The sequence below is a fragment of the Dermochelys coriacea genome, chromosome 26 (assembly GCF_009764565.3).
Source record: "Dermochelys coriacea isolate rDerCor1 chromosome 26, rDerCor1.pri.v4, whole genome shotgun sequence".
Classification (NCBI taxonomy): domain Eukaryota; kingdom Metazoa; phylum Chordata; order Testudines; family Dermochelyidae; genus Dermochelys; species Dermochelys coriacea.
In genome coordinates, this window is record NC_050093.1 from 1733569 (window position 1) to 1873272 (window position 139704).

Genomic DNA, 139704 nt, shown 5'->3' on the forward strand with positions numbered 1-139704 from the left:
CAGTGCTCCAGCTCTTTCTAGCAAACATCTCTGCATTTGGGATCTTGAACTCAGCAAACAGGAAACCTTCTGTGGGGCCCATTTTCTAAACCTTTGCTGGGAGGAAGTGGACAAGTGCAGTTGAGTGTATATTGCATTTCACCCGCTGGACCAAGCTGCTTTGTCTGTCTGCACCAAATAGTTAAAATCGGCTTTACAAAGACTCTTGGAAACCATATACCAGCAGCAAATGGATTTTCGAAATATTCGAAAGACAGATATTGAAGAGGGAGTCCAGCACTAGTATCTCCTGGCTTTAATCAACAGGGATCAATGTAAGTAGCACTAATCTATCTGTCTTAATGTTCATACAGTGCCAAGCTCATTATGGGTGCTACTGTAAAAAACCAAATGCATCCAATGAAGTGAGCTGTAGCTCACGAAAGCTTATGCTCAAATAAATTTGTTAGTCTCTAAGGTGCCACAAGTCCTCCTTTTCTTTTTGCGAATACAGACTAACACGGCTGCTACTCTGAAACGTGTAAAAAACCTATTAATATGGATTATAAACACAGAGCACTAGTCACTATAACATCTCTGGGCCCCTAGATACAGTCTGGGTGACACTCTAGCCCAGTTGTCTATGTTGTAGAACATAGACACTTCATCTCCTGGGTTAGTCTCTTTAGTCCCATCCCCTTTGTTAACCTTCCCAGGTATCCCTTGGCACTCAGTGTCACACAGCTTTGAGACGTGGCCTCCTCTCAGCAGAAGGGGCTCACTGATGGACTGAGCTTCCTGCAAATCCCCATCTGCCTCACTCCGATTCCCTGACTTGGAGATCCGGGGACTGCATGGGTAGCTTGGCAAGCAGCTGGAGCATCACACTTGGTTTGCACACAGGGCAGCAGATCAAAGCCGTCCTGAAGCAGTCGATGGGAATCCTCCTACTAGAGCCAAACAGGATGAGCAACTTGCTTGCTGGGATCTGCAATGCCTCCATGTCACAAATGAGGGCAGCTGCTGGCTGCATTGCAGGGTACATCGACACGGGGAGCCGGCAGGGTGATTCCAGACAAGGAGATATACCGGCGCTAGCTCTAAGAGTGGAGCTGGGCTGGCAGGAGTGGCTAGCCACCCTGATAAAGTGCCTAGCATCTCACATGGGTAGGTGCTTGGGATGGCTACCCCCTGCTGCCACTCGCACTGCTGCAGCGACATGGTTTGTAGAAAGCTAGTGCCAGTATGTCTCAGCTCAGCTCAAAGCATAGACACAACTTCAGCGGCTCTCCCCTGCACATCCAGCTCCCTGTCTTCTTCACACACCTTCTCTTTCTTTCATTAAGGACATTCTCTCTCCAAGCCTTGCCCACTCTGCTCCCTCCCAGAGGGATGCAGCTGCTTGCTGTTGATGGGGAAGACAATGACTCTGGTTCCAGCCTCATGCAGCCGCCTTGACATGCCTGATTCTAATTTCCCTGTGTGGATAACTAGCTACTTTCCACCATGGGAGATGAGCGCGTGTTGGGCAGGAGACAGGGGAACTGGAGCACTGGAAAGGGGCCCCAGCCGGGGTAGGACGCAGCCAGTCTCGGTCTCCCAAACTTCTCTGCATGGTGACAGTTAAGATGCACAGGTTGTGAAACCCAATGCCTAGTGCAGTGTATCTGGCCTTGCTGTCTCCCTCTGATCAAAGAGGCTGAACAGGGCAGAGTCCCTGGTACATGCTCCCTCACAAATAAAAATAAATTAGCAGTAAATAATTCACAGCTGAGAACGTGGGCTTCTGAAGCCTGTGGTAAGCGCTGTCTCCAGTGCAAGACTGGGCTGGCAGACAGATGCAGCAGCCTCCCACTGACTGACCGCTATTCCTACCTACATGCCTCTAGCTTTCATCCAGATCATACCACTCGATCCATTGTCTACAGCCAAGCTCTACGATATAACCGCATTTGCTCCAACCCCTCAGACAGAGACAAACACCTACAAGATCTCTATCATGCATTCCTACAACTACAATACCCACCTGCTGAAGTGAAGAAACAGATTGACAGAGCCAGAAGAGTACCCAGAAGTCACCTACTACAGGACAGGCCCAACAAAGAAAATAACAGAACGCCACTAGCCATCACCTTCAGCCCCCAACTAAAACCTCTCCAACGCATCATCAAGGATCTACAACCTATCCTGAAGGACGACCCCTCACTCTCACAGATCTTGGGAGACAGGCCAGTCCTTGCTTACAGACAGCCCCCCAATCTGAAGCAAATACTCACCAGCAACCACACGCCACACAACAGAACCACTAACCCAGGAACCTATCCTTGCAACAAAGCCCGTTGCCAACTCTGTCCACATATCTATTCAGGGGATACCATCATAGGGCCTAATCACATCAGCCACGCTATCAGAGGCTCGTTCACCTGCGCATCTACCAATGTGATATATGCCATCATGTGCCAGCAATGCCCCTCTGCCATGTACATTGGCCAAACTGGACAGTCTCTACGTAAAAGAATGAATGGACACAAATCAGACGTCAAGAATTATAACATTCAAAAACCAGTTGGAGAACACTTCAATCTCTCTGGTCACTCGATCACAGACCTAAGAGTGGCTATCCTTCAACAAAAAAAGCTTCAAAAACAGACTCCAACGAGAGACTGCTGAATTGGAATTAATTTGCAAACTGGATACAATTAACTTCGGCTTGAATAGAGACTGGGAATGGATGAGTCATTACACAAAGTAAAACTATTTCCCCATGGTATTTCTCCCCCCCACCCCACCCCCACTGTTCCTCTGATATTCTTGTTAACTGCTGGAATTAGCCTACCTTGCTTGTCACCATGAAAGGTTTTCCTCCTTTCCCCCCCGCTGCTGGTGATGGCTTATCTTAAGTGATCACTCTCCTTACAGTGTGTATGATAAACCCATTGTTTCATGTTCTCTGTGTGTGTGTGTGTGTATATAAATCTCTCCTCTGTTTTTTCCACCAAATGCATCCGATGAAGTGAGCTGTAGCTCACAAAAGCGTATGCTCTAATAAATTTGTTAGTCTCTAAGGTGCCACAAGTACTCATTTTATTTTTTCCACAGAGAGCGAGAGAGAGCTCCTGTAAGGCCTCATCCCCATCCCCATCCCTAGGCAGTGTCTGCCTGGCTCTGTGTCCTGTGTCCACCAAATGCATCCGATGAAGTGAGCTGTAGCTCACGAAAGCTTATGCTCTAATAAATTTGTTAGTCTCTAAGGTGCCACCGGTACTCCTTTTCTTTTTGCGAATACAGACTAACACGGCTGCTACTCTGAAAGCTCTGTGTCCTGGTGTGGGACCAGGGAGAACCTGTCTGTTAGTGCTGAGAGCCATGCCGGCTGAGCTGGAGAGCAGGGCAGGGACGAATCCTGCCCAACACATCCCTGAGCTCTGGCTGAACCTGCTCTGCAGGAGCAATTGGGCTAAAAGGGAAGCTAGGGCTTGGAAAGTGGAGGCCCCTGGACTGAGGGAATGGAGCACTCCACCCTATCTCCAGTGACATTATGGGAGCACCCAGGGCCCAGTCAAGATCAGGGCCCCATTGTGTGGGGCGCTATCGAAACAGTCTCTGCCCCAGACAGCTCACAATGCAGGGTCAGGCAGGCGACACTCTTAGCTTGGACTCCTTGGGGCGCTCTGAAGGCCAGAGGCAGCAGGAACTATCCCTTGCCCCTCTCAGAGCAAGTCTGAACAGACTCCACCACCTTCCAGGATGGGGAACGTTTCCAGAGCAGCAGCTCTGCTCCCTGCGTTACCATCACCAGGGGTGGGTTACGCCTGCTCCCCTGAGTTTACATTCCTGTGTCAATGGGAAATGTGATCCCTGGAACACTGGCCTCATTACGCTGGGCCTGCCAACCTCTCAGGAAAGGCAGCCCCGATGACAAGTCAAGGCTACGGTCACCAAAAGAAACGTTCAGCATTCCTGGGCTGGCTGGCCTGGCTATCGAGTGACAGACAGCAGCTCATCTGTCATTCCCAGGTGCAACCGGCCCTGGGCACTTGCTGCAGGACCAGTTCCTGGGCTGCAGCTCGGGTTACGTTGGACAAGGGAACACACGGTCCCTGGAGCATGGCACCTGAAATGCTCTGACTCTAGCCGATGGAAGGAAGCCAAGTGGCAGCAGGGCACCTAGCGGCAGGCTGCGAGCCAGGAAAGAGAGCATCCAGTACACAGTGGGTCCCAGCTCCGGAGTCCGGGCATGGCCAAGAGAGTCTCCCCAACAATGGGCCCAGAATGCAGACTCGTGTGCGTGGCTGGTGGAGGGGAGCGGGAGCCTGTGAGAGAGACATTCTTCCCCAGCTTGTTGGAAATAAATCACCGAGCTCCCTGGCAGCATCTGCCATGGCTGAGCCTCTCAGCTGTTGACTGTGAGATGCCACATATCACAGCAGTGTCTGCCAGCTGGTGTGATAGGGACCCCTTGTCTCTAGAGCGGCTGGGAAGGAGGGGGCCATCCCTAGCGATGGGCAGATCTCCAGGGGCTCAGCTGGCATAAGGAGCAGGCTAAACTGCGCCGCAAGGGGAAGGAAAAGAAGAAAAGCAAAGAGAGACTTGCCAAGAGGGTGGAGAAAGAGAGAAAGAAACACGCTAATAGCAAAATCAACAGCACCTCCACAGCTGTAACCTGGGCACACTCTGCCAGCCTGGCTTTCGGGATGACAGGCTGAATGACCCCCCCAGCCCTGAGCCCCCCCTTTTCAGTTGGGCACCCTAATGCCAGTGTTGCCACTGCCCCTCTTGGCCCTTGTGGATTCCACAATGGGCTCTCTGGCCTCAGACACAACCCTCCTTGGGGCTGGTTTATTACAAAACAAAACAAAACAAAACAAAAACTAGTGCCAAGATTCCATAAGGAAATTCCCAGGCATTGTCCATTTCTCACCCCCTGCACCTAGTCCTTAACATCGCACGGCATCTGGTCCATGGCATAGCACGGACCACACGCCAGCAGCTCTCCCCTGGGCTCAGCTTCAGTCAGAGAGCAGCCAACCCAGCCCTTCCCAACAGGAACAGCACCAGCCTCACCACTGGCAGTTCATCCTCCCCAGGGGATCATCCCTCATGCCCCCTGTTCCATCTCAGACAGACCCCCAGGTGGGCTCTGCCACTGTTCCCCTAGCCCTCAGCCCTCTCTGGGCCTCTGGTTCCAGCTCAGAGACATCAGTGGATAAGCCCCTCTGCTGCTCGCCTGAATTCAGTCCTGTCTCGGGGAGGTCAACTAGTAAAACCCTGTACTGCTGTCAGACTTGTACCACATACCTCCTTCAGCTTTCCTCACAGACCTCGCCGCCTCCTCCTCTCTGACTCATCCTGATCCTTTATAGCTGCAGGTGCTGCCCATCCTCTTAACTGGCCAAACTGGCAGCACCTGTTCTGGCACGGGGGAGCCGGACCCGCTTCATTTAAATGGGTCAGCCACCCTGTAACAGGGACCTTCCTATTCTCCCTGCAGAGTCCCAGACCTGTTCATCCCCACATGCAGGGTAGACTACCTCCGGAGCTGGTGGGGTCTTTGTTTTCATAGCATTCTCCTTAGGGAGAAAAATCAGCTAAAATTTCACTCACCCTTGTTTTGCAAACCCCCAAACTAGTGAGATCGATTTGCAAAACCCCATCTTCATGCACCCTGGCCTGGCTCCTTTTCCAACTTTGGCTCCACCTCATTGATTCGCCATCATGGTCCAAATCCAACCTGGAAACCCGACTTGCTTCCCTTGGTCGCTGCATTTCTCTGTCCCTCAGATCAAGCTATAAAATCCAGAACCAGAATGGGCTGCATGGGTTGCCCAGAGCCAGCGGGTTTAGTTCAGACCCATATTAACTGTGTACTCGTCTAGGGCTCAATCCTGCTTCCCTTGAAACCACTGGCAAAGCTCCCATTGACTCCCAGGGTGCAGGACAGAGGCTGCAAACCTCAAACTCTGTAAAGCACATTGTAGGAAAGGCTTTATCCAGCAGCAGCTGTTGGGGATCCTGCGGAGTGGGGCGACTGACCTGGCATTCAGCAGTAGAGGAGGCAAATGGCCATGCCATACTTGGAAAACAAGAGGGAAGCTAGTTCCCAGGCCCAGTCTGGGGTGGTGCTGAGCACCCAGAGTTCTCACTGATTTGGGAGCTGATCTGCAGCATTAGTGACGATCCCCTGCCTTCCCATCACCCACTGCGCTAGCAGGAGCATGCATTCGGGGGAGCTCAGCACAGTACTGGCCAAGATCTGGCCCCTAAGTGACAAGAATGGGGCAAAAAGAAAAGGAATACTTGTGGCACCTTAGAGACTAACAAATTTATTTGAGCATAAGCTTTCGTGAGCTACAGCGAATGGGGCAGGGACTGGGTGGGGGACACAGGAGGCTGAGGGGGGCGGCAGGCGCAGTTGACATATCAAAGCAGATTCCAGTCGGGAGGGGGCAGGTTTAGTCATCAGCTGCAGTTTGCTTCACATTCCTCCTCCTCCCGTTTCCAGCATGTGGGAGGCATCTTCGTTCTGGCCTCACCAGGGTCATGTGGGTTTGGCAAAACAAACGGGCAAACTCTCAGCTCTCCTCTCTAAATACAGCGGGCTCTTCAGTGCTGTCTAGACAGGAAGGGAGGCTGTGACCGGGAGAAAACTCCCATTGTCAAATGGGCCAGGCAGCCAGTGCTAGGAACCCGGAGAAAATCAGCTACCAAAATATTTACAGATGTGCCTGATAAGTTCCCTTTTAAAGGGGACATAGACAGCGAGAGAGACTGATCAGAGTGCCACACTGCCGTGTGCAACAGAGCACGGGGCAAGGAGAGCTGGCGAACCTTGGGGAAGTGGGATGGAACAGAGCTCGGCCTGTGAGGAAGGAAAGGAGTGGGGGACAAGCAGGCTGGGGCCCCTGGGGACAAGGCAGGGCTGAGCGGGGAGCAGGGGAGCTCCTGCAATGTGGGACAGGGCTGAGCCAGAGCTTCAGAGTGAGTGTGAGCACCGGGGATGTGGCAGTGCAGCAGTAGGTCCTGCCACCGCCTTCCATTAAGTGCCCTGCTCCTGGTCTTAATTTTTCATGAAAGAGGGGCCAGGGCTAAAGCAATTTTTTACTTTCACAACTGATCTGGCAAGCCTAGAGGTGCGGGGGCTCTGAACGGCCAGGCCCAGAGGTGCAGGGCTCTGAACGGCCAGGCCCAGAGGATGCGGGGCTCTGACGCCAGGCCCGAGGTGCTGGGCTGCTGAAACGGCCCGGGCCAGAGTGCAGGGGCTCTGAACGGCCAGGCCCAGAGGTGCGGGGGCTCTGAACGGCCAGGCCCAGAGGTGCGGGGCTCTGAACGGCCAGGCCCAGAGGTGCGGGGCTCTGAACGGCCAGGCCCAGAGGTACGGGGCTCTGAACGGCCAGGCCCAGAGGTGCAGGGCTCTGAACGGCCAGGCCCAGAGGTGCGGGGCTCTGAACGGCCAGGCCCAAAGGTGCGGGGCTCTGAGTCCCTGACCAGCCCTGGCACAGATTAAGCACTGGCTGCTTCCATTGTTTTCTCTCTCCCACTTTCCCCTCTGTCTTTCAATTCCATCTTCCCTCCTGTGCCTCAGCTTTCAGGGCTTGTCTCTGACTGAGGCCGGCTCTGGATTCTCACACTGGGGGCTGGGCAGTTGCTCTCATACTAGGGTCTTGACCACCAGGGACACACCAGGGCTCAGGGGCTCCTGGTCACACCCCCACACTTTCCCTTTAACTTCATTTGAGAACTGCCAAAGTGTCCAGCATTAAACTCCTGGCTTCCAAACCCAAATGTCCCCTTACTTATTAGTTACCAGCAGGGCTCTACAATCAATGGAGAGGAGGCTCAAAGCCGGAGCCGCCCGGCGACCTCCATGCCCTTGGGATCAGCTCCTCTTTTGCCAATTGCTAATGTGCATTGAAATCTACATTTGCCGTGGGGGAGAGATCAGGTCAGTTGGCCTCAGCTTGAGAACATCAGGAGCCTGTTGAATCCCCAGCGGGCCAGGAGCCTTTGTAGCAAACGCAAGTGTCTCAGTAACGAAGCAGCAGAAGGAAAACCAGAAGGTGCCAGCAAGCGGCAGGTGCCTGAGTCAGCTCTTTTCACTGCAGTCATTTTCATTTCTGATCCTCTTTGCAGCAGAATGCATCTGGTGACCCTTCCTGATCTGAGACAGGACCGTGTTCCCCACTCCCCTCTTCTACATCCCCTGCCTGAGCTCTGCTGCCCTAGGATCAGCTCCCCTGTATAGCCAAAGCGTGGCCAGGAGCACCGGCCTGGCACTCCGCAGCACGCTGCCAGGTTTGAGACACGCTATAGGGAGCCATGGACACAGGGCATGTCCCTGGGGTGATGCCCGGCCTTTACTGCTCCTGTGTATCCCGCCCTAGGAGCCAGGCTGCTGACAGCGGGGTCACTTTCCATTTCATCCCCAATTGGACCCTGTGTGCTGTACTGCCCACTGGGCAACGAGGACGGATGGTACATGAGATCTGCCCACACTCCTCCATCCCTGCCAGGTGGTGAGAGCCATTGGGAGGAGGGGTCCATGCAGCTTCCTTCTCCCCCCTTGTCAGCTGCCTCCATCTGCAGTGCAAGGTTCCCCAGCTCACCTGGCGGCTCCTGTAACGCTGCAGGGATGCAGCTGAGCCAGGAGAGAGGGTGCAGCAGGGGAGAATGGCTAATCCAAGCCCACCAGGCCCCACCGGAGTTCCCATCTGGGTGGTACCAGGGAGCTGTGACTGTATTCCAGCCACAGCAGGAGACTCACATTATGGGGATGCTACGGCTTCACTCGTGCCCCCCCCACATGCACCCTCCCTCTATCCGTCCTTCTCCAGTGCTTCCCACCGTCGCACAGATGGCAGCTAAGGTGCTGTTACACAATGCACCAGACGGGTCGCGGGGAAACATCCTTTCAGAGCCCTGGGCCAGTCCTGAACCCTGGAGCACCAAGGTTCGATTGCTCTTAGCTTGTGCGCCATAAACCTCCTATCATCCAGCCCCTTTTAGACTCCAGGCACTGGACTCTCTGTCTTCCTGGACCTCCCGTCATCTCCCTGAGCTACTTTACATGTACCTGCCATCAGCTTGGCCCAGGGACCCCTGCCCCCTCCCGTGGGACTGACAGGTCTCTGCTCTCCGCAGCAAACTTTGTTTCTGCTCTGGCCGGGCTCTCCAGTGGCTTCCTGGCAGAGACAAGCCTCAGCAGCTTCTCTTGCCAGCACATTACGCTCCATTCTGCAGCCCCAGCCTCTCTAGCAGCAAGTGGCCCAAAGGGCTCCAGAACTTTTCTGCTCCTCAGGCCTGATCCAGAGCCCACTGAAGCCGCTGTGGGTTTTGGATCAGGCCCGTACCCCTTGCTGCAAGGCTTGCCCGGATGCTCTGCCGGCTGGTGGGAGGATGTTGTCCAGGGGACTCCCCTCCACATCAATAACTTGAAAAGCCTCGGAGGCAGGATCGTGGAAATGCGGAGTGAGTGTCAGACAGGGGCAGGATTTAAAGACCAGCACTAGGAGCTTGAATCTGAGGCAAGAAGGTGAATGTAACATGGCTGCCCCATGAAGAATCTGCATCCCTGAATGGTTCATCAGTCCAGCCCCCAGCCTCCCTCTCCAATAGCCTGGGGCTGCCCCTGCTGGCAGGCTGTTCTGCACACAAAACACACTGCACAGTGCAGTCCGTCCAGTATGGCAGTAGATCCAGGGATGTGATCCACTAGGTTCCTGTCTAACCTGGAGCCCGGAAAGCATCCCAAAGGCCCAGTAATATTGAAACCAATCCCTAGGCACAAAGGGTCACCTTCCCTCCTTGTCAGACTTCAGAGCTGTTCTCTGTTTGCTTTGTGTTGCTTTCATTTTAGGCCCTTAAAGGAGAACGGCCTCCTTCCTGGTGTTTTTGTTGCTTGGTTGTGGCTTTTCCCTGTGAATATCGGAGGGTTGCTTGACAGAAGAAAGAAACTCAGCTCTAGGTAGTGGGAGAGAAACCATAGCCCATGGGTAATGACACATAATAATAGTCTTTCTCCTGATGAAAGAAGCTGCCATGGAACTCCTCAATGACAGTGTGCAGAAAATGCTATTATCAGATTATCTGTGTGGTGGAATCTCTGCAGCGACAAGAAAACAGAAAGTTGAGATCCTCTGGATTCCAGAGATAAACACCAGGTCCAGGGCCCCTCCTGAGTGCAATGGCAGCCAGCCCTGCTAATGTCAAGCCTCTGGGAATGTGGAGCCAAAGGGAGCATGGCTGCAGGAGTGGGCAGGATTCTTGGAGTATTAGGTGTCCCTTGGCTTCCTCGAATGGAAGGGATTGCTCTGAGCAGCCCGGGTTTTTCTTTTCTCTTGGCAAGTTGCGCAGTTCTAAAAGAATCTGACAGGTTTCAGAGTAGCAGCCGTCTTAGTCTGTATCCACAAAAAGAAAAGGAGTACTTGTGGCACCTTAGAGACTAATAAATGTATTTGAGCATAAGCTGTTGTGAGCTACTGCTCACTTCATTCAGTGGATGCATCCGATGAAGTGAGCTGTAGCTCACGAAAGCTTATGCTCAAATAAATTTATTAGTCTCTAAGGTGCCACAAGTACTCCTTTTCTTTTTAAAAGAATCTGAGTAGCTTAGTCCAAATTCTAGCCCAGTAAACACAGTTCTGCAAACCTGCTGCTCTTTAAAGACAAGGCCAAGAGGGACTCGGTTCTAAACGATCTGGGAAGAAGCTTCCCCAGGGTGGCTGAGCTGAGCAAATGGCAGATAAGAGCAGCCTAATATCACAAGAAGAAACAGATGTTCGGTCGGACCAACAACCCTGCCATCCCAGCCTGCTGCCAGCCTGGAACGTGCTTTGTGCTGCCTTTCCCAGCGGAGAGTCCCCCGAGCGCAGCCAACAAGCCCGGGTCAGAGCAATAGCGTGGGACAGCTGCATGTGATGGCAGCTGGCCTGCACCTTCCAGGGATGCCCAGAGAGGCTGGGACCTGCAGGGTCTCTCTGCACAGCTCAGCTCTGCACTAGAGAGGAGGGCAGCTGCAAGCCTAATGGGCTGGGCTTGGCCTGGTGGCCACACTTGATCACTACATCAATAGCTGTTAGGGAACTGGGATCTGGTCCCACCCTCCTGGGCACTGCTTTCCTTGACAGCTCTGGGATAAGCATTCGGGTCTGTTCCACAGCCCATGGAAGTCAATGGAAAGACTCCCCCTAGCTACGCTTCATTGCCTGAGAACTGGAGGCAGGCCTGAAACAGCTGCAGTGCTTGCTACATGCATCTCACCAGCCTGGCCAAGCTCTATCCCCCCAGCAGCTGGTGAAACCGAAGCACAAAGAGGGGAAAGGATGTGCTCAAGGTCACACAGCGAGTAGATGGCAGAGCCAGCATTAGCTCTTCTGATTCCCACTTTGACCCCACGGGAATCCCACAGCTCCTGGTAGTGTCTGAGAGCTGCCCCAGGACGCACCGGACAGCAGTTTGCTAGATTACCCGGCTTTCAGTGAGAGCTCTTAGCAACATCTCAAGCCCCAGTCAGCAGAGTTTGAACCACCCCTCAGGTAGCCTGAGAGCCCTGGAGCTGCTGTGCATGGGGCACCTTCAGGAAAACTTTGTTCCCTCGGCCCCCCAGCCAACCACTGAAAAGCTCTTATGCAAAGCCCCCCTCCACCTGTGTCCCCCCGAGGGTGATTTATTAATATAAGGAGAGAGAAATGTCCCATGGCTGGAAAATCCCAGGGCTGGAAAAGCAATGGGAGTTCAGATCCACAGACCAGTCTATCCAACCTCGAAAATTCAGAGGGTGTTTAGTGTAAATGACTTTGGTCAGCTTCATCAGCTTATTCACCTGGCTCCCCAGGAGCAGTGTGGCAAGTTCCTTTCCATCTCCACTTTTATTAATGCCTGTTCTGTATGAGCAAATCACGGTGCCGTGGGATATGGGAGAAGGCAGCTTTGCATAAAAGCTTCCGAGTTAATCAAAGTGGGAGCCTGTGTTTACGCGCTGCTCATTTCCAGAGCAAATGCAATCTATTTATAATCCAACGCATGGAGCCTTTTCCTACTTGTGGCAGGGGGAGGACTGCATCCGAGACCAGGGAAACATCTGGGTTCTTTTTGCTCCTTATACCATCACATCGTGCAAGAAAAGATCCTGGAGGCTGAACTTAGCTGGGGAGTCTGATCATGAGCAAGGCAGGGTAGAAGCCAGTTAATTCTCCTGCAGCTAGACTGGCTTCTCCTGGGAAGCAGTCACATGATCAGCTGTGTGCTCTATTGAGGGGCCGGTGCCGGACTGCCCCTTAAAGCCTATTGTACATCACTTCTTCTAATGCAGCCCCTCCCACACAGCAAACATCCTCCCCAGGTGAATGGCTCTTTCCATTTCAATCTCAGTAGTTCTCCCCCAGCCAGGACAGGTCTCTCTCTCTCCCTCATGCATAGCAAAGTACAGTCAGCAGGAGGCAGCTCGGTGACTTTCAGAGCAACTCAGCGGCAGAGCAGATGCCTCAAAGGAGACAGTCAGGGCAGCATCACTGCAGAGCCTTAACTGTTAGGTGAGGTACAGAGCAAGGGTCTGTCTACAGGACAGATGCTACAGCCACGGCGCTGCAGACACGTAGCGCAGTGACATGGGGGGGTTCTGTTTCTGGGATCATTCCACCCTCTTGAGTGGTGAGAGCTAGATTGATGGAAGAATTCTTCTGTTGACTTATACCCTATACCAAGGCTTAACTTCGTCTCTCGGGGGGGAGACATAGCTAGAGCAACCTACACTTTAGGTGTAGACCAGGCCTTTGTGGGACTGGCTTGGTGGACAGGAAAACTCGGGGTATACAGAGAGGAGCAGGGGGAGGGTCTGGACATGAAAGTGCATGGCGTGGTAGTAGGTGGGGGCAAGTCTAGCTGGCCTTCTCTGCCCCTCTTTACAAGGTAGGGGAATCGCCAGCCTGGATCAGAGCCGAGGTCCCTCTAGCCCTGTATCTGGACTGTGGCAGTAGCCAGAACCAGGTGCCTCAGAGGAAGGTGTGAGAACTGGGCAGATGTGGGACAATCTGCTCCCCCGCAAGAAAGTGAAGTTTGTTTCCAAAGTTACCCCAAAACATTTCTTCAGCCTGCAACGTGGCTCTGGGAGACCTGCGTTTCCCCCAGCGGGCCTGCAGTTTCCCCAAGGGCAGCAGACAGCAGGTGCTGAGCAGGTCTGGCACGGCCCTTGCAGCAAAAGACCATTTTGCGGGCACAGGACAAAATCCAGTCCAGGTGCCTACGTTCTGCTTCCGTGAGTTCAACCACCCATATTCTTCATTTCCTGTCCTAATGCGCGGTTGTGTTCAACCCCAAAGCTGGCTGTGGTTTAGTGGTGAGTAAAGGGATCCCTGCAGAGAGAGAGGTGAATTCTGTGCTGAGCTACGTACCCTCCAACACCACTGACTTCACTTCAGAGTCAGTGCAGAACTTGCTCCATAGCTATTTCCGATCCTGCCTTCGCTCACGTATCCGGGCAGAGTTCCTCTGGGCGGCGTCCGCTGGCTCCCTTGACACCTTCGAGGGGCAGTGGGCTCTGTCCGGGGTTCTCTGCTTAGTGTCCCCATCAGGTTCCCTTTGCTTGACCCTGTGACCTTCACACCTGCCCTGTTACATTTTTGGTTGTCCCCCATAATTATTTGAGTTCCGGGACTTTGTGGATCCTCCCATAAGGCTGGGGGAGGGTCCTTTAGCTTGTGCCTGCCCACTTCCCGGAACCAGCGTGAATGCCGAAGATCCTTTGGGTCCTTCTGAATGGGGGCAGGCTCCTGCACATGAACAGTGCTCGGTGGGGGGACAGACAGGCTCTTTGGTGAAGGGGCCACCTGCTTTTCCCTCACTAGCAGTGACAGGTGACAATCTCCATTTGTGTGGCACTCACCGCATCAAGACTTGGACCACAGACAGAGCTGTTAGTTGCGTTGGAACGTGCCGCGTCCTGCGGGGGTTGATTTAGCACCCCTGACACTGGATTGATCAGAGACAGCTGGAGAGGGGCACCTGTCCAGATTCCGCTATGCGGACTCCTCTGGAGTAGTGCCTTACTCCACTCTAAATTCGGTGGGACTACGCGCAAAGCATGGTGCCCTCCATGCAAACAAGGGCCTCGAATCTGTCCTCGTGCTAAGCCTCTGTGCATGCCCAGTGTCCGCGAGGTGCTTCCAGTGTCCGGCTCAGTGGAGTGTTAGTGCAGCTAATGAAAAGTGCTGGGTGTCTCCACTGAGTGCTTATGGAATATTACAGCCCCGCCAAGAGCAACTGGAACGGCATGACACTCATGCATCAGGCTCGGCTTCCAGATGAGAGAGAGAAGGGGATGTCAAGCAAACAGAATTCATTCCCTCCTGCAAATCAATCAGAGGCCAGAAGTCAAATGTGCCTCATGCCGAAAAAACACTGCAGTGAATGATTGTCCCCAAGGAGGTGTTCCGCTGAGTGCATTTCCAAGGGTGCACTGCTAACCTCGGAGCAAATTAAAGAGACTCTCTGTGGCCTGAGGGATGGGGAGCTGAGACAAGTGTTCAGGCCCCTCAGAGCTGATTATCTGTTACAGTAAATTACAGTCAGATGACGGTTCATGGGAGAGCTGCCCGGCTCCTGGTGCCGGCTCTCGTTCCGAGGACTGGAAGTCGCTGAGATGTTCACACAGGTTGCATGGATCCCAGCAAGTCCTGGATGTCACGCATCTCAGTTCTCGTGCAATCTCACTGTAAGGTTTGAGATACTTTACGTCAGAATTCTGGGAAAATAATCTGGAGGCAGGGCAATCAGGGAGTGACCGGCAATCCCACGTCTGACTGTTCTGCAAAGGCACCAGGCGTGTGCCTCTCTCCCGGGAGATCCCAAGGGGCTGGTTTGCAGAAGAGACTGGTGCCCACTGTTAATAACCAGATTTTTGATAGCGGTCCATGCCATGGGTGAATGGCGGGTGCTGGGCACTGCTGGAAAACTGGCCCTTACTTCCATGCCGAAATGGGAGCCAAGCTCCTTTGAAAGTCTGCCCCAGGTTCCAGCTGCCAGCCACAGGGAGCTGCAGCAGGTCGCTTGTGTAAGGCTAATGTGTCTCTTCTGGGCACGGCCTCTCTTTATCTATCTCCCTCCCTGACTGCCAGCTCCTCAGTCTGTTACCTGAGTAGGACACTGGCAAAGCCTCCTCCAATGTCCCTGCCAACAACCCTCCATGACACACTGAGGCCCAGTGGTAGCAGGGATGCATGTGTAGGCGGGTGGAGGACGCTTACCCTGCCATTGCCCGCACATGCTCTGGGATCTCAGGAGGACTCTGGGACCACCACACAGGGCTGCCAACCCAGTGCTTTTCACTGGCATGACAGTCACTAAAGAAGCCGAAGGAGGAGCCCAGCCATTCCCCAGGTGCTGGAGCCCCACTCAGAGGCGCTGTATATTCGGGGGAAGCTCCCAGTGAAGGTTATTCCCAAGCAGTCCTTGTTTTTATGTGATGGCTTCAACAGGCAGCCATTTCCATCTGCCTCCAACATGGGCCTTCCCAAGTGACCGAAGCACCTGAGCCGTCACTCAGGTAACACGGTGCAGTGGAGATTTCAGCTGAAACATTGGGAGGCCAATTTAGCAGCAGGCCTGATGGCTTGTACCTGAATTCACTCACCATCACAAGGGGCGTGACGAGTGCTGCAATCTGGATCTTTCCTGCTGGTGAGCTCTAAAGGCAGCACCAGAGGCTGTGGATAACTATGTACGATCTGGGGTGGATTTCTAGTTGCAAACACAGGGTAATAAAACCTAACTGTCCCTTGGAGCTGCTGTGCAGCTGTGAAACATTCAGGGGAATGTTTGTTTCTCCTGGTTTCTGCCTGGGGCAGGTGCTGGACAGACCCAAATGCAATGAGAAAGGCAGATCTGGGTAGGAGCGAAAGTGGTGGTCCCAGGGAGCTCACTGCAAAGCCAGTTTACATGAGATTTCCACCTGGCTCCACAGACTTGAGATGCTAGAATTGTTCAGAGGAACACCCTGAACCACAGCGGCCTCCTGCCAGTCGCTGTCACCTCTGCTCAGTGGAGTACCTTTCTCTTTGTGAATTCGATGTAGAGTCTCACTGGGGACTGATCCATGTCTGGAAAAAAGAACAACTCACCAGAGCAGGCAGGTATCATCCCCATCCTTCCCTCTCAGGATCTGCCATTCAGATCCGAGCTTGGTGTCACCTTGTCACAACACATTATGCATGTGCTTGATCCGAGGTGCAGAGACTTCCACGGAATAAACAAAGTGGACTGTGGATCTGCCTTGCGCAATGGCCTCTGGAGACCGTGGATCGCAGGGGTCACCAAACCAGCTCCTCTTACCCGCCCTGCCTGCTCCAGATGAGTCCCTTCACACCTAGTCACTGCCTTTATGGATCATGCACACCAAGCACTGCTCAGGAGGAGAAAACAACAGGGTAATGAGTGGCTCCCCTCTAAGTCCCTCAAGTCTGGGAGAAGTACATTAACTGTTGGTCTGGCTGCAAACACCACAGTGTAACTGTCTGGCCCAATTGTTTTCTGCAGACAATAAAATATCATGTGATGTCTTAATGAGCTCCTTGGTATTTGACAATTGCAGGGTAGCTGGCCTCTCTCCTGTGGCGGGGGCATTTGCACCTCCGCTCCCTGCACTTCCTTCCATGTCTCCTTAACTAAGCGCTTTGAAGAGGTCCATTGCTAAGGATCTGAAATACACAGTGAACTGCCCACACCTCTCTGGCCAAGTCCCCTTCCTGCCTCAGCCCTGCTCCCCACCGTCTTGAACATCCTCATCCAGCTTGATCTGGCCCATGGTGCATCCTTAAATAACAGCAGCAGAGGGACAGAGAAGCTATGAAGGTGGGGGGTGGGAGAGATTTCCTTCGTGGAGCACAGTCTGAGATTTCAAAATTCAGGCTCATCCCAAACTGGGATGAAAAGTGGATATCTTGGAATTTTTCAGGAAACAAAATATTCCAAAGTATTTCATTTCAACCTTACCAAAAGGATAAGGGCGGAACACTTCATCGGACTTGATCATTTTGACATTTATATTGTTATATTATATTATCAAAATGAAATGAAGCATTTCGATAATTTCCCATGAAAATGTCAATGAAATCGCTACGTGCCTGCAACACACTTCAGTTCCCTTGACGCAGCATTTTCCGATGGAAACCTGCTCCACTGGAGAAGAAAAATTCCAACTGGCTCTCTATTGCTAGGCAGAGGGAGCTCCAATCAAAGCCTCCGGGATTGATAGGGGCTTATTGAATCCATGTGCCGGTTCAGGTAGCCAAGGGGAGGGGATGTCTAAGTTTTCCAGAGACACCTGACCCATCTCTACCCCCAATGTCCATCAGAGCCCAGCAATGAAAGATAGTTGCTGCTTCACCGGCGCAGCACTGGGGGCCCGGGTTCTGAGGGTGAAGGCCAAATCTGTGGGAGTTTGCGTGGGGATGAGAGAAGGTTTTCCTCGCCAGAGGTGGTGGCGAGGGAGATTGGTCTCTTCTGACTGGAATTATGCCAAAGCTGCTGTTTCCTGTTTCCACTCAGTGATTGGGGGACTCAGGGTCCTGAGCCAACCAGACTCCTGCCCTACATTCACGTCCCGGAAGGCAATGTCTCCTAACTTCTGTGGCTTCTCTGGGCCGTGTGTGAGCCAGATGTGTCTCGGGATGAATCATAAAGTGTTTGAGCCCCTGATCACTTGTGGATCAGCCCAGACCAGTGACTCACTCTGCAGAGAGGCGGATTCACCCCGGCTTAGAGACAGGGACCACACCCTGCTCTGGGTTACAATCTGGGGTGCTCCAAAGTCAGTGCTGTCATGCCACACTCACAGCAGTGTGACTGAGAACAGACTCAGGGCTAGGGATTCTAGCAAAGGCCCCCATGCTAACTGTGGGTATTGAATTCGAATCCACAGCTGTTGCTGATACATACACTGCCTTTAACTGGTTCTGGGGTGCTCACTGTGGTAGCAAAGAGATTTGGTTCATTGCTCATCCCTCAGATATTGTTATTGCCTAGTCACAAGCCTTGGATCTCAGTGTATGTTCTGTTCCTTCAGTGGTTTTTCCTCCTATCCCCTCCGTTCGGCTTCCAGGGTTTGGTATCATTGTCAGGGCCCTCTAAATCTGTTTCCAAGTCTCCCAGCTACCAAATGGCCCGTCCTCTCAATGCAGGGTCTGTGGGTTAACCCACAATGAATCATGTGGGTACCCTGGCTGGGCTTCTCCATCTCTTCTCCCATGGGCAGCCAAAATGATGCCCTCGCTGCTCAGTGGAAATGGCATCTGATGGATCGGTTTCCCTTAATTACCAGCAGATAAACAGCCAAGTGGCAGCAGCTGGGGGATGTTGTTATGCTTTTGAGATGCAGTCAAGGGGGAAAAAATGGGTTTTGGTCGATGCTCAATACAGAGCAAATGTCGGTATGAGGTTGTGGCTTTGGAAGCAACACACCAGCAGCACAAATCAGGAATCCAGAGCCTCAGTCTTGCCAACACAAAGGGTTTGCCCTGGCACAGCTACACCACGTGCCAGGCTGCCACTCCCTTCTGCTGCGTAACATAGAATCATCGAATCCTCGAATATCAGGGTTGGAAGGGACCTCAGGGGGTGTCTAGTCCAACACCCTGCTCAAAGCAGGACCAACCCCAACTAAATCATCCCAGCCAGGGTTTTGTCAAGCCTGACCTTAAAAAAACGTCAAGTGACGTTTAAAAACGTACCAGCGACATGATGTAAAACGCACCAGCGACATGATGTAAAATGTACCAGTGACATGATGTAAAACGCACCAGCGACATGATGTAAAACGCAGTGACCTGCTGCTGCCTCAGACCTGTCCCCCTGGAAGCTTGGCAGAGTGAGAAGGAAATGCCACGCTCCAGAAGAGTAGAGCATGCTTTCAAATGCAGCCACACCCAGTGCTCCAGGTACCTGCCCAGGGCCATGGTGCCCAAAAACAGGTAAAGTACCAGCACCAATTGCAAGAGGCAGCTCCAAGCTGGGAGAACCCTCTCCTGCAGCAGGCCTGCCAAGGAGCCCTGTGAGGCAGGGGCCAGTGCTGCTTGGAGGTGACTTGTCTGGAGATAGCTGCTTTTCTTTCAAAGGCTTTACGTAACCGTGTCGCGGCCCCTGCACTCTAACCCCCAGCAAGTGGCTGTATCAGGGATCATAGCTGCAGAGTACTGCAGCCTCCTGTTGAGCACATGGCTTTGGGTCTCGGAGATCCCAGAAGGGGCCACTTGGCCAGCGGGCTCCCAGCAGCACCTGGAGTGCGGGAGTGCCTGGAGCTCCGCTGTCCAGACCCACTCATACTGCTCTATTGAGTTAGAGAGGAGAGGAAGCAGAGGGCTCTTTCAGGAAACCGCTGCCATTCGTTTCTAAATCATGCCCGGCAGCTAATGTTTTATTCTTGGTGTTGCTGACTATCAAACGTCACGTCTCCCAAGGGAAGCCGGTGGCTTGTGCGTCTCCTTATCAGTCTCTGCAGCCTCTCTGTTCCCCCTGGGGAGGAGGGGTTAGGGTTCTGGTCTCATTCATTGCTCGCTTAAGGACCCAGCATTCTTCTTTCAAAATGTGTTTGACTTGCTGTTGGTTTATACAAAATCCTGCCTTGCTCTAAACTGCTGGCTCTGCCAGGGAACTTGGCTCTGAAATCCGTTAACCTTGGAACAGTTTCACTCAGTCACATGCTAGTTACTCAAGTGTTCCAGCTCAAGGAGACACGGCAAATCACCAGGTTATAACGATACAGGGCACCTGGAGGGGGAGGGGCGGTCTCTGAGCACTTTACAAATGTCCATCAGCAAAGCTGGTGATGGAGAGACGTAGGAGCCCCATTTGACAGATGGAGAAACTGAGGCACAGAGAGGTTATCTGACTTGGTCATAGTCACACAGTGAGTCAGTGAGGAATCAGGACTGAAACTGAGGAATCCTGATGGCCAGTCTCCTGCTCTCAGTATGAAACCAGACTCTGCCCCACACTGCAGAGATGTCCAGTAGTTAGTGTCTCCCTTTCCCTACTTTTGTTTATTAGCTTTATGTACACACAGAGAGAGTCACATGTGTATTCAGATACAGATACATTTGTACACTTGCAAGGACATGCCAAACACTGCACATGCAGCCACACATATACACACACACAGAGACAAACATGCACACAAACACTTGCACATGGACTTTCTCACACACACACTCTGGAGAGCTGCAGAGCGTCCTTGCCTTTCCCTGGCTGCAAGGAGCTTGCAATTCCCCACGCTGGCCAGATGTCTCTGGACAGCTCCACACCCTGATGTGCTCTGGCCTTTTCAGGGAGAGCAGAAGCTGACAACGTCTTTGTCAGTCAGAGCTTTCAGAGGCAGCTCTTTGTCCTTCAGCTTTTATTCCCTGACACCCCCTCTCCAAACCTAAACGAGAGTCGCTGGCTTTTGTTTTTTAAATTCTGAATTAGGGACTGAAAAGAGCCCCTTTGAGGGGGCTGCAGATCTTTAACTAGGCAACTTAAGGTTAGGAAAAAACAGCTCCATTGTCCTGCAATTCTCATCCTCACCCAGCTGCAGACTGAATCTTTTATGGTTCTCCACTTCCAGAGCTGTGGGTTCCTAATATAAGGAAGCTGGGAATAAGGAGGAGTTGAACTGCGCTGGCTAGTGCAGGCTTAGGGTAGGAAATCTTCCAGCCTGGGGCTATCTCACTCTGTGTCTCACATAGCACTGAGTACGTTGGTGAGGTAATAATAATCAATTAGTCTGATTAATTTAATAAATTACATGATTAATAATGACTAGGCAGTTAATTAATTTAATAATTATTGCTCGGTGATGTATGCACCCACACAATATAAATATGGTCCCTGCCCTGAGGAGTATGCAATCAGAGGCCTCAATCCTGCAAAGATTTACCCACTTGCTGAAACTTCACCCGCTATGCGTCGCCCCCATAGACATTGACAGAAGTAGTCACAGTGCACACAGTTAAATCTGGCATGGATCCAGACCTACATTGTTGTTAGTTACTGTTATTATTTAATGAGTGCTCCAAAATGTGCTGGATGCTTGACTGAAGATAGAGTAAGACAAGGACCTAGTTCAAAATATACTAGTCAGCGTCCACCACCTGCAGAGAACCCTGCAAGATGCCTCGATGTCAGTGTTGCCAACTCTGAGCATTCTAAACTAACGAGTCAGGTTCCAATAATCATGAGATTGAAATTACGAGAATTTTACAAAATAATAGGTTACATTATTTTTATTTACCTCTAGACTTCACATTTTCAGGCTTTTCTCTGCAATCAGGAGGGTTAGAAAGTTACTCTGAAAAAGAGAAGAAAGCTGCGATTCTCATGTAACCACCTATTCCAGAAGCCAGTGCTTTAACGAAATCCTTTGTGCTCTGATATAGGGGTGGAGAGTTCTGCTTATGGGGGTTCTGACCCCAGTGTAGTTATGGGAAGACAAACCCCTTCAAGTTCACAGGTAGAGGCTGAACCCCTCTCAGGATTTCCTTGCTGTAATCTCTACACTGGCTAAAATAAATTTGTTAGTCTCTAAGGTGCCACAAGTACTCCTTTTCTTTTTGCAAATACAGACTAACACGGCTGCTACTCTGAAACCTAGCAGGGGTCTTGACTGCCAGTCCCCCGTCCTCGCCAGCAGGAAACAAACTGCATTCAGCAGTTTACTGCCCCATGACAAATCTGGGGCTCAGAGATTGCAGGAGCAAAAGGGGTTGGCTTCTTTCCCTGACCGATTCCCATAAGGCCAGGCTGGGATGCCATTAGTCATGTTGAATAACACCTTACATGAGTAGTAAGTAGTAGTAGTTATTCACCTTACATGAGTAACATGGCAGCTACTCTGAAACCTAGCAAACATACAGATTATCTGCCCCCACCCTGTCAGTCCCCTCCTTCCTTACTGCTCATTCATTGCGCTCACAAGCAACCCTACAATAACAAACCAGTGTGCCCATGTGCAATGGAGGACAGAGGGAGGAGTGGGGGAGTGGCAGAGTAGACCACTAAGGTGTTCATTTCCAAGATCCCCAGGGAACAATTTCAAGGGAGGGAGACGCTAATTTTGAAATGCAAAGAATAACTTTTCCTTGAGCCCATTTTACTCTGCAAAACAAAGGACAAAATATACTAGCTGTGTGTGTCTGTGTGAGTGTGCATGTTTGTGCTCGTATGTGTGAGTGTGTGTTTGCCCATGCATACTGGGTGAGGTTTAGCAACATTTCAGCCCTGATCTTCAGAATCTTTCACACTGTATCATGGAAAAATGATTGCAGACAGGCAGCCACACAGGAGTGGGGAAGAGGGGCAGGCCTTTGTCTGTAAAGCCCATTCCCAGATGGGCTCCGAAACTCCATTGTTCCTTCTGCCAGCAAAACAAAACCCTGCAAAGTGCCAGCCTCTCTCTTTCTCTGCCTCTTTTCTCCTTTCAAGACAGCTCCATAGTGTCCCTCCCTCCTCCCAACAGGCCAAAGGAATCTCTCTTCAGGCACCTCCCTGCCACTTTCCTAATCAGCCCTATTAGCCAGCGAGTTCCTGATAACCCAGCACAGCAGTTCCTGCCTGCTGCAGCCCCACACAGCCAGGATGGAGAGGGCACTTTCAGGGCAGCCCCAGAGAAGGGAGCCAAGGGATTCATCATAAGCAGATTCAGCATTCTGGAGACTTCGACTGGGATGAAAGCAGCTCTGAAAGCAGCTCTTCCTCCCCCTGTATGCGAAGAGTAGGGAAGCTGACAAGGGTTTCTCTGAAGTCACCCTGAGTGCAATAACATTGCACTGCGTTGAAGACGCTAGTTACCCTGGGCAAGGGGGTTCACAGTGTCTCATGGGCGTATGCTCTGCATTATTCGTCAGAGCTGGGCTCCATCACTGTATGCAGAAACTGTGATATGACAGATAGCACCTCCTCCCTCTCTGCCGTGGCAAACGGCTCCTGGACAATCGAATAGGTTTCTCTAGGGGGCCTGATACACTGGAATTGGTTGATCTTTAGCCTCGCAAATGGAAACAAGGCCCTGACTTCACCAGTTACACCATGTCTCTTGAGGTCTGTGCAGCTGGGCAGTTAATTTCCCTTCTTGCATCAAGGAGTGAATGTAGGGTCACAGGAAGGGCTATCCTGGATCAGAGCCATGATCCATCTTGTATAGTAGCTACCAAAGCAAACCACCTTCCCATCTCATCTGGCCTTCTGCACCTGAGCCGATCCTGCATCAAACCCTGACAAGGACTTGACCCAAAGCCCAGTGGAGCCAATGGAAAGACTCCAGCAGACCCCAGCTGACTTTGGATCAGGCCCAAAGGCTTCCATTTGCCAAAGCACCCACATGATTTGGGAGCCTAAGTCCCATTTTCAAAACTGACTTAGATGCCTAGGGACACATTTTCAAAGGCACTTAAGGATGCAGAGAGGCGCCAAGTGGGATTTTCAAAAACATTCAGGTGCCCAACTCACACTGATTTCAATGGGAAGCACCGGTGCAAACATGAGGAATTTTAGTTTTATTTTATTTTATTGGCAGAGCGTGGGTGAAGATTTGTATCAACCCCCTCAAATCTCTGCCATTTCAGAGGCTGTGGGCATAGGCACCAACTCCATGGGTGCTCCGGGGCTGGAAGGTGCCAACCCAGCTTCTCCTGCCCACAGCAGGACAGGCATGGGCAGAAACCTCCACCAACACAACTCAACCTAGCCCTGGGGCCAGAGAGGAGCTTAGGCTCCAAGCCTGCTTACTCCCAGCAGAGGCTGCCAACAAGGGCCAGGACTGAGTGACGTCCACGTGCTCCCTGGGTAGGGTGACCAGACAGCCCCTGTGAAAAGCAGGACAGGTGGGGTGCTGGACACCTATATAAGACAAAGCCCCGAATATCAGGGCTGTCCCTATAAAATCGGGACATCTGTTCCCCTGTCCCCGGAGAGGCCAGCTCACTTCACCCCCAGGCCAGCAGATGGTAACAGCTCTATCTATCTCCTGCTTTTGAGCCGGGGATGCTGGGTGAGGGATTCCATCCCGCCCAGTGCCAGCACTGGGGGCAAACCCCTGGCCTGGAGCTGCCCAGGAGGGGCAGATTCTTGTTTCCATTGTCAGCAGGTTCCAAAAGTCTTTAACTGAACCCCCCAAATTTCCTTGTCATCCCCCCAGGCTGCTGCCTCGTTAATCCAGCCAGGCAGAAAACCGTCTCCTTCCAGGGAAACAATAGCAACAGAGGTGTGAGCCCTCCTCCACTCTCTCCCCATCACAGGGAGGTGTTAAGGCTGAAATGCAGGCAGAGCCATGCCAGGGCTGACATTATTAGGGACAGGACAAAAGCTCAGCAGGACCATTGACTTGGCAGGCCACTGGGGCTGCTGCTGCAAAAAAACAACAGTAAAATACAAGAACCCCCTGCCTGGGACAATGGGCACCCTTGGCACCCCCACGACTGGGGTCCTGCCCACCCACTCTCCAGAGCAGACCTCCCTGCTGAGATAGCTGAGCCTTAGGGACCTGGAGGAGCACTCCCCAGTAGCCTGGTCTATAGATTATGAATAAAAATCCCCAGTTATCATGTTGAGGGTTGACAGGTTCTTCTCCCAAGATCAGGCCCAGTATTGTTAAAATTATTCTTGAGTTGGGAACCCCGATGTGCACAGGTGCAACACTCACCCTACAGGAATTCTTTTATATTGACAAATAAATCATTTATTAATGCATTTAGCAAAGTCATGCACACTCTCACTCAGTAAGGTGGATAGAGATAATACTGAACGTACATCTGAACATCCATACGCACACCATCCCTTACAGAACAACCTGAAATGTTAGCCATCATCTTCCTAATCACCGTCACCCTCCTCATCTTCACCAGTGGCCATCATTCTGCCCCCTCCCAAGGTCTACATCTCTCTCCAACTGCCCCAGGTTGGGATGCCACTTTTATAATATGTTATGCTGATGTTACCATGTCTAATGCATATTTAATAGGAATTTCTCCCCTCTTCCTTATTTGTATTTCCTCCCCTTACCAATGTTAAGGTGTCCTTCTATAGGTTAGTGTATTTTTGATTTTAACTCATGATCATATACATTAATTCATTGCCATGGCGCTCTTGCAGTCGGATGATCCATCCCAAACCTTCCAGAAGCTGGTGTTAGTTCATGTTCTGTGGTTGGCTGATGTCCTTATGGACAAAATTCCCCCCTACACTCGACTTCCAGTTCCCCAAACGTATGGGTTACCTAAGTTATCTATGCCAAGTTCATAGACCTCAAGCCTCATGCTAACTGCTGAAGCCAATGTCTTACAGGATACAGGCCTGTAGGTTCCTTGCATTACTGCTGAATATAATAAAGCAGGATAGAATGGAAAGCAGTGACTATAATAGAGGTAAGCTGGCCCACTGGGCTACACCCTGCACTCCAGTTCCGGCGTGCTGAGCTCTTTGACTACTTGCACTGAACTTATCATGGCCCTCGTCACCAGTCTAGCGAGGAGGGCACTTGAACACAGCTGCTGTGCCAGAACCGATGAGGTATTTAATTCCTAGGGATCTGGGGGGCAGAGGCTGGGGGAGGAAGGATGTTGGCTATAAGGGTATGTCTACACTGCAAGAAAACACCCTGGCTGGCCTGTGTCAGCTGACGCAGTGGGGCTCAAATTGCAGGCTAGCTGTTCTGAAACCCTGGGAGAGGGAGGGTCTCAGAACCCCGGGCTCCAGCCCAGGCCCAAATGTCTACACTGCTGTTCTTAGCCCCGCAGCCCCAGTCAACTGACCCAGGCTCTGAGACTCCATGCCACGGGGTTTTTATTGCAGAGTGGACTTACCCTAACTTACCCAAACTCTTTCACCCGTTAGGGTCTGGCAGTCCTATGCTGCAGAACCAAACTGAAGGAGGCCCCTGGGCCTTCACTCTCCTCCCTTCTTGTTGCAAAGAGCTCTCGTCTTTCCTGCTTGGCTAGCCGTCTCCCTGCTCTAATATATTTTCTTCCTTCAGTGCTGCTGCTTTGGCGGCTAACCTGGATTGCATTCTTCACAATTATCTGCCTTAAAAGAATACATCTGGAGCCAAATAGAAACAGACAAAATGAGGATAACAAAATGCAGCTTTGAAACCAAAACAACAAACAAATCCCTCCTGCTCACCAGCCTGTTTATAACTAGGCTCATGGCTTGGGTGCGTATTTCACTGAGATCAGAGAGGAACCGTGAGCTGAGACACAGTATGGAGCTCTCGGAAAGGCAGCAAGCTGGAGAGACTGAATCACACTACATTGGGATCAGGAGGGGGACCTGAGTCATAGCTCCCTCATTCATTCATTCATGCAGTCACTGATTTTAAAGCCAGAAGGGACCATTGTGATCATCTAATCTGACCTCCTGCAGAACACTGGGCAGAAAACCTCGCCCAGTGATCCCTGTATCCAGCCCATATCTTGTGACTGAGGTAGAGCATATTTTTTATAAACTATTCCCTGCACAAGCCCTCCTCCCTAATTGACGCGATCAGCTGCAACACTCCACATGGATAGGAGAGTCTTGGGAGGAATGTTACCTTCTCTCCACTCCAGGCATCAACCAATATTTATTGATCACCCCTGGAAAAACCTATTAAATAGCGATTGGCATCAAAAGTAAGCCATTGCCTGAGCTGGCAATGGGCTGCTCTCGTTCTAAAGATGGACACCTAGCATTTGGTTCAGATATAGTTGTGGTGATTGATGAGTCTAATTCAGCCTGTCTTGTTCCACTTTATAACTTAATCATTTACACATTGTCTCTTCCAGCTCTTCCACAGTGAGCCAGGAGATGTCTTCATTCTGGCCTAGACTGCACTGGAGTGTCGTCCAGGACTACCTCACTGTTTAGGCTCCCTGAATCTAAATCAAACCTCCTTGCGCAGTCTACATTATCCTAGGTGAACCTTGCCTGGGGACAGCTCTCTCTTTCTTTAGAAGCTGCTTAGTGGGGGATTACTGGGCCTAACAATTCTGAAGCCAAGTAGGGTTTTTGGCAGATTAATTTGCATGACAATAGACCCAGCATGCTACTCCAGATACAGCTACCTCTTAGCAGAGCTGGTGTCTGAGGCCTCCGGAAAATCCAAATGTTGGACTGTTGCCTGAGCCGGCAGAGATTTTCCCAAGTGCTTCACAACTTAGAACTTTCACCATGTTTCTCCTCTAGACCTCGCTGAAGTGTTGACATGAGACAGATGGGGTGAATGGTTTCAGTTGTCAGTTGTTTTTTGGACTGTTCAGAGGTTTGTGGCACAGATTTTTTGGGTCTGACAATCCTTTCCAAGCCCATCAGAGTGGAAGATGCAGGCTTGATTTTCAGAAAGAGCCATGGGTGCTCATCACTTCCACAAGCCAGGCCACCTAAGCATAAGGGGAATAAATGTTACCTATCTGTGCAATAACGAAGAAAGACATTTGCCTATAGCTTTTGATGGAAACAAATATGCCAAGAGAGCAAACCGTAGATATTTTGTTCAAATCACCAGAACCCCCAGATAATAGCAGTTTGGTATATTTTTGTCTATCAGCAGCAAAAGGCAGAAAAATCTGAACGGAAGGCATGAGGCAATTCTTGCAAATCAAAGCAAATTCTGAAACTTGAGGATTTAGGTCTTGATCTTGTGGTCAGATCCATGTAGGACACTTAGGTCATAAGGGTCTGACCACACAAACATAATGACAGGATCCTGGTTTTAGGTGGTACGTCATAAAACCATACTAAGATGTTTGTGAGCTGGAAGTATCAAACATAGGAAAGAGGAACGCTGCTAGCCCATTTCTCCCAGAAAAGACAGAGGGGCGTGATTTTAATTCAGAGGGTCTTTCTACTGGAAAACAAACTATTCACAATAAAATCAAATTTTCCCCTAGCCTTTGCCTCTGAATTCTCTCTCTTTTTGTTATTGTTTGTTACTTAACTCCAGAAATCTTTAGGCAGTTTGCATGGATTAACAAATAGCGGGGAAGCGAGCGTGTGTGTTGGAGGGGAAAGATAATATCACAGACCCCGAATGTTCAAAAATCGTGAATCAAGCCCTAAATAATCATAAATTGTCTTTAAAATCCTGAGATTTCAAAAGTAAAATCAGCAATGCTGGGTTTTGTGGTTTTGCCAACTGGTTTCCCTGAGCCTTTATCTCACGCTCAGTTCAGGTTTACTTTGCAACCGCAAGGGCTAGAAATTTACCTAAAATAGAAATAAATAAATAAGTCTGAGATTCTCACTTGATCCTGGCAGCTGGGGCTTTAAGAATCACACTAAATATCAGAAGATTATCATGCGGCAAGAGTTCCCAACACTGATTACTGACAAAAAGAAAAGGAGGACTTGTGGCACCTTAGAGACTAACAAATTCATTTGAGCATAAGCTTTCGTGAGCTACCGCTCACTTCATCGGATGCAGCTGTAGCTCACGAAAGCTTATGCTCAAATGAATTTGTTAGTCTCTAAGGTGCCACAAGTCCTCCTTTTCTTTTTGCGAATACAGACTAACACGGCTGCTACTCTGAAAACTGATTACTGACGAATTCTGCTCTTCTGACATGTTGCATGTCTGTTGCTTGGTTATTTTATTTGTTGTATGTCCAGCAGCCCTGTGTCTGGCAGCGCACATGGGCTGAGCCTTGTCTGGTCCATGAAGCTCATTGCAGGATCGGGGCCTTAGACTGTAAGCGCTTCTGGCCCTTCTGTAAGCAAAAACTAGCCCCTGTTACTACATATCTAGCACAATGGGGTCCCGGATCCTGATCTCGGGGACCCTGAGAGCTACCATAACACACATAAATAATCGGGCTATGAAACACACCCTCCACAATAAACTGCACTGTTTGGAATCAGCCTTTAGAAACCACGCAGGTTTATTTGGAAGGGAACACGCAAACAACATGTAAACCCGAGAGGTGGCCAAAGGCCCAGCTCTGCCGGGGAAGGAGGGACGTTCCCCAGCCGCCTGCGCCCCACATCCAAGATTTTGCCATGAGCTCCGTGCGGAAGGAGGAGCCGCATTTCGGGGGCTCAGAGCTCAGATCCAAACACCGAGGGGGTTGTTCGCCCATCCAGCGGCTCCGCACGCACTTGGAAGAGTCCCGGGCAAAGTCCCGAGCCCTTGCCGCTCCTGTCTATCCCGAGAAGCCGGAGCCTGAGATTCCTTCTCCCGCCGGAGGCAGGGACGCTTCCCGTCCGGGACAGGCTAGCCCAGGGGGAGTCAGCCCAGCAGGCTGCTGGCGGGGGAGAGGAGGAGGGCGGCGTGGGAACACCGAGAGGGGCCGGGGCGGAGCGGGAGGGACTGAGCGAAGCGAGGAGGAGGAGCTGGGAAGCAGGGGGGTGTGGAGGACGGAGGAGGGGCTGGCGGGGAGGGTGGGACTCAGCCCTGCTCTGCAGCGCGCAGTGGGGGACTGGGCACCGGGCAGCAGCCGGAGGAGGGAGGCGCATCTCTCCGGAGCGCACGGAGGGAACCCGGGGAGCGCAGCGCAACCACCGCAGCTCGTCCGGGCCCCTGGGCTTCCAGTCCCCGGGATCGGCGGAGTCTAGGGGGCGTCGCGGCCACTTGTGTCTTCCCCGGGGGCCGAGCCCCTTCCCGGATCTACAGCGCACGGGGGCCCCCTTGGCGAGATGGAGCCGGGGCTGTGAGCTGGGGCGGCTCGGGAGGTCTGCGCGCCTCCAGCCCCGGCCAGGGCTCTGCGCCTATTGTTCCCAGCAGCCGGCGCCGCCGGGGGATTGGGTCTCTGCGGCAGCTCCGGGGGCACCGAGCGGGACCGGCCCCGCCTGGGGCGGCCGCTCTCCCACTCCACCCCGCGGACTGTGCCCAGCCGGACCGGTGAGTAGCTGCGGGAGCGGGCTTCCCACTCGCCCCCCATGCCCGGGAGGCGCCATCGCAGCTGCGGGCAAACTTTCCCCAAACTTTGGGACTCGCTCCTGGGGGGAGGGGGCATGGGCGGACGGGGGGCGGGGCTGCTGAGTGAGACCCGAGTGGGTCGGGGGGGCGCCCCGCTCGGGGCTGGGGGCCTGGCCGTGAAACGCTGCGGAGGGCGCCCAGGGCAGCCTGAGCTCGGCTCTACCCCGGCCCCCCTGCTCCCCGCGGGAGGGTCAGTGTCCGCCGTGGGGCGCTGATGGAGGCTGGAATGCACCCACTGCTTCCCGTCCCCGCGCCAGCCTGTGGCATGGGGCCCCGGGAGGGAGCCGCCAGACTTTGCTCAGCCGTGGCTGGGGCAAAGCCGCGGGGGCTGGTTCCGGCCCCGTCCCGGCCTGCGGTGCCAGGTGCCCGGGGAGAGCCCGCAGCAGCCTGCGGCTCTGTGCTGGGCAGAGTTCGCAGCGCCCCTGGCACGGGCCCGATCCTGGGGCCAGCCCAGCCCCAGCCCCAGCCCCAGCCCCGAGCAAACTTACCGGTGCGCGCGGGCGCCTGCAGGATCGGGCCCTGCGGCTGCTTGTGCCCCAGCGATGCCCCGGCCGCAGGGAGCCCCGACGTGGGTGTGTCCTGGTAGCACCCACCGCGGGGAGTTGGGGGCACTTCTTGGTGCTGTGCCTGGCCTGGCAACCAGACCTCCCCAAAGGAGAGCAAACTGCTTAGTCCCCCGGGGGACCCGCTCTCCTTCACAGAACAGCAGAGCCCCTGAGCTGGGGGAACAGAAGAGCGGCCATCCCTGGGCCGGCCAAGGGTCCATGTAGCTCGGGATCCTGTCTGCCAAGAGTGCCTGGGGCCAGGCGCTTCAGAGGGGATGAACCCAACAGGGCGATTCATGGAGTGATGCACCCGCTGCCATCCAGTCGCAGCTTCTGGCAGCCACAGGTGAAGGACACCTTGAGCCGGGGGCTGGGTTCTCCATTCCTACGGCAGGGCTTTCGCGACAGCCCTGTGCTGGAGTTTGCCGGGAGGGATTTAGTCCTCCCTCGGCCACGGGGAAAGGTGGCTTCTGAGTTCTTGTAGGGCAGGCGCCGCCGGGGTCAGGCCACTGGCTGGTTTTCGAGGAGCCCTGGAGAGCCTGTGACTGGAAATGAAGAGGGGGAAGTTGTTTCTTGACCTTGTGCAAACTCTCTGGATAGTTGGCACCTGGTAAATGTTTCTCATATTGATTATTGCGAGCTTAATGGCAGGCATGCCGCTGCCGGGCTAGTTCAGCGAGCACAGGCAAGCGGCTAAGAAATTCCTGTCTGAATTGAACAAAACCCAGCAGCGGGCTCCTGCGATGGTGTGGGCAGATTCAGAGCATTGCAACCGGGCGTTGTCCTAGACCTTCCCCGGGCGGGCTGCTGCTCCCCGCATGCCCCGAAGGAGCGTGCGTTGTGTCGCGGCCCTGCGGTCCTGCTTCGTTAGAACCGAGCGAGGGAGGCCAGGGTTAGGGGCTCGGCTTGAGGCGAGATTCTTGGGCTTGGCGGAACGTTTCTCTCGCTGGGACCTTAAGAGCGTTGCCTTAACACATAAAATGAGGCCTGCCTTTTAAAAGAGGACGGTTTTCTGAGCCAAAAAAGCTTCTTAAGGTACAAAGTTTAGTGGGGGAGGAAAATCTCTTCTGCATTGAAAATATTCCCCCTGGTTTCAAGCCTGTTGATTTTGTCTCCGTAATGGAATAGCACTTTCTCTAGATATGGTCATTAAGCTAAATGTTTCCTTACTCTTCCTTAGCAGATGTACTCTGCATAGTTGAATGTTTTTCTGAGGAAAGTTTTTTTTAATACCTGGCACACCTAGACGATTTAGCCAAACGTTTCTCCAACCTTGCCTTACTATTCCATATTTGGGGCTGATATAAAGCATCCCATAAAACACTGCTGTGTAGTTTTCCAGTCCTGCTAATCAATGGCACCCCAGCGATATCCCTCCTATCTGAATTATTTTTGCAGGCATGCAGTGTGCTAACGCCCTGTAATACCGATGCCCGCCTGGGCTTCTCATGCCTACTAATGTCTTATTTACACAATTCTCCTTGCTAAAGCTGAAGTTTGTTGGAGCCTGTATTGGCCCTCTGGGGAGGCACTGGCTGGAGTATCTCATTAAGGTGGTCCTGCTGTAGATCTCGCCCCTTATGTTAGACGGTTTGTTAGGGAGTCTAAAAATTTTTTGGCTGTGCTCTGTCCTCCCTCCTGTAACACACTAAGCTGCACAAAGCAAATGAGGTCCCTGTTTGTCCTTGGTCACCAATGAGAAATGGCCAGAAGTAAACTCTTCATTGAGACTCTCCAAGCATCTGTATCTGGGGGCTGATCTTGAGTGAACTTGTTTTCTTGAGGCCTGGCCTTACTTAATGGATCCTGTGTGCCCCAGGTTGAGACACTGGATCAGCAGTTTCCCATCTCTCAACTGCCAACACAGTCAGTCTCTCTTTCAGAAACAAAGCTACAAGAAAATTCCTGGACATTCCCTTGATAGTGCTGCGGCTTCTCTGTCTGCTCCAAATGGACGACATTTCATTTTAAAATGCATAGCTAAAAATGTATAAAATGATAGCTGCTGGAACTGGGGGTGCTGTTGCACCCCCTGGCTTGAAATGGTTTCTGTTATAGACAGGGTTTACAGTTTGGTTCAATGGCTCTCAGCACCCCCACTATACAAATTATTCCAGCACCCCTGAATGATAGGGGCCTTTCCCTTAGCTTCCGACGAGGGGTTTGTCTGTATGTCTGTAGAAAGGATCGTGGTCTGGTGCAAACCTCCAGTGATGAGGTGCCAGTGTAAAGCGAGGTTTGAGCCCCGCAGTGAGATGTGCCACTCCAGAGTAGCTACATTGGTGTAAAAATCCCTGATGTAGACAGGACCTTCATACAGAGAACTCACCCCATGGGAAAGCTTTGCACTTGCCTTTGCAGTGAGAGCATGAACGAACTGTTTGGCATTTTTGAAATGCACCTTGTTTGGCATTTTTGAAATGTTTGAACATTTCTGGAGTTGAGTGAATAACTCTTAACAAATTAAAACAATGCTGCCAACTCTCACCATTTCAGCACAGTTCATGATATTTGGTGTTTTTCTTCAAGCCCTGCTCCAGCACACATGCAATTGCATGGGGATATCTGTTTTGGGGGTTTTTAAAATAAGTTACTAGCCTCACTGGTTACCTAGAATATTTTATACACACAAGCCCTAAAGGCTCCAAAACCAAGGAAATTCAGAAGAACCCGAGGGGTTTTTTTCTTTGTTTGTTTGGTTTTTTTAATCTCATGATTTTGACTTGTAATTTTTGAATGCTTGAGTTGGGAATACTGCAGATAATATATTCAACAAATTTTGATGTTTTAGTCACAAATTCATCATGAGTGGATGATGAGATTCTATTATTATTCTTTACTCCAAGTTATTCACAAACTTCTTCAGAAAATAATCAGGTTGTTAATGCTCCTTATTTGCATTGTGGTGCTTGGCTTGCTTCTGTGATATTGTTTGTGTTCTCTGATTGGACGACGTATATAATTAACCAACACCGTGCAAAATTTGAATGTTATAGTCAATTGTGATGCTTGCAATTTATACTGTGTTGGCTAGTTGTATAAATCATCCAATCAAGGAATGCAAACGAAACCATTTGACTTATGTATCTAATCAAGGCAGCTCAAAATCTTAATTTTATATTCAGTTGTGGTGGGTGAAGTTTGTACTGTGTTAGGTACTGAAATCACATAGCAGTGTTTCTGTTCTCTGATTGGATGAGTTAGGTAACTAGCATGCCACAAATTGGTACTGGAAAGCTGCAGTTGTTACAGTTGAATATGCGGTTTCCTTTTGGTGATTTGAACCTTAAGATGTTCTCGATTGGACTGTTTGCACTACTAACGTGTGTGCGTGGAAAGGGTTTGTTTTTTAGAGTTGTGAATATACAGGACAGTCAAAATTTGCTTTCCTAGTCAGGCAGATGCAGAGTTACTTTCTCCCTCACTATTCTTGCAGCTCTAACAAGTTCTCTATGCAAATCACAGTGTGGGGGAGGTGAGGCTGGGGGAGAAGAGGGAGACGGTATCCTGCCAAGTCTTGGCTTTGGTGGGGGATCAGGAGAACAGGTCCTCACATATTTCTTTGGCTAGTGGCCATTTTCCCCACACATGAGCACTTCCTCCCTTAATCTCAGGGGTGGCTGGCATGCACTGATGCCTTCCCATTGTCTTGCTTGGAGAGGATTAAAATAAATCAAGATAGTCTCTGCCCTGGAATGGTAAAGGACAGAACGAGGTTATTCCCATGCTCTGCACCACCAGCTCTTGTCCACAGGAACTACAAATCTGTCAGGGTCTGACTCCACCGTATTCATGACTCCAATTCCGCTTTAAAATAAGGAACCAGGCTGCTCTCACCAAGCTGGGAAGGGTGCCCTTCATGCTTTCATGAGAGCTGGTGACTTTATTGTTCCCTTCAGAATCTTGCGTATTTAGCTGTTTAAAAATTTGCCCTGAAGTAGAACCCATTGTGCTTGCAGTCCCAGCCTGCTGCATCCATGATGCATGTTCTCATAGTATTGTAGCTTCCAGCCTGCTGAAAAGGACAGTTGGGTTTTGACCAGCTCACAGAGGCTCTAGTCCTTGGTAATTCACTTCCTTTGCTTTGCAGGACTTGGAGGTCTTCTTCCTTCTCTTTTGTGGGTGTTTATCTTTATCTCTAGTAGGAAAATATTTGCTGGAATTGAGTGAATTCATCCTTTCCCCTTCTCTAGCAGCCTTTCATCTGGGGAGCTGACTGCATTTTGCAGTCATTCAGCTCTCTTGTCAAGCAGGTAAATATGATCAGACCTGTTTCACCGAATGGGGCCTAGAGAGATTACAACCCATATCCTCTAAAGAGCCCTTTGATTTTGAGTACCCAACTTGAGATCCCCAGGGCCTGATTCTCTTCAGACGTAATGAGCACCCACAAGCCCAGCTGAGGTCACTGAGCACCCACAGCTCTGCACAACTCTGGAAACCAGGCCCCAGGCATCTTTCACTGAGCTCCCAAAACTGAGGCTACTTCTGAAAATGTTGGCTTCAGATTTTGCTGTGGGCAAGTTGGTAGCAGAGCTGGGAACAGACGCCGGGGGCCAGCTGGGCATGCACTCTGACTCTGAGGACACACTGAGTCCTCTGTCCTGTCCATTAGACAGCACGCCCTGTTCGGGGTAACTTCTGAAATGTTAAAAGTATCCCAGTGTTGTGAAACTGTTCCCTCCCTTTTCCGTCCTGATCCCGTATTTGGTGATGAAAGGCAATCAGTTAGATTTTTGCTAGATGGCTGCATCAGACTTGGTGCCTGGAGCAAATTTAGGAAAGTCTTAAAGAGCTACTGACTGAGATCTTAGTTTACTCATTAGGAATACGCTTTTTATAATCCTCTCCATATCGCTGAAGCCCCTAAGCTGTGAGCCCTTGCAATGTGCTCCTGGAAATGTACATGTGACTTACGGAGACGGTTACTGCGTGGAAGGATTAAGTGCTGTATGCTGCACACTCGGGCATGTATTTTTCCAAGCCTGTGTCTGCTTTAAACATTACTGTTTTCTCCCCTAGACGCTATTAGAATTGTTTTCTCTTGATTTCAGCAGATACTCGGTTCTTGGCCTGTGTGCAGTCCGGGGCACAGAGGGATGCGGGTGGGGGAAGAGGTTAATTCTGTCCCGGCACTTTGTGGCACTTCCTTAGTTTGCAGTGCGGTTGAGGCTTTATTTATCTTGAGACTCAAGTGAAAAATACGCAGCTTACCCTAAGGCCACGCATATTTTCAAGCTGGGTACTGCTTCCTTCCAGTGTTTGGTAAGTGATTATCCAGTCACCTGCTTGCCGTGGGTGGGGGGAGGATGGACTTTGCACCCTTTACCTCAACTATGTCCCTGCCACACTGTTCTCTTGGGGATGGGAGACCCCGCCTCCCATCACAGCCCTTTGGTCCATGCTTTCCATTGCCTGTTGTGAGGTCTGCTCTTTGCAGTTGTCATCCTTCCAGGTGGAGATGGGAAGGGATTCACTTCGGAGGCACTGGTCCCTGATCCTCAGCTGGGTGTAGGGGTCACCGTCGGGTGAATTAAGTTATTGTCCAGAGCCCTTTACACCATTGCCAGTTCCTGCTGGCCTGTGGAGGGTGGTTATGGAGCCAGGACTCTGACCAAAGGTAGCTGCCATGGTAGTGCTCAGTGCTGAGCTGCTGGCCAGTCCTCGTCTTTGAGTGAAGCTTCCAGTTTTGATTCATGCCCATATGACGAGCCGGTTTTCAATATGGCTCAGCACCCAGCAGCTCCCATGGTTCTGGCTGGGAAAGGAGGAGTCCCCATTGCTTTCAAAGGGGTCGGCTGGGTGTAAAGCATCCAGCTGACCAGCGGTGTGCTGTGACCTGAACTGGGGATGGACTCCATTAAAGACACAGTGAGAGCAGAATCTGCCCACCATCCCACCCGCCTTCCCTTTCTACTGCTGAGTGTTTCCTTCCCCAGCACACTCGCCCCTCCGGGCTGGCTTGGTTTCAGGTACTGACACAATAGAGAATCCCACAGGTCAGATATTGAAATCTTCAGCAACCTGTTGTTACCCTCCATGTTCCCTAGGGTTGCCAGGCATCCGGTTTTCGACCAGAACACCCAGTCGAAAGGGACCCTGGTGGCTCTGGTCAGCACTGCTGACCAGGCTGTTAAAAGTCTGGTTGGGGGGGCTGGCAGACTCCCGACCTGGCTCTGCGTGGCTCCCGGGATGCGGCCAGCATGTCCCTCCGGCTTATAGGCGTAGGGGTGGCCATGGGGGCTCCAGGTGCTGCCCCGAGCGCCGACTCTGCAGCTCCCATTGGCTGGGAATCGTGGTCAATGGGCGATGTGGGGGGCGGTGCCTGTGGACTGGGGCAGAGCAGAGCAGAGGAACTGAAGGGACATGCCAGCTGTTTCCCTGGAGCTGCCTGAAGTAAGTGCTGCCCGGAGCCTGCACCCTGAACCCCGCCTGCACCTCAACCCCCAGACCTGAGCCTCCTCCTGCACCAAAACTCTCCTGAACCCTTCACCCCACAAGCCCTCCTGTGCCCTAACCCCCAGCCCCAGCCCAGAGCTCCCTCCTGCACTCCGAACCCCTTGGCCACAGCCCAGAGCCCCCTCCTGCACCACAAACTTCTCATTCCTGGCCCCACCCCAGAGTCCACACCCCCAGCTGGAGCCCTCACCCCCTCCTGCACCCCAACCCCCTTCCCCAGCCTGATGAAAATGAGTGAGTGAGGGTGGGGGAGAGTGAGCAATGGAGGGGCGGGGCCTTGAAGATGGGGCTGGGGCAGGGGGCGGGGCAAGGGTGTTCGGTTTTCTGCGATTAGAACGTTGGCAACCCAAAGTTGCTCCCCCCACAGCCCCTCCATGCTGCTTTACAAAGGGCATGTGGCTCTAAAGCCACTGGTAGGAACAGTGACTGGAAAACCACAGCGAGCAGAGAAGGGATCTGGCCACAGCCCTTTGGAGAGGATCTCCCCACGCCACCCTTGTGCTGATCTGTAGCAGGCATAGGGTGAGGCCCCTCTCTGGTGCTTGGTGGCCCTTCTAGATCACCCTGGTCCCAGCACATGTGTTCTTGAACTTGCCTCTTCTAGTGAAAATTCGATTGTCCTTTTTAGGCCTCCCATGGGCAAGTTCCAGGTTTGGTTAGGCCAAATGCAACCCTACCGTAGTGGCTGGGTTGAGCCCAGCCCACGGGAGTTTGAGGACACGCTGATCTGGGAGTTAAGTTAGAAGTTGCATCCCTGTCGAGTCCCGAAGCAGCCTTAGGTTTTATCTGCTACATTAAATTGTGATCACTAGATTCCCTGACTGAAAAGGCCTGGAAACCAGCATGTCTCTGGGGGACAGTGGGACACGGTGACTGTTAGCATATGCAAGGGTAAAATACTGCTTGATTCCTTACGAAAAATAGTACACAGCTAGAGGGGCTGTGAGCAGAGTGTGGGCCTTGATTGGATACCCTCTGACTCTTTCCTTTGGAACCAGGGGCACATGTCCTAAGGGTGAGCAAACAGGAACGGGTAAAGTCAGAATCCTCCATAGCCCTGAAATGTTCAGAAAAAATGCACGTTCGCTCTGGGTTTGCAGCAAAGAATTGAAGTGCCCTTTGTGTGCTGAGCCCGCTCTCTTGAGATTTCCAGTTCAGTTTGGATGATTCAAGGAGGTTAGATAAAACTCTAGGTGTTTGGATGCTTTCTCGGGTATCGTCGTGAGGAAGAGCATTGTAGAAAACTCAACAGCTAGGTCTAAGCTGGGAACCTTTTGAAGTTTGCCCATCTGTTGTGTATATGTGAGCAAAGGGTGTGGGAGTAGATCATGCCTTTGTGGGGCCTCCAAGCAGTGAGAGGATGTCTGAGCCGCATTACCAGCATGTGACCCTGAGTGGACGTGTGTGTGTGTGTGTGTGTGTGTGTGTGAATGTGCAGTGTGTGTGATTCTGACGGGGAGGGGGTGCACAGGTAACAGTGTGTGCATGCTCAGTGTCTGATTCTGCCTGAGCGAGGGCATCCTGGTGTGGGAGGGCACATGGCTGCACACGCGATCTGTCCACTGTTTTAAATAGAAGTGTGGGTGTAATTGGGCCTGGTTATAATTGTAGCCTCTGCAGCCAGTTCTCTAAGGGGCACTTAGGTATGGTTTCTCTCTTAGCATTTCCATTTTTAGTTGTTGAAATCTTCCCCTGAAAAATAAAAACTCTGCAGAGTGCCCTGGGAAGGATAGGGGCATAGAACTGTGGGTAGCACTAGGTTCCACACGCTGGAAGGAGCTGATGGGCAGCCCTGTTCACATTCCGGCCCTTGGGAATGAACCATTTTCGGTTCAGATTTATAGAAAAGCTGCGCAAACACCGAGAAGAGTCACATCTTTGTTTGTGTAGGTACAAATGCTCTCCTGGCTTCCTCACCTCATGTGCCCAGGGCCTTGGCACAGAACAGACCTGGAGCGCGTGTGGGGTGGGGCAAGTCAGAAGAGCCGTCCAGACATGGAGGGACGTGTCAATAGAATATAGACACTTCTGTAGCAAAGCTCTGATCCTGCTGGTGATGAGCCTGCAACTCAGGACAAGCCCTTCCAATAGGGGGAGTTTTAGCTTTAAAAAGGAAAGTGCCAGGCCGGTAAGTCCCAGTCTTGCCCCTCCCTGTAAACTCCTTGGCTCTGGCTGCGTAATTGCTTCTCAGTGCTGATTTCGGTTGCACTAGATGGGCTGTTTGATTAGGCACCAGTGGAAGAGGTTCCTCTCCTTCTATCTCCCTGTTTGCTTGCCTCTGCTCTGCTGAGGCGCTGCTGCTTTCCAACACTTAACAGAGCATCAGTGGGGCACTTCCCTTCCCATTCTCTGAACTGCATTGTTACTGTTTCTCTGTCACTTTTTCCAGCATCAGCCAGGGGACAGATCAGTGCTAATGACTGATTCTGGTGATTCTCCATGGAAGTATTTGGTCCTGGTTAGCTGAGCAGGAAGCAGCTCCCCTTGACTCAGCTGAAATGAGCTATCTTGGAAGTATATTAGGGGAAGAATTTTGTGGGGCTTTGTGCCAGCACTGACTCACTTTGCGTGAGCCGCTGCTTCAAGCTGTGCTACCTTCTCCCTGCGCGGGCCCTGGCAAAGCACTGCACTCAGAAGAGGCCTTCGCAAGGACATTCCACATTAGGACATGTTCCGGGCAGCATGTGCACTCGATAAACAAAATCACTTGGAGACGGAAAATAATTTCCAGAAATACCAAAGACTTCTTTTTCCACAAAGAATTCTCTCCCTCTCCCAACCCCGGGTAAATTGTTAACATTCAATAAACTATTTTAAGACTTGCTGCCTGGCGCCTGAGCAAGCCGGTGCGTGGAGATAAAGCCGATGTTTGTCTGTCGGGTGCTGGTGTTTGCTGTCCAAGCGCCTGTATCAATACACTGCCCCTAAACCCTAGCCACTTTGCAAAGCAGGACTGCCTTTGAGAGCCGTTCTCAGGGTTTTGGTGGCTCAAAAGCAAAGAGCCCCGGGCTGAAGAATCTTTTTAAAGTTCAACTAGAAAAACTACAGCTTCCATTCAGCTTATTTTCCACTGTCTTGCGGCTCTTCAGAAGAGCATCGATATCATCATCCTGATAACACACAGTTCTACATTGGCAGCACATCCCAGCCTCAGATCTCAAGTCACTTTGCAATCATTAACAAAGTCTCACATTCCCATCCACATGCTGGTAGGTAAGATATAGAGAGGCGACTTGACCCACTACTGAATGGCAGTCACATCTGGGGCCAAACACAGCTGCTGTTTAACCAAGCAGAGTAGAATGACCTGATGTTTTAGGACAGGAAGTGAAGAATCTTACGGCCAACTAAAATGCAGGGGGGCGGTTCTGAAGGCAGAATGTAATTAGCTAGGTAGGTCTCTAACATGCTGGGTCTGCCACAGTGCCCCGGGACCATTAATGACTGAGCGGTGAGGGGACCATGTCTTTTATGCCATTGCAAAGTCAAGGGTGGCAGTTAGAAGGCAGGGCTTAGCCTTCTGTTTTAACCCCATTGTGGAGGGTGTTGGCCAGGGACGGCTGAGTGGGTCTGTGCTTTGGAGACCAGGAGGGACCCAGTCATGGGTCTCTGAGCTGCCTGCAGGAAGACTTGGCACTGAAGGCAGGGCTAAATAGAGAGCATGGCAATGGGCCAGGAACCTGAGTGCTGACACCCCACATGCTTAAACTGGGGTGATGCAGCCCATGGAGATTACAGGTCCCAGAACGCACTGCAGCCAGGCTGCTCATCTCAGACACTGAGACACTGCAAGCTGGGAACGATCAGCATCCAAGCATTAAGGATGAGGGCTGTTGAGGAGCTCCATGGGCTGCCTTTGGCTATTCCCCCTTAGTGAGCCACCCCTCTGAAAGCTATTGACACCACCAGCTACAGGCTAATTCTCAACTGTGGGGCACTTGGCATCCACTCCCTTAATGGGGGGTTGAGGTGGACTCAGCCATTGAATGCTCCCAATTCACTCTCGGTCACAGAGGATACAATCTGTGGCCAAAAGCAGCCCTTGGCCCAGCCCTCCCTGACCTCACCGGGAGCTGCTCTCGTTCACGGGAAGGCTGAACTGGGTCTCGTTGGAACACAGTGACTGAACCTGTGTCAAGCCACATAGCTGCCCAGATGCAGCAAAGCTGTGCTCAGCTTTATCCAGGCAAATTTCCACTTCCCCTGGTGTCTTCAGTCTTGGCCCCAACTGCTGGTTTCAGTTTGGTGGGTTTATGTGTGTGTTTCATTTTTAGAATCAAAACGTGTTTTTTAGCCCTTATCAGTCCAGACTGTCCTGCCCATCTCCGTGCTGCGGGGTGGGAGATCGAGAGATCTTCTGCGCATGGTATCCTTAGGTTAGGAGCAAAAAGCTAATGGATGCAAATTAACCCGCTGGTTCCAGAAGTCTGGATTTTCCAATTCCAGTGATCTGGAGACTAAACCATGGAAGTCAGATCTTGAAGCTCTCTGCTTCTTCTCAACAAGCTAGGCATGTCACTCAGTGGAGATCAAATGCCATTTATTGGAAGAGTGCACATCAGTCGGGGGTGAATTGAAAAGGCCTTGCTGGGTCATACTGCAAAACCTGTGTTCACAGAGCTCTATGCAGCAGAATCTCTTTCGTCTAAACAGAAGCAGGGATGCAAAGTTTGTTTGGTTTTGGCTAATGGGAAGCTTTGAATAAGAGGAGTTCAGATAAATTTGGTTCTGTTTTGTTACGTGTGTTTGTGCGCTCGCACACACATCCCTCTCCTCCCCCCCCCCCCCCCGCCGCCCTTATGTTCCTGATTAGAGCTGGAGACTATTGAAGGACAGTTACTGTTCTGTTTTTTTCAATCCCTGCTCCAGCACACTTGCAATTGCATGAGAATATCTGCTTTCATTGCATTACTGTTGGGTGGTGTTGGTGGGGTCACTTGTGTTACACCCCAGTGGTGGGTGCAGATATTTGGGTAAGTTTCTGAAGCTCCTGAATTGCTTTGAGATGAGAGATGCTATAGAAGCAAAAGATCTTCTGAGACTGTGACATAGGCCAGGCTTTTTAAAACTTCTGTGCTTCAAAAGAAGCAATGAAAAATGAAAAGCCAAAACTTTTCAGTTAGCAAATTCCAAAACTGGACATTTTGACAGGTTTGTCCAGACCCACCCTTTCTGCAAACAGTTTCGGTTTTGGCGAACTGGCATTTTTTTTTTGAAAAATTCCCGAGCAACTCTGGTGCAGAGCCTCTGCAGCTTTATTGCAGCCTGGGGGAAATGCACTTCTGAGAACTGGGTGGCTGCTTTGAGGTGCTGAAACACGGCTTTGGATGCTTCGCTTTAGGCACCCAAATTTGGAAGTGCAGCCAAACCCTAGGTTCCCAGTGGAGTCCAGACTGAAACGTCACTGTTTATAGATTAGCTGTGAAGGTCACACACACAGAGTGACTTTATTAGTGTGCTGTGGAGCTGTTCTCTTTTGTGGCATATGTCACCCACTGACAAAAAGAGCTGCAAACACTTGTATTTTAAATCAAAGAGAGGGCTAGAAATAGCAGCGACTTGTCCCCATAGATTTTAACACAAACAGTTTTTTTTTAAAAAAATCCACGTCGGGTGCTGTTTAATTTGAGAGAGGATTTCCCATGTTCTCGGCTGGTCGCTGCACATAGGCCCGCGTCACTCCTGATCTAACTCTTCTTGTTTCCTGGTTGGCAGTTGGAAGGCACTGGAAGTTTGGAAGAGAAGATTAAGCGAGCCCCAGCTAGCAAGCGGGCAGTCTAGACTGGAGTCCCCATGGAGTTCTGGAGCCCGGTTGCCAAACAGTAGCAGTAGAACTGGGATGTTTACCTGGAGGTGCCTCCTCTTTTGGGCTGTGCTGGTCACAGCCACACTGTGCAGTGCAAGGCCAGCACCAACCCTGCCAGACCAAGGTAAGAGGAACCACACCATTCTGCTCCTCTCATGTCTAGAGTCTCTCTGGCCGGAGTCAAGAGCTCCTGCTGCTAGTGAATAGAAATGTGACAGAAAGAGCCCTTTTAAGGGCAGGTTGCTGGGATAAGAGGCACGTCTGTTCTCAGCCCCTTTTCTTTGAGTTGCTGATCCTGAATGGTTATAAGATATTGGGTGTCTCTGACTTTCTTATTAAACAAGCACAGCCTGTTTTGAAGTCCTGCAGCAGAAACGCTATCAGCGAGTATGTTGGCTGTTGCAGTGAACGGTTTGTGCTTGTGCTAAGGGAAGACAGGCTTACCTGAGCCGAGAAGTTGCAAAAACGTCTCAGCAGCCGCCAGCTGGTGCTGGCTGGGAAACGGGAAGTATTGCCAAAGGAACATTGCCATTCGAAACAAACAAAATAAGAGAATGTTTCTTAAAAAGGGGAAAAATTCAAAAGAAACTTTTTTGAAAAAAAAAAAGGCCATTTTTCATCTGGAAAAAAAATGTGTGCAATGAAAAATGTTGACCAGGTTGTTTCAAAGCTGATAGTAGTTCCTCCTTGTCTGCGGGAGAGCTGATTCTGTTTCATGGCAATCATTTCCCTCATTCTGATGAGCTGTAGTTGGAGATCAGTGTGGTGACTTCCCCCATTATCTAACGAGACAGGCACCGGCCTTGCCTTGGCTAGTTGTTTTGAAGGATGCTGGGGAGTCTGCGTTGAATGTCAGGGAGTCTGTGTTGTGGCGTTAGAATAACTCATGGTAAACGGCTCACTGACTTGTGGTCATGGCAGCACTGGGGATAGAGGGGTTCAGCAGGGGAATGCACTAGCCTGCCCTCACCTGAGAACTGCGTTAGAGCTCTGGTCTGGGTCCTGAGTGACATGAATGGTGGGTAATCGGTCTGGTCTCAACTGGCCATTAGTGTGTGTGATGAAAGCACCATTCCAAAAAGGAGCAGAGCGTGGAGATGTTGGGGAACTGGGGAACGTTGCCCATTGCTTGTCTGTCATGTGTCAGCGGGTTGGCTGAGTTCCTGGCTTTGGCAGAAGTCCCTGGTGCTCCTGGTGCTGCCTAGGGCCCAAGTTCTGATGGTTGTTCAGGTCTCCCAAGCTTTGCCAACACACTTGCTGGGTGGTAGCAGAGCGAGTGCTAACTCAGCCCGTTGCTGCAGCATGGGCTTCCACAGCTGAAGTGGCATTTTCCTGAGGCTACAGACCAGGTCCCCCAAACTAGAGCTTCCCACTTGTCTCTAATCACAATTTGTTACTAAAGGGTATCTAATGGGTTTGGCTCACAAGCAACTCTGCTATTACCAGTCACAGCCCCTCCCCTGCTCTTTGCCAGGAGCTATGAATGAGACCCATGGGAACCTGTCTCTCCCCAGCTAGGCTGGGAGGCTTGTGTTTCCCTTCTCCCCCTGTAATTTTCTGTAACCCAGTGGCATATTGAGGTGTAATGGCCACATGTTAATCGGCCTGGACCAATGCCAGCCTGGGCGCTGCAGGCAGCCCCCAAACATTGAGTAACGCTAGAGCATTTCAAAGCCTGGGTTTTCCCCACGGCGAGGCAGAGAATAAACAGACCAGTCACCAACATGCAGGCATTCTGACGTACTGCATCTTGGCGTGAACTACACAAGAATGTTCTGTGGGGCATTTCTGTCTTTAGGACTCATTGTTCCCCCTCTCCACCCATCCTCTTCCTCCCTCCAAAATCCCAAGGTATTGTGTGCTTGGCATCCATTTCATGTGCCTACCATGGGGGCTAATTGTTCCACACATGCCCCAGGATAAAGAGCAGAACTCCCAGTGCTGATGTCTCTCTGCAGTGATTGGTGGGTTTGTCTGTCTGCGGCTGATGGCTGGGAGGGGAGGAACGGGGCTGTAACCAGATGGTGGCTGCTGTTTGCGGGAGAGTATCCAGCACTCCCGCTCCCTAGGGGAACACAGCAATGCTGGAATGGTCAGGACGACATGAAGTGTATGGTACCACAAGCGAGCTGTGTTGGTGAATAAAGCTGGGATTTTCTCACTGAATTTCAATGGGATTTGGGTGCCTAACCCCCTTTGGCTGCTTTGCAAATCCAAGCCTAAAGCATGAACAGTCGTGGTGCTCTGGCTAGCGTACCGATTTTGGCACCAATGTGTCCCAGTGATGGGAGCTCTAGAACGCTACAGAGAGATACTGACAACAGTCGTGCATGGTAATGGCCTCACCTTTCCCTACAGGATGATGCAAGCCCAGGAGCTGGCATCCTGGCACTCCCGACCCCGTACTGCCTTCCAGGCAGTAGTAACTGGCTCTGGAGCCAGAGGCCACCATTGCTACCTCAGCACAGAGCCCAGAGGTGCCACAAAACATGGCAAACTTTGAACTCTCCTCTTGGCATTTTAACTTCCTTTGCTTCTTTTTTTTCTTCTCCAATATGCAGTTGTCTTGAATAAACAGGGTTCTGCTTAGAAAGCCACCCATCCCTGGAGACGTTTCCTAGAGAGCTTTGGAATATGACGGAAACTCCCCCAGGCGTGTGAGGGGTGGTGCAGGACTGGCTCTCCTTAGTCCCAGAGACTGACTCCATGGGGCGTGGAGGCCGTGACGGTACATGGGATGTAGCTTGCCGGGTTTGGAGTGACGGGGCTGTGTTGAGCTTCTGAGAGCTTAGTGAGGATTCCAGGGAAGAGTCCCCTTCCCCTTTTCCTGCCCCAGTCTGCTCCGTTGTCTTCAGATGCTCTTGAGCGGCAGTTCAGTCAGAGCAAGCGGCTAGAAAATGGGCACTGAGCTTTAGCCTTTCCCAGCACCACCTGCACTGCTACATTGATACAGCCATTGTGAGGAACCCTGCTGGGGGCAGAGACTGTCGTTTGGCACCCACTAGGAGGCTGTTCACAGAGAAAACCATTCTCTGTCCACGTGGACTCCACATTGGGAAGTTGTTGTACCTAGCCTGGTCCTGCTCCCAGTGGGGATGGACCCTCAAATATCCAGTAGAAGAGGGTCAGTAAGATGCGCATGTACAAACATTTTACTTGCCTTTTGCACTGCTCTCTGCCAGGAGGGGATTTGAACAGCCTGAGCAGGATTGTTTGGAAAGCCTGCTCTCCCCCAGGCTGGCATCTCATCCGGGGTCTCTGTGTCCTTTGCTGCGGTCTAACCGGAGAGGTGCGTTCAGGCAGTGTAGGATAGCTCTTGGGCGGAGGGAGAGCCCTGTGCTAAGGGCACAGGTAGGCAAATTGTGGCTGCAGTGGGAGCTGTTGAGTGCTCAGTGTTGTGGATAACCAGGCTGCTTATTTAGGTGCCAAAGGAGGACTTGGGAACCTAACTTTAGGCACCCATTTGAACAACACCAGCAGGTCCCTGGGTTCTATCCTGGGTCAGTGCTTCGTGCTGGGCAGGTCCCTTCCCGTCTGTGTGTCTGGAAGTTGGGCACAAGGATCCCTGCCTAGCGCCCAATGGAGCTGAGACTGAGCTCAGTACGTCTGTGGAACGCTTTGGATCCGGTGGGGACTCACTGCTGCTGTCCCGTGCGAGGCCGTGGCGGCAGCTACCCGGTTCTCAATTAACAGGCCAGGAAGGAGAACGGGTCCCGATCATTTCCTCCCCTTTTAGTTTGGGTTTTTGAAGCAGCTGCCCAGGCTGTGGGCACTGGTGGGTGGAGCTGGCTGGGCTTGCTGCGGGAGGAGATTCTTCCACTCTCGTTTCCTTCCTGTGCCCACAGGCCATGTGCTGGGTTGCCAGCCCCAGAGCCAGTGACCTCTGGCCCTGCAGAAAGCAGCTGGGCAGGTCAGGGTGTGCAAGGCCCACCGGAGTCTTAATGGTGAGCGAATGGGCGACAGGGAGGCGACTGAATTGTTTCTTTTTTAACTAGTGCAGTGTTTTGCGGGCCTGGTAGGTGTCACCTGGGGAACAGCGAGTGACTGCACTTGGGTCCTATGCATTGCAAAGGCAGAAGCTTTTCTGGACTCCGGTTTTTATGTTTAGAGGGTTTCAGTTTACATCTGTTTTAGAGGCATTGACACTCCCTTCTCAGAGATGTAATAATCCCCAGGGCTCTCGCTGGGAGAGCAGCGTCTGCTTTAGCAGGAAAGGAAGGTTTTTAAGTCTCCAGCCCTCCTCCTCGTTGAGCCTGGTGAAATTCTGCCTTTGTCAGAGCTCCCACCAGTTGTTGAAAAATCTGCAGCAAATAAAATCTTAATGGGCACTTGCTGCCTTTTATAGTTCCCTAAATTTGGAGGTGGTAAAACATCTAGTTACAGGGGAAAGTCCAGGTATTTCCATGAGCAGATTCGGTCTCCCTCACAAAGCCAGTCTTTGTCTTCAGGTTAAATGAAAACCTGCAGAAACTCACAGAGGTTTATTTTCCCCAACATGCTCGTGTCCTCATCCACCATTTACGCTCCTGGCCTGAGGCCTCTCTAATCCGTGTGCCCAGCGTATGCCAAAAGCTCCAGCCTCACGCTCTGGGGTTTGTACTGTGCCTGGCATCGTGGTATCAAGCACTGTCCAATTCAGAAGCACAGAGCCAGGAACAGGATCCAGATCTCCAGAGTCCCAGTCCAGTGCCTGATCCTCCTGCCCATCCATCCTCTCTTGAGCATGCCCACAGGGGGCTAGAGGTCCATTGTTTTGCCTTTCCCCGGGGATATTTTGGGGTGTTTTTTTTCCCTTAGTATTTTAATCCTCTTTCCCTCTCCAACTCCTCCTCCCTCCCTCTCGGGGTTTGTGCTTTCCTTAGGGCAGAGATTCTGCTAGTAGCATGTGAGTTGAGCTTTGCAAGGAATCATGCTGCCCTTTCCCCTCACCCCCCTGAGGCCCTGTGCATTGCCCCACATGCCGGCCCATGGAGAGGAGTTGAGCGATGGGCCTCAGCTCCCCCAGAACTGCTAGATACCTGGGCCACCCGCTGCTGAGAGAGCTCGCTGCAGTGTTGCCTCTCAGTGTCCAGTTGGCCTGTCACTTTAAATCCAGCTGGACCAATGCTGTGGGCTTTGCAGGGCATCGTGGCCACCACTAGAACGGGGGCAGCACGAGTGCCCTGTGGCCAGCACTTCCATTGTATCCCCTCTCCGCTTGGTAGCAAGGAGGGAAGGCATGTCCATTTTCTACTGCAGACACTAGCCCAGCTGGCTAAAAGGCTAAGCTCCCCCAGCTCCATCTGCAAGGGGTCTCTCGAAGGGGGACAGGGAGCATGATCTCGTGGCTGTCTGCCAGTGGGCAGTGGGAGAGGAAGCCAATCTTCCAGCCTTGTTGTATGGCTCTTTCCTGGAAAGTTAAGGCTCCTTCACTCTTCCCCATCCCCTGCCAGGGGGTGTTTTTGGCAGGGGGGCAAGATCATCCTCAAACCCACAGCACAGAGTTCCATGGATCATCTCCAGGCAGTCAGGCAGATGAAGCCCTTGCTGTGGGTGGTGGAGCCTCCACAGACACATTTCCTGTAATCCTTGTTCCTTAACTCTGCAGTTCCAGCTCCATCGATGAGTGACCCGGAGTGGCAGGATGGCAGGTGTATTGGGGCTTAGGTAAGGGACAGCTCTGGGGCAAGCCAGCACCAATGGGAACCTTAGTCGCCTGGCTGTCTGCAGCGTGATGGGTCAGCTCCACAGAGCGTGCAATGGGAACTGGAACCGGTACCTGCAAGCCCCCTCCCCCAGGAGCTGTGGCATTGCATGTTCTGGGATGGCACCACTGGAGTTCGTCTGCCCCCCTCTGCCGGCAGTGCTTTCTGGGTGTTGTTCTCCCTCCGCATTTCTTTCCCATTAGTTCCACTCCCACCCTGCCAGCCACAGCCCCAAAGTCAACAAGCTGGAAGGAATTTCACAGGGCAGTGGATGTTCGCTGACTGGCTGGAGTCAAGTGAGACTCCTGCATGGGCCTGTCCAGGGCTGGCTCCCTTCAGGGGCTGGCGAGTTGCTCCAGAGCAGTTGGGGATGTTTCTGTTGCTGCGGAATTGCCCTAGAACCCGGCAGGAGCTGCTCTTCGCTGGGCCACTCTCTCCTCTCCCGTACTGGTGTAAATCGCAGGGGACACCAGGGACTTTTCGGAGTTGCCCTAGATATGCCCTGGGACAGAGAAAAGTGACTCCCAGCTCTAGCTCCCCTGGCCACTCTTTCTGACTGTGGGAGCTAGTTGGGTTCCCCTTAGCCCCAAGATCTGACCAGGGAGGTGTCTCTGAGCCCAGCAGAGCTCAGCCAGCAGTTGCAGGAGGCCAGTTGAAGCAGGATGTAGCGAGTGATGGTTTGTGTCTGGTGCTGTGATTAATTGCTGAGCTCCAGGGGAAGAAGATGAGTGGGGGGAGCTATTATCGCGCAGTGCATGGCCAGAGGTCAGAGATCATATTTAGCAGCTGGGGCACTGTTTTTACAACGCGCAGTTCCCCCAAGGGAGGCAGAGGGATCAGATTTATCCCAGCAGCTCCTCACTGGAGTCTTACAAACAACAGAAAAAGTTCCTCTGCCCTGTGGCAAAGTCTCCTGCGCTTGGACTGATGGCAGTGGACTCCTCGGAGGGGCTGGGGTACCGCAGCCACCCTCTCCGTAGGCTGCGCAGAGTCAGGGGACGCACTTCAGTGCACTGGAAACGAACAGGAGAAGATTTATTGGTAAGGGACACGCACAGCTATCTCAGCAGCTACCATCATCCCAGATTTCAGAGTAGCAGCCGTGTTAGTCTGTATTCGCAAAAAGAAAAGGAGTACCGGTGGCACCTTAGAGACTAACAAATTTATTAGAGCATAAGCTTTCGTGAGCTTGTAGCATCATCCCAGAGAAAACCTGCTCCCTCCAAGGCACATAGCTCACCATGTTCGTCGCTCTGGGGTCAAACTGTTTTAAAAAACTCCAATTTTAATGGAGGGGGACAGCTGGCATCTTATGGGATTTGCCTGAAATCAAAGCATTTAAGATGCAGTGAAATCCAGTTAGTAGCTGGGCTGCATCTCACCTCTCTGCTCACCATGTTGAAACAAGAAAAGGAGTACTTGTGGCACCTTAGAGACTAACAAATTTATTTGAGCATAAGCTTTCGTGAGCTACAGCTCACTTCATCGGATGCATTTGGTGGAAAAAACAGAGGAGAGATTTATATACACACACACAGAGAACATGAAACAATGGGTTTATCATACACACTGTAAGGAGAGTGATCACTTAAGATAAGCCATCACCAACAGCAGGGGGGGGAAGGAGGAAAACCTTTCATGGTGACAAGCAGGTAGGCTAATTCCAGCAGTTAACAAGAATATCAGAGGAACAGTGGGGGGTGGGGTGGGAGGGAGAAATACCATGGGGAAATAGTTTTACTTTGTGTAATGACTCATCCATTCCCAGTCTCTATTCAAGCCTAAGTTAATTGTATCCAGTTTGCAAATTAATTCCAATTCAGCAGTCTCTCGTTGGAGTCTGTTTTTGAAGCTTTTTTGTTGAAGTATAGCCACTCTTAGGTCTGTGATCGAGTGACCAGAGAGATTGAAGTGTTCTCCAACTGGTTTTTGAATGTTATAATTCTTGACGTCTGATTTGTGTCCATTCATTCTTTTACGTAGAGACTGTCCAGTTTGGCCAATGTACATGGCAGAGGGGCATTGCTGGCACATGATGGCATATATCACATTGGTAGATGCGCAGGTGAACGAGCCTCTGATAGTGTGGCTGATGTGATTAGGCCCTATGATGGTATCCCCTGAATAGATATGTGGACAGAGTTGGCAACGGGCTTTGTTGCAAGGATAGGTTCCTGGGTTAGTGGTTCTGTTGTGTGGTGTGTGGTTGCTGGTGAGTATTTGCTTCAGATTGGGGGGCTGTCTGTAAGCAAGGACTGGTCTGTCTCCCAAGATCTGAGAGAGCGATGGCTCGTCCTTCAGGATAGGTTGTAGATCCTTGATGATGCGTTGGAGAGGTTTTAGTTGGGGGCTGAAGGTGATGGCTAGTGGCGTTCTGTTGTTTTCTTTGTTGGGCCTGTCCTGTAGTAGGTGACTTCTGGGTACTCTTCTGGCTCTGTCAATCTGTTTCTTCACTTCAGCAGGTGGGTACTGTAGTTGTAGGAATGCATGATAGAGATCTTGTAGGTGTTTGTCTCTGTCTGAGGGGTTGGAGCAAATGCGGTTATATCGTAGCGCTTGGCTGTAGACAATGGATCGAGTGGTATGATCTGGATGAAAGCTAGAGGCATGTAGGTAGGAATAGCGGTCAGTAGGTTTCCGATATAGGGTGGTGTTTATGTGACCATCGCTTATTAGCACCGTAGTGTCCAGGAAGTGGATCTCTTGTGTGGACTGGTCCAGGCTGAGGTTGATGGTGGGATGGAAATTGTTGAAATCATGGTGGATGTTGAAACAGGTAGAGAAATAAAAGGAAAATGAGAACCCAGGAGACAGACCCTGGGAAACAGCTTTCACCTGCTTCCCTTTCTCCAGATGTTCACAGTGAGCAGAGTTCCTCTTCCCCAGCTCCTGTCCTGGACTCTCCCCTCCCTGCCTGCAGCCTGGACCCCACCTCTCTTCTCCAGGCTGCCAATCCAACACTTCACTGAGAAAGAAGGAATGGAGAGTCCTGATAAAAGATGAAGGGTCCTGCTCTCTTAGCAAACCCATCCTGGATGGCAGAGCGGTGCTGCTGAAGACACCGCCTCTCAGTGCCCCTGTCCCAATGCAGCCTGGCCTGGCCAGAGGTGGTGAGAGAAGAAGTCTGGGCAAGCTTGTTAATGGACTTAGTGCAGGTGGTTTCTCTTGTGCTCCCAAGGAACTGAGAATATAAAACATAAGCTGTGTTGGGCTGGAGGGTTTCCAGGGAGTTCACTCAGCTCCTCCTCCCAGACTCCTGGTGCTTTGCAACCCGGTACCTGTGGCTGTGAGTCAGTGCCCCAGCTCCTCTCTGCCCACAAGGAGCAGTGAGTCAGAGATGCAAGGGAGGAGATTCATGGCGTGTGTCATGGACCAAAAGGCACCTGCTATGAGCAATTAATTTTAAACCATTATAAATTGTAACAGCAAGTAGCAGAGCATCCTCCTGGCTCCCAGAAGAGCCCAGAAACAAGTCACAGTTCCCTGCTTTCTATGGGGCTGCATCTGAGCAAAGCCCAGGGACAGAGCTGTAAGTGGGCAGGGTATCCTGCGTTTGGAAGTGGATTGGAATTGCCTTAAGGGTTTTAAATCACTGATTTCCACCACCCCCCCCCCGTCTCCTTCCTTGTTACTGCTTGGCCTGTTCCTTTGGGCTAATTCCATTGTTCAGCTGGCGATGGGACCCAGGGATTTGCGGTGGGTTTGCTAGATTCTGAAGCCTGGATGAAATCCTATCTCTGCCTTGGTTGCATGGGCTCCACATGGGGAAATTTCCCCCCTGCCCCATCTCCCTTCCACAGGCCTCTTGGCTTAACGATCAGCCTTGAATTACTCCCTTTTTAAGCCTGTCCAGGTGTATTGGGAAACTGCTCCGATCTGTTTGTTATGTAAAGTTCCACCATTTGCAAGTGCCAGTTGCATGGTTCCTTCCCTTCTGAATGTCCCTCAGGTGTCAGCAGGCTGGGTGACTTTTGCATTTGCACCCTATTGAAGAGGGGAGAGCTGGGGCCCTTCTGGTGCTAGGTGTTTCACAGACACTGTGTTGTTGGGAACAGGCAGGTCTTCAAGGTCTCTGCAGTGTCTCAGGAGGGCTGGCATCCCTCCTTCAGCAACATTCCTGACACCGGATCCCCACCTGCCTGTGCAATGCAGGTGGGACAGGTTGCTGCAGCCCTTCGCCCAATATAAACATCAGGAGAACAAAGGCCTCACTGGGATATCCCCTTCAAGGCTGCACATTTCCAGGTCCCGCCAGGTAAAGCTCTAGGCCTGGAATTAATGTTTCACAGAAAAGCCAGGAATGATTGCCCTAAAAGGATCCATCTCAGGGTTCCTTAATGCTGCACCTGCTTGCCAGGACCATAGCAAGTGCGCAAAGGGAAGAGGAGTGAAAGCGGCTCAGCCAGGGGTTGCTGTATCTGCCTGAGAGCTCAGTGCAAGCTTTTATTTTGAGTAGCCTTCCTTCTCCAAAGGGTCCCAGTGGATGGAGGGATCTGGAGGAGGATGCTCGCATCCCAGGGGAATAGCACAGGTTTATTCTGGCTGGCTTCGGAAAGACACTTAGATGCCCATTAATTAAATGCTGCTTCATCTCATACAAAATGTAGGAATCCCAGGAGGACAAATGTATTAACTTCCTTCCCCCAGGGATTGTGGAGTCACCACTGTTATGAGGCATGTTGATTTTATGAATGTTTATAAACTTCCATCAAACTCTCTTCTTCTGGGCCTAATGTGCTAACAGCTGCCACATTCCTCCCCAGAGGTGGCAGCATTTCAGTGGTGGGTGAGACCAATCCCCGCCTGGGACATCACCAGGCGGAGTGAATGAACATCCATGAATTGCTGTGAGGCCGTGGGAGGAGAAGATGCTGCAACAGGAAAAGGTGGGGAGTTATTTCTGCTGTTGGGGGCTGCATAGATAGGGTCTTTTCATACTTCAAGTGGTTTCCAGAGATAATGGATACATCCCAGAGGGCTTTCCCCTGCTGTGGAGAGGAAAGAGCTGCCATGGCGCCAGAGTTAAATGTGCTTGGGGTCCAATATCCTCCCGCCCTGGTTAGCAATCACGCTCTCGACATTGGGCATGCGTGTCTCCTCCTCTCAAGAGGGAGCTGCTTAGCTTTTGGTTCTTCATGAGGCTCCTTCCCTGGGACCTAGGGGCTCGTGATCCCCACGAGACAGAAGCTCCAGGTGGTGAATGGAGCCCTCACGTCAGGAAGAGTGATGGCTGAAGTGTCCCAGTCCAGCTCAGCATCAGCCTGGGTAAACCAAAGGCTCTCAGCGGGTGATGCGCCTCTCCCCAGCGATGTTGTCCAAGGGAGGTGGAGACTGATGGGGGAGAGGCTGCATTCCTTCCTTCCAACCTGGCCAGGCAGCAGTTTGGGTTCGCACTGCAGAATGGGAACAGGGAGGCCTTGTGAACGCGGGCAAGGCACCTGGCAGGGCTGGGGCTGCAGAGAGGTATCAGGAGAAATCTCAGCTATTGCACCCTCCGCTAGTTCCGTGCATGACCCGGCCGGTTACAGAAGGGGGCACTGGATTTGCCCTGTGATTTTGGGGGTGCGGGAGACTGACCTGTTTCCCTCCTCCACCCCCAACGCTGGGGGAGATTTGGGAATTCAGGGAGCAGCTACGGCTGTGCTGGTGCCAGGCTCAGCGGGGCTGGAGAGTCTCAGCAGAGGGATCGTCTCTGGAGCGGGGGTGAGAAGATGCGGCGGGGCGGCTCCCATCCAAGGCATCAGGAGAGCTCTGAGGGGCGCTGAATACCAGCTGAAGTTGCACGGCCCCTTGCCGTGTCGCCAAGACATAGGGAGGCTGTTCAGACTGACCAGTCTCTGCAAATCAGAGTCCCCACTGAAAAGGGGTTTGGGGCCAGAGCCCTCAGCCTGCCTGGGTTGACACAGACTCCCAACCCCCTCGCACCTGGCACTGCTGCGGGATCCCAGGGCCAGCCCGTCCACTGGGGCAGTCAGTGGAGTCTCAGCAGTTTGCGTCAGTTGAGCAGGAGGCCTCTGGGCTCCAGCCTGACTCTGCCTTTGCTGAGCAGCAGAGCTGGGGAGGCTCTGCCAGGCTAGCTGAGCCTGAGAGGCAGGCCTCTCGCCAGTGCGTTTGCCAGGGGAGGGGAGGGGGGTCAGCGTAGCTAACTCTAAAGGTGTAACTCCACCTGCGCACGGCCACAAGGGACAAGCTCCCCTGCTGCCAGCTCCTCACAGCTTTCTCCTCCGCCGCCCCGACAGCACCCGTCAAGGGACGCTAGTTCAGAGCAGGGTGCAGCGCCACAGAGCAGTGACTCCTACACTGAGCCATGTGTGCATCCCACACTGAGCCATTGCTTTGCACAGAGGAGGGCTGCTGCCCGTGGGGCCTGTGTATTTCCCTCCCCCACTCCTGCGAGAACGGGCCTCAGCTTTCAAGCTACAGGTGGCTTCTCCTCTTGTGAGCGACAATAGCTCCTGTGGTTGTGCTCTGCACAAGGGAAGCTGTTTCTCCTCATCACAGTTTGGCAGGGGCTGGGGCCTAGGTGATGGCTGGAGACTTCGGAGTTGAAAGATGGAGCCGCCCCCTGCCCGCCGCAGTATTGCAGCCAGGGATCCACTGGCAATCATAACAACAGAAACGTGCCGGGGGTGGGGGGTGGGGTGTTTGGGAAGTGTGTTGTGGACCGGTGCTGGACCCCCTCCCCAGCACGCCCACAGGCAGCCTTAAGGAATGGCCAAAAAAAATAGAGAGAAACTTTTGAAATCAGAAAGAAGCCAATCCCCACCTCCCCTGGTAAGCACTTCCTGTTGGGATTAGCAGAGCTGGTGGGCATGTGTGCACTCTTTCTTCAGGAAATACCTTTAGTAAGCCCTGGTGGGGGTCTCCATGGCAACCGGCGAGAGGACCTGCTGATCTAAGCCATTCAGTTCTTTATTGTTCCCTGCATCTCTTTGTTGGCTGCTTTATTGCAATCACTCTGGCAAACACAGCAGTTTGCACCGGTTTTGTGAGGGATGAATGCGGAATTTCTCCATTCCGATGGCCTAGTCTGGCCCAGGGCCATTTGCATGCAAAATCCTTAAAGACAATTAAAACAAAATTAAAAAAAAGAGCTGGATTAAGAGTCTGGCTGAATACTGAAGGGCTAAAGGTTAATCTACGCTGCTCCCTTCCCTCAACTCTCCTACCCTGTGCCTCTCCTGCGGCTCTGGCCTCTTTAATCCTGTGAAGAGTTTTCTCCTCTTGCTCTTTTTAAGACTGGGGGCAATGAACATTTTACTTGCTATGAAATTGTTTCTCTCTTCTCCCCTTCACCCTCCCCCTGAAGGAGGCCAGCTCTTCGGAAAGCTAACGACAGCTATATGAACTTAGTGACATTTACCATCTGGCTTGAACTTGCCAGACTAAACTCAGTTCTTAGTTCCCTTTCAGAGTAATAAAAGCTGCGGAGAGCTGGGACGTTACATCATGCGTATACTTTTCAGACTGGTTTCAAAGCAATTACACATTCCACCTGGGCCAGAATTGCCCCTCCTCTAGCCAGGGATGTCAGGTTTCCCCACAGGCTGTCACTCCCTCACTAGCAGCCCCTAGCCCAGGAATGGTGACCCTCCCTCCAGAAGCTCAAGTTACATCCTTAGACTTGGAATTCAAAAAAGGAAAAGTTTAATGTAAAGGATCTGGCGTTCTTATTTCTTTCTCTTGGTCTAGCCCACTGAAGGATTGCTCTGCAGTTGGGTTTGTACAGTTACGTCAATAATCTCACAGCTTGCAGCTTTTTCATGAAAAAAATTATTTTAAATGTTACCTCTACATTTAGCCCTGGTGTGACCACTGCTGGAATCCTGTGTCCATTTCTGGTGCCCACAATTAGAGGAAGATGTTGATAAATTGGAGAGGGGGCAGAGAAGAGCCACGAGAATGATTAAAGGATTGAAAAACATGCCTTATAGTGATAGTCTCATGGAGCTCCATCTATTTAGCTTAACAAAGAGAAGGTTAAGGGGTGAGTTGATCACAGCCTGAGAGTAGCTACTTGGGTAACAAACATGTAATAAAGGGCTCTTCAATCTAGAAACATAGAACTTGAGCCAATAGCTGGAAGCCGAAGCTAGACAAATTCAGACTGAAATAAAATGCATATTTTTAATGGTGAGAGTAATGAACCTGTGGAACAATTTACCAAGGACGGTGGCAGCTTCTCCACCCCTGGCGATTGTTAAAACTAGGTGGATGTTTTTCTAAAAGCTCTGTCCTAGGAATTATTTCAGGGAATTTCTCTGACATGTGTTATGCAGGAGGCCAGACTAGGTGATCACAGCAGTCCCCTCTGGCTTTGGAATCTAGGAAATGCAGCTCAAGGCTGGATATTTCAGATAGCAGTTTGGGTGACAATACATTTGGACTCTTATAGTTCATGCCTTTTCAGCCAAGGCTCTCCAAGCACTTCTAAAGGAGTTAACTGAGCCTATGAGATAGGGAAGTCTGGTTGATTCCCCTCTGGGGTATAAGGCATCAGCGACCTACCAGTGCACATTAACCCTGCTCAAGGATTGTAGGACAGGAAGTGCAAAGCACTCTGACTGAAACTACAGGGCAATTTAAGGAGGCAGAATTTATTTGCCAATTACAGAGTTTGGTTAGGATAGCGGGTAACGCCCATGCTGACAGAAAGTGCCATAAGCCAGCACCACTTTCTGCAGCTCCTAGGCCATCTCCCATCCAAGGTCTGTGACCAAGCCAGTCCTTGCTTAGCTTGTGGGAGAGCTAAAAGGGACATGACTGGCTGTGCGTTAACCATGCAGTCACAGTGTTGGGGTTGCAGGCTGCGGGTCTCCTGGGTGAAGCATTTCTTTCCCGAAGGGGCACTGAGGTTCAGGAAGTGTCTTGACAAATCCCTGGACTCCCAGACCTCAGACTAGGGAGTGTCAGGTCTAAGTGGAGTTGCTGTGGCAAACAGCTGGTGCTTGAGAGCTGAGGCCTTTGTGGAGCTCCTGAGTCTACGTGTAGCACTGCCCCAGCGAAGAGAGACCTGATGAATGTGGGGTGGGTAGCTTTTCTCTGACTGGTGTTGCACAATAGCACCTCCAGGTCTCCCCACTCTCCTGAGGGCAGTGATTCCCCATCTTTCCTGCCCTCACCTAGGCAAAGGGAGAGGAATGCCACACTGCAGCCCTATGTAGCTTAAAATGTTTTTTAACTCTGATATTCCTTCTGTTCCCCCCAGCTCTTCCCAAACGTCTGGTGCTGGGAAGCCTTGCCTCTTGCCCTGAGTTATGGTGCGGGAGTGACTACCATTGGGTCCATTACAGGGGGACTCCTTCTCTGCTGCCGGGAGCTGCCCAGGTTGCCTGTTCAGTGCCTCCCTGCACAAAGGGAGAAAAACAAAGGTCTGGGAAGAATAGCGGGGAGTTTATCTGGCTTATTAAGCCCTTGCTAGAGTGGGTTGCTTGTTCTGGGTTTGATCTGGTGCCGGAGGAGAAGCTGAACAGCGCCCAGTGCAATCTAGCAGCCGGCGGCTTTGTCCCCCCCTGGAGGAGCTGCACCTGTTGGCTTGTTTTAAGTTACAGAGTAGTAGTGTGTATGAAAGAGACATTTCAGCCCGACAGAGCCCAGTGATCAAACAGGCTCACCTTAATTAACATGCACCAAGGACAAACCAGCATCACCGCTCACATAGCAGCAGGCAGGCCTCTCCCAAGGGGAGGGGGTGGGGAGCTGTGGGCTCAGAGACTTCTGTGGGAATTGCAAGCCAAATGTTCTCATGGGCTGCCTGGTCCTGTAATTCAGCTCCCGCTGATTGCTTGCTGCCTAGGGCCGGTCGCCAGCCTCTTGCAGGAATGGTTACTAGTCAGGGAAAGCATTCAGGAGTTGTTTTTTGCCCAACCTACAGCAGGGATGGGACTGCAGGGGACAGAGCAGAAGCCCAGTCAAATGTGTTTCCAGCTTTTGTCACCCACTGCCGAAAGCATCTGTCTGTCTCCTGAGTTGGACCCTGGTCTGCCTCTGCTCCATGCCCCCTTCAAGGGACTGCGGGGTTGCCCAAAGGTTCTGAGTGCCAGGCAGCCAGACATCCCCGTGTGACATACTCCAGCAATTCCCAGTATGAACAACTGTCCCTCCCGTACCCTGACCGCTCCTCCACCCTGGCCCGGAGGCTGTAGAGTGCACACACAAAGTGCAGGCCGGCAGTTCCTAAGACACCCGAGCTCGCCTCCTTTTAAAGGTACTCCATCCGTCTGCCCTGGAAGGGCCAAGCTGCCGTTGTTTTCAGCATGGCAAGCATTCTGCTGGGATGCCACCAGCTTGTCCAAAGTAGTTGCATCCACCTCTCGGATTAGCTGCAGCACCCAGACTGCGCTTCCAGAGCCATGAAGGGGACATAAGTGAATAAGCTGCCATCAAAATTAAAAAGAACAGGAGGACTAGTGGCACCTTAGAGACTAACAAATTTATTTGAGCATAAGCTTTCGTGAACTACAGCTCACTTCTTGAATGCATCCAATGAAGTGAGCTGTAGCTCACGAAAGCTTATGCTCAAATAAATTTGTTAGTCTCTAAGGTGCCACAAGTTCTCCTTTTCTTTTTGCGAATACAGACTAACATGGCTGCTACTCTGAAACCCATCAAAATTAAGCTACCCTGATGCCAGAACTCTCCTCCCGCCACCCCTCGTTGTGCCTCCAATGGAAGCGCATGACCTTGCTGGATTATCTGGGTGCTGGGTCTCTAACCCAGCCCCTCTCCTTCCATAGAGGTTAGCTACCCTGAACATGCTCATTAGCTTGTGAATTCATTTTCCAAGCGTTCCCACCAGGTCTTGTTTTCAGTTCTGCTCCTAAGTGTAGAGATGTGCTCTGGGTTACCAGCGGCCTGCCTTGCCTCCTGACTCTCCTTGCTCATCAGCTCCAACTCAGAGAGAACCCCTGCCCATCCCATCCAGCACCTCTGCACTTTGAGCCCCCGTGGTCATGCAGTTAATGTAAAACAGCCTTTGACTTTAAGGAGATGGGGGGAGGGGCTTTGTTGATTTAGAAACGAAATCTCGCCCTCACTCCCATGCTAATGGCTAACCTCCTCCCAGTTCTAGCCCCTCCCAGAGAGAAAGAAAAACAAGAGCCTGAAATTAAAAAAGCAGCCTCTAACCCCATTAGAATGTGAAGCCTTGAACCCACCGTCAGGATCCCTGCCTGGAGAGCAGTGGGTCCTCATCAGTCCTGTACCCATGTTCATGCATCAAACACCCGTGTGAAAAATAGCATACCTGGGGTTCTGCATGCAGCTGACCCAGGATACTAGATAAAGCTGATTGATTGTAAATTGTCCTGAAGTTTTGTTCTCCCCCAGATTTCTCCCCCCACACCCCGAGCAATCTTCTCACCGGTTCTATAGGTCCAGCTGAGACATGTGTAAGGATTTGCAGACTATCGTAGACTATCATAGAATTGCTACCAAGCTTGCTTGAAATTCTTTACAGGCCAGTTTTATAGGCAATGCTTTGCCCTGGTCCCCAGCACAAACACAGTGCAGAGGATTTGTACTAGCTCTGGCCTGTTGAACAGGAATGTTTTCTTCCTGGCTAGAGTTGCTTTTTACGGTCCCAGAATTTGTTTAATGGAAGAGAACACCTCCAACATGAACTGGGAATCTGAAGAGTCTAATAATCCCTGTTCTAAATCTCCCAGCAGTGCAGCGACCAAATAATTGCACAATAATTGTGGCTGGCAATATTGGAGCAGTCCATGGCACTTCTGGGTGTGACTCCAAACTTCAAAGACTGATTCATATCAAAGCTTTTGACTCCCTCACATCCCTGGATGCACAGAGCACTGGCTGGGCTTAGACTGAAATGCTAGCAGGACTTTCACAGACAAAGAAAAACCTCATAGGCTAAGTAACATCAGCAATAAGCAAGGCACAAAACCAAAGCAAGATGGCCTGGCTTGCAGAGGGGATGAGTGCTCACAGCTCCTCTGTGGCTTCAGTGAGAGACATAAAAAACCAGGCCACAAGCCTTCACCAGGTGATCCTTTCCTAAAAGAAATAACTGCATGAGATGGATATGATTTAAACTGTACCCTGCTTACCCCACTTGGAGAACAGATGCTAACACAGTTTCAGGGCAAAAAAGATAACCGGGGAAAGTGTCTTCTTATTATTAGTGTTACTATCGCACGAAGGAGCCCTGGCCATGGACCCATTGTGCTGGGCGCTGTACAAACACAGAACAAAAGGACAGTCCCTTCCCCAAAGAGCTTACAATCTAAGACAAGAGATGAGCAATCACATGGACCAACAGGGGAGTACAGGAAACAATGAGACAATGTTGGTCAACATGATGGACTGTGGTCTCAGCTCACCAGCAGCCTTGGCTTGTCAGGTTTTTTTATAGACATTGTGGGAAAGGAGGTTTTAAGGAGGCATTTGAAGGTGGATCGTGAGATAGCTTTGGGGAGCAATTTATAAGCATCTGAGGCATAGTGGAAGAAAGCACAAGGCTGCTTGTTTGAAAGTTTAGCAAGTGGGTGATGGAGGACAGAATCATGGGCTGATCAGAGGCAGGAGAGTAGACATCTCAGTAGAGAGTGAGAGAGGACAAGTGTGGGGGATAACTGTACATGCCCTTGAAAGTGAGGACAAGCAGCTTATGTCTGATGCGATGGAGTGAGGCGTTTTCGTGAGATGGGATCATTTTCTGCAGAGATTTCTTTTGTTGTTGGTCTGTTGTTTGTTATTGTTGGAAAGGAGGGAAAAGCACAACATTATACTGCAGAGCCCTTTGTGTCTGAGCACAAAGCTGGGTTGGAAATCTGCTTTGTAAGGTGCCTGCAACTAATAATTTGAAACACAAAATGCCAGAGCTACTAGAAATGAACATTTCATGAGGTTGTACAAGATCAAGGAAAGCAAGATGGCTTTCCCTGATTACTCAAAGGGTTGCTGTCAGTCTAAAACTCCCATATTAAAAAACGTTTTATTTGTATTATTGATAAACTTCTGAGGCAATTGGCACCCTTCCCTTGGTGGTTTGGGTTGACAGCACTGCTGGGGGGACGGTGAATTTTCCTCCTAACTAACAGTTCATTCAAGTTTTTTTTTAAAATCACGAAAACATTTTGGCTGTTTTCTCTTAAACGTTTCCCCCCAAAGCATCTCATATGTGTAAGAAATAAAGAAATGCCTAAAAAACAACAACAACAAAAAACAAGACAGGATCTATAGCAGAGAAAAATGAAGTTCCTCTAAATGGATCTTTCATTTTTAAATACTAAAATATTATTTGTATTACAGTTGCCCTTAAGAGACTAGGGCCTTGTTGTCCAAGGTGCTGTACATAAATATAGTGGCAGTCCGTGCCCTGAAGTTGCACTGTTTAAAGGTGTGATTTTTAAACCAATGCAAGCCTCTGGGGGGGGGAGGGGGAGGTGTTAGCTAAAGTAATTAGAAATTCATTTACGCTAAACTGAAATAAGTGTCCACACACGGAGTGTCACCAGCGTGGTAGTTTAAAAATTTATTTAAGTTAAACTGGTGTAACTTTGTGAATGGGGCAAAACCATGTTGCAATTCAGGATAACACCCCAGGGTAGCATGGGAAGAAAACTGCACTTAGCAATCAATACCTCGGCAAGCTTTTTTCAGTGTTGTTTTGTGCTTACATCGCTGGAGTTGTTTGCCCAGGTTTTTGTGTGTGTGTGTGTTTGATGGCTGCAGGGTATGAAGTGCCCAGCCCCAGTGGTTCTGGGCAGGTAAGTCATCTCTTGTAAACGACTTACCTATACTTATGGAGCAGACGGAGTCATGCTTGTAGGGGTCAGACGCTGTAGCCCGAGTCTCAAGCTCTGGGAACAAGTGGTTTTCTGAGCATGATGCTGGGATAATGCCAATGCTCAGAGCGCTCCCACTGGTGTCTCTTCATGAGTTCCTCTCTGGGGGAGGGGAAGGGGCACTGCTGTAAGTTTCTAGCAGTATCTACCAGAAAGCTCTTGCCTATTTGATGGATGAGTGCACTGATAAATTAGCCTAGCACTGGGGCTGGGAGTATGTAATGCCACTCAGGCATTGGGGAAGCTGTGGGAAGTCTGACACACGGAGGAAATCCAGTTGACGTTTTGCTCTTGGATTCAATATCACGCTGGTGGAAAAAGCCTCCAAATTGAATTGGAACCCGAACAGGGCTGATGGGGATGGGAGCAGGCGGGAGGGGCATGCTCTTGTCCTTTCCAACACTGGATGTGAGCTGAACCAAGCCTATGGAGCCGTGGACACCTAGGCCATGCCCCAGAGAGACACCCTGGCTTTCACAAAGTGCACTGCCAGGTATTGCACCAAGCTAAAGCAGTGATTTGTTTGGCATCGGAGGGTGGGTATCTCCTATGAAATCCTCCCTCCCTCCCCCTTTGTTCCTGGCCCTGCAACTCCCCAAGACCTTCCAGCTGTAATGCCTTGAGCAGCTGTATGAAGAGAGATTGAACTTCTGCAGGGGTAAAGACTTCTCTGCGGGAGGCCATCATGACAGTTCACCATGTAGGTGACTAGTGTCTGTAGAAGCAATGACTCCCCTTGAGACTCTGCTCCCCGAGGCAGAGCTCGGGGTCTGGGAGTGTGCACGAGTGGGTCTCTGTGTGTTTCAGCCGACACTGCTTTAAAATGATAGGTAGGTAGAATGAGCTGCTTCCAGACTGGACTCATATCAAGTGGCTTTGAAGCCAGCAGGGCTGCGAGGCGTTTAAATCTTTGCTTGGAGCCGGGAGGTGCAGAGTAGGTGGTTTGCACGTGAAACCTCTGGAGGGCTTTGTCTGTTCTCATATACTCGGAGGTTGCAGCCTTGCTCCTCAGCTACACCTTTGTGTCAGGTGTTCTCTAAAGCAGGAACCGGAGAGGAATCTTGGAACAGTGACCCTGCAAGACCGAGCGGTTTAAAAGGCAGTACCCGGGGCCCAGCCCCCCAGCCCACACCTGCTCAGACAGGCTCTAATGTAGTTGGGAGACAACAGATCAAGTAGAGTTGGAGAGTCTTGGAGTGAAGAGAAAGGATCTTTGTGCTGCTAAACCAAATGTTGCATTTGATGGCAGCTGCAATTCTCCCATCTTAATAGAGTTGGAAACTTGGAATACTCCAGCCAGCATCTGTTCAACTGGACGCTCACCTGAGCTGACCCGGCCCAGCCAGGACGCTGTTACAAAAGCATTTATCACTTTAGCCTCTGCCTTAATGCAGTTCCCTTAATTGATCCTCCTCCTCCTCCTCCCCCTTCCTTAAAATGCTTTAAGCGAAGTGGTAATCAGGCAGCATGAAACCTGGCCTGCTTTGCTGGCTGCCTTCTCTGAGCTTTGCAGGAAGGGAGAGATTGGGCAGAGCGTGGTGTTCCCAAGGGCAGCCTCTGCATGTGCTCTTAGGGGGTTGGGGTGGGGGGAGAATCATGCACAAGCCAAGATTTTCAGAAGTGAGTTGCAATTTTGGGTGCCCAACTGAAGACCCCGTTAAAGGGGCCTGATTTTCAGAAAGCGCCCAGCACCCACCCTCTGAAAACAAGGCCTCTTCGAGACTTCTCAAGTTGAGCCCCCAAATTCACTTCTCAAAACCTTGGCCAAAGTATTTTCTTACCCTCAGGGGCTGGGCTGAGTGATGCTTGGTAAAAGGTCAAAGGGCGCATTAACAGCCTCAACTTCCTTGCTAATGTCTGGGTTATCAAATGAAGGGGAAATGCTTAATCCTGCTGCAGTTGCTTTTAACCTCTGCCTCTTTTTCCCCTCTCCCCTCTGCTCTCTGGGCTGTGTGACAGGCCTGCTAGCTGCTGTGCTTTTCAGGCTAACAGGTAGGTGAGCTGAATTGTCCTTCGCACCATGCCGTCTTCAAGTCAGGATGCCACCACCTGCCTGGCAAGCATGGCACCCCGTTGCAGCTGTTGTTAGCTGCTTCCCGCGCCGATCGTCGCAGCTGAATTAAAAGGCAACGGCCCGTCACACTGTGCCCCAACGCTGCTTCTCCAGAGAGCCACATGTGGAAAGCGGAGACCTGCGTGCCAGAGCAGGGTTTGGCCTGCAGAGTCGCTGCAGGAAGGTGGCACAGGAGACTCCCCGTGGGACGCGCAAACCCCAATAAACATCCGTTCACAGCGTGGTTTCCTTTTGTCTCTATTTTCTTTCTCTCTCTCCTAACTCTTCCAGTTCTGCCCAAAGCGAAAATTGAAGTGGAGTCGCATTCGGCTCACCCTGGCGACCTCCTCCAATTGCGCTGCCGGCTACGGGACGATGTCCAGAGCATCAACTGGGTGCGAGATGGGGTCCAGCTGGCAGAGAACAACCGGACGCGCATCACTGGGGAGGAGGTAGAGGTCAGGGACGCTGTGCCTGAGGACTCAGGGCTCTATGCCTGCATGACCAACAGCCCCTCAGGGAGCGAGACCACCTACTTCTCCGTTAATGTCTCAGGTTCGTAGCAGCCCTGGGGCTGGACGCAAAGGGAAGGGGGGCCCAGCTGCCTGACTGCAGGGCAGGAAGCAGATTATCTGTGTGGGAACCAGATGTAAATCTTGTGTGCACACACCTGCAGATTGTCTTATCTTTCTTCTGGTAGCTGGTGGGCTGTTTTGGACTGTGGGGTACTGGTCAGGGAACCCTGAAGCTTCACAAAGGCTTGATGTGCAGCCAGCACCAGAGCATTCTTGTGCACCCTCCCTGCCATGTGTCCTGAAGCAGTTCTAGGAATCAGCTGATGCATTCTCTGTGCCGCAGCACTGCACATCCATCCATCCATCCGGGATGCACATTTATAGCATGTTGGACTTCTCACCCCCCTCCTTTCACTGGTTGTGCTGCCTGCCACAGCAGAGATGGGCAGATGTGGAATATGGGACCTTCTTCTGCTCATGCTGCAGCAGCTGTTCCCCTGGGGCTGATCCTGGAGTGGTATGATTGGGGATACAAGCACTAGGGTAACGGAAATGTGTAACGCCCACCCAAGGACTCTTTCCAATGCTGGCTGCAGGAGGCTCCCTGGAATAGTTTTGAGCAAAGGTGTTACACAGCAGGGTGTATATGGGGGGATTCAGAGCAGTTGCTGGGCTGGCTGGACATGGGAGGCAAGGCCCTAGGGACAGGTTAGCTGCTAAGAAATGTCTGGGGAATTGTGAGTGGGTTTGTAAACCCCGTCTTGCAGGCCGAGAGGGCGGTGTGCACCTGTGCATCTGTCTCATGACCACGGCCTGCTGTAGCCATGTCACGTAGCTGTTTTGAGCCCTGGAAGGTGTGGGAGAAAACTGCCATGGGGTTGTCTCAGGCCAGGGGCAGGAAAAGCCAGCTAGGTTTGACTGGGCCAGCTGCACGTTTTGCTGGTTGCTCTGAGCGCGGGGTCACCATGGGGTCTGGTGCGCAGGGTTCATCAGGACACCGCTTGCAGAGGGGAACACCAGGGAGGCAAATGGGAGTCCATCCTCCAGAAGACCAACAGCCGCTGGGTTTTACTGCCGACCCTGGAACAATCAGGCCGTGTTCTGAAGAGGAAGGCTGGGAGCACTAGCAGCTGTTCCCAAGCAGTCGGCCAGCAGAGCAGGGAAGGTGCAGGGGAGAAGGGAGGAGGTGGGTAACTGGGCATTTAGGAATCCAATGAGAATGTTTCAGCAATGCTGGGAGCTGCCTACCGAGTGACCCAGGGGCCCAGCCTTTGACTCCCTGAGAGTTCCAGCCTGGCCCAGTTGGCTGCTCCCCTACAAATGGGGGCAGAACTGTTTATTTAGCCTGTTGGATAGGTGACTAGGTCCCGGCCCTTTCACCATCCAGAGGACTGGGCTCGGGCGACCCGGCCCTGCAGAGCCTGTCGTTACAGCTCACTGAGCTGTTTTGGCCCCGTCCATCCTGGGCACGCAGCCATGCTAGCAATAGCCATGGTCCGGCACAGCATTTTCCGGAGGAGGAGGCGGGGGGTAGCTAGCCCGTATTCAGGCTGATTTCAGTGACTGGTGAGGGAGGCAGATGGTTTTCTAACAACCTCACTAACTAAAAACTTCCCATAGATACCCCCATTAGAGAATCTGGATTGGGCTTTCTTAGCCTGTCCCCACATTGAGTGTGGATGCAGTGTCACAGCCATGCCTGCCCATCACCCTGTTTGGAAAACAGCTTCAGACATGCTTACAAGCATTAGCCAGGCTCGGATCTAGATTCATTACAAGGCAGGCTGGGCAGTGTCGAGTTACCACAGTGCCAGATAAATCCGATCGCTGGTGAAGAGGAACTGGGTGGGAACTGGTGGCAGAGTGGCTAGAACTAGTGCCTGATGGTGGTTAGGAAGCTGAGCTTCCTATAGGGAGGGGCCCATGCAGTCTGTATTTATGCGCCTGCAGAACCTCAGCTCTCACGCAAAGGTGCGTTGTGTCTCTAGCCGTTGTGTTAAGAGAAATGACCGTAACTCCTAGAGCATTGTCTGCCTGAGCCTGCAGACAGACTGAACTGATTGCTCCAAGGGGGGCGAGCAGCGGTGCATCTCACTGTCAATTTAACTGTCAATGCTATTAACTATTTCTCTGCTGATCGTTGTAGCAGACACATCCAGCTAGTGCTTATGCCACAACCTCAACCCCCCTCCCTGGGGGCTGAAACCCTCAGCTTGTCCCCACTCTTCTGTTTCGTCCCCCCACCTCCCTTCTGATGATGTAGTGCTGTATTGCCAATGCCACAGTGCCTGTACATTGAAAGCAGAAGTGTAGACATTAAATTGAATTGAGTATGAAAATCGGCAGAGACAGGCTCCAAGCACTGATCGCGCCATTTACTGTCCTCCTTAGTTGATTTAAAATCACCTTGTTCGAACTGAAATGCAGCTGCTGTGGAGCACTGGGCCTCCTGCATGGTGGCGTGCATCGCGGCGTCTAGGGCCTGCCCCACGGAGTTAGGCCAGGTTTGCTGCCAAGTCCTGGGGGCCGTTGGTTGTGTGTGGGTGGATGGGAACTCTCAGCCCCTGGTCCTGTCTCAGTTAGGGCTGTTCTGGGATGCGGTTGCAAGGCCAAGGAGAGAGAGGGAGGGGCCAGACTTCCTCCATTTCTCCCTGAGTGCCAAAGGAGCACAGGTCTGAGCGAGGGGGCAGATTCCTTCCGAGTAGACGACTGCCCAGACTGCTCTGCTTCCTCTTCCCTGGCCCCAGAACCCTGTACTCAAGTCCCTCCCAGGGCCAAAGAGATGGCTTGTTTTGACCCTCCTGGTTTCCACTGTCCACATGAGCGTCCCACTCCACGCTTCTCCATGCTTGGTGTTGGAGTCCCACTCTGCTACAACTAAAAGAAGGTGGAGGGGAGATATGATTGCTCTCTATAAATATATCAGCGGGATAAATACAGGAGAGGGAGAGGAATTATTTAAGCTCAGCATCAATGTGGACATAAGAACAAATGGGTATAAACTGGCCACCAGGAAGTTTAGACTTGAAATCAGACGAAGGTTTTTAACCATCAGAGGAGTGAAGTTTTGGAATAACCTTCCAAGGGAAGCAGTGGGGGCAAAAGATCTATCTGGTTTTAAGATTCTACTTGATAAGTTTATGAAGGAGATGGTATGATGGGATAATGGGATTTTGGTAAGTAATTGATCTTTAAATATTCAGGGTAAATAGGACTAATCCCCTGAGATGGGATATTAGATGGATGGGATCTGAGTTATCCAGGAAAGAATTTTCTGTAGTATCTGGCTGGTGAATCTTGCCCATATGCTCAGGGTTTAGCTGATTGCCATATTTGGGGTCGGGAAGGAATTTTCCTCCAGGGCAGATTGGAGAGGACCTGGAGGTTTTTCGCCTTCCTCTGTAGCATGGGGCATGGGTGACTTGAGGGAGGCTTCTCTGCTCCTTGAAGTCTTTAAACCATGATTTGAGGACTTCAATAGCTCAGACATCGGTGAGGTTTTTTGTAGGAGTGGGTGGGTGAGATTCTGTGGCCTGCGCTGTGCAGGAGGTCGGACTAGATGATCAGAATGGTCCCTTCTGACCTTAGTATCTATGAATCTACATGAAAGCCTGCAAAAGGGGGTGGGCCAGCGAGAAGCCAAGGTGGCTCCTTCTGTGCTGCTCAGTATCAGACTTGCGACCCCCCCACCCCCCATGACTGCAGAGCTCTCCTTGCCTGAGCTCTGGTTCCTGTGTGCTCTGCCCCCTTCATGTGAAAACACAGCGCGGATGAGGGTGCAGGCAGCAAATCACGTTGCCATGACTTGCTGGTCCCCAGCGTGTGGAATGTATCAGTGAGCATCTGTCTGGGAGGGGCATGCTGGGAAGCCCTTCCCTTCCCATTGTCCCCTGGGCGGGGGGAACGGGGAGCTGTTACGTACAGTTCCTAAACTCTGCCTTTTAATTCTGCCCATCGGAGCTATTCTGCAAGTTGCTCTGGGGCTGTTTGTATTAGTGGGAACCCCCTTTGCTGCTTAGATGAGGGGGTTGAATGGTTCCTAGGCAGCCCAATGACTAGTTCCCCTTGTGCAGGACCCTACCCAGCCACTCCATGGGGAGCTTCACTGGCAGTATAGACTCAGAGGCTTAGTGGTTTGGAGCTGTGTCTTTGCACAGAGTCTGATGAGTTCAGTTATCCACACACAGTGTTGTAACTCCGCAGGACCCATCAACTGATTAAACCCTTAGGTGACACTGGGTGAGTAGGGCCAGTGGGTTAGCTGGCCTCCTATGTGAGGGGCTGTTCTCTCACAGCTGAGCTGGCACGTGGGGGAAGAAGGGTAAAAGCCACACACGGGAAGGGACGTGGCCCTGTACAACTCTGCTTGGTTCTTCTTCCTGCAGGATGGTAAGTGAGGCAGCTGGAAGCAAAACTGAAATCCAGCCGTCTCTTCTCTTCTCTTGCAGACGCTCTTCCATCCGCTGAGGATGACGACGACGACGACGACTCCTCCTCGGAGGAGAAGGAGGCAGATAACACCAAACCAAACCGTACGCATGAGACACGATTTTATACCTAACGCAGCCTCACACTGACACTGCCCTCCCCTGGCTGCTACCTCTCTGGCGGGGGAGGGCCGAGGGGCTTGGCCCCTAAAACCTGGGCGCTGCATCCCATGGGGTGGTGTCTTCTTTTTATTTTGTGTCATTCACTAAAGCAACTTAGAGTTTTTATGAGGGGCCTAGCCAGTTGCGGGACCTCACCCAGCACTGGCAGGGCATAGCAGGTGACGGCCCAGGCTGCCAGCAGCCATAGCAAACAGCTGTGAGTTCCATGCTATTATCCTCTGCTCTCCCTGCGAATTCCCCAAAGCGCCCTCACTGCCCCTGCCTGCAGGTGGAAATGCTCCTGCCTCCAGGCTTCAGCTTGTCATTCATTCACCCACACCATTATCCGCTTTGGAAATGTCAAGGTCACCTGGGCTGCTGGAGTTGCATGAGACAAAAAGAGTGTCAGCGTGTGAATGCCTCTGAAGGAGCTGGCCTTGTGCACATGAGCTGCTGGGCTTGGAGCCATGCGCATACATCTAAATAATACTCAGAACCTGACAAAAGGCCAGCAGCTTGCTCTGAGAAGTGACTCCTACTCCAGCCAGTCCCACCTGGAGAATGCAAGGGCTGGGGGAGGGCAGAGCCAGGTAAACCTCTAGCTTCCCGGTGTTGCCAATATCCCTGTTAGGGGTGTGTCTACGTGGAGAAATTTACTGGCATAATTATACTGGGAGAAGGATTCTGCTGGAGTTATTCTGATATAACTCACTGGTATAGTTTTCCAGAATGAGTGTCCACCTGGGGAGTGATAGTTCCCTAATTATAGTGGTCTAATTATCCCACTAAATTTCTCCAGGTAGACAAGCCCTTAGTCTTGATGAGGGTGCTGCTAAAATACTGTGTATCTCCTTCCCTGGCCTGAAACGTGTTCATGATCTCTCTGGTTAGGGTAGGATATCTTGTCTACAATCAAGCGTAGCTCTGGGTTCCCAGCCCACCTGTCCGCAGGGTTAAACCAGTGAGGGCACTCCTCAGTATTTTTAAAAGTCCTGCCCCTTCCCTGTCCCCCAAACCATCCTACTGCAATCACACTCAGATTAGCAGATGCAGATTCTGCCTCCAAGCTCGCAAGGCAAATCCAGCCAGGAAAGAGTCCTGGTCCCATCTGAATAGCATAATTGGGGCTGGAAAGGAGCATATCCCCAGGTGCAGGACAGGTATCTCTGGTGACGGTGTAACACAAGTGATCAAAGACTTTGTAGGCTACTGAAGCTATGATCTTGCTCTGTGATAGGCTGCTGGCTGGGGCCTGGGTTGCACTGCAGACAGCCGGTGACCTGTTAACGGGGCCTGGGTGTTCATCCAGCTGAGAGGGACTCTAGAAAGAACTGATACTAGGGCAGGTGGCAGCTCTTGAACCTCCCTGGGTTTGTCTCGGGCTCTCCCTTTGGCTGTGTTGGCCCCTGCGCTCCTTCACAGGCACTTTTACAACAAACCCCTTTGCAGCCACCAGACCCTGTTTTTCCACTAAGCCAGGAGTGGGGGCTGGGGCAGAGGGATGTCCTCTTTCTCAGTGTGCCCCATTGCACTGGGGGCGTTGTGCAGCCTGCAGGGGGAGTTTCAAGCCCACATAGCCCATTGTGAGGTCCCAGTGCCAGCGGCTGAGCCCCAGGTCCCTCCTGTCTGCATCCTCCCCCGTGCTGACTCGTGTCTCTCTGCTCAGTGGCTGTGGCTCCCTACTGGACATACCCCGAGAAGATGGAGAAGAAGCTCCATGCTGTCCCAGCTGCCAAAACGGTGAAGTTCAAATGCCCGTCGAGTGGGACACCCAGCCCCACGCTGCGCTGGCTGAAGAACGGCAAGGAGTTCAAGCCTGACCACCGCATCGGTGGATACAAGGTGAGCAGGGATCGTGGTGCTGTGCAGATAGGGGGTATGGATTGGTCTGGAACATGGAGGCAATGGGATTTTCTCTGTCTGAAGCTAATGGGCTTGGTGCCTATTCACTGCAGTGTTGGGTGCACTTGGGTCTTGGGTGTTCTTTGTGCACCCAACACTGCAGTGAATAGGTACCAAGTTCCAGCCCCAGGCTCCTGGTATCATGATGCAAGGAGGTGCACAAAGAGGGCAGTGCTGAATGCCCCCCAGGGGCTCTTGTTCTTCTAGGGCCAGCCTTTCCTTTTAGGGCCAGGTTCTCAGCTGGGGTAAACTGGCCTCATTTCACTGCGTGCAGCACAGCTCCATTCCCTGCAATGGAGCTCTGCCAGCCTACACCCGCTGAGGATTGGGCCCAAGTATCCTGTTCTGGATAAAGCAGCAGCATCTCTCTTGTATGTCCAGGTAGGCTGGGAGGGGAGGTTCTCTCAATGCTGGTCGCCCAAAAGCCTGCAGGATTATAAAGTGCATGTGGGGGGGGGGGGGAGGTGTCCCAGGGAGGCATTTCTCTAACTTTCTAAAATGATTTGTCTCCCCTTTGCTGTTTATAATAATCCCTTGGGAACCTGAATACAAAACGCCTCCTTCTTGAAAATGTATTGGATTCTATCTCCACTGGATACGGGTGGATAGGTCTGTTATTGTAGGGTTCCTTGTGAATAAGCTTTGCGCAGGGTGGTGGTGATGTAGAATACTTTGTGAGCACGGGGCTGCTTGTGCACTGGGCTATCACTGCAGCGGGGAGTGTGTGTGCTGGGCTGTCACTGCAGGGTGGAGTATTGTGGGAGTGGTGCTGGGGTGGGCTGGTTGGGTTGTGAGCATTGGGCTTCTGGTTCAAATAATTCTTATTGAAAAGTGTATTGAGGTGGAGGAAGGATGGAATGTGGTGGAGGCACTGGACTGGGCCTCTGGAGCGTTGGGTTCAACTCCTTGCCTCTGCAACAGGCTCCCTGTATGACCTTGGTTAAGTCACTTAACCTCTTTGTTCCTCAGTTCCCCACCTGTGAAATGGGGATAATAAGCCTTCTCCATCTCCCAGGGGCATGGTGAGGCTGCATCTCCCAAGCTACAGGAAGGGGAGCCGGATAAGAACCTCGACTGAAACCATTGCTTTGGGGGAAAAAGTGAATGGGTGTTGCAGATTAGCGTGCACCGGGAAGGCTGCTTATTTGGGCTGCAGTCTCCCAGCAGGGACAGATGGGACCCTGTAATATTCAGGTCACAAAATAGACCTGTGAGGGTGACCTGCTGATGGGTCAAGCTTGTGCTAGCATGCGTTACCAGGGAGGGGATGGAAGAAAGGCCGAAATGAGTCTCTCTTGCCCAGCTTTGACATCAGGGTTTTTTGCTCCGCTGCTGTATTGATCTGCACACAAACTGCATCAGATTCCCCCCCTCATTTTTGACACTCCAGGGAACTCTCTGGGTTCTTCCCACGGCCGGGCTGTTACAGGACAAGCCCAGTTGCTGCAGAGGAGGGGGGGATGATTTTATTACTGGGCAACAATATGTCCAGCAGAAGCTGTAGGGGCCCCAGGCTGACAGGTTTCTTGGGAAAGTCTCCCAGGCCCAGCTCTGGGGCCATAATTTATTCCCTGATACTTGGCTCCCTTATGAAGAGCAGGACAGGCCACTTTGCTCCGACGAGGGTCTGTTGTTTGCCAGGGATGTCCTGTCCTGGGAGTGAACTGAAGCAGGTGAATGGAGCCTTAGACTCTGGAGCTCTCCAAGGAGTGTGGGGCTGATACCTCCCTGTTTCCTTTCCCTTGTAGTAAAGCTGTTGTTCAAGGCTCTGAGTTCAAATCAAAGCAGGAGAGGACCTGGGAGCATTATGCAGCCTCCCTGGATGGAGTCCAATAGCCAAAAGAGAGAGAGCACTTGCTGCTCCGATTTCTTTCTAGCAGTCGCTATTGTACAATATTGGAGGGCACAGTTTACCCTCTGATTGCTAGGGGAGCATTTCCGTGTCATCTTTAAAGCTACTGTGCGTGGCGCGGTTGCACCTCTGGCGAAGCGAAAGGCATTCTGGCAGCTGGTGCGGGCGTTCTGCTGTCTGGTTTTGACACCCCTCCTTTGGTTGCCCAGAGAACAACGTGTTTCAGTGCTGAATGATTCAGGAGTGCAGTGCTGCCCCACAGCTTCATTGCATAGACTCCTGCATCAATAAAACTTCTCCTGAAGTAGCCAGAGGGAAGAACTGTCCTTTTTTCCTTCTCTTTTTAAAACTGAAGTGTTGGTCAAGGCTTCTCAGGAGGAATCAATAGTGGCTTTAATGAGACACAATCCATGATTCATGCATCAAATAATTACCCTCATTTCTCCTGAATCAAACCAATTTGAAGAAGGTTCTGTGCCACTTTCAGATGATAATTACTTTTTCCTGTTAAAGTGAAATCAAGCTCCATTGATGCACTCTTGTTTTTCTTAGTCATTTGTAGCAACTACATTCTGGTTTTGCCTGGCTGAGTTGGCCCATGTATTGAACCTTGAAAAACTTCTAGAACAGCTGGGTGGCTTTGTGTGCTATTGAATTAGTCTTTCACTGCTGGAGACCTGAGCTCAAAACCTTTCTCAGGTCTCCTAAGAAGGCAAGTTTGGTGGGTCTCATCCAAGTCATTACTATAAAATCATAAGGCAGTTTGGCAAACAGCTCTGCCTCTGGTAGAGACGGGATGGGGGACTGGCCCTGAGTGCCTGCAGGATTGAGGGCCATCAGGAGAGCAATGCGGGGGTCAGGATTGGAATAGCAAGGGGGGGCTGTGGGTCAGGGTTTGGAGGCTTCACAGAGCTGTGTATCTGAGTGCAACAACAGGAGGTGAGGAGGGGCTTCGGGAGAGCTGGGGAGGGGGACCAGGACTGGCATCGCAGAGGTTGCTGCAGACTGCACCGGGGAAGATGAGTTTTGAGCAGTAGCTGGTTTTGACCACGTATCCAAGAGACAAAGATTCCCACCTGTGTCAGCTCCTCCAGAGCACAGTGGGAGCTCCCCATTTGGGGCTCCAGGGAAGGAAACAGATAAGCCATAAATCTGTTGTGGGAGATGATTTCTCTGTGCTGACTAGCACCTGGCATCAGCTGCAGAGACACAAGCAAGGAACGTTGTATGGCCAATATGGTAACCTGGCGGCAGCGGCTGCTACCTTGAGTAGTGTGTTTCCCTGTGCTTGAGGATAGGAGCCTCAGGTCTCCCAGGAGACCTTGCCCTCTCCTGCGAGAGACACTCTCTGAGTCAACCCTCTGCTTTCTGCTCCCCTTCAACTAGCAGTTTGATTATTCACTGGCCACTGACTCATGCACTTTACTGTGCAAATGAAATCCAGCTATTGGCCCATGTCCCATTAGGATCCAGCGAGGCGCTGACACAAACACTAGGAAATCAGCCACATCATGACTCACTTTATTACATGCTGGGGTGGAGCTATCTGCTCAAAGAGTCCCCTGGCTGGTCCTAAGAATTCAAAGGTGAGAGGGAGACTGGCCTTTCAGACAGAGAATGGGCGTGGCATGAACACCAGGAGAGTCTCCTTGGCGTTTGTTAGTAATATTTCATCCCTGTAACATCCTGGAATTGTACGCTTTCAGTTCGATGCTCCTGGTGCTCATGGAACTCCGAGGAAAACCCCTTCGCCAATGACACCACCCTGCCCTTCCCGCTCCTCCAGTATTAGGTTTGTCATTATTACTATTTCTGAGATCAGGGCCCCATTGTGCCAGGTGCTGCCCATACATGCACATAATAAGAGAGTGCTCCTGCCCTTCCTGACCATTTAAGTAGATGAGACATAGGGTGGGAGAAAGAAAGCACTAGTAGCCCTTTTTACAGATGGAAAACTCAGGCATAGGGTAGCCCAAGATCACTCAGAGCCAGGAATAAGAACCCCAGCTTTCTGAGCTCCCCCACAGTGTCCTTAACTCAAGGGCAGTCTTCCTCTCAAGCATCACTTTTAAAGCAACTGGCCCCCCATGTTCAAATCCCAGCAGGGCTGACTCAGCCTTGCACCATTTGGAGAGAACTCCATCATGCTAGGAGGTTTTGCTCCCTGGGCAGTTCGTGGTGCAGGGGAAGGGAGCGTCTCTTGTAAATGATTTGAATGCTAGATGCCTGGGCACTTTACATAGCAATGGGGTGGTGCTTCATCTCCTGGCTGGTCTCCCTGGACCCTGCCCTCCTAGGCCAGTGCTGGCTGCCTTTCAGTGGTGCTGTTCACATAAAGTCTGTGACATACCTGGGGGCAAAAGACACAGCTGTATAAATTGTGATTCAGAACAGTTGTAAGCAGAAAGGCTTCAGGAGAGAACCAAAGCCAGCCAGCACCTTCTCCCAGGGCAAACCAGTTTCTCAATAAGCAAAGACAGAAAATGCTTCTCCATTCCCCAAATGCCACCCTAAATCACTCTGCTACCATATGGCATTTCTGCAGTGACAGTGCCTGGAGAAGCTACATAGGCGCATAGGGCTCCATGCATTGACACCCAAATGCTCTGCATTGTGTCCATGCGCTGTGGGAAGCTCCTGCTGCCCCAGCTGGTTGCTGTGAGCTGACTCTGACAGTGGCTGTAATTGGAAGGTGAAGGCCTGGGCACACAATGCAGTGCCCAGATGGGGAGGTGGGATTATGGGGCTGGAATCCAGCTGGGAGCCAGGAATGCAGCAGCATCTGCATAAAGCTGGTATCAGAGACGTTCTCGAAAGGAGAAGCTGCTTCTTGGGATCCTGCTTTCATCCAGCGGTGACAAAGGTGGTTTTATTCAGGAGTGAACATGGCTATGTTGAGTAGAGGGAGCTCAGCTTCCAGGGCCCAGGAAACCATAGTGGAGATGCTAGTCCAGCATGGGACAGCCACACTAAAACCCCTTCCTGTCACCCCTCACCCTCTCCAAGCAAAACAGCCGAGATCTGGGATGCTTTGGAGCAGGGAGGGCAGGAAACAGTTTTGGGGCTCGAAGATGCTGAGCTGTTCAGAGCTTGCTGCAGTGTTGTGATTTGCATGGGGTGGAGTCTGGTCTACAGTCCCATGAAGCCCCCTGGGAACACCAGCTGGAGGATCCTTGCTCACCTGCATGCTTTTTAATCCCTGTTTCCACTCAAGGGCTCATGTGACAGAGAGCCCCCTGCAGTCAGGTGTGGAGGTGCTAGCCCTGGGGGTGAGGGTGGGAAGAGGACTGCCCACAAAAGGGGATAAAGTCAGGGGATTTGGTGGGGTGACTCAGGGATTGCCCCGAGATCCAGGCTTGTGTATATAAAATGATCTCGCTCTGTCCTGTCTGCTGAACTGAGAATTGTATCCTGTGTGGGTGTGGGGATTGGCTAGGGAGGAGCGCTTATCCAAGTTACCTGGCAGTAGCACAGGCAGGGGCAGTCTGTTCTGAGAGATGCGTCACAGTTTGGAGTGGTGAGATTCTGCTCCCATGAGGCTGTGGGCGGGAGGGCAGGCTGGGGCTGCCTGGAGGGGAGTTTCCTGCAGTCAGTGCCAGCCCATCAAACTCCATCGACATCATGTTTCCAGATGCAGATGGCTCTGTGTTGAGTCTGTCCTGGGACAGCTGAGAATGATTACCGTCCCCCTGTAGCAACGGGTAAAGATAACCTTGAACCAAGATTTATAGCCTGCCTAGAACACGAGGCCCAGGGGTCAGAGATGGCTTTGACGTGCTCTGGAATTAGAGGGCATGTGTTCTATCAAACGCAGCCCTGGCATGGTCTGGGGCCGCTAATTCCTCACCATACCATTTGGAAAACGCAGATGATAAAGCTGTGTGCCGATAACCACAACTGAACTGGCTCTGTCATCTCTCCTGCCTCCTTAGGTCCGCTACGCAACCTGGAGCATCATTATGGACTCGGTGGTGCCGTCCGATAAAGGCAACTACACCTGCATCGTGGAGAACAAATATGGGAGCATCAACCACACCTACCAGCTTGACGTAGTGGGTGAGGAAGGCTGAGCTGGGCAGAGGGTTAAGAAGGGAAATTGGAAACGTATGTCCCTGGGAAACCCAGTGCAAACCATAAAGGTTGCACAAGGGGCCATGGTTGTGCAGAGGAGGGGGCTCCCCTGAGGTCCTGTTCTGTTCAGCAGAGCCTCTGGCAAGCAGACTGCCTGCGTTTTCAACAGCTTGTTGGCCACCGGAACGATTTTGCTCCATTTCTGCTGTCGCCGTGCGCACCCCGCTCTGCAGCCCGGGGATGCTCTTGTCGGGCTTTGGGTGGGGATTGCGAGGCTGACTCGAAGGCTGGGGAAGCAGTGGCGATGCTGGGAACCTGAGCTCTGGGACTGAGGCCCCAGTCAGGAGAAAGGTGTTCTGGGTCCAGGACCAGAGAAACCTTAGCGTATCCCTGTGAAAAGGAATTGCTCAAAGCTCCATAATTAGCTCTAGGCACCTCGCTGTGTGTGGCGTTGGGAATCGGTGACCATTGTCCGATTTCAGCCCACCTCTCAGGTGAGGTGTCAGGTGGTTGCTGTCTCCTCTTTGAGCCCAAAGGTCATGGCCTTGAGCTGATACCCCAACCAGATACTGGAGGGCAGTCCTGTGATGGGGTGGAGTTCTGCACCGCTGCTTCACCTGAGGCACTATAGCAAGTTCCTTCTGGCCGGCTGCAGGCCAAGAAGAGGTTGGATCTTGTGGCACTTCCCCAAAGCAGGCAGGGGTGTTTCAGCCTGGCCGTGAGTTATACCCAAGCACAGCGTCACAGTCAGCGAGCTCCCAGTGGCTGGCTTGCCTCTGGGAGGGGAACGCAAACCCCACTGTGGCTCATCCAGTAGGGCGCCCAGACACCTCCAGTGGGGGCTCTCATCAGGGTGAAGAGGAACCTGCGGGCCTCGCAGTGCTCTGAGCCAAATGCAAAGCCCTTTTCGTCAGCTCAGCTTCCCCTCCACAAGCCCCTTGCCTGCATGTGTCTGTTCCCTTGCATTGCAATTCAGTCAGTGACCTGCCCAGTGTCTACGCCTGCAGGTGGGCAAGAGAGATTGTTTGTGGACTTGTTACTTGGGTGGCACTCGGATACTGCACTGCCAGGAGCTGCATAAGCTCCACGACGGCTGGATGGACTCTGCTTCCTCCCTTTAATTGTCACTTGCCCCAGCGATAATCAGACTCATCTCTTTTGTCTCCCGAGAGCTCAGCTTGTCCCCCCAGGGGATGGGAAGGGTGGGCCTGGCCTCAGAGCTGGTGGTTTGGTTTTTTGGTTTTGGTTTTTTAAATTTTAGTTAAAATAATTTTGTGGTCCAGACGGAACCTTTTTTTTTTTTTTTTTTAAATCACCTTATTAGCCTTAATTCCCAGCTGGGAAGGCTGGTCTGTGCAGTTGCACATGTGGAGCTGCTCTAAATGCCAGTAAATGAACCATTAAAAATGTGATTTAATTTGATTACACTGAGCAAACTGAAGGGTGTAGTCAGCAGTGGGAACAAAGGGGTTTCTTAATGCTCACTCACCACGGTGGCAGGCTCTTTGTTAATCGGCTAGGTCCTCATTGGGTTTGTTTGACCTTTGACCTCGGATGAATAGGTAGCCATGTTTATCCCCCTCCCCCACGTTCCCTGACAAGAATTTCACCTGTCTGTGCCCCGTCCCTGCTTTGCAAACACTCGGTTTCTGATTGTGCTGGGGAGGGTGATCCGCCCCATTCACCACACAGTGCACTGGTGACGGTTCCAACCCAAAACCTCCCCCTTCTCTGGAGAAGGGGCATTTCCCCCAGCTTCTGCTGGGCCCAGGAGCAAACCAGGGGTTCTCTCAGTCTGGCCTTTCACCTGGTCCTTTTCTTGGCTGCGATGCCCTCTTGTCCATCCTTGGGAAGGAAAGTCTCCTCCCTGCTTGATTGCATTGCCCCATTTCCCTTCGCCCTTTTGTTGTAAGACTAATGGAATGGAACTGCCCTCTGTGGCAAAAATCACTAACCAGAACTGGTTGGGTGGCTTTTTTATTTCAGTTTCATTAGGGGCTTTTGGGGCACCTGTTGTTGGAAATCCCTTTGGAGGTTAGTGGCTAGTCCTGCCCCTAGGAGCCCCATGTGAATCCTTCCATGCAATGCCCAAGCTCAGGAAGGCTCGGTCACCAAGTATCCAGACCCGGCCTCATGCACTGACACCTACAATGCAGCATAGTGTCTTTTCCATTTCATCCTGGCTACCGATGGGAAAAGGGACCCGATTCCAGCCAGATTGATTCAGTGATGGCAAGTGGCAGGAAATCCCAGACACCCAGCGCTGAGTGCAGTGAGATCTCAGCTGGAATATCGCCAGGCCTCTTGTCCTGTTACCGTGTTCTGTCTGTCTGTCTGTCTTACAGTTTTATACATCACCTGGGCATCTGACCACCTTCCATGTAAAATCAATAGCAAAGTCAAGTGGGCTTCAGGGGTCTCTGGTACTTCTAATTCTGCCTTCTCTCACTTTGCATACACAGAAGAGGTGTCAAAAAGTAGCTTCCTAGGTAGATTTAAATGCCCTGCTTCCACCAGTGGCCAGACACCAGGTTGAACCCGCCTGATAATTAAGCAGATCCCTATGGGCTCAGTCCAATGGGCAGCAAGCTATTCCAAAGCGGCAGGAGAGGAAGCGAAAGAAGGAATGATGCTAAATACTCTACGTCCCCACTGCTGTGCTGTCACTCAGGAGCCCTCCCCTCTCTGAGCTCTCGAGCAGGCTCTGGGTGGAGTGTGTTGCATGGGGATGGGGGCGGGATACACGTTTGGGACAGGGGGTGGACAGAGACCTAGCCAATGATGTGCTAAGACTAGTCTTTTTATGTAGAATCCAGCCACAAGTCCTCATCAAGTAATGGAGTCTACAGGGCTATAAGCAACATTGAAAAAATGTAGGCAAGAAAAGATAATTTCTCTAGCAAAGTGTATGTGTGTGAGATTGAGAGCAATGTCTGGGTCACCCAGAGCTGCTCTTTAGTGGCCCGCTGGATGTGACGCCCTGGTTTTGTGAGACCATCCCCTCTCTTGCCATGTCTTGTAGAGAGATCACCTCACAGGCCCATCCTCCAAGCTGGGCTGCCTGCTAACAAGACTGTGGCCCTGGGCAGCAATGTGGAGTTTGTGTGCAAAGTTTACAGTGACCCACAGCCCCACATCCAATGGCTGAAGCACATTGAGGTCAATGGCAGCAAAATCGGACCCGATAACTTACCCTACGTGCAGATCCTGAAGGTAACGTCCCATTCTGGGTGGGCCCATTTGGTTTCCTTTGCAGGACGAGCTGGGAATGGAGCTGGTGAGGTGGAAGTGACTTGTGGGAGGAAGCCATTTGGGATGAAACTGGCATATCAGGAATGGGCAGGGCGATGATGTTTGCTACCATTCAGACTGCGTTAGGTATCAGTCTCCTGACCAGCTGAGCCAAGACAGTGGGACATGCAGAGCCTTCTCCTGTTCTCTCCTCCCTGCAAAGTCTGGACCAGAGGATAGTGGGTGGTTAGGTCAGGAAGGTGCTGGTCTTTTCAGCAGAATGTGGATATGACATGCCCTCCCTGAAGCAGCAAGTCGGACTAAATACACTGGTATAGAGTGACCTGGGGAGCAGAGTTGTCTTAACTGGCCCAGGAACAGGCTGGCAGTAAAGCATTCAATGGCCCTGGGATCTGCATGCTCAGAGATGCAGCGGGCTGGGGGAGGATCACTCCTATTCCGTGCATTGTTATTTTTAAAATTGCAAATGTAGAAAGCAAGATAATAGCTCAGGTGAGCCCGGCTCCCTTAGCCTCCACCACAGGCCTGGAACCCCACTTCAAGGGAGCCAAGTTGCTGCACAGCAGAGAGCAGAAGCACATGCTTGCGCACACCTCTCTGCTGTGTTGTACCTAATACCTGTCAGTGCCACTTACAGCAACCCACTGTGCCCTTTATCCATGGTTTCATGGTCACCCTAATGCCCCACCCTGAATCTGTTCCTTGTCAAGCAGGGCATTTTCATTCATCTGGGAGCTCTGGGGGTGCCTATTCAAAGGTTGTGCTGTTGCTGACTTTCTGCACTGGTCACCAAATTGTCATGACTTCAGGTTTGCCATAAGCCAGTGCATTGATCAGCTGTTTCAATGCACAAGCCCTTCTTTGTTAAACCTACAGGCACCTCCAGGCTGTGTGTGTCTGGCTTGTTGTCAGACCCTTTGCACTTATGCAGACAGACACCACCAGTGCTTGATATGGGGGTTGGGGTGCAGAGGACTTGAGCTGGTCACCCCTTGATTCAGCGTTTGGGCAAGTCACTGATGATGTGATTGATGTTGATCTCAGGGCTGCGATGTCCGACTGTGTCAATGTGACTCCTGTGTTGTTGGTTTGTTCTAGCACTCAGGAATTAATAGCTCTGATGCGGAGGTGCTGACCCTGTATAATGTGACAGAGGCCGAGAGCGGGGAGTATATTTGTAAGGTTTCCAATTATATTGGCGAGGCTAACCAGTCTGCGTGGCTCACTGTCACCAGACCCATGGCAAAAGGTAAACTGAAGAACACCAACTGGGATCTTACTTGGACAGTCAGTCCCTAGCGGTGGAAAACAAAACTCTGGGCTCTCTTGTTTCTGCTATATTTCTGGTGCCACAAGCCATGGAAAAATACTCGCAGTGGCCAGTTTAGTTTTGTGCTCTGTGTCTCTTGCCCGCCTTCCCCTCCTGGATGTTTCTCCCCTGTGCGCTCTCACTGTATTAGCAAAACACATTGGATAGGTGCATCTAAACCACCCCAGCATCTTCCCTGTGAAACACAAGCTGTCACTTCTCGCTCCAGCTGCGTCTTTTCCAGCGCATCTGGGCTTGGGGTCTTCGCTAAGTTAGATCCCCTCCAAAATAAAGAAGTGATTCAGCCCTATTTTGCTCATGGCTCCTTGCTTTCAAACCTCGATCTATGCACCAGATCTGACTGTGACAATACAGTGTTGTGTTCTCCCCTCCGTCTCACAGTCTGTCATCTCCCTACCCAAACCCCACTCCTTCAGCTATGTTGTCTTCCATCATGTTTCTCCGCAATCCCATCGCCTCCCCTTGTGCAGTTATGTCGCATGAAACTAAGCGGGCCCTTTCTTCCTGAGGTCCATTTTTCCATGCAGCCCATCACCAGCATGTTCAGATGGGCCGGAAATTCAGTTTGGTGAAGGGTTTTAACAAACATCTCCTTAGGCCAGCCTGTATCAAAGGTCGTCCTAAGGGTCTCTTTAACAGGTCTACAGTGGTCTCTCTCTGCTACCCGGGGGTCTGGCAAATGAGACACCAGGGCACGTTCCTCCCCCATCCTCCACCTTGGTTCCTAGAAGATCTCATGTCCTTTGCTTGTCCGTTTTTTGCTTCCATTTGTTTTCTTCTAGACGGCTGGAGTTAACACAACAGACAAAGAAATGGAAGTCCTTCACTTAAGGAATGTCTCATTTGAGGATGCTGGGGAGTATACATGTTTGGCGGGTAATTCTATTGGGATCTCCCATCACTCTGCATGGTTGACAGTTCTCGAAGGTACATACTCCTCCTTCTGCTGTCTTTCCCCACCTCATTTCTGTGTCCGATGAACTATGCATTGCAGTCTGGGAGAGAGCTTGGGCTTTCCCTTTCCTCCCCGCCCTGGGGAAAGCACAGAGCTTGCCAGTCAATTCTTCTACATCTAGACACCCGGCTTCCCCAGCAAGGGCAGTGCTCTCAGCCACTCTGCCCTGATGACAAGTTAGGACTCAACCCATCCCCAGGGTGTCTCATGCTGCACCTCCCTGTGCGGCTCTTGCCAGTCAGAATCCAAAGCAAGGGGATAATCTATGTTGCACTTGGGTCTGTCTCCCATACTGGAGCTGGCAGGAGCGTGTGCCCTCTCCACTTGGTGCCAGGGCCCTCCCTCTCCCCACCTTGGGGACGGTTCAGAATTGGTGGCCGTGCCCACTCGCTCTCTCCTTGGATGAGGCAATGCATATCTCTGATTTACTTGTAACCGGTGGTTCAGTCCAGCTAGAACAGGCTGGTTCCGTCCTCTCAGGCAATGCCAGTGTTTCCCATTCCCTGTGCCCCCACACCGGCTGACCAAAGCGCTGATGTATTAGCCCAGGGCGATAACAGTGTTTCTAGGAACCACGCAGGCCTCTGGCTCCCCTGGAAGTCTCAGTCCAAGCGGCTGCCTCTCGGTTTCAATGGAAGAGGTGGCGGCGTCACAGGGCCCCATGGCAGCACGTGGAGGGCGTTTGGGAGCGGGGATTGCAGCCTATGGAGGCAGAGGAGCTCTCTGGCCCTTCTTGCCAGCCCGGGGGCTGGTTCTGAAGCCATCTTGAATGGAAGCGCTGCTCAGTCTGACGCTGGGCCTTTGATAGGGGGGTGAAAGAAGAGGACCATGGAGGAGGTTCCTGGTCCCCTTTGTCCCCCAAGCCCTCACAAATAGAACTAAGTTAAAAAAGAATAAATTGGGGAAAGTGGTGGGTCAGCTACAGCCCCCATGCCTCATGCTGCTGTCTCCCCCTTCCCCCCCCGACCCTCCCTGGGGCAGTTTGAGCATCAATAGCCCTGGCCTTGCCCTGAGGAGGAACCTGGTCCCTGGGTGCTGGGGTTGCAGTGACGGGTGCTGTGCTATTTCCTCTGCATGAGCCCTCTACGGGCAGGTTGTGCTCCTGCCTTGGCATGGGTCTGGCTCACCCATGCCCTGTCTCTTTCCCTGACAAGGCCTGATAACTGACAAATGCAGGAAGTTTTTGGGGTGTGCCTGGTGGTGCTTTTCATACAAAAACTTTCTCCGTTATCAGCCACTTTTCCCTTGTCAGACTTGCCCCGTTCAGAGCTCTGGGATCTGAACAAGAGATGGTGGCTGCTTCTCTCCAGTGGGGTATAGCATGAAAGACTTGGACTCCCTCTAATGCCTTCTCTGAGGCTCTCTGCTTTTCTGGGGGGGGAGGGCTGGGCTGGGGGAACTTGTGTCTTAATGAACTGCAACTCCAGCGTCCTCACCGACCCGTCTGTGGTGCTGTGCATAATACACCGTGCCGCCTGGTTGCAACTGCGCTGAAACTGTTCCTGAACTTCCACTGCTCTCGCTGCGGCTCAGCTGGGGGGTTGCTAGTAAAGAGGGGTCCTGCTGCAGTTCAGAGGGAGGCAAACCCCCAGGGGAGGGGGCAGGTTTTGTCTCCTGATGAAAAGAAACTCTCTTTAAGGGGCTGCTAGTGACCATTTGAAAAAAAAACACCCAAAGACCTCATGGTAATTTTTTTTTAATGCCTGTGACTCCTGTTCAAACTATTTGCAGTCTCACAAGGACAGCGTTTTATTTTGGCCTGTCCCCTTTGTCCCGGCGTTGTTCCTGATAATTCTCCCCTAGAAATCTACAGTCCCATTTCAGACTGGGTAGGAAAATCCTCAAAGGTGCATGTCCCTGAATCCCCACCCGCTCTTACCCACCATGAACGGAAAGGGAGCATCCCCAAGCCAGGCCTGGGCCATGCAGAGGTGAGGTGCTGTGCCCCTCTGTCCATGCTGCTTTGCAACAGCCACATGGATTAAAACGATGTTGATACCATCCCAGAAGGTCCCAAGGGCACCCAGCCTCTTTTGCTCTCCTAGCTATCGGTGGAAGGCTCTGCAGCTGCACCTGCTCAGTCTAGTGATGGCCTAACGAGCACAGCTGGGCCTGATTCCAGATCATCTGGTTCTGGATCATCCTTGGCTCCGATTCCTGACCTGCCTTGTCCCGTGGCTCTGGCATTCAGACTCTGATTCTGACTCATGTCCTGACTGCCCCTGACCCAATCTCCTGACACTAACCAGGGAGCCATGGGAAGTCCTAGAAGTTCTCAGCCCAATATATCTACCCACTTGTATGTATGTTTTATTTCTCATTTAACCCCGGCTCCCTGGAGGAGGTTACAGCCCTGCCTCCTCTTGCTACTCCACTCCCAGACACTTGCGTTTGTGACCTCTCTGGGTGGAGGGGCTGCACTGCCTGGCCATTTGGTCTCAGGTTCCCTGAGTGGAGGTTTCCCACCAGCCAACATCTGCTTATGGTGGGGTGGGTCTGCGGGGGGGATATGTGACCTTTTACATAAAGGTTTGTGCCTGTTCTCGCGTCTCTCCAAGCTTTGGTTGGCTGAGGACCTGCGTGGCGAGGCAGCTTGATAACACCACACGGTCACTCGTGTGCACAGGGATGCTGGGGTAGCGAGGAGGTGTCTGGCCTCGTCTGGTCCCTGTTGTATGTTGGGTTGTTTGTCCTATTTTGTTTAGACAGGGCTCAGACCCCGAGATAGCTGGAGCCAGGAGGTTTGCCTGGCTTGGACTCAGCTGTGCTTAAAGCCTCTCTGGGCCAGGAGGGGAGGCATGTCTCATCCCAATCTTTGTGGGCAGGCGTCGCTCCCCCCGTTCTAACACACCACCCCGCAAAGGATTTGAAGTACTAACGCCTTGTTCACACTGACCCAGCTATTGAAGACAGGCCGGCCATGATGACCTCACCGCTGTACCTGGAGATCATCATTTACTGCACGGGGGCCTTTCTCATCTCCTGCATGGTTGTGACTGTCATCATCTACAAGATGAAGAGCACCACCAAGAAGACTGACTTCAACAGCCAGCTGGCCGTGCACAAGCTGGCCAAGAGCATCCCACTGCGCAGACAGGTAACAGAAAGTAGATAGGGGGTTTGTCTGCATGTACTGCCTCTCCTCAGAGACCCTGCTGCCTTCCCAGCAATGCTGCCCTCACAGCCCATCCTGTCTGAGCTAGCACAGGGCACTGGCACAAACAGCCAGGGGAGGTTCCTGTCTCTCTGAGGGTCAGGAGGAGGAACAGAGGGAGGGGAACATGTTATTTGAGCGGCGGGGGCTGAAGTGCAATCTAGATTGCTTGCAAAGCAGAGCCTCAGAGTAGGGGGTGTGGGTGGGCTTGTTAAGAGGGTTGCAGGTGCATTGGGTTAAATGCCAAGCTGATCTCTTGCCATGTTTCTATGCTATTTATAAAGTGCCTGTCCAGTGCTGTACAAAACCTCTTTAAAACCCCCAGTTCTCTAAGTCAACAGGCAACAACCCCTCATATACACTCACATGCATGCCTCTCGGCGCTCGCTAGAGAGACAGGGCAGGTGGGGTAATGTCTTTTATTGGCCCTGCTTCTCTGGGTGAGAGACACGCTTTCATATCCCATAGCTCTCCATCAGATGTCCACTTAACGTCTTCACTTGACCCATGTCCGAAACTCCCAGCCATGCCTCTGGTTGGGCCCAGTTCTCTCTTCCCCAGGTGTAAGCCTGGTTGGTGTGATGACAGATCTTCCCCTGGTCCAGCTAGACTGCTGCGATCCAGAGATCTGCAGTTCCCAGTGCCGCACCTGGCCAAGATCTCCAGGGTCTGATTGATTATGGTCCATGGGGAAAGTGTGTCGATGCAACAGTGTGGAATTTCTTAGCTTGGGCCAGAGGGGGAAGAAGAATAAGTCAGAAAAGCCAGTGTGGGGAGGGGTGACATGAGATGGGCACGGGGTGGGGGCAAGTAGGCAGACTGTAATGATGGTTTTAAAAAAAAATTCCCCCAGCCCAAAAATATCTGTTCTCCCCTAGCGTTGTATCACATCTTTGCCACAACATGGGCTAGTGGAAAAGGCACAGGATGAAGAGCCAGGGCTTTTATTTCCAGCTTGGTCATTAACCTGCTCTGTGACCTCGGGCAAGTCCCCTGACCCCTCTGCCTCAATTTCCCTACCTGCAATCTGAGGATCATGGTGCTTACCCTCTGTTATAAGGCACATAGAGGTCTGTGGATGGAGAGGGTTAGAAGTTTTGTTATCAACAGGCTGTTCAAATGTGGCTGTCAAGACGTGCCATGTCAGATCTATTTCCAGTTCACTAGAGCATGCGTAACCTGCCTCTGGAGCTGGCTCATCTGCGGGCCTTGAACCTGAGGCCCCCTGGCACAGGCAAGCCCTCACCTCTAGAGCTAACAGCCCTTTAACACAGCACCAAATAAGAATAATTCCTGTCCTGTTAGAAACAGTGACTTGGGGCTGTGCAACCTGAGCATCCTGTGAGGTTCTAGCCACAAAGGCATGGGCAGCTGCACTTCAAAATGCCTCTTGTTCCTGTACTTCTGTGCTTATTCTTTTGGCCCTTGCTACAATCAAGGAGGTCCTAGGATCTGGGAGTGGGACAGGAGGGGCCCTTCTCAGCATCACTGAGGAGGCGCCTCTGTGAACCTTCCCCATGTCTCTTGGCGTTTATGGCAGGTCGGTAAGGGTCATGGGGGGATCTGGAGGTCATGGCAATTTAATATTTGACGGGGGGAGCGTGGCCTACACACTGAGTGGCTGGAAGGGCTCCATGGGCCGTAGATTTTACGATACCAGCACAGCATAGAGGAAGTTAATTAGAAATAATTTAGTCCCGCTCCATGTTGGAGTAATGCCAATGGGGCCACGGTAGCAGCTGGATCCATGCAGAACGCCGTGTTCTTCTTCTTGCTTGCAAACTGGGGGGTTCTACACTGGGTTATCTTTTTGGAGGGTGTCCTTGGTCTTTTCCTCAGTTCTGTGTCACAAGCAAATGGCTTGTAATCGAGTCTGAAACTCCCTGCTAAACCCTCACTGACGCCACTCCCAGATCAGCTGAAAGGGTTTGCTGTGGAGCAGGGAGAGCCGTTGCCTCCAGGGGCCGAGCGTGCTGCTCCTCCAGCACTGGGGAATGAGCGACCAAGCCTAGGAATCAGACCCGTTCGGATGGTGCAGTACAGGGCACAAGATGAGGTGTGACTCAGTCGGTCAGAGAGCCGATGTTCTTGTCCCGTCTGCTGCACCTGGGGAAGAGGGAAAAGGGGCCCGGGTCTGTGTCCATGTGCAGTCTATGGCAAAAGGAGTAGTTGGGTAGAGCAGGGAAGTGGGAGCCAGGACTCCTGTCTTCTGTCCCTGGCTCTGCCACCTGAGGCAAGTCACAGCATCTGTAACTTGGGTATAATGATTCCAACCTCCTCCCAGGGGGATTGTGAGGCATAACTGGTGTTTGTAAAGCCCTTTGAGGTGCCTAGAGAAGGGCCAGGCCACTGCATGCTGCAGCAGATTCAGTACCCGGGAGACAGGGCTCCCTCCGCCTCCAGCAGGTAACTAAAGCACTTTGGTCAGCAGCTCCTCTCCTTATTGGAACCAAGCATGTCCCTGCCCCAGGTGCTTCCTGAAGGTAACCCACTGTACCTTGGCTCTCCCATTGCAGGTGTCAGCAGACTCCAGCTCCTCCATGAACTCAGGGGTGATGCTTGTCAGGCCCTCGCGGCTCTCCTCTAGTGGCACCCCCATGCTGGCAGGTGTCTCGGAATACGAGCTTCCCGAAGACCCTCGGTGGGAGCTCCCCCGGGACAGGTGACGCAATCTCTCGCGCCAGGCTGCACAGAGGGGCAACCCCGGCCTTTCCGTAGCTAGCTGACTCCTGCATCTGATCGCAATTACTCCACAGCCTGATCCAAATGCTACTGAAGTCAAAGGAAATGCTCCTGCTGGGGTCAGCAGGAGCTGGATCAGGCCCTTAGCACATCATGTCCCATAATTATGCTAATGGGGAGGAGGACTCATGGCTGGTGTGTTCCTCCCTGAAACAGCCATTCGAAACAGCCATTCCAGAGCTTTGCCCTCAGGGTGAGCATGTGCTCCCAGGGGCCGATGTGCGTCTCCATCCTACCCTTGCTGCTTGCAGACCAGCAGCAGGGAGCATTGTGCATCTCCATGCCTGTTCCGCTGTGTCACATCTGAAATGGATTTCAAATAGTCAAGAGAAATGACTGCTGGGTTTGTGCCTTCCTGTGTGATAACCCCCTCCGTGAAACCTCTGCCCCTCTCGCTCCCCCAGACGCTGAAGGTGCTCAGAATATTCTCATCCCTACAGAGAGATCAACCTCACTCAAATCTACGGGTGGTGAGGCCTTACTGGAACATGAATCGATCTCTCTCCAGCAGCCTCAGTTGCGTAATGACCAGCTGTGGCTGCACTGCATTGATTACAAGCTCCTGAAGTTGCTGTTTTCTAATTGTATAACTCTCCATTAGAACACATCCTGATATGCAAAAAAATCCATGTGCCCTGAGCTGTGCTCGGCTTCTTAGCCCACAGATAGACTCCTCCAGCCTGCAAAGGGCATTATGTGTGTTCCTGCTTACGGCCTTGCTGGATTCTGTGCTGAAGTCACTGGGGCAATGTCACCCATATAATGTCCTCTCCCATGCACGCCCATGACGTTGGCCCTGCCTTTCCCAGGGGAGCATGCATTCCCATCAGGAACTTGCCTCCTTTCTGCAGAGTTACCTCTTGTGTCCTTTCTGTATGAATGTATCTCTCTTTGCAGACACGAGCTGCATCCCTCCTCCTCTGGTTTACCTTCTTCTCTCCTCTCATCTAGGCTCATCCTGGGTAAGCCTCTGGGTGAAGGCTGCTTTGGGCAGGTGGTTCTCGCTGAAGCCATCGGCCTGGACAAGGACAAGCCAAACCGCGTGACTAAAGTGGCAGTCAAGATGCTGAAATGTAAGTAGGGGCCATAGGCACTGCAGGGTTTTCTCCAGCTTTGCAGCTGCCTCTCTGAGTCGGTCTCAGCTCAGGCTAGCATCAATCCTGCTGACTTTGGGAAATGTACCTTGGGGAGGAGAGGCAGGGGGAGTGTGCATGTTTGCTGGAGGCCTGGCCTGGCCAGCCCTGTGTTCTAGAAGGGCCTCGTCTCTCTCCCACTGAAACCAATGGGAGTTGTTGGATTGGGCCCCAACTGAGCAAGTTTGTCGTTAGCAGCATCGATTGGGTTTTTTTCAAGAAGAGCTTCTGACTCTGCGCGCCCAGCGGCTGTCATAGGCCTATAGCTGCTGGAATCCCACAGCAGATAGCTTGAGGCCTGGAGCGTAGCCATGGCCAAGGTCTGCACAGCCAAGGAATAGCCTTTCACGCCCAGTTTGCACTCCCCTCGAGCCAGCGTTCACTTATCCAGAGCCTCTGCAGTTCAGCCCTGCAGTGGTACGTGCTGCCCAGGGAGAGCTGGGCTCTCCCCAGCAGCTGCTCTGATGGAATCCCCCTGCACAATCTAATAGCTTCTCTAACGATCTCTGTTTTGAGTGACAAAAGGGGCAATAAAAACTGGTTGTGGAAGGGGCCAGCAAATAAAGGCAGAGAAGAATTATACTCTGTGTACGGGGATGCTGTGGGTGGTCCCTTAAGGCCGGAGAATGCCTGTTAGGAAAGTCTCTTGTACAGATTTCATTCTATCTGATCTAGCTCGTTAATTTATGCCATGCTTGTCACTGCTGTCTGACCGCCTTTCTCGCTTGAGCTCGGTCTCTGCCACTCCACCTGGGAGGCGGCTGGGGAGAAATACCTAACTCCCCAAACCAGCCCAGTCCTGGAAAGGGAGATGAACCTGCAAATGCTGGTTTAGCTGTGAATATTGCAGCACTTCCTGGGGTGAAATTGTTCCGATGGGGCTACCGCGAGATATGCCTGTACGTACACAGTGTGAGTGCTCTGCATCTCTGTGAAGGAGGAGGACAAAGAAAACCAAGTCTGTAAATCTAAAGCTGCCTAATGGATGCTGCTGCAGACCTAGTTCTAGGCCTCACGTTAGCTTAACCCAGCCTGAGCAAACATGACCTGTGCCTTTCTTTGTGTTTTAAGCTGATGCTACGGAGAAGGACTTATCTGACCTGATATCTGAGATGGAGATGATGAAAATGATTGGCAAGCACAAGAACATCATCAACCTCCTGGGAGCCTGCACTCAGGATGGTAAGTTCTCTGTGCATGGCTGAGACTCCAGCAAACTGCTTCTCTGCTAGGATAGCAAGAATGCTGGGGGTAGCCTGGGGCTCCAGGGTGAGGTTGTAGAGGTGGAAAGATAAAGGGACTTTAACCCAGATGAGTTTTGAAAATGGTTGGCCATCCCAGAGCTGTCTGAAAGGGCCAGTGCCCAGTGAATGGCAGGGATGGTGTCCCTAGCCTGTTTTCCAGAAGCTGGGAATGGGCGACAGCGGATGGATCACTGGATGATTCCCTGTTCTGTTCCTTCCCTCTGGGGCACCTGGCACTTGCCACTGTCGGAAGACAGGCTACTGGGCTAGATGGACCTTTCGTCTCACCCAGTATGGCCGTTCTTATGAAGACCAGAGGGAGTTTGTGGCTGACAGGGAGGCACCTCTCCTGGCAAATGCTAGCAGGGTCAGAGTTGTCTGGCCATTTCTAGAGTCTCTCTGTGTTTGGGCCTGAAGGAACGGAAGGGATGCTGGGCCAGAAAGCCTCTGTGAGGTATATGTGCAGGCGTGGGTGTATGGATGTGCACACACAGAGCTCACTTTATATTGGCTGTGGGGAGGAGTGGAACAAGGCGGTTTGTTTTCACATGGCCGGAGCTGGTCATAGAGCCCTGGGGTTGGGTGAGTCACATCACACTCAGCCTGCATGTGGGCCTGGGTTTGTTTTTGTTGTGTGATTTTCTGGATTGGAGTGCGGCTGACTCAACACAGAGCAGGAGCAGGGCCAGTTCTTCCCCTTACACGTCAGAGGAGCAGCTTCTGACTTGCCAAAGAAGTGGTATGTGTACATGTGTGAGAGTGTGCGGGGGGGGGGGGTGTATGTACGCATGCACGCAAGATGCCCGAGCTCTGTTCTGAGCAGAGACTTTGATTCCATGCTGTGGATCAGCTCCTGCAGCTCCCCTGTATGAAACCCAAGCCCACAGGCACCCCTCAGACAGACACTTGGCAGTCATGGGGCTCTGTGCTCTGGAGGCTCTGAAGGGCTTGTGCATGTGCACAATACACAGCTTAAATGCCCATGCAGCCATGTGTCCTGTGCATCCAAGCCCGAAGCCTGAGACGCTCGGCTTTGTCCCCTCCCGTTTGCCTTAGGTCCACTCTATGTGATTGTGGAGTATGCGTCCAAAGGCAACCTGCGGGAGTACCTGCAGGCCCGGCGGCCCCCCGGCATGGAGTACTGCTACAACCCGACCCATCTCCCCGAGGAGCAGCTCTCCTTTAAGGACCTGGTGTCCTGCGCGTACCAAGTGGCCAGGGGGATGGAATACCTGGCATCCAAAAAGGTGAGCAGTGGTCGCGAGCTCCGTACTGGGGGAGCACTCGCAGAACCCCCATCCCTCTCCAGGCTGGGGAGCACAGAGGAGTGATGATTGGGCACCTCTAGGAGCCTGACCCAGTCAATGGAGGCCGGGTTCCCAGTCTGAATCCGCCCCAAGTCATGAAAACAGCCCCTGTGACTGAAAATTCAGGTAGTGGTTGGCTGGTCTGAGTCAAATGAGTTTGGGGCTCTCAATCCAAGGATCCCCAAACCCACCCCTGCACTAACCCACTAACTGGACCCTTTGCTGCTGAAAGGCCAAGGGAGCCTTGAAGACAAAACTCCCTTCTCCCCTCAGAGGCCTGTCCCCGAACAGAGCTGAGGACTTTGCCTGGGGCCCGTGAATGCTGCCGTACTGTCTGTCTGGGCTCTGTGGACAAGCAGAAATCGTAGCTGTTCAGGGCTGCGGATCTGGCCTCTTTCCCCAACATATTGAAAATTTAAAATACGAGCAATACAATGGCACTGAGTCCATCTCCGCATACCCCTAGCTGGAGCGGAAGTGAGGCTGGAGCGAAAGAGGTAATTACTGAACTGAAACCCCCGTTACCTGCCTTCTGTCTGGAATCAGGACATGTTGATAATGCTTGAAAGGTCACTCTAACGATGCTGGAGTCGCCGTGGCCAACTGCACGTACATCAGCAGTAAGCGAAAGAGTCTCTAGAGATTCTCAGCTGGCCTGGGCCAGGAAGGGATTAGGGCTTGGCACCCGGTTCCCCCGGCTGGCCGTGTTTTGTGCTCTGGGATCATGGCTGTGGCCCTGTGAAGGCTGGCGGGTAGTGCAGTGCAAGGCAAGGTCTTTGCTAACACGCCAGCCAATGCAGCAGCGAAAACCCCCGGCCTAACGGGGTCTCCGTTCTCTTCAGTGCATCCACAGAGACCTGGCTGCCAGGAACGTCCTGGTGACGGAAGACAACGTGATGAAGATCGCAGACTTCGGCCTGGCCCGGGACATCCACCACATCGACTACTACAAGAAGACGACGAATGTGAGTGGTGCAGTGGGGGAAGGGGAACGAGCTGAAGCTCCGCTTTAGAGCTAGCAGGTTTTTCCTGAGGCCTCTGCCAATGTTTATAGCTTGGCTGGAGTCTTTCTAGGGCGGTGTCTGTACTGAAGTCCCGAGCTCTGTGAGCACGGGCTGCCGTATGCAGAGAGAGAGATTCTCCTCGGTCCCGTAACAGCAGAGTGATGTCTGCCCGGTGGGCAGCATGCCCTCTGCTCCCTTCATTCTCCCCATGGCCTGCCCTCGCCCTCGGCCGCCCACCCCGCTCAGTTGCCGCGGCAGCGAGAAGGCCCAAGGCTGGGAGAGAGCAGGCCCTGAGTTTCTCCTCCTGGTGCCAAGGTCCCGAACACGGGCGATCATGGAACGCTCCCTGGCCTTTCGCACAAGAGTGGCGGCACTAACTAGTTAGGAGAAAGGGCTTAGACAGCTACCATTCCCCCCCCCAACCCCCCCGCAGGGGAGGCTGCATTTTGGTGGTGGGTGATCATCCATAAAGCCCTCGGGGATGGAGCACTAGACATCCTCTGTCCCTTTTACCCAGGACGAAGGTCCCTTTTTGCCAAAGAGACTTTCCCAGCGTAGGTGTCATGATTCCCTTGATGGCAATGCCCAGGGTGCCGTGAACCAAGGCTGGGTGTCGCAGTTACAGAGGGGAGGCTAACGTATTGTACAGAATCAAGCCTGCTTCTCCTCTGGAGGCTGAATTCAGGTGGGGGGGCTTTCCTGCATTCCAGGGTCGCTTACCAGTGAAGTGGATGGCACCGGAGGCCTTGTTCGACCGAATATACACACATCAGAGTGACGTGTGAGTACCCCACCGCTCCTGCCAGCCGTGAGGAGGTATCTGTGTTGCAGCATGGTCCTTGCATGGCTATGCGTGCCTAGGTACAATTCAAAGGATAGACTAGGTTAGGGCCAGCTGGGTCGTGGGAGGGGCTGTCCCAAAATCACTGTTCCAGGGAACTGTTTTTCCTCTCCCCTCTCTCATGGATAACACCCGCCTCTCTCCAACGTGCTGAGCGTTCTCCACTGCAAACACAGATGTGCAGCTGGACTCCAAATGAAGCTCCATATTGCTGACCCATCCACACTGCTCTCCCAGCCCACCAGCTGTATCACGTCGTGTTGGGACTCTGTCTGCATGTCTCCCCTTCCTATTTAGCCATTGGCCTGCCATGTGGCATTCAAGCAGCCTCTCCATAAGCCTCCTTTGTGTCGGGTATTTTCCCAAAGGTGAAAAGCACCAGATGGGATTCATCTTAATCTAATGAAATAATAATTGTCATAAGCAGACACAATATTTTGAATCTAAATGATCTGGCAGCAGGGCTTGTTTGTCTTCCAAATGCCTCTGAATTAGAGCTGCCAATCCGAGCTCTTCACTTTCCTGCAAAGATCTTTTAAATCATCGGAAGCTTTTAAACTCTCTCCTGTCCGATGCCTTCTGATGATGAATGCTTGGAAGCTACATTCTGCTCTCAGCTGCACAGCTGTGAGGCCATCGAAGCCGGCCTGCTTGTGCTCGTGGAACTAAAAGCTGAATTTGGCACCTGGGCTAAGGTTTTTCACAAGTGCCCAGTGATTTTGGATGACCTGAGACATCTTGCTGATTTTCACAGCATGGGCGCTCAGCATTTTCTCAAGAACAGGCCCCTTTTAAGATATGTTAAGTTGGACACCCAAAATCACTAATCACTTATGCAAACCTTGGCCTTGGTGTCCTAACAAGGGGCAAGGTGTAGTGCACTAGGACTGTGACTTACTTCCACTGTGACGGACGGACCCCGTGTGTTGTGTTCTCAGTGGGTATCACTGGTGTTGTTCTTGCGAGCTAATGATGCGCACTAGTGGCACAGGCATTCTCCCCTCTCGGTGTCTGCAGCTGCCCAGAGGAGCTGTGTGTCGGGCAGAGGGATGGGTTGCAGGGCAGTGTTGGGGTGGGAGCTGTGTCTGTTTAATACTGTGTTTTTGTGTCTGGAGCAGGTGGTCCTTTGGCGTGCTGCTGTGGGAAATCTTCACGCTGGGTGGCTCGCCATACCCCGGGATACCCGTTGAGGAGCTCTTCAAGTTGTTGAAAGAAGGCCACAGAATGGACAAGCCCAGCAACTGCACCAATGAGCTGTAAGTGCAGCTCTCTGCCAGGGAGCAAAGCCGGGATGGGGAAGGAGGTGCAGAGTCCTGACTGATGTTACCTGTCCCCTCCCCCTGCTTTGTGACAGAACCCTCGCTGACAGATGAGTGTCACAGGAAATTGATTTAGGGCTTGTCAGCACATGACAGTTAGTCCAGAATAAAGTAGGGTGTGAATTTAAAGCAAATTAACTGTTCCCAGATTAACTCCATGTGTGGACACCCTTATTCAGGAATTAGAGTGCCTCAGTGGATTAAGCTAATTCGGAATAAGGTCGTCTACACATGGAGTTAATTAGGACTAACTCCCCATGTGTAGACAAGTCATTAGAGCCCACTGGCAAGCCTTGGGTTCTTGATTCACACCAGAACTCTGAGCTGCGTGGTTCTGAGGAAGGAGAGGCTCTGGCCTGCTGCAGGCATTTGATTTAGATTAACTTTGTTCCTCTGGCTGCCCCGGTGCGGAAGCAGCTTTCGGCCCAGCATCCTTATTGCTGGTCACATCGGCTGCTGGTGCGTTAGCTGGACATGTCCTTAAAATAAACAGCCTTGGGAAAAGGAGGAGAGGAGGGGAATCTTTTCCAGAACTCAGAGTTAGAAGATTAGTCTCCAGGAACATGCTGATGGCGGAAGTCCCCTCCCTGACTTCTTGTCTCAACTTTGAGTGTCTCCAGCGATGGCCATTTCTTCCCCTCTTCTGGCAGCCTGGGCCATCCCCAGCCTGTTCACAGATTGCTGCTTTTCTTCCTCCTGTAAAACCTACATTTTTCCTGCTGCCACTTGGGCTCTTTCCATCCTCTGTGTGATGTTTGTTGGCGGATCTGGGGACAGAGCTCTATCCTCGGCCCTGCCCCTGCCCAGCTTGTTCCAGCTCCTCTTCGTAACCTGTGTCCTTTCTATACTGCTCCTTGCTGGACTTCCACCCATTTGTTTTATGTCCCTTCCTACAGCCCAAGGATCCTGGGGCTGCAGCAAAGCCAGAGCTCAGCAAAACAGCCAAGGGTTTTATTTCAGAGATCGTTAGAGACCATATTAAAAGTCAGCCTCCTCAGCTGTGCAAGCAGCACCGCCTAGAGCTAAATGGCAAGGGCACGTTTTGGGCAATGGCAGATGTTCCGAGTTATTTTCCCAGAAGTTCCCAGCCCTGCAGAAATCTCAGCTGAATCTGTTTGCAGTAATCAACATCTTCCTTTGTTATTTCTCAGCAAGAGAGAATCACAGCTTGACCTCAGAGCAGGGACTAACTTAGCCTTTAGTTATATCTTCCTCTTAGAACAACTGACAACATCCTTCCAAGCGTGCCCACCCCAGGGTGGGGTGGGGTGTCATCTTCTTTTAATGAAAAGGATTAACGCTAATCCTAAGAAATAACATCTTCTCTGATTCTGTCCTGGCCCAAGGTGCAACCCGCTGGCTCACTGCAGCCTGGGTGGCCCACAGAGTCCCTGACGCACCCCTCCAGGGAGACAGCAGCTCTCCATTTTGATCCGTGTGAGGAGCCGGAAGCCCTGAGGGTTGCAGCTTTGTGGTGGGCTGGTTGCACCCTGCTCCGTTTCACTCAAGTTTGGGGCTGCTGATGGCCCAGGTGCTGTGCCCTGGGCTCTAGCAGACAGACTAGCAAGCTTGGAATTGTCTCCAGGAGGCTTGTTCAGCCTCCTCTTACTCCTCTGTTTTCAGATACATGATGATGCGAGATTGCTGGCATGCAGTCCCATCCCAGAGACCCACCTTTAAGCAGCTGGTAGAAGACTTGGATAGGATTGTGGCCATGACCTCCAACCAGGTAAGAAATGAAGCAAATAATTAAGCAATCAATTTGCAAACCTCTAGAAGATAATAAGGTGATAAGTAACAGTCAGCATGGATTTGTCAAAAACAAATCGTGTCAAACCAACCTGATAGCTTTCTTTGACAGGTTAACAAGCCTTGTGGATAGTGGGGAAGTGGTAGATGTGGTATATCTTGACTTTAGTAAAACTTTTGATACTGTCTTCCATGACCTTCTCAAAAACAAACTAGAGAAATGCAACCTAGATGGAGCTACTATAAGGTGGGTGCAAAATTGGTTGGAAAACCGTTCCCAGAGAGTAGTTATCAGTGTTTCGCAGTCATGCTGGAAGGGCATATCGAGTGGGGTCCCGCATGGATCAGTTCTGGGTCTGGTTCTGTTCAATATTTTCATCAATGATTTAGATAATGGCATAGAAAGTACACTTCTAAGTTTGTGGATGATACCAAGCTGGGAGCGGTTGCACATGCTTTGGAGGATAGGATTATAATTCAAAATGATCTGGACAAACTGGAGAAATGGTCTGAAGTAAATAGGATGAAAGTCAATAAGGACAAATGCACAGTACTCCACTTAGGAAGGAACAATCAATCGCACACATAAAAAATGGGACATGACTGCCTAGGAAGGAGTACTGCGGAAAGGGATCTGGGGGTCATAGTGGACCAGAAGCCAAATATGCATCAACAGTGTAAAACTGTTGCAAAAAAAACAACCATCATTCTGGGATGTATTAGCAGGAGTGTTGTAAGCAAGACACGAGAAGTAATTCTTCTGCTCTACTCCGCTCTGATTAGTCCTCAACTGGAGTATTGTGTCCAGTTCTGGGTGCCACATTTCAGAAAAGATGTGGACAAATTGAAGAAAGTCCAGAGAAGAGCAACAAAAATGATTTAAGGTTTAGAAAACATGACCTGTGAGGGAAGATTGAAAAAATTGGGTTTGTTTAGTCTGGAGAAGAGAAGACTGAGCGAGATATTATAACAGTTTTCAAGTACATAAAAGGTTTTTACAAAGAGGAGGGAGAAAAATTGTTCTTCTTAACCTCTGAGGATAGGACAAGAAGCAATGGGCTTAAATTGCAGCAAGGGAGGTTTAAGTTGGACATTAGGAAAAACTTCTTAACTGTCAGGGTGGTTAAGCACTGGAATAAATTGCCTGGGGAGTTTGTGGAATCTCCATCATTGGGGATTTTTAAGAGCAAGTTGGACAAACACCTGTCAGGGATGGTCTAGATAATACTTAGTCCTGCCATGAGTGCAGGGGACTGGACTAGATGACTTCTTGAGGTCCCTTCCAGTCCTATGATTCTATGCCTGTTCCAGAACCAAACTTTCCCATAGAACCTCTTTACGGGAAGACTTGCAAATTCAGAGTCTCTGCATTGTTTACCCCCACTTGGCATCCTCAGTCCAGAAGTGAGTGAGCTGGAGTTGTTGGCTCCATGCAGTGTAGTCGCTGGTGCCTGTGGGTATCATTGGGAGTTCCATGCACATACCTCACCTGCCCACCAGAGCAAAGGTTGCCTCGCATGTGGGGAAACTGAGGTTCCTGGCTCGGCTCTGCTTGTTTCTTTAGTGTAGTGTGTCACTGCATGGCCTCTTCTAACCTGGGTTCTGGATTCTCGGTCTGAGCTGTGTCCCTGGGATTTTGTCCCCTCCAGGAATACCTGGATCTTTCCATGCCGCTGGATCAGTATTCTCCCAGTTTCCCAGACACCCGCAGCTCCACCTGTTCCTCGGGGGAGGACTCAGTTTTTTCCCACGATCCTCTTCCAGATGAACCTTGTCTTCCCAAGTACCCGCATCAGCACACCAACGGTGGACTTAAACGACGCTGAGGCTGGGACTTCCATGCAACAGACTGACAACTCTGTGTGTGTGCGTGTGTGTTTGCATGCATCTCTGCTATCCAGGCTGCTGCCAGGAAGCTGTCTGTGCAGCCATCCATCACTTTTAGCTATTGCGTAAAGGATTTCAAAGACACATCTCCCATAACCAAATTCACCGATGTCTCATGCCAGCTTCACCAGCCACCTTAGCTGTGAACTGTCTGCATCTCAAAGGTTTGTTTTTTTATTTCCTTTCCATGAAACCTGTGCTTGAATAGTTGCAGTGGACTAAAACTGAACCCCACTCTTTGGCCAGTGCCCAGATAGAGAACCAGTTGCAGGCTCCCTCTCCTGGAACCAGCCAATAATGTGCGTTCCTTTCTTTGCAAGGGATTGACAGACTGACATTCTCAAGGAGGAGGACATGGAAACCTGGACTATCCTTGTGTTCTTTTATACTTGCAAACCCACGCGATCCAAACTTCAACAGCTCAATAAGCTAATGCCAGCACTGAGTGCAGCTCCACCAGCAGTGAAGAAGTGCAGGCTGGGAAATCTTAATGCGTCGGAAGCATCTCTGTCTTGGATGGTGCGGGAACCCTAGCTGGGTGGTTATTGCAATGTGAGATGGTTTGAAGACTGGCCAATGGCTTATTAATTCCAATACTAATTTGCTTTGCTGACCAAACACATGGTACGTTGGAAATGGCCAGACGCAGCATATAGCCCGGCTCAGCACTGATAGTGGAGGAAGCAGCCAAATATACCAGTGCTAAAAACAAACAAAAAAAGAAATCTTGTGTACATAGCTACAAATATGTATAAATATGAATATATATTTACATGTCTTTTTAAAAGGGTTGTTACCAGAGATATACCAGTTTGGTAGTAAGTTACTAGTGGCTGGTAGAGATCAGTTGCTATAAAAAAAAAAAAGTTCATATATTTTGCTACTTTTGCTGTTTTTATTTTTTTAAATTATGTTCTAAACCTATTTCAGTTTAGGTCCCTCAATAAAAATTGCTGCTGCTTCAGTTTTATATGGGGTTGTATTAAACAGTAATAATAATAATACTAATGACAGTGTTTGCTGCCTTTCGGGAATATGTTGTCATTGTATAAATGGCCTTTTCTCCCTTCTCACACCTCGACCCCCATGTAAATCCCTCTGTTGGCATCTGGTGCTGGGTTCTGGATCTGAGGGGCCCTTCTGCACTTGGGCACAGCTTGTGAAGCACTCGGATCACCATATTGGTGCGTGAGTGTGTGATAGTGACGTGCTGGAGAGCCACTGTGATCTGTATTTTAAACAGAGGGCTTAGGACACTGCCAGTGACAGAGCTGGGACTCTGCCCGTGTGGGGAGGGGCAAAGCGCCTTTCCCAGCAATAGCCATAGGCGTTTGTAGGAAGCGTGAATAACCCTTTGTCATAGCTGAGTTGGTTCCCTGCTGTCTGCCTTGCATGGGGCATCTGGAGAGAGCAGGGAATACTGAATCAGCATCCATAGTGTTTAGCCACCTCCGATCCTGCTTCGCAATGTACATTCCAGCCGCGCTCCAAGCCTGCTTCAATCTTCCCATCCCTGTCTCTGAATCAGCTCCTCGTTGCTCCTGCCATGCACTCTGGTCTAGAGTGTGGAGTGCAGGGGCTGGTGAGCCCCTGTCTCTCCTCCACCTGGCGAGGTGCTCTGCTTCCTTGAACAAACTCCTTGAGTGCCTTAAACGCAGCTGGTACATCTGTACGGTGCGGATGAGGAGGTCTGCAGGGAGGAGCTTTGTAGATTCTTTCTTCCCAGTGGAAGGCCAAGGGAAGCTCCCTTCCAAAGCGGAATAAGAGGTTTCCTTGTCCTTGTTCCGGGGAAGTTCCTTGCAGTGGCTCAGCAAGGACTTTTTGGCCAGTGGTTTTGTGTGTCTTTGAACACTCATTTTCCAGTGAAACTTTCAGTTCTTAGAAACCTCAACCCTGCCTTGTATTGGAAGCCCCAGCTGTGGTTAGCATGGAGCTAAACCTGGGCTGCTTAGCTTGGGGTGCGGAAGGGAACAGTGCATTTTTGTTGTGGTGTTTTTTTTTTGTTTTTTGTTTTTTTACACGAGGCCACATCCGTAGCTGGCTTTTCCTTGTGCCAGACCTGCACTTCACTGAACTCCACGTTACCTGCGTTCAGCAAACTCTCCCTCTTAGCTGCGGCCATTGAAGGCTGTGTCCAGATTCCCCACCCTCTCACCCCCTGGAGCAGTTCCTCCGGGGGAAAGGTGCCTTCATGCTGTGGCAGACACCCAGGAGCAGGAGCCCTTCCCTTCCACTCGCAGGCATTTCAAATTCCAGAACCAGGATGCTATTACTTGAAAAGTTTATTTTGCCTTTGTACGGAGAATATTATTGTTCTAAGCTCTTCTGTAATGAATCTGGAATTCTTGTAATTATTAAAGACTTTAACCAAGAGTTTTTGATACAGCCTTGCAGTTTATACCAACTCCGGTTGGAGGTGTCTCTCTGGGAGGCTTGTGCACTCTCTAATTCCTTGTGAACAGGGAGGAGGGGCAGGAGGAGGGGACAGGTACAGGCACAGCTACTGTTGGCATTGCACAAGTTGCAACAGGTGAAAGGGCTGCTCCTTTGGATTTCAAGTACTCTTGAGTATATATGGCCATCTCCTTTACCTGGCTTTGGGATAAAGTAAATAGGGAGAGGGCGGGGGGAGGGAATCTGTATGGCTGCTCTGAGCACTTCAGCCTGATATGGGGCCTTCCCAGCATTTCCTGGTTCTCAGACAGCTAGGAGAGCATGGAGCAAAGACTTCGGGGCTCCAGAAGGTCCTAATGGACCTCTGGGGGAAGGTTTTGTGGCTAGGCCACAGGACACCTGCGTTCTGCTGTTGGCCTGCTGGGTATCATAACAGCTCAGCCAAGGACTCAGTAGCTGTCACCTCCTGCTTTGGAATTGGCTGGGAATCAACAGGGAGGCAGCTCTGATCTGAGCCAACAGAAAACCGCATTCAATCTTAAAGGAACATGTGGTAAGCGGGTTAAAATTAGTATTTGGAGGCAAGGAATGTATCCTCGTCTGTCTCTACAGCACCCAGCAGAGCCATGAGCCTGATTGGGCCTGTGGGCACTACTGGAGCATAAGAGATACCAACGGATTTCTACAGCACATCTGCTCAGTTTAGGGGTCCGCTTGGCCTAGCAGCTGCCGGCTTAGCAGTGGCCCCTTGCTCTGCCATTGGAGTGCAGCTCGACGAGGGTTTGAAAAGCACTGGACGGCAGCTGCTTGAGAACTATCAGCATCTGCCTGGTGACTCTGAGTGTTGCACAGAAAACCTTTGTCAGGAGATGGCTGGGTTACTCCTAGGTGGCAGGAGACACAGTGCGAACTACTATGAGGTAAGCCACAAAGATACTCAAGCCCAGCCTGGGGCTGAGTTCACATTAGGACCTCGTGCCAAAAGCCCGTTGCCAAAAGCTTGTGCCAAAAGCCCGTCTTGGTGTGTTCGTGGACTATCTGCACAAACTTCTTGCTAACTTTTCCCCTTGCGGGAACATTGTGAATCCTCTAGCTTTGCTCTTTGTGATGTGTTTTGAGTTTCAGCATGGTTTTTTTTCTGTGTCCCTGATTGGCTGAGCCTATGCTGTGGGATCGTTGCCCAACTCTGCAGAAGGAAATTTTCCCTTGGGGCAAGGGTGGAAAGTTAACCTAACTTTGAACCAACTGGAGAAATCCAGGGTGGAGACAGGTGACCCTGGTTCTCCTAGCCTGCGTGCAGGTGACTGGTAGGCATTGGCTTACGATGCTTTCACCCTTGATCGTTCCCCAGGCCATTGGGAACAGTCTTGTGATTTTATACTTTACTTTATACATGATTTTATACTTACATGTTATGTGCCAGTTTTAGGAGAGAAAATTCTAGTGTGCGGTCAAAAATTACCAATTGTTTTTTTGTGGGGAGACTTCTTGTTAAAAAATTGTTTTTTCAAAATTTCCCCAGAATTTTTTTTCACTGCTTCATTCATTGGAAAACCCTAACACGGTGGCCATTATTTATCTTAGTCAGAAAAACACATTTAATTCAAAAAATATTTTGATGGAAAAAACATTGCCTACCTGTGTCTAGAGAGTTCCTCTTGGGTTGGAGTTCTATGGTACTGCAGAAAAAAATCTCTGTCTTCTCCTATCATCTGCCCCGGCCTCTCACACAGTGTGAGACATGGTGATAGCCCCATTTTACAAGGAGATTAAATCAGTGCTCTTCTGGCGTACCAGAAAGGAGGTAGAGTCTCCCTGCTGTTCTGGTGAGCCTCACCCCTGCCATTGAGACCAGATCTGACCAGGTAGGGTGGGAACCTGCGTTATTCACACACATTTTCTAGCTATAAAACCCCTCTCCCACCCCACCATTCCAAAACAAAATCTCTGTCAATTGACAAACCTACACCAAACAGAACATGGGTCAGAACTCCTGGGTTCCATTTCTGGGTCTGTGAGGACCCTTTATTCTCTCTGCCTCAGTTTACCCTTTGTAAAACAAGGCTAACACAGTGTCTCTCCACAGGAGCCGTGGGAGGCTTTGTCCATGTTTGCACACCTCCTGAGCTTTTCATCCCAGGGCCTTCGAGCTCTGCACAAAGGATTAATTTTATTTCCTTTTGTTTTTCCTCCGTCAGAGAGTTCGATGCTAGACTTGCTGCAGCAAATGGAGGAATTAGCTATGGGCTGTAACCAGATGTTTTGGCAACAGCCATGTGTGCTGCCTTCCTCTTACGAAATAACTTCATCCTCAGGACAGCTGGGCTTGAGTTTAAATACTAAAATGTGACCAATTGAGCATGGAATTTTAACTACGTCCCTGCCGGAACCTCAGGCACAAGCCTCTGACTTACTGAGCTCTGTGCTCCTCTCCCCGGACTGAGCCACAGGTTGGGCTCCGAGCAGCCTCAGCTGGTCGCTCAAATCAGTTCCCTTTTACCTGCATGGTTTTAGTATTGTGTGGACATTGGAAACAGAAAATAAACACCCAGTGATGTTGGACGAAACCACCCCCATCTCTGCTCTGTCATGTTCCTGTCCAAGCACAGCTGTGTGAATGCCGGAAAGTATTTGCCAATCTCCACCTTCCTCTTCACTTTTGCACAGAGAAGATGCGTGATCGGCTGTGACCTTCCTGCTCTGGGTTCCTCTAGACCAGGAAATTGGCTTGGCCACTGGACCATTCTTCCTCGCCTAGGAATAAGGAGTCGCGTGTTGGGAGGATAAACTCCATTAATGGCTCTGAGTGTTCAGGTCCACAAGGTAAACCATGGCTTGGCAGTCACATTCCGCAGGGATGAGTCTTTTGTATTGTTCTGGGTAAATCCTGGCTGGGTTGAAGGATCTCACCTACTCTCCACCTCTAACACTTTCCCCTTACACCTTCCCCAATGACCCCATTGTCTCCCACCTCCAAACCTCCCACCTGGTGGGACTGCCCCTGTGAGCGAGCTGACATCAAAACTGATGCATCAAGTTGGAAGAGAAGCCAAATGAGTCAAGTGAAGGTCAGCGGTGGAGGCAAAGATAGGAGAAGGTCACCAGAGGACAAAAGGAAAGGGCAGCGTGGTAGGGAAAGAGATTCTGGAGTGAAGGGATGACAGCAGAGAAGAGTTAACTCCTAGGCAATGCAGTTAGTGTATTTGGGTTCCCCTGGTAGCTTCCCAGGCAGTGCCCATATCATCTATGCATAGCACAGAGAGGGACTGATTGAATGAATCTATAGCATGCCCCAAAGGGAGCTCTCCTCTGCCAGGCATCCTGCTCGGAGAGGCTGCTGTGTCCTGGCAGCTGGGGACAAACCTCACTTTTCCTGAATATTCCTCTCCAGACAAGTTTTCTGCCAGGAGCAGAGGAGCATTTTCTGGCTTCGCCAGGCAGACTGGGGAAGATGGAGGCTGGCACCAGGCTGGCACTACGGGGGCACTACATGCCATGTGATGAACGAGGGACCCAATAACTTGCCCTTTGGGAGTAAGCATGTGTGACACCCAATGGGAGTTACTCCAGAGCATCCTGCAGTCCTGGATCCCCTTGATAGTCCTGGCATTCTGTCCAAAATGTTGTCCTTACCCTCTGCCATTTTGTCCCAGGCAGGGGTAAGCTCTTTTTCCCCCAGCTGGTCAGAAAATTTTTTGGCTAGGTCAGCACTGGGAAACAGTTACCACATTGCTGCTGTGTGTTCACTGGCTCGTCTGCTGGGGCTGCAGATTGTGGTGAGTGTGACACAACCACTGTGATTGGGGGATAGAAAGACACTGTCACTCTACTGACTTCTCTGGGAGCAGAGGACATGTTTGCAAGTTTGGCGGTACATGGGTGAGCTGTGGAAATCCACAATGGCCTTCCTCCATGCTGAGGCTGTCATTTGAATGGGGATTGAATTCAGGGCTCCCTGCCACCCTGCTCCATAGCCAGCTCTCCTGAAGCCACTGGGACTGCAGGGAAGAATTAGGGCTAGTGTTTGTACACAGGCTGCAAGTTGCTGGCAGACACCCCAAATCCAGCCTAGATTCCAGCTCGAGGGGGCCCAAACCTCTCCTGTGATGCTCATTTAAATTCCATCTGCTTCGATTCTATTCTTGAGATTTCCCTGCCTCTTGCTTTGCCTTCTCCTGCGAGGATGAATACGGTGCCAGCCCTGATTCGCTCAGCGTTACCACAGCCTGTTTGAATTTAAAGTTCACCCCACTGCCTTGAGAAATTGTTCAACGCCTGAGAAATGCATTTCAGCTGTTGAGAGTCTTGAGATGATAAAACCTAGAAAATGGCCTTTAAATGGGGCCTGGGTTTCCAAAGCACCGGGCCCTGCAGGGCCCGAGTGCCTGCCATTCACATCTGGCCGCTTGCGGAACTGCTGTCATCAGGTTCAGGGCAGCATTGCTGAGTCATGAGTCACTTGCTGCATCAGCTGGGACCAGACGGGTGATCCTGCCAAGCTGGAAAATTCAGAATGCTTTCTGCAGCTCAAAAGCTGAGCTCACCCTCCCCTGGCTTCAGCTTTGAAAGGTTGAAATGCGATAAGGTGCTTGTACACACAGCCCAGGATAAGGAGCTGCTTGGGTGGATGGAAAGAATAAGACAGCTGGGCTCAGAAGGGCGATGCTTTTTGGGGAAGGGGCTGCTGCTGTACTGCCCTGACCTCCCCTTTGTGGGCATGGGCTGAGAGCTGGTGAAAGGTGTCAGCCTGACAGAGACCACAGTCCTGGTGTTCTGGGTGGTTGGAACTGGGCTCGGCAGAGTTGGGCTCCCTACGCTTCCCCACTTGATCTCCACCATAAGCTCCTTTGAGGGTGACCATCACTCAGATACTTGTCCATAAATCACCGAGCAAACCACTGGTGCGGTACAAATAGCAAGGTGTCTCCATCTCACCGAACAGGATACAGGGATGGAGGAGGGAGCAAAGCATCTTTATTTAGCAACATCTGTCTCAAATTGTGACGTGACTCAGTTTAATGTTTAAAATGGCTAGCTGGGGCTGTGGAATTCAGCTCTGATTCCTAAAGAACCCCCAGAAAACAGGAGCTGAAGGAGGCTCCGCTGTCCTGGCCCAACTGGCTGCCTTGAAGGAAATTTCAAGACGCTCTCCCTCAGATGAATGACCCACTAAAGCCAAACCCACGGCATCCTGCTGTGGATGGAGAAAAGAGCCTGTTTCATGGCTAATCCTGTCCCTTCAGCAGCACGTGCCCAGCATGGGGCTGCAAACGGAGGTTTTGGCAGATGCATTCATTCCCCCCTGGTGAGCATGTTACAGTCCCTCTGACCCAGCTGATCACAGACCATAGAAGTTGTTTGTTACAGGACACAGTTGTAGAGACTTGGCTCTTTTGCTCCAGTGTTAGCATCTCATGCTGGAGGGCCCTGGTTCAATCCCTGGTGTGTTGGCCACGCTGTCACATATCAGGCTCCTGGAAGACACTGGCTGAGCTGGCTGCCTGTCTCTAGCAGTCACGCAGAACCTTCAAATGTGGAGTCCAGCCAAGGCTCTAGACTAAGAAACGCTGCCCGAGCGGTAGGCTGTGCATCATCGAACTGCAGTGTACTCCTGCCAGGGCTCGGTGCATTCCACGGGAAGGGAAGTGCTTGCTGTAGTACAGGTTTGTGCTGGCAGCTAAGCAAACTTAGGGACCTGTATGTTGAAAAGAAATCCTGCTGGTGCTCTGAACTCTGGTACTGCTCCGTGCGGATGGTTTCATCTTCTAACCAAGGATGCTGCTTGTCAGCTTGAGTCTTCAGTTCTGATGTAGGAGGTGTGTTAGCCCCTTTATCAGGTGCCCGACCCAATGGGCATGTGAGCTCTCATTGAACTTTTCCTGGCCTGCCTGGTGGCTCCAAGCTGTCTCTCTCGCCTCCCATTCTGTTTCCTTTGTGATTCGCTAGCCCCTTTCAAAGCATCTGTTTGTTGCTATTTCCTTGTGTAAATTAAATTTATCAGCTCCATTGCCTTAAATTAGTTAGAGCTTTTAATCAAGTGATTTATGTCTGGCTCACAGTGCTAGATTACACCGTACAGCTCCCAGAGCGGCAGGGGGACGGGAACGGCAGGGCAGGGATGTGCATAAATCATCGTTCTCCATCAGAGCTGCTTGGCAGGGCGATTTGGAGATGTAAGTCATGTTTACATCATCAGAACCTGCTGCTATCACCATCACCAGATCATTCACCAGAGGTTACCAAGAGGGCAATTAAATATGTTAATAGAGGACTGACTTCTGCAGTGCCACTTGCTTAGGCTAAAAGCTCAGCAGGGGGAATAACCACCTGATTTGCAGGCACTGAATAGGTTCTTTGATCCTTGCCCCATCAATCTGAGAGGGCTGGCTATTTCTTCAGGCTGGAAAATAGTGTTTTCACTATTAACTCAGCTTTAACAAACATACATTGAAAGAGAAAGGGAAAGTGGCGCTGATCCCTCCTTTTGTCTGGCAGGCCCTTGGTACCTGAGGTTTGGTCTTTAAGGCTGCGGCTTCTCAAGGTCCGTCTACATTTGGAGCTGGAGCCCATGTTGGAGCTGCAGGAGACACACCGAGGCTAGCTTTGTCAGAGCTAATGTGCTGAAAGCTGCAGCACTGCGACCTGGGCTAGTCATCTGGACACAATCCCGTCCAGGAGGCTCGGCACATACTAGGGTGGCTCGCTGCTCCAGCTATTCACGCTGCCATGGCTACATTCTATCTTTAGCGCACTAGCTCGGGCAGATCTAGTGCAGGTATGTCTTCTCCAGCTGGAATTCACCCTCCAGCTCCAAAAGCAAACGTACCCCAAGAATAGAGATTTTAAGGCCAGAGGGAGAACTTGGCAATCATCTAGTATGATCTCCTTCTGCGCGCAGGCTAGAGAACCTCACCCTGTGATTTCTGCATCTAGCCCATATCTGGTGGTTGAGCTAGAGAGGAATTTGTTGAAAGACATCCACTCTCGATTGAAAGACTACAAATGATGGAGAATCTACTGCACTCTGTTGGTAGATTGTCGCATTAGCTCATTACCCTCACTGTTAAAAATCCCTTGTCCGCGTTGCGTTGTGAATAAGAAGAGATGTGTGAAGAGTGGGGGGACATGGATGCAACCAACTCAGTGCAATTTTTACATGCATTCTACGTTTGCAATATCTGCTCTCCCTAGCTGCCCCTCGACCAAACCCATTGCTTGCTGGCTAGTTGCTTGTAGGCTGTGGCACAGGAGGGGTGTGAGGAAGCAGAACTCAGGAGCCTTGTGCCTGTTGTCATGAAGTCCCAGGTCTCCCCTGCAGATAATTCCCCAAGGGCAGGAGAGCCCACCAGTGGCTCGCTCTTACCTGCCCTGCTGTTATCACGGAGGGGCCGATGAGCTGTTCCATTAGAAAGGCTTTGCCCTTGTGCAGGGCTCTTCACCCCGGGATCTCCATTCACTTGAAGGCCATGCAGCCTCGCCACACCCCTACGGGGCTGTACGAACTCTTCCAGCCACAGCAGCGAGGGCAAAGCTGAAGCACGGGCTGTTCAAGTGACCGGCCCTAGAGCCGGCGTGGAATCGGGGCCAGAGCTGGACATGGAACATGAGCGCCCCGAGTCCCAGTTCTCTGCTCTCCCCCTCAGCCTACCGTCCTTGGGAGGGCTGCAGCCCACTCCCAGCGTGCAGCACAGTCCCTTGCAGCCTGTGCCCTGCTTGCAGGGGTGCTGCTGCTGCCTGCCTGCCTGCCCCGGTTCATCTAGCACAGCAGCAGCCGGGCTTCAGTTGCATTTTCCCTTCTGAAAGTGAAGGAGGGGGAGGCAGCCCTGCCCCCAGCTGATCGGCCAGTCACTGAAGATCAATGGGCAGCACTTACACATCCCATCACCCCATCCCTGACCCTGTCTCCGGGTCCCACTGGTAAGACGCTTCCTGAGCAGGAAGCTGGGCCCAGCCTGCGTCCCGCCTGCTTTCCACATGCCCACAGCTCACGGCAAACAGCCGGTTCCCTGGGCTCAGCGGGGTCGGACACGGCAGGGGAGCTGCATGCGATTTTCCTTGTGCTTTGCTGGCGTGGACCCGAGCACACTGGGATGTGGCGGCTCCCCCGCACTGAGAGAGCAGCTGCAGCACTCAGTGTTCGTGCTCTGGTGCAGGGGAAGGGACGAGGCGTGAGTGAGCCGCAGCGACCTGGGCCAGGGGACAGGAACAGCAGGAGCCCTCCCTGCGCCCTGCATTTGGCCTGGTTTATTTAGTGACAAGCTTTTATCCTAGCTGAGCCCTCCCACCTGCCCCCTTCCCTGGCGGGCTAGGGCCTGGGAGCTGAGGCAGAGGTGACTTGTCCAAGGTCACCCAGGGAGCTGAGCCCAGATCTCGGACAGCTCGGCCTGACCCTCCAGGCCATCCTGCCCCTCTGTGGCAAAGGGTCCCTGTTCTAGACCCCAGCAGCTGCGGCAGCACCACAGAGCCCCTGTTGGAGTGAGGGGATGAGGCCCCTCAGGAGTGGAGCTCTCTGCTCCAGAAAACGGTGTAACTCGCCTAGGGAAAACCTCCTGCAGGTGAACGTGGGACCAGAGTCTTCTCAGGGAGCCAATGTCCCAGCGCCGCTTGTGTTTACACAGACTTTAAATGTGTGTCAGTGTAGCTCCAGGCTGTGCGGAATGGAGCCTGTTTTTGTATGCAGCACCCTTACCTCCACGGCCTCTGTATTTCTCCAAACCCGGGGCTTGGAAGCTCTCGGCACCCCGGACACCATCCTCGAGCACACATGGTACCTTCCCCACAGGATGGCTTCTCTTAGCCTTCACCTTGCCCCTCTGAGCCCCTCCATGACAACTCTGCCTTTGGGCCCACAGTGGCCGTGAGCCCTGCACTGTGATGGTGTGTGGCAAATACTGCAGTCACACTGGGGACCCAGGCAGTCTCTCGCTGGGTCACTTAGCTCTGGATTGGGCCTGGAAGAGCCGAGAATTAGGAGAGCCCTAGGACCCCTGGACCATCCCCTTCCCAGTGCCAGGCGATGGGCAAGGAGGGAGGTGTGGAATTAACCTTTTGTGTGTTACACTTCCTGAGGCCCTTTGGAGGTGACCATTAGTCGGAGCTCAGAGCCCTGCCACGCTCAGTGAGACATCTCCCTGGCACCGCCGACCCTGTTCAGAGCCGCAGACGGTACAGGTCGGGAACGCACCACTTAATGGCTGCAGACAGCCCTTCCAAAACCTCTCGGCAGGCCTCAATGCCCCCTTCCACTCAGTGGCAACCTCCGTTCTGAGCAATGGGCTCTCCCTGCTGACGTGCTGGGCTCTGGGACAGAGGATGGAGTCAGCAGTAACTGGGACTCAGCTGGAAGGACCCAATTGTGCCCCAGCTAAGCCATGGCCCCAGACCAGGACTGTCCCTACAGTTTGGTCCCCAGGGCTTTGTCCTGCCTAGTTTTAAATGTCTTTGGCACGGGGGTGCAGAATCCCAGTGAGCCAGCTGCCCGGGATGCATGCTCCAGCATCTCTTAGCAGGTGGAGAACTTGCAATGGATGCCCACGGACGGGCTGGTGGCAGGTCTCCACCCCGTGGCTGACAATGCCCTCACTTTGGTACTGGGATATTTAACCCTTGCCTCTTCCTGAGTTTTAGGTGAGGTAGCTGCAGCCTATCCCTCTCCCCTCAGCATTGTTAACTGGAAGCCAGTGTGGCTGACCTGCCTTTTTCATTGCAATTGAGTTTAGGAGTCTGACTGGTCATACGTAATTGCCTTGAAAAATGACTGCAGCAGAATATCCCAGTGAATTGGGGTAGCCGTCTGGGTGGATTATCCGAGCGGATGGCAGGACGTGCTTTTCACTGGGGAGAGAGGGGTTACTCTGCTCAGGACTGTACATTCTGGTTTCTTTCTTTCAATCTCACAGATTTTCTCTCTCTCCTTTTAAAGCCCTCTGTCCACACTGGGCCCAGACAATCTCTTGGCCCTGGCCCAGGGTCTTGCTGGTTTACTCAGCTCTGAATTGCACATTGTCTTGCTGCCAGTTACGTTAGGAAACTTTGCTTGTAATTTTACCTTGACACTCAGGATCCAGAATCTAATTCTAGAAGAACAATTTAACTGGCGAGACAGGAGCAAAGCATGGGCTATTCATTCCTTGGGCCTTTCCATCCCTGTGGGCCCCCTCGCCCAATAGAGAGCTGAAGTCTTGTCGCTCTGTCATTTGTGTGATGCTGTTAAAGCCGGATAAGTCACTTTAAGCTTCCCATCCCAGCCATCTGAGCTAGGGGAGCCTAAGTAGATCAGAGCGAGAGAGCTGGGCCCAGAAGGCAATACATCTCCATTGCAGCCCCGGCCACCCACACTCCAGTTTGTTTAGTTAACTCTCGGGTTTGCAGTAACCCAAACAAATATAGAGCTTGCTCCTAGCAGCTGTTCTGGTGGCGGAGCAGGGAGGTGGGGGAATGACCTGCAGATGTGGGAGCGTGTAATTCAGCAGAAATTGTTTGATAATTGTAATCTCCCAAAGTCTGTGTACTGGCACTCCTGATTTAGGCCAGGTCTGTGCATGCGCTTCTCATAAAAGCTGCTGCTTGGCTTAGTAACCAAGAGGGGGCAGCCCCGGTACTAATGAGAGGAGCAGGGGTAGCCACCGAACACTGCCTCTCAGTCCCTCAGCACCCGAGCACACACAGGGACAAGTGCATGGGTCTGGTATTCCATGCGCACCCAAAGCACCCGCCACTGGCAGTGCGGGATGGGCCTGGGGACAGAGAGTTCTTTGCGTCTGTCAGCCCCTTCCTTCCAGCCGGTGTTTGTGAGACCCTGCACTGATCCGGCCTGAGGGAAATGACATTGCGCTCACACGTGCCTTTCTCCCCAACTGACTGAGCCCTGCGGGCATGGCTACAAACAAGCCACCGCCTGACAATCAAAGATTGCTGCGCTCGTCCTTGGCTCATTCCAGCGTGGAGGACTCCTTCAGAACGGCCTGTGTTTGCTTCTACTTGGCCAAACACTTTGCTCAGGCTGTGAGGGGATGTGCCAACCTCCCTGTGTCCCCTGCCCATCCCCTAGCCATACGCAGCAACTGCAGGACAGGGGGATCTCCTGCATGGTGCAGGGGCCAGGCATGTTAATACAAGTTCAGTGTGGGGTTGCTTCCCACACACCAGGCTGAAGGGGGTGAAACCAGGTAAACTGGCAGCCATGTCTGACTAGGAGAATCTGCCTCCAGTGTCCAGGAATTGCAGTAAGTGTGGGATGGGAAGGCGCATCCCATGTCAGAGAGGACACCTCAGGTGCAGCTTGGGCCAGGACAGCTCTGCCATCGGGGTGCTGCTACATGCTAAGTGTTAATGGTCAGTAAATGCCCCATGTGTGCAGATTCTCATCTGCTGCACCACACTAAGGGCCTAAGAATTCTCTGGGGGCTCCAAGGGATGAGCTGCCCCATGGCCAGCAAGGGAGTTGTGACCACAACTCGTGTGTGTGTTTTTCCAAGTCAGTGAACTGTGTGTGAGGCTCTGCAGGCTCTCTCCTCTGCCTGCCGAGCCCCCATGACAACCCCCATCCTTGGGTCATCACCACTGCCTCACAGCCGCCCTGGTGACGCCGTGGAAAATGCCCCAGAGCCCCTGCACTCGGGTCCGGAGTGGGATCACAGAGGCTGAGCCAGGGCAGCGTTCCAGCCGTAAATTACTTCCTCAGAGGAAATCATTCTGCCAGGGGAGAGCCAGAGGGCTGCTGATTCAGATAAGGCAGGAAGCTGGGCAGGAGTGAGGTTGCAGCTCCAGCCCAGTGCTAATGGATGGCAGTCAGCCACAGGAGTTGAGAGCTGCCTGCCCTGGCCGACACCCTCCAAGGTGAAACTGACCGCAGGCTGGTGCATAATGAAAAGGGAGAGCTTAGATTGCTGCTTAGAGGTGAAAGCCCCTTCATCGTGCACTTCACCTTCTGCAACGGGCTTTGCTACAGGTTATAACATGGGCAAAGTGTGCACTGTGTGTGTCTGTGTACAATGCATGTTAGCGTATCAGTGTGTCTGTATGATGCACATTAGCATGTCTGTGTGTGTGTGCGCGCAGTGCACATATGGGCAATGCACGTGTGCCCCTGGATGTACGGGTGCCTGTGTGTGCTGGTCTTTGTCTCAGCGCATGCACAGCGAAGGGCAACGTGACTTTTTGGAGCCGTGGTGCTGTGTATGTGACTGCAGTGCCGATAGATCCAGCCCAGCTGCTGCAAGAACCCTGGCCTGGGTGACCAGGCTGTGGGACTCCCTGATTCTCCACCACATGCAAAGAACAATCAAGCCCTTTTGAAGCAGGAGCTTGGCAGCGCCAGAGCTGTGAGTGTTATTCAGGAGGCTCTCCCACTGTACATCACTCAGATTGACAGCTCAAGCACTGGACTCCATCAGATGCAAACTATCAGCTCAATTTCATCCAGACAAAACATCAGCTATGAAACATGACAGCTGCAGGTAATTCCAGCTCCTGCCAAAGCCCAGCTGCTTCCCACGCAGATCAGAACGGAGCCTGACGCTCCCCTGGGTACTCCGCAGTTGGGCTGCCCCATCACACACGCTGGCATGAAGCTTGCACAGGTGAGAACGTATCACACAAAAGCTAATCGAGCCCTGGAAAACTAAATGATGTCAAGCAGGCCCATGCTGCTTACATGGGGGGCTGAGTCCAAGTGCTGACTTTGCTGTCTGGGATGGGAGAGGGGACTTCAGTCTCCGTGGTCCATGCAGTCCTTAGCCTCTGTGCTCAGGCTGCCAACCACCTAGCAATGGGAGTCCACGTCCCAAAAGTGACCGTCCATTAGGAAGTGGAGTGAGAGACCCAGTGCATGTCGCCCAGGCCAGCAAGCAGGGGTGGGATGGTACTTGCCTGGTCTGCAGGCCCTAGCCTCCTGCACAAGCCCCCAGGTTATCAGAGGCTTTGCAATGGATGCAGAGCTTGCAACCGGTGGAGTTTATTGTCCCAGGCAGGGGCCCCTGCGTGATGTTGCCCAAGACTCCAAACTCTGGCACTAGCCAGTCCTCAGCAATGCTATTTTAACATACCCTCCCTGCCCCTTGGGGAAGTGCCCCTGTGCCACGCGCCTTAGGACCTCAGTTTGAATTGCAGCTGTGGACCAATCACAGCCCAAGGCTCATGGCACCAACGTGGGAGAGAATCAACAGAAAATGCCAAGGACTGAAAGCTTTAGGAAATGCTTTGCACCACCTCAGCAGAAGTTAAGAGTGTTTAGGAGCAGGTGGTTGGCAGGGGTGCACTTAGGAGCCTCAGGGTGCATTTAAGCTCTGGCCATGGTTCTAACTAGTGGCAGACACTCTGCATACCATGTGCAATTGCTGCTCCACACCCAGGAACACCAGGTTCTTCAGCAATGCACAAAAGCTGCCCCAGGAGCTCTGCTAACAATGTCTTAAAGATACTTGAATAACTGATCAGAATCCAATTAGGGTTGGTATTTCTAATGCCCTCTGGGTGCTCTGCTCCCCCAAAGATGTGCTCTTAAAGCATTTTAATTAGACAATTAGCTGGTCACATGATAAATGAGGGTGATTGTGGATGCCATGTGCCCTAGCACGGAGAGTAGGGTGGTGCCACTGACCTTTGAACAGTGGTGCTGTGCCAGCTAAATCAATTGAGAGATGCCAGTTTACACAGCTGGAGAGAGAATTGCAGTACTCCTGACATTTCCCAGTCCCTTGTCACCAGAGGATCTCAGGGCACTTTCCAGACGTGTGGCAGTGTCATTTCCCCAAGTTTCAGGTGGGGAACATGGGCAGATGGAGGCTAAGGCATCACTCCACCGAGGTTATACAGAATGTCTGGGGCTGACTGAGCCCCTGACTCGTGGGCCTTCTGCTCTGACCATTAGGTGAGGCCGACTCCCACACCTGCCCTGCCTCTCTTGTCAGGTCCCCCCCCCCCGCATTATCTCTTGCAAAGCCATAGGGGTGCCCCCTCCCATTGTGAACCTGGTTTAGCTGCTCCCCAGCTCTCAAGAACAGCGTAGTGCCAGAGCCTGGGGGGGGGAGGGATGAGGGGAGTGCTCTATTTGACTCTGCCGGCTGTGGGTCTTGGCTGCCACGTGGGGCCTAGACACACTCACAGAGCCTCACAACTCTCGCTCTATGACAGGAAGGGAGGGTTGTGCTGCAGGAACTCACACCCACTCCCTGGGATCCTCCTGGCAAGGCAGGATTTCCCCAGCTGGCCACAGGAGCACCGGGGCTCCTAGAGTCTTGAGGCTCCAGAAATGCTGCCTGGCAGCAGGCCTCTGGCCCTGCTTTTGAGTCCTGCAGAGGCAGAAGGGCCTGTGGCTTAACACTGGAGTTTGTTAGCAGGGGCTGGGGGCAGGTGCAAAGAGGCGTGAGCTGGACAAGACCCAAGGAGGGGACAGTCACCGTGGGCCCTGTGCTCCTAGCTTGCACTGAAATAGGAGTCCCTAGCAGACTGCATCATCTGGGGCTGCGGTCCCCTACAGCGAGAGGCAGAGCTGCCTCTCCCCCAGCCTGGCAGCTTTGCCGGGGGGATTACTTGGACTTGCCAGCCCTCCTGGCCTCACGCGTTAATGCTGCCTCTGGCTTTTCTGTCTGCTGTGTGGCAAGGAAACTCGTGCACCAGCGCAGGTGAATGGAGCAGCAGGAAGAAGGCCAGGAGCCAGGAGGTAACTCCTGACTGTTAATATGAGCACCAGGCTATGGGGAGCCCCCATTAGTCAGGTGCTATTAATGCAGACTGGAGGGGAGGGGACCAGGATGGTCTAGGGCATAGGGCACTGCCCTTGGAACTCGGGGACGATTCGATTCCCAGTTTGCCACTCGTCTGCTGTCTGACCTAGGACAAGTCACTTCCCCTCACAGTGCTTGGTCCTCTCCCACCCTGGTCTCCTTAGACTCTTCAGGTTAGGGCAGTTCTCTCCATGTGTGTTCTCACTTACCCAGTGAGGCAGGGGGGCGAGCCCTGAGGGGCTCTTGCTTCTGGCTCCAAGTGGGCATGACCTTCTCTGGGAACAGTGTCTGGTGGGCGTTGGACTAGGGCAGTACACCTGTCAAACCATAATGCAGGTATCCTGAGGCAAGCTCAGGGGGGACAGAAACCTCCCGTGGTCCGTGGAGTAGAAGGGTAAAAGCTCGCTTGATCTTGATTTTCAGTATGGATATAAGGAATGAATAGAGCGGCTAGCGCAATGGGCCCTGGTCTTGGCTGGGGTCTCTATAGTAAGGCAGATAGTAAGCCACCGTGGGGGTGGCTAACCCTTCATGGGAATACATTGGCCAGTGCTCTAGGGACAATGGTTTTGATGATTTAGTTGGGGATTGGTCCTGCTTTGAGGGGAGGGTTGAACTAGATGACCTCCTGAGGTCTCTTCCAACCCTGATATTCGCTGATTCGAGTGTTCTTTTTCTGTCCCCTCTCTCTGGTCTGTCCCAGCAGAACGACAGGCTACCACTCCCTGGGCTGGGTGGTGAGTATTGCTGTGAAAGCATGGGCTGGTAGCACAAAAGGACTTAGGTATTTTTTTTTCTTGGTTGCAGTTTCCTCAGGCTCAGACAGGCTGGAGACAACAAATCGCCTTGTTCCGGGGATCCCGAGGACTCAGGACTTGTCACCCAGGTTTTATTTTATTGGCAAACAATCACACTACTTGTGAGTTGATGGGGCTCAAGTGTAGGGCGTGGATAGAGGGTTAGACCACAAATGCAAAGAATATGAATGTTGGTGACTTAATATTCGTAATGAACTGTATACTGATGCCTGCTTCTTCCATTCTGTCGTGTCACACGCTCTGTGATTGGGAAGGTTCTTTTCAGAACCAGTCCCTCTACATATCGTACTTTGTTCACAAGCTGCTTGTGTACAACAAATATCGTTACTTTCTTCCCTCTCTGCTTGTTGTCTTTCACCAGATCTTTTATCGTTACTTCTGCTGCACTTGTGTGAGTTTTACAGCTTATCTTCTCCCTTGTCCTTAGTAACTGAGGCCTACTTTACACTGTGTTCCTGCACAAAGGGCTGGGAGACTAGCATGCGGTAGATAAAGTGCTTTCTCGATGTCCCTATGACAGGCGCAGATCAGCTTTGGAGAAAACAGTGTGCTCCCTTATCACCGCCAACCCACGTGCATGATGCTGGATGGGGCGATCGGGGGATAGAGGCCTTTCCCTTTGGCTTCTGTTGCCTTTTCTGGTGGGTAACAAAGGTGATTGCTGCTGGTATCAACCAGCCTGAGACTGGGTAAGTCCCAGTTACAAACCCCTAGCAGCAGCCATCAAAACTCCTTGGGAAGAGTGAAAAGGAGTTAACTAAGGCTAGTCTTTATGCCGACCTGTAGCTAAAAATGTCCGTCTGTCGGAGTTCTTGGGAAAGGCCAAACTGCTGTTAGAAGCCAGCCCAGTGCCTGAATCCTTCATTCAGGGGGCAGATGGGGCTCCTGGACCTAAAGCTCAGGAGCAAACATTTACAGCCACGTTTCCAAAAGAGCTCGGGGCCAGTCTCTGCAGAATTCAGCACTCGGAATTGGGGCCAACAGGTCTTCAAAAGTGTGTGTCAGCTCCCATTGTGACACTGATAGCTGCATTTTCAGCATCCGATGGGCTGGGCTGTCCTGTGAATCTGGCCCTGATTAGGGGCTGAGCTCTTTTTAGGGCCTGTTTTTCAGAGCTGCTGAGCCCTTATGACTCCAAGCGAAGTCAGGGAGAGCTTCAGTTGCTCAGCTTCTCTGGAAAGGAGGCCTTAACGTGATCTTTGGACTCACTGGGCACTATTTCCCCATCTCCAAGCAGGACTTAGTCAATGAGCTGGAATATCCAAGAACTGGTTATCTTGCAATGTCCTTACAGAGGGACTTTGCTTTCTCGACTATGGATAAACCTAGTCTTGACCAGTCCTTATGACTTTGTAACAGAAAGAGCCTAGCTAAGATAATACCAACGTCCCGTCTTTCTAACCCATAGGGCGCTCGCTGTTGTTTGAAGGATTTCTGTTCCACTAAAATAACCAGAATGCGGTGCGTGTAACTTGCCTGTGACTCAGAGCCAGGGCGCGTGAACAGCTGACCAAACATGCCCCATTCACAGGCTGAGACATGATCACCAAACTTAGGGCAAACTGCCAGCCACCGGGAAATTCAAAGCAGGATAGGCTGATGGAGAGAGAGGCAGGGTGGCCCAGTGGCTAGGACACAAGACTGGCCCTCCGGAGACCTAGATCCTATTCCCAGCACTGCTGCTGGGTGGCCTGGGTGTCATTTCCCCTCTTTTGGGCACGGAGCTTCTCTTGCTGTGCAGCACCCAGCAAAGGGGGACCCGATATCAGTTGAGGCCTGTTATGTGCTGTCATCATAATGATCACCAACCTGACTAAGGGTGGGCTCTTAACTCTGATCTGCAGGGAAGTTTCGTAGTTGTTTGTTAGATGTTGTAATCGGTGGGCCAAAAATGAGCTGATTATAATCATCTAGTATCTGTACCTAGGGACCCCGGTCAGGGTCAGTGCCCCATTGTGCTGGGCACTGTACAAACAAGCAATGAAGAGCGCAGACTCTAGGATTCTGAGAAGATGCAGCAGTTAGATGAAAGAGACGAGGGAGGGAGGTGATGGAAGGAGCAATAAGCATCATCATCTGGGAGCATTCTCCTCCATTTGGAAGCACAAAACAATGAGCTGTGGGAGAACTCAAAATCCATTGTGGAGAGACTCCTCCTCCAAGTGTCATTCCTGCCTTGGTTTAGATTTGTTTGGGTTTTTTGGTCTCCTTTCTTTGTAGCTGTTCTTGGAGTCAGCAGTCGGAGCGGGAGGGTATATAAGTCATACCCAATAACCAGAACAGATCAGTACAGAATGGCCATCTGCCAAGTACCTATCATTCCTATTGCATCTCTAGGACCCTGTATCGAATGGCTCAACCTAAGCTAAGAATCAAACCCTTAGGCACCAGTGACGGGCTGTATTAACATGTCCAGCTACATCCTAGAGGGTCCAGCGAGCTACCTGCCTATTAAAATCAATGTCACTGACTGCAACAGCAAAATTATCCATGAGCTAAAATAATTAACCCCTTGCTCTCCATACACAGGTACAGTGACCACTGATCACAGTCCAGTGTTTGCCATCAGTGATATCTGAGATTCCCAGGGCACTCTGTGATGATAAATGGCCTATGCTGACTTTGAACAGCTTCTTCTGTCTCTAACCCAAGCCCCAAAATCTTCAGTCTAGTCCAAATAGCACAGACTAGCTCCCAGTCTTTCTAAGGGATGGGCTTAAACCTGGGGCCAGACTGTGAATTCATTTGTATCCAGGGCTACTCACTGTGTCATTCGGAGGAAAGCAGTGAAGTCAGGTGGGGAAATAAGTAACAAAGGCTCCCAGTTTCCATGGAAGCATCCCCAGGACACAGTGTTGAGTGGGGAGGATGAAGATTTCGGAGGACTATCTGGCAGAGAGAACTCTCCCCGGCGGGGCCAGCAGCACTTCAAGAAACAAATTGTTATGCAGAGGAAGTTTCCCCAGAACTCGGGATTTCAGCACAGCCATGGATCATGCTCTTTGGCAGTGCTGCCAGCTGACAGGGTCTGCTCATCCGGCACAGCTCATCTCAGCATGAGGAGAGAGACCACGGCTGTCAATCCAAGGAAGTTTGGATGCCAGGCGGTGACGGGGAGCTGCCCTGGAGCATGGCCGAGGAGCCTGTTAGTCAGGAATTCACGTACTCTGCAAAGCAGGGAACGTGACACCACAGGAAGCAAGGGGGGAACATTTTGGAATGTACGTCTCTGGCATTTTGAAAGATGCTCCAGCCTGTCTGAGCCAAGGGGGCAGCCAAACGCCCACCTGCCCATGATGCTTGTGGCTCATTCTCCAAGGGGAGCTGACGGCCCAGAACATCCTTCCCTGGCCTTTTCCCAGCTCATTTAACGCTAAGGGACGAGAACCAGCCCTCTCGCTGCCTGGGACATGGTGGCCGAACAGTGCAGAACCTTGGCGAGTGAAGAGCCACCCACCCCACCTGAGAGACTCTGAGGAAAGTTTTCTTTTTAGTTTCAAGCCCTTCTGTTGCTATTCAGCCTCCCACCCATTGGGTGGCCTTTGGGATCCCATGGGGAGTTCCCCCGCGTTTGAGAGGTGGTTACAGGTCAGGCCCATCTCTCCTAGGGATATTTGCCTGGAAACAAGATTGGTTAAGAGTTCCATTCCCCGCTCCACCCCACCCACCTCTGAGGGAAGGGCCCTGTTTGTGGTGTTGCAACTGCTGGCTGAGGAATGTATTGTTCTCGCTCCTGCCCATTGATGGCAGGCTCTTGAGGACAAAGACTTGTTTGGCATAGATCACCCAGTCTGCAGGGCTGAGCCCCACCCTATGACAATCCCTCCGCCTCCAATCCAGCAAGGTACAGAATCAAGGGTTTAACTTCAAGCACATGTGCAATCCCATTGAAATCACTGGGTCTACCACTGCACATGCGTAAGTGCTCTGCTGGGTCGGGGCCCCAGAGAGGAGCAATGCATAGTGACTTACCAGAAGGTAGATATGGCTTTTGGCTGGTGCATGGGCTACATTTGGCTCGGTGATGTCTGCTCCTTTCCTTGGCTGGGAAGGGATTGTTCCACTGAATGTTCCATAGGTTTGCTGTAGAATGCTAAGCAAATTCTCTTGTATTTTCCCCTGTTCCTCATTCTATATGTCTTTCCCAGTTCTTTTTCTCAGAACTTCTTGGCTACAGAGCCCTCATTCTGGTTTATTTTAAGCTGCTGTAAGCCCCAGTCCCTCTTTCATCATGTCATTATGAATTCATAACAGAAATAAAAAAGCCTGCTAGGAACGTAATGCTTTATTAATACAAAGAGCTATAAATCCTAGCCTTGTGTGGGCCTCGCTAAATCAATTCCTTTCTGTCAGAATGCTAATCAATTATAAAAATGCTGATCCAGGGGGAGCAAGGAACAAGGATGGGTGATGGATGAAACACATTTTCCTAAATTACCAAAGCTCTAGAAAAACCTGCTGAAACTCCGGGGTGGATACTCGCAGCTGTAATCCTCTAGGTGATCACTCCCTTGTAACACATCCATGCACCACCATGAGGGAAGGATGGAGAATGCCAAGGAAAGATGGATAGGAAGAGATAGACATCTCTCTTGCATGGGGTGGAGCTTGAGTGCCGAGACACTAGTGATATAAAATGTGAATGGCTAGAAAGGGACAGTATGGGCAGGGCTGCTTGGTAAGTTACTATCTGTGCAACTCCCCCTATTTGCCAGGGTGTTTATCCATCCCCCGGGGCTTGTAGTGACCCATGTAAAACCTCACCCACCTTTAAAACATGCTAGATCTCTAACATCCCCCAGTATTGGCACTGCAGGCAAAGGGCCCGAGTCCGGTCCCTGCCATTACTCAGACTGGGTTGCACCTTATTCCCAGTGGCCCAACTGGAACTGTTTGTGGAGTATGGTACTACCCAGTAGGAGGGAGGGTATCAGAATATGGTATCGGAATGTGGGGAACTATTAGGAAAGGGATGGATAATAAGACAGTAAATATCACAATGCCACTATAAAAATATATGGTACACCCATCTCTTGAATACTGCAAGCAGGTCTTGTCACCCCATCTCAACAAAGATGTATTAGAATTGGAAAAGGTACAGAGAAGAATGACAAAAATTATTCGGATTAAGGAACAGCTTCCATATTGCAGAGAATAAAAAGACTTGCACAGTTCAGCTTGGAAAAGAGACGACTAAGGGGGGAGATGTTAGAGGTCTATAAAATCATGGATGATGTGGAGAAAGGGAATAAGGTGGTGTTATTTACCTTTTCACATAACACAAGAACCAGGGGACACCCAATGAAATTAGCAGGCAGCAGTTTTAAAACAAACTGAAGGAAGTATTTTTTCACACAATGCACTGCCTGTGGAACTCATTGCCAGGGGATGTTGGGAAGGTCAAACATATAAGTGGGATCAAAAAAGAATGAGATAAGTTCCTGTAGGATAGGTCCATCAATGGCTGTTAGTCACAATGGTGATATTTACGTTGGTAGCACCAGCCCCTTGTCCCCTCCCTCTGTTCTGCCTGCTGCTTCCATGGCTGTGAGCAGGCAGGGCCAGCACAGTGTCACAAACCCAGTTCTCTAGGGGTAGATGCAGTGCACTCATGGGCGCGGGCGAGCGGAAGCAGCGCTAGCAGCCTGGTACCACACAAGCGGATGCATGGTGCACGCACCCTGCATGCTCCCCTGGCGCAGATGTGAGCTGAGGCCCTCATGGGCCATATGCAGCATCTCTCAAGTGAGTGCCAAGGAGTCTGCATGAGCTGATCCCAGCTGGAAGCTACTCTAACACGACCATCTACATAATAATAACTAATGAGCACACTGGGAATTATGATGAAGTCACTAAGAGACTGAGTTAATCATGTGCAACCTTGTAGCAAGAACATCAATAAAATCAATCCCCTCCCTATCCCGCCCAGCAGCCCGAACACGTGGGGTAGGACCATTAACACAGGCAAGTCATGGCTTTATACAGAGCTGCCAAAGCAGGGCTCACACTGCAAAGGAGCAGTCGGCCATAAATATCCCCACTGCCCATCCAGTGGGGGATGGAGGCTTGAGGCAAACCGATGGGGCTGCCTGATTTAGAGCGAACTTCACTGGCTAACAAACATGCAGCAAATCATTGCAAATAATGGCCAGTGGTGTAGTAGAGTAGCCCTGTTGCTGGGGATGCAGCTGAGCAAAAGCAGGGCTGCCGTAGTGGAGTGGTACATGGCGGGAGGGAGAGTCATCTAGCCTGAAAGATGAAGCCCCCACATGCATGGTAGGCAATTGCATGTGTCTCTGTAGCTAGTGGCAGCAAGCAAACTAACCCCAAAGGGCTCATGGACCTACAGAGCCACCCACCTCCTTGCGTTGCTGTTTGAATTCAGAAACGCTGAAGGGCCGGATTGGCTGCCTGACTGGAGGACAGAACAGATATGAGACAGGTACAAGCGGCTGCTTCCACTGCGAGGGGCGAGAGGGGAGTTCAGGCTCCATGGCTCGGCCCGTGCTGCGCCCTCGGCAGAGCCTGCCAGCTGCTGCGAAGTGTGAAGGGGGATGTCAAGGAACAGGAGTGAGACTCACCCGGCTCATTTCAGCCAAGGGGGCTGAACAGCATCGGACGGTAACTACTTCTGGTCAGTGACCTTGGCTGCATTGTAACTCGTGGCCAAGAAGGAGAGATCCATTATCAACTCCCTAGACCAGCCACTTGTCTGAGACCCCTCTCCTCCTGGGGCTGGCGTTTCATTACCCCCCTTCCATCCCCCTGCCTCCCCTCTCAAACCATCTCCTTCCTTACAGACCAAACCAGAGTAGCTTCTCCCTCACAGCTTTCGCTTTCCCCACACAACTACACAGCTAGCCAGGAGGGAAGGAGATGGGGGACGGAGGGGAGGCTAATACAGCTGCTGCAAAAATTCTCTGGTAATCACTGTCTCAGCAGGTTATTGCCCAGTGGCAGCTTCCCAGCACCTTTGTGTGTCAGAGAAATGGGGAATCTCATGTTCCCAAGGGAAGGGCTCGGAGAGCTGAGCATCACTGTGCCACTGATGGGACTGGCCCCAAATGCAAGATCCACAATAGGCTTCTTAAAGTCACAGTCCATTCTTAAATAAGCCTGTTATCACCAGACAACCACTCCTGCTGCAACCAGCTTCCAGGACTGAATGGCACACGGTGGGAAACAGCAGCATATAGAAAGAGGCAAATAGAAGGGGTGGCTTAGAGTTTGACTGACAAAATACATGTGTAACCTTTGGAGCCAAACGTAAGGTGTGCGCGTGTGTGTTCGTGCGTGCGTGTGTGTGTGTGTGTGCGTGCGCGCATGTGTGCTTGTGCGTGTGTGTGTCTGTGCATGCGCAGTATAAACTAGGAAACCAGAGACAAGGTGTGCAGAGTTTGCTTTCCAGAGCATCAGGGGGCTCTCCACATGTGCATCTGTCATTCTAGCATCGCCCTGTCTCTGGCCCAGCATTGAGATGAGGCCGTGTTTAAAGACTCTGGGGCCAGCTTCTGGTCTTGGTTGCACTGATGTAAAGGCAGGTAGCTCTTTTTACTGCAATAGAGTCACTCCAGCCGTACACTGAGGCTTTGTCATGACGAGGACGAATGAGTCACGGTTAGATCAGGCTTAGCTAACAGTGCTAGCTAAGCTCCGACTAAACGTGATGCTTTTCCTAGTGTAGCTCTAGGAGAACGCCCGAGCTTGATGTTAGCTGGGCATGTTCTAGCCTAGGCTGGAGCAGAACTTGACCACACTTCCTAACCAAGACAAAGCCTGAGATCAGAATCTGGCTCTGTGATTTGGGGATGAAATCCAGAAGAGGCATTTTACCATGTCCTGATCCTGCAGTATTCTTTCTTTGCATTTATTGGCGCAAAACAATAATATGCCCCCGCCCTACCCCCACCAAGAGCTTAGAAAAGTGGGTCAGAAAGCTGAGTAACAGTAGAGATTGGACTATAATGGGGTACCTCTGCCCTCCAAAGCAGAGGTCAGTAAATTTGTTTGAGTTCCTTTAGAAGCCAGCTTGGCTTCCCTGCCTGCAGCTTGGATTCACTTGCTTGGGCCCCACTTGCTGCCAGTTCTGGTTCCTATTCTCCCCTTCCCTCCCCCTGCACTGAAAAGCAAAGAGGAACCAAACAAGATCATGATAACATGAGGAATGTCCCTAGAGAAGGATAACCCTGAGAGGAGCAGGATCTCTGAAAATAAGAGCAGGCCAGAAGGTGTTTGGCACCAGAGTCCACAGGCTGGAAAAGTTATCATGGAACCAAAGCACACACTGGATTGGCTTTCTGAACAGTTTAATTTGTCATTGCTGCAGAACGAAATCTTATAATTTATGGGGCTCCATTTAGTTAGTTTTCTTCTCTCTCTCTCTTCTCTCTCTCATGGGTCATGTACCCAAAATGCGGACAATCTTTTTTCTTGTGTCTGTCCGCATTTTGGGTACATGACCCACGAGAGAGAGATCCCATTAGGCTGCATAAACTCAGTTTGGGCATGAGCCGAAGGAGAAGCCAGAACTGGCAGAACCAGGAGGTTCTGGGCCCAGCACTGAACCTCATGGTTACATCACACATATGCCTGAATACCTTGCACCTCAGATTCCTTACCTCATCCTGGCTGTTCAGCCTAGTTCCTCTCCTCTGAAGGCTTAGTGCAGGGGTGGCCCACAGCTTGTGTTCTACTTTGTGACACGTACATAAAGTCAGAAAAGGCTTTGCCCCTCCAAAGGAGGAAGGCTGCATGTTTTGTTGCACTAGAAAGTTAGGTCATGTCTAGCCTGGAAAAGTCTGTGGTGCCTAGAGAACTAGTGAGATGATGACACCACAAGAGTCCAGTTACGACAGGTTGGATTTCCGGGCAGGAAACACGTAAGTCCCTAGACAGTTCCACCATTTAGGACCCTGTTTTGTTTTTGTTAACTCCTGTTTTACTCCAATGCCCGAGGAACACTTGGGAGAAGGATCATTAGCAAAGAAATCCTAACATTTGTCCACCCTGTCAGCTAAGCTGTCAGGGCTTGCAATATATATTCCTGGGACCTCCCAGAAATGGAAACAGTGATTTGACTCTTAGCTGGCTGAGCAGGTTATGTGGAAGCAAGAATCTGCCACAGCGTCCCTGGTATGAGACTTTCCAGCCAAGCATCCTCCCAGCTGGTTATCAGGACCAGCCTGAGAGTTATTTTTCCTACCATCTAGCAACCATGTGCAGGGTGAATGAAGAGCCCATGTGGCAGGCTAGGAGCTAAAAGGGCTGGCCAGGGGTCAGTGGCTGGAGGTGAAACTGCCGCTTCTGCTGGACTGAAACAGGAAGAAAACTGAGACAAGCCAGACAGGCACAAATGGGGATTTTGGAACTGTCTCCGCAGGAGCATGAATATAACTGAAGAGCCATGGTTTTCTCTCTTGGCTGGGGAGAAGGGAGACCGTGTGAAGGAATCCCTGGCTTTCCACAGGCAGCAGCCAAGTGAGAGGGAGGATCAAAGCCGTGGTGTCCTTAGCAGCGATGGGAGGGAAGCGGAGCTGCTCACTCCCGGTTACTGGTGTGCTGTGTTGCACCAAGTGCCAATGGTACTCAGCCAAAGGAAAGGAAATTTGTTCAAAGCCAGCAATGATGGGAAGCGCTGGGCCCACAGTAAATGGCGCCCTCTCCCACCTGAAGGTTTTTGGTGTGGTCTTTTCATGAGAGACACTTCAAAGGCTGAGCGCCCCCGTTGCAGGGGAACTGAGTGTGTCTGTAAAATGGGGTATTGATAGCAGCCTCCGGTGTACAGTGCTGTGAGAAGCGCTAGGTAAGAGCTCAGGGTTGTTCCTGTTTAACAAACGAACTTGTCCGAATCTATATGTGTTTCCTTAATGGGGTGGGGTCTTCCAGGGTCACTGGCCGATGAAAACTCCGTTAAAAGCAGGGTTCCTTGCCTGTGTTGCTAATAACTGAATATTAACCCTGATTGGCTGCCTCAAGCCTCGCGTTTCCTTTTTTACCCTTCCCACTCCAGGCTTACCCCCCTGCCTGCCAGGCTGGGCAGGGGCACAGCCTGTCCGCAGCCTCACACCGGCTTCTCTTTCTGAGCACACAGGAGTTGCCAGGGTGCCGCCGTGGTTGGGGGACAAACCCAGCAGGGGAATGTTCTTTCTTTCTTTAGTTTCCATGGCAACATTTCTCTTGGTGTTGGGCTTCTACAAAATCCTACATTCTGGGCGTATAGTGTCAATATTACTAACTACAGCTGCCTGCTGCTATGCCATCCTTTATCCAGGATCACACTATGCTCCTGCTTGGCTTTTTGGCTCCTCCCTCCCTCCCTCCCGCTGTTCTTGTCTCCTATGCTCTCTCTTCCCACACCCCGCCACCCAAAACATGACTCATTTAAAAGCCCTTGGGTGGGTTCACACACACCTTTTGTCTTTTTGGTGGGGGTTTATGCTTGCAGTCAAGTTGATTGAAGGGGGTGTTCACACCTATCAATCTCAGTTGGGGCTTTAACTCAATCCATAACAAGATTGGCTCAAAACAGTACCTCATCCATTAGCTATTTACCTATATTCAGATATGGTGCACTCTGATAACATGCTCAACGGCTGTGAAAACCAGGCCCCTTATGTGCAGTTGTACTCTGAAGAGTGATTCTACCAAAGTGACAGTGCGGGAGTCTAGAGTTGGTAGCCCTCCATGTTCAGAACAAATTTGCTCAATGTAAAAGTAAACCAATTTTTTTTCTCCTACCTGCCAGCCATGCAAGCTCTTGCAGGGATCTGAGAGTAAAGCTGGGTACTTTTCTCATGTCTCATGCCAGAACTAGAGGCTCCTCAGGCAATGAAGTTGCACAGGTATCAATGCAGGGCAGAGAGAACCCAACAGTTTGGAAGTTAGCTAGCAATTCTGCTGGTACACAAGCCAGTTCCCTCTCCCGTAGCTGTGTTGGTTCTGCAAGGCTGACAGGAACAAGGTCTTATTTTGGTCTCTATCACTAACTAGTGCTCAGAGCTGTTGATTAAATAGATTCCATCACTAGTCACTGTATTTTCAGCTTAGATGCAGCACATTTTAGCACAACGAAAAATAGGAAATTATTTTACAACTGCCTTCAAAGCCTGTACAGTTCTCTTGAGCTGTTTGGACTCTCTGCCTCCAGAGTGCACTGTCCAATCTGTGCCACATAGCCAGGAACAAGGAAGACATTATTCTGACAGGTTGTAATATTTTAAGAATGTTGACGAGCTTGGAGATCAGTTTCAGACTGATGGGTGCTTTTCTAGTTTCACTGCAAGAAGTAGGCAGAAAATTACTCAGATAATACCCTTAATTTCCTGCAAATGGATAATGTTCCCTTGAAAGCTGTTCTCACTGATAGTCTTTAAATGTATCTTAAGAGAATATCTTATACTATCTAATATAGGATAATGGGAGAAGGCAGGTTCTCCAGACTAGTTTTTGAGATCTGTGTCTGCTCCAGCTTCTGAACTCAATTCTTTCCTAAGTGCACTTAGTCGTTGGCTATGAAAGTTTAAGGTAATTTGACCAGATAATTGCCCTTTCAGCACTCTCTTTGCAGGCTTAGGTTGGCTGATTTAAACAAGAGGCAGATCTGTCCAGAAAGGTCTAGCAGCACAAAGAACATCCCAAGCCCTGTTTCTCTTTAGATAGGGTGCTGCCCAAATAAGAGTCGGGTGGATTTTTATTTAAGTAAGAAAATTAAAGACTTTTACTAACTACAAGTGTCAATGTGGCAAAAATATTTCCAGTCCATGGGCTAGTCAAACGCGGTATCATATACTGATCTTGGTCCCATAGGTCTTACTCCAGAGGCATGGCCTCCGGCAGGCTGGCCCCAGAGACATTGAGTTCAGTACTCAGACACAATCCGATGGTTCAGGGACATCTACGTCGAACACATCACCAGCCACCGACAGTACCAGGAGGTGTGAGCTGGTACAACATCATGCATCAACTATGGGAAAGGGACTGAGAGACTTTTTTTTCAGTGGACCATATGAACTGGAACCATAAACTCATTGAACATTAAATCCCACCAAATGAGGGTAGATCCATCCTCATCATTGTATCCGCTTATTATACTCCACACCTGAACATAGCCATTATATGGACAACATACCCCCATATCTCAATGTCTGTACTTTGATCCGCTAAACTTTTACCCCCAATCGGGGAGATTGCAGATTATGTATTCCTTACGCCACCCACTCCTAAACTGAACTTCGCACCCCTTGATAATCTGTACCTTATTCCCGGATAACCAGAAACTTCTATGCCTAAATGCTGTACTGTTTTTTTTTTACTTCAACATTATCTTAATAAAATTATTAAATCTGTCCTAGATGTTGAGGATAATGCTAAGCAGCATCATGAACAAGGCTGGAACTTCCCGAGGGGCTGGTGCTGGGTGCAGAGCTCGCATCACCTCAATCCTCCAGCTGGAATGTTAGAAACACGAGGATTGGCCAGCTAGGCAGTGCGGTGGGGTCCATCTATCCTGGTGCTGCATATCTGCCAGTTTGTTTGCCACTCAGGTTTTCTTAAATAAGGGGCCTGAGCAGAACGCATTTCTTCTATCCATATAACGTGTCCGGTCCAGACTGACTGTCCCCCTGCCACTGCGTTACAGGCAGAGGGATAGTAGTGGCTTCTGAACAGTGTCAGTAGCTTTATTCATCTCAGAGGCTTTATTGGGTATCGTTGCAAGAGCCGTAAATTACCTGCCGTCAGTGCAGAGTGATACGTCTGCAGGATGCTTTGCTGTAGCGGAGCTCAATGCTTTGTCCTGCTTATTGAGGGGGATTTCCTGGCTGTATGCGCCCAAAGTTGGGCACGCCTGCTTCGACCCTGGCAGTGGTGTGCTAGTTGTGCACGGACATGCTGCCTTCCTGGCAAATCGACCTAACCTAGAACCACACACAGTGCCCTGGTCCCCCCATCTCCACAGCGGGAGCCCGCTGGGGCCCCGTCCTCGGACGGTCCTTTAGCTCTACCATCATAAACATGGGTGCTAATAATGATCATTCATACGGGAAGCGGCTGTTAGTCTGGGGGGAGGGAGGTTAATTGTGCCCAGTGTTGAGCAGCCATTGCGGCTATCATTGGGGAGCTCAGCTGAGTGCAGCTTGACCCACAGGTAACATCCTGGGGCGTATCAATCCCCTGAAAGAGAGAGAGAGCCAATGACACGTCACTTCACCTCCATCCAGGGCTTCTGGCGTCAGCGTCACTCTGTACAGTAGAGCAAGGCCCACCTTGCAATCAGAGACAATTCAGAGAGCAGAGCAAGGGAAGGCCAAGCACAGGCCCAAACCTACCCTTTCATTTCCCTACCCATCACCTCTCTACGCTCCCAGTGTCGACTCGCCGCTCATCTCCGCCCATGGGCCCAGCCTTCATCGCCCACTTGTTCACGTTTCCAGCAATCATCTTCCTGCTGTCTCCCATGATGCCCTGCATGTGTGGGAGGAGCAGCTTGCAAACATCTGCAAAGCTACCTCATCAGTCTTTAAGTCCCCCCTTGAACTCTCCTCTCCCGCGATGCTTCCAAAAAACATGACAATGGGATGTACTGTGACCACTGCTCATGCTGACCAGTAGCGTCTTTGTGCATCCTCCCACTCTGCCTGCAACCACCTAATGTCACTTGTCTTATTCTTAGATCGTAAGATCTTTGGGGCAGGGACCTTTCTTTGTTACAGATTTGTGCAGCTCCTAACACAATGGAGCTCTGGTCCATGACTGCAGTTTTTGGTGTTACCACAACACAAAGAATAATCATTTCATTTCTGGTGACATCTTGGATTCCAAACTTATGGCACAGACTTTCCCTCAATTTGCTCCTCCTACATTTATCAACCGCTTGCCTTCCCCTTTCCTGGGACTGTAGGAACCAACGCATAAGAACCCGAGCAGAACAGAGGGGCTTTTTCCAGTTACAGTCTCTGCTCCCTGCATCTTTGGCTCATTCCAGCAAAAACACCACTCCCGAGTCCCTGCCGGGCCCTTTTGCTGCAGTCTGGGCATTAGGTGTTATGAAAACAGCTTCAGATGCCGCATTGGTCGGGGGGAGAAGTTGAACATCAAAGGGAAGCTCTTAGAAAGGCTGCTTCCCACCCATGCAGCACAAGGAAAGAGAAGGGCTGCCCTGGGTTCTCAATCATAGGAGCTGTGAGTTCACTGGTGTCCTGGGGGAAGAAAGATGAAATATCTTTTCTTTCTGAAGCATATGTGAAAATGTTTACAGTGGCATGGGCTGTTGCTAATGACCATAGCCAGCTCCATGCAAAATAAGCCCAAATCTATTTAAGGTATTTCCAGGGAACTCATCACTGTGGTGTCTAAGAATAACAAATTGCTGGCCCTTTAAAGGCCACTGAGCACAGGAGAAGATGGGAGAGAATGCTCCTGCCCTGGGAATTCATTCGGCAGGTAGCTACAGGCCCGTGGGGAGCAGGACTTGGTGGAATGCTGGGGAGATGGTGTCACTGCAGTATCTCCATTCAAGAGCAAGGTGATCCCCGGGGCTGCCCTTGCCCATCGGTGGGGCTGTGCCAAGGAACAGGACCGAACAGAGAGAAGCAGTGAGTGGAAAGGGGGTTCTGTCTATGCAGGACTGGAGGTGCTCAGCATTGCTTAGCTGTGGTCCTGCTTAATCATTAATCTCTCTCCGGTGAGAAGTGGCTGAGCTCCCTTTACCCACCACTACACTTCTGGGGCAGGGCTGCAGCCACAGGTATCAGATGGGTCTCTTTGGGGACACGGCACATGGGGCGTTATTAAGACTGGCCCAGATGGGATGTTCTCTCCCAGCATGCCTTTCTGGGGACTATCACTTTAAATTTAGCACAGACAAGCAGCTGTAGCCCTAAAATGGCCATTTTACAAACTGCTGCTGCTTGTTGTATTTCCTGATCTTCCAACTGGTGAGTGTATCTTTCCATCTTTACTTATTCCATGGGAGAGGACCCGTTCTCCTGAACAGTGCTCCTCTTTTAACCTCCTAAATGCCGGACCTAAAACTTACAGCATCTCTTTTTCCTGGGCTCAGAAATGCCTGCTCTGTTCAGCTCCTGTAACTCCTATATATGCCTGAGGAGTGTGTGCTGCGGTTTTCCCTGGCTGACCTGTCTGCAGCCGTAGAATGGATGGAAATATTCTGGGATGACAGCTAGCCAGTGCTACTCTCAGCCCCTCTTCAGAAGTGTTGCCAGCTCTGAGTCTTGTGGTTATGGAAGGTTTCCTTAAAGCCTCCGCTCCTGGAGTCATACTATTACATGAGCATTTCAGATTTCTTTCTTTCTTTTTTTTTCTTTTTCTTTTTTTTTTTTTTTTTTTTTTTTTTTTTTTTGTCAAGCATCTTTCTAGCCTCTATATGGGCATGGAGGAAAGCTTGACAATGTGACTCCTAAGGCTCCAAGCCCAAATACAAAGATACCACATTTATTATTTCTGTAAACTCTCATGATTTTTAAGCCAGTCACGTGATTTTTCAGGGCCCTGACTCATGATTTTTAACTCTTTGAGGTTGGCAGAGCTGGAAGCTTGATTGTCAGAGCGCTCCCTGCAGTGGTAGGTTTGTAGCGTGAGCTTGTTAGTCAAATATGAAATCTAGTCTCCATAACAAACTTGTGTTCGTTTCTTTTCATCCCCTGGTGACCTAGGTTCACACTGGGCCCACAAATGCAATGAGCCCAGGCCCTATGGCCCTGACATTATGTGCTTGCCCTCTCTCTCTCTTATGAAAGATGTCCAGGGTGGATTGAGCCAAGGAACAAGATTAACTTTGCTCCAGAACAAGCTGATCCTCTCAGGCAGGTGTTGGGGAAGAGGCTTTGTGCAAATCGCCTACAAACCAACGGAACAGCCCAGGCCTGGCCAGCCACTCTCGCTCTGGACACAGAGTCCGGGGGAAAGGCCTGTCAGTTGAGTTTGGAACGTGCTGTGTGTTCTCACGGCCAGCTCTGCTTTACCAACCACTGACCACCAGTCAGGCGATGCTCTCTGGGCCCAGCTGTCAGGAGGAGTTCTGCTCTGGGCTTTATTTTCACGTCCTGTAATTCTTTCCAGTCTCCCCAGTGCTCAGCTCTGTCTCCCTTGCAACTCGGGGCAATCTCAGGGCTAATAACATTGGCTCAGAGTGACCCAAGCTGCTTTTTCCCCACTCACTGTTGGCTGCAGATGGGGACCAGCTGGCACCCTCACCCCGGCGCTGGCAGCCAGCTCGTCTCCATTAGCAAGTGGAACTTGTGAAATATTTGTAACATTGCGATGCTGAGTGGTGATCACTGGGCTAGCAGTGCCACCCCTAGGTGCAGCTGGCTTGCCATAGAGCGGGAGAGGGAACGTTTGCACTAAAAGCTGCTGCGTGTTTTTTTTATTGGCTTTTGCTTTTTCTGTCCCTGTGTTCTGGGCCAGGAGAACAGACCCAGACTGCAAAGGCTGGGCTCAGAGCGCCAGCCATACTTCTGCCCATAGCTAAGTAGCAAAGAAACAGGCTGAAAATGAGCTGGGGCAGTGAAACCATGAAGCTCGCGTTTGTTCTGTGCAAGGGCGTGCGTGTCCTGATGGAGCAGCTAAGGGGGGGAGAGAAGAATGTGGATTGTGTCTATAAAAGCTTCGCTGGGGATTGTGTAACAGAGTGGTCACCACCTGCTAGAGGTGGCTGCTGGGTAGAGGCTCAGTAGGAGGTTGACCAGGAGACAGAATATACAAAAAGAGTCATTTGCAGTGCAGCCTAAAAACCTGTACATTGCAAAGCTGCACGACTAAGAGAAACCAGGTCTGTTCCGGTTTAATCTACAAAGCATCCTCTAAGCGCACAGGGTACCAGGCTGTAACTCTGAACTCAGTTGGCGGAGGTCCATTTCCAAACTGTTTTGTTGCTGTCATTGGCTGGGGTCTTGAAGTCAGTGCCTTGGCCCTTGCCCCTTCCGGAGCTGGCAGGGGCTGATATGGGATCTTTCCTGGCATATAGCAATGTGGCCTTGGGCCCTTTCCCTTTTTCAAAGGGACTGAAGACCTCCAGAGAGGTAGGATACGTGGGTGGCTTAGCTGGTTGTTAGGCAGTGTTTTTCTGGTAGTTGTGCACGGGGTGCTACCCTCACTCGCCCACAGCTCAGCTGGACTGCACTCAGCCGGGTTTGCAAAATGCGGGGTTGAAAGGAGCCAGCCTCAGAGTTCGGAAGTTCAAGTAATTTTGTTGTTCATTTCTACTTGGCTGGAACAGGTCTGGATGCAGCACTGGGGCCCGGGCTTTGAAGCTTCAGCTGCTGCTGCCGGTATGGAGCAAACCGAACCCTTTGAAGTCTTGTTCGTTTAGACAACTCTTCATTACAGCACACACTAATGATCGGCTGATTTTGTGAATTTGAATTTCTTAGGGCAGCTTTTTAACCAGGACGACTGCCTTCAAAAGGGCCCTGTCAAGAGAATGTTCATTTCTGGGTAACATTCCCTCTCGCTGGCTTTAATTATCCCTGAAAAATGATGTCTCAACCAAATTCTTCCCCTCCCTGGCACACAAACATGGGTTTGTTATTGTAGGGTTGCTTGCAACAACCAGACTGTGTGTGTGTGTGCTGGGTTGTTATTGTAGGGTTGCTGCCAGCTCTTTAAAATAAGCAAAGTCCAGCAGTGCGTAGTGTGCATGTGGCTTTTGTCCTGGAGGGGAGGCACAGCTGGAACCCTATAAATGCTAAGTCGAATAATATGGACTGTCTGGCTTTTCTCTCCTCCGTCTGTCTGTCTTGCTGCAAATTGCTCTTGAGCAGTGTCTCTGCTTTTCAACTAGCAACTCCAGTCAGGTAGCCAGGGCTGGGGAAAAGTCCTGACAACTCCTCCAGTGCTTTGGCCATCCCCAGTGCAGCCCCAGAGGCACAGCTATGTCACTGTGGTGCCGTAGTGGAGATGCGTCTTACGTTGACGGATGGTGAATGTCGGTAATCCACCCCCCAGAGCAGCAGTAGCTAGGTCGACAGAAGAATTCTTCTAGCTGTGCCTACACCAGGGTTAGGTCAGTTTAACGAAGGTGCTCAGGGTGTGAATTTTTCACATCCCTTGAGCAATGTAACTGGGTTGATCTAAATGTTCAGTGCAGACCAGGCCTCAGTAAAGCCCCTAAGCCAGGAGAGTTCTCATTTGTGTCTTTCTGTAGCCACCACCATGTTCATGCTAATGACTCTCATCCTTTACACAACGTGCACACGCCTCCACCAGCTGTAGTCTTGGAACAACCTGGCGAAAGCAGCTTCCCAAAGCAGATGTTAATGATGATCATTGCGCTGCTTCTCTAGCACCATAAATGGGCCTTGTTCAAGGTCCCTGCCCTGAGGAGCTCATGGCCCAACTTCAGCTACTTGGCTCGTTCCAATTGCAAATGTCCTGCTTGCCTTGAGCAGAAACTCCCTCGAAAAGTGACCATTTCTGGGCTCCGAAAGGACACGGCAAACCAGGCTCGGGGGAGAGAAATGGGAAGTAGAGTAATGAGCTAAAGGGCTACAGTAATGTCCCGGCACAACCAGCCTCCTAGCTGTGCACAGTGAAACACACACAGACCTTGCAATTCTAGTGACCCAGAAAACCCCTCCTACACCCATATTCCTACTGCCCAGGGCTCTCCATTAGCCTCAGCACTGACATGCTTCTTGTCTTCCCTGACTGCAGCACTAGAGGGATTTGAGTCATTTTTAACACGGACTAGAGATCGAACAGAACCAACCTGCCTGCCCCTGGCATGTGGACTGGCTCAAACTTCAGATGGGGGAGGGTGAATCAAAATCAAACCTGGACCTGGATCTGGCTCCCAATTTCTCACATGGGGGTGGGGGCCAGCAGGGGCAATTTATCATGGGCTTTGCTATACCTCATAAATACAAAAAGAAAAGGAGTACGCGTGGCACCTTAGAGACTAACAAATTTATTTGAGCATAAGCTTTCATGAGCTACAGCTCACTTCATCCAATGCAGCCGATGAAGTGAGCTGTAGCTCACGAAAGCTTATGCTCTAATAAATTTGTTAGTCTCTAAGGTGCTACAAGTACTCCTTTTCTTTTTGTGAATACAGACTAACACAGCTGCTACTCTGAAACCTCTCATAAATACAACCAACTTTCCCCCGCCCCGCACATTTCTGGGGGAAGAAGGGGTTAAAGCTTGTTTCTGAAGCTTGCAGCCTGAGCCCAGGTGTAACATTTACGCTCCTTTTTCACTCAGCCTAGAACTGGTATATTGTGTTGCACACACCTGCATGCATATACACACACGGCAAACCCAGGACATGAGTGCATCACTTACACACCTATAATTTAAAGGCTGTCATAAAGTAATTTTGAAATGCACTGGGCCTTCTGCAACAGGCCCGAGTAAACCCTCTTCTCTCTATGCAGTATCATTGGTGGCTACAACTGGACATCTGTGGTGAAGGAGAGGCGACATCCATTTTTCTTGCCCATCTTTCGGGTTCGTCCCAGCCCCACATCTCTCTGTAAGCGCATAAACATTCTGTTTTCTGATTTATCTGCATGAGAGACTCTCCTTGCCAGAGACTGAATTGTTCCCCCAAACCCAGATACCTCTTAGGCCATGAAACAACTCAAGCCCAAACTGGACTGTAGCCTGGAGTCTACAGAGACTCTGGGGGTGGTATTTCTGCAAGTCAGAGGGAGCCGAGGCTGTGGAGAGGGAACAAGGCTAGAGGAGTTTTAGGCAAGACAAATGGTCCAGTGGTTTGGGCACTGCTGGGACTCTAGAGTGCTGGGTTCAACTCTCTCTTCTGCTACAGACTCTATGCGACCTTGGGCAAGCTAGTTAGGCTGAGATCATCAAAGGTATTTAGGGTCCCAACATCTACTGAAATCATCTTTGGAGCTGGGCCTTAGTCTGTCCGCCAAATCGGGGAGAATAGCACCTCGCTGGGGTGGTGTGAGGTCATCAGATACTATGGGCCTCGGAGAGGGAGGGCTGCATCAGTGCCAAAGAGAGATGGGGTGTGTGTCTGAGATGAGCCTTCCAAAAACAATATGTAAGAAACAACGGGGGAGGAGGAAATTGAACAAAAATTGTGTTTCGCTGCTCCCTGATGGAGGAAAGTAGTAATGGCTGTGAAACCTCAACCATTGGACTGTAGGGGTAGGACTTTCATTGGTGCAACCTACGTAGGATCTGGCTCCACAGAATCCCCAATGTCCCCCCTCCCTAAAGATTTAATGGCACAGACAACACTGTGGTAAGTTGGTGAATAACTGCAACCTCATTAGTCCTCTTAGAAAACATGCTACCTAATATTTGCTAGTGCACTCTGAATTATTGTGAACTCTGTGTCCAAATAAACTCACCAAAGACAACTTTGTAAGAGTTCAGAGTCACCCTTGCTTACTTACTCACTGATGCGCAAGGGCCTTCTCTTTAGAGCGGAAAAATCCATGCTGTCGCTCTTTCTCATTGCCACAACAATGTTCACTTTAGACTGCCTGGGCTTCTGAAGGCTATTTCAGTGTAAGTACAGGGAAGGGAAAGTGTTTGAATCTGCTGAATATGGATTTAAGAGGGGTGTTTAAGCAGCCATGTGCTGCTCACACACATCATGAGTCTTGTCTGTTTTTTGTTTGTCACCCCAAGTTGGGAGCTGGCTCCTGAAGTGTCTGGGATAAATTAATCCGTGTGCTGATTTTCCAGGAATAGGAGAGGCTGTGGTTTCAATGCAGGGCTCTTTGAACACTCCTGCTCCCACTCATGGCACTTGACTTATACAGATAAAGTTTGTGTGTGTGTGTGGGGGGGGGTAAGAAGTCTTACACCTCTTGGTCCTCTCACACCACTGTGTAGAGGAGACTACAGAGTTCCCTCTCTCCCCCAGGCTCACGTGCACATGCACTACATAGACACATGCTGGTGGGTAGTTCAGCAGTCCCAGTCCAGGAACCTGATTAGTCTGTAATCTTCCTCTTTCCCCTGCCCCCCTCCCTACAGTAGCAGCAAGGCTTACATCAGCCCAGAGGAAGCTCTGTGGTAGTAATGAGAAGCCTTTCCTCCCTCCCAGCCTGCTGTAGGGAGTCCTGGCTGGCTTTATTCCAAGAATCTAGGTCCCACCCCAGCTCTTCTGGTCACTGGCCAGGCTACCCCTCAACATGGCAGCAGTCAGCGAGGATGCTACATACATGTGTGTAAGGCCCCTTAAAGATTTCTAAATAAACTCCTGCTTCAACTGCCCTGCCCTGCCCTCCCCTTGAAAGCTTGGCAGATCTCCTCCCTCCCCCATTTGTCCTCTGCCCAAAGTCTACTGTGCTGCTGGGAAATGAGCCTTGTTCTCACCACACACTCCTTTCTCCTTAGCTGGAACTTCCACCTTTGCTCCCCTCTAGGCAAATGTTTATTTGGACAAATGCAAGCTGCATGTGAATTGCATAGTGCCTTTCTGGCTCTATCCTGCAAAAAGCCAAGCTGATCAGTACAGGGGTTGGATGGAGCTGGGGTGCAGCAGTTTGATGCACCAGGAATTAAAAATAAAGTAGAACTTCAGAATTACGAACACTTTGGGACTGGAGGTTGTTCCTAACCCTGAAACATTTGTAATGTGGAACAAAACGTTATGGTTCTTCTTTCAAAAGTTTACAACTGAACAGACTTAATACAGCTTTGAAACTTTCCTATGCAGAAGAAAAATACTGCCTTTAACTATCTTAAATGAAACAAGCACCAAAACAGTTTTCTTACCATGTCAATTTTTTTTTAAACTTTCCCTTTTCTTTAGTAGTTTAACACAGTACTGTACAGTTTTGGGGGGTTTTGTCTCTGCTGCTGCCTGATTCTGTACTTCCGGTTCCAAATGAGGTGTGTGATTGACCCATCAGTTCGTAACTCTGATGTTCCCCTGTCTGCTAACTATCTCTGCTACTAGCATTAAGGTTGCAGAGACATAGTATTTTTTCCATTTTGCAGAACTATTTGTATTCAAATTAAAAAGCCTCAGATAAACCAACTGACGGTACATACAACTTATAAGCCTGGTTACTGCTTTAACTTTTGGGTACACAGCTGTAAGGGTGGATTAACAAACATGGATTAACCAGGTCTAGAAACGTAAACTGGAAAGTCATCAAACTCCAGCTTTCAAGTTTTTACCCAAACAGTAAATTTTCTCGAAGAAAAGGGGGGTGGGGAATTTGGGGGGGAGGGAGGAGAAGATGAATAATTAATAGCCTCCAAGCAGCCCCTAAATTGTTCTATTTTCTACTCTCACAGAAGCCAGCCATTTCCCATACCTCTTTTTAAATATGAAATCTTCACATATGCCCAAACCATGAGTAGTGATAAAGAACTGGGGGTTCTTTCAGGGGACACAGATTCCAAAGACTAATAATGACCATTTAAATATTGAATGTCAACTGTTGCTGCTGATTATTTTAGCTATTATGGGATTGTCAGTAGAGCATGATCACTATGGATCCTGAGCTCTGGCTTTATCAATGCCCTTAATGCTTTGTATGCTGAGCGACTAAGCAGCACGAAACAGGTTTCCAGGTCTAGTTAACAAAGACGTCCTCCCATTTATATACTTACTCAGCAGCCCAAATTCTTGTTTTTGGGTTGAAAAAGGATGGTCTATTAATGATTTAAAATAAAACAAATACTTCTAAGAGGAGGCACATTCCCATTTAATTAATTAGGAGATTAA

General features: G+C 51.3%; 1 protein-coding gene across 9 annotated transcripts; it reads left to right on the top strand.

Moving 5' to 3' along the window:
• The first annotated feature begins 29353 nt into the window (after positions 1-29353).
• Positions 29354-117193, top strand: FGFR1 (fibroblast growth factor receptor 1). Of its 9 annotated transcripts, none has more exons than XM_043502998.1 (18): positions 29354-29806; positions 42604-42818; positions 64531-64794; positions 69203-69286; positions 71010-71185; positions 77030-77153; positions 80191-80381; positions 81519-81669; positions 85606-85808; positions 88376-88521; positions 89553-89674; positions 90806-90916; positions 92035-92225; positions 93128-93250; positions 94000-94070; positions 95249-95386; positions 97073-97178; positions 98848-101458. In XM_043502998.1, the coding sequence occupies exons 2-18, from the start codon at positions 42728-42730 to the stop codon at positions 99022-99024; spliced, it is 2469 nt and encodes an 822-aa protein (XP_043358933.1). In that variant the 5' UTR covers positions 29354-29806; positions 42604-42727; the 3' UTR covers positions 99025-101458. The 9 variants fall into 9 exon arrangements, 8 of the variants coding, with proteins under 8 accessions (XP_043358933.1, XP_038240503.1, XP_043358937.1 ...); XM_038384575.2 differs by lacking the exon at positions 81519-81669 and adding an exon at positions 82533-82677 and having other exon boundaries at positions 85606-85802; XR_006277109.1 differs by lacking the exon at positions 29354-29806 and having other exon boundaries at positions 98848-99249; positions 99406-101458.
• Positions 117194-139704: the final 22511 nt, after the last annotated feature.

Coding starts and splice junctions, on each gene's coding strand:
- FGFR1 (XM_043502998.1), top strand. CDS start 42,728: ATGTTTACCTGGAGGTGCCTCCTCTTTTGGGCTGTGCTGGTCACAGCC. Junction 64,795..69,202: donor CTTCTCCGTTAATGTCTCAG/GTTCGTAGCAGC, acceptor CTTCTCTTGCAG/ACGCTCTTCCATCCGCTGAG. Junction 90,917..92,034: donor GGGAGCCTGCACTCAGGATG/GTAAGTTCTCTG, acceptor CGTTTGCCTTAG/GTCCACTCTATGTGATTGTG.